Source organism: Triticum aestivum, chromosome 4B, assembly GCF_018294505.1.
Source record: "Triticum aestivum cultivar Chinese Spring chromosome 4B, IWGSC CS RefSeq v2.1, whole genome shotgun sequence".
NCBI classification, from domain to species: Eukaryota; Viridiplantae; Streptophyta; class Magnoliopsida; order Poales; family Poaceae; genus Triticum; species Triticum aestivum.
In genome coordinates this window covers 578,388,450-578,504,634 of record NC_057804.1, presented here as the reverse complement: position 1 = coordinate 578,504,634, position 116,185 = coordinate 578,388,450, and the positions used below count along the sequence as shown (strand labels likewise).

The following is a 116,185-nucleotide window of genomic DNA, read 5'->3' as shown; positions in this document are numbered from 1 at the left end:
CTTTTGTGCTAACAAATTTCAGAATTGATCTCGTTTGTTAAAAAAGTTCGAATCTGACTTTTTTTGGTCACGCCAACATCCTTGACGTTTGGCTTACACGGAAGACGCCATGGTCCATGGCGTCTGGACCTAGCCTGCATGAGCTTAGTTGGTGTTGACGTGACAAAGCCAAACGCCATGCTCCTTGGCGTTTGGAGGAAACGCCATACATCTTGGCGTTTGGTCCCTAACTAAGATTTGCTAATTGCTGACCGGCTGCATCGCTGCATGCATGCTCGGCCGCTCGCTAGCTTCTCTCTGTGCGCGCACGCATGCATGCATCCCGCAGTGGCTTAGGTAACTACAGTAGGTCGTTGTTGGCCGTAGCACTCCTATTAGTAGGGTCATCTAGTTTAATTGTCGTTCATGATCTTTCACTACGTAAACGCATATATGACCCCATAATTAAATATTAGAGCCTTTGTAAGGGAATCTCTAACATCGACCTGCAAACCTTCCGCATTCGTTTGGATCGCGCTGTCCGAACCGCGGAAACCATCCAACGCGCCTGTATCGGTCCGCGGTGCGGTCCGGACGTATTTTCTCCCACTACTCCCACCCCTCTTCTGACCGCCATGGCCCCCCCCCTCCCCCCACCACCCCCCTGCCGCCTCTCCTGCGCTTTTCTTTTGATGCACGCTCCGCATTCATGCCGGCCCAGAGCACGGAGCAGCCGACATTGATGCCGCACGATTGTTGGAAATATGCCCTAGATGCAATAATAAAAGTATTATTATTATATTTCCTTGTTCATGATAATTGTCTTTTATTCATGATATAACTGTATTATCCGGAAATCGTAATACACGTGTGAATACATAGACCACAATATGTCCCTAGTAAGCCTCTAGTTGACTAGCTCGTTGTGATCAACAGATAGTCATGGTTTCCTGGCTATGGACATTGGATGTCGTTGATAACGGGATCACATCATTAGGAGAATGATGTGATGGACAAGACCCAATCCTAAGCATAGCACAAAGATCGTGTAGTTCGTTTGCTAGAGCTTTGCCAATGTCAAGTATCTCTTCCTTTGACCATGAGATCGTGTAACTCCTGGATACCGTAGGAGTGCTTTGGGTGTATCAAACGTCACAACGTAACTGGGTGGCTATAAAGGTGCATTACAGGTATCTCCGAAAGTGTCTGTTGGGTTGGCACGGATCGAGACTGGGATTTGTCACTCCGTGTAAACGGAGAGGTATCTCTGGGCCCACTCGGTAGGACATCATCATATGCGCAATGTGACCAAGGAGTTGATCACGGGATGATGTGTTACGGAACGAGTAAAGTGACTTGCCGGTAACGAGATTGAACAAGGTATCGGTATACCGTCGATCGAATCTCGGGCAAGTAAAATACCGCTAGACAAAGGGAATTGTATACGGGATCGATTGAGTCCTTGACATCGTGGTTCATCCGATGAGATCATCGTGGAACATGTGGGAGCCATCATGGGTATCCAGATCCCGCTGCTGGTTATTGACTGAGAGCGTCTCGGTCATGTCTACATGTCTCCCGAACCCGTAGGGTCTACACACTTAAGGTTCGGTGACGCTAGGGTTATGAAGATACGTATATGCAGAAACCCGAATGTTGTTCGGAGTCCCGGATGAGATCCCGGACATCACGAGGAGTTCCGAAATGGTCCGGAGGTAAAGAATTATATATAGGAAGTGCTATTTCGGGCACCGGGACAAGTTTCGGGGTTATCGGTATTGTACCGGGACCACCGGAAGGGTCCCGGGGGTCCACCGGGTGGGGCCACCTGTCCCGGGGGGCCACATGGGCTGTAGGGGGTGCGCCTTGGCCATCATGGGCCAAGGGCACCAGCCCCTATAGGCCCATGCGCCTAGGGTTTCCCCCTAGGAGGAGTCCTAGTGGTGGAAGGCACCCCTAGGTGCCTTGGGGGGGAGGGAAACCTCCCCTAGGCCGCCGCCCCCCCCTTGGCACCCCTATATATAGTGGGGGAGAGGAGGGCCTCCATACACCAGCCCCTGGCGCCTCCCTCTCTCCCCGTTACGTCTCTCCCTCGTAGTATTGGCGAAGCCCTGCTGCTGTGACGCCCTGCATCCACCACCACGCCGTCGTGCTGCTGGATCTTCATCAACCTCTCCTTCCCCCTTGCTGGATCAAGAAGGAGGAGACGTCTCCCGTCCCGTACGTGTGTTGAACGCGGAGGTGCCGTCCGTTCGGCACTTGATCATCGGTGATCTGAATCACGACGAGTACGACTCCATCAACCCCGTTCACTTGAACGCTTCCGCTTAGCGATCTACAAGGGTATGTAGATGCACTCTCCTTCTACTCGTTGCTGGTCTCTCCATAGATAGATCTTGGTGACGCGTAGGAAAATTTTTGAATTTCTGCTACGTTCCCCAACAGTGGCATCATGAGCTAGGTCTATTGCGTAGATTCTTTGCACGAGTAGAACACAAAGTAGTTGTGGGCGTTGATGTTGTTCAATATGCTTACCGTTACTAGTCCAATCTTGTTTCGACGGTATTGTGGGATGAAGCGGCCCGGACCGACCTTACACGTACTCTTACGTGAGACAGGTTCCACCGATTGACATGCACTTGGTGCATAAGGTGGCTAGCGGGTGCCAGTCTCTCCCACTTTAGTCGGAACGGATTCGATGAAAAGGGTCCTTATGAAGGGTAAATAGAAATTGGCATATCACGTTGTGGTTTTGCGTAGGTAAGAAACGTTCTTGCTAGAAACCCATAGCAGCCACGTAAAACATGCAACAACAATTAGAGGACGTCTAACTTGTTTTTGCAGGGAATGCTATGTGATGTGATATGGCCAGAAGAATGTGATGAATGATATGTGATGTATGAGATTGATCATGTTCTTGTAATAGGATTCACGACTTGCATGTCGATGAGTATGACAACCGGCAGGAGCCATAGGAGTTGTCTTAATTTATTGTATGACCTGCGTGTCATTAAAGAACGCCATGTAAACTACTTTACTTTATTGCTAAACGCGTTAGTCATAGAAGTAGAAGTAGTCGTTGGCGTGACAACTTCATGAAGACACGATGATGGAGATCATGATGATGGAGATCATGGTGTCAAGCCGGTGACAAGATGATCATGGAGCCCCGAAGATGAAGATCAAAGGAGCTATATGATATTGGCCATATCATGTCACTACTCTATTTGATTGCATGTGATGTTTATCATGTTTATGCATCTTGTTTACTTAGGACGACGGTAGTAAATAAGATGATCCCTTACAAAATTTCAAGAAGTGTTCTCCCCTAACTGTGCACCGTTGCTACAGTTCGTCGCTTCTAAGCACCACGTGATGATCGGGTGTGATGGATTCTTACGTTCACATACAACGGGTGTAAGACAGTTTTACACAGCGAAAACACTTAGGGTTAACTTGACGAGCCTAGCATGTGCAGACATGGCCTCGGAACACGGAGACCGAAAGGTCGAGCATGAGTCGTATAGTAGATACGATCAACATGAAGATGTTCACCGATGATAACTAGTCCGTCTCGCGTGATGATCGGACACGGCCTAGTTGACTCGGATCATGTAATCACTTAGATGACCAGAGGGATGTCTATCTGAGCGGGAGTTCATAAGATGAACTTAATTATCTTGAACATAGTCAAAAGACCTTTTGCAAATTATGTCGTAGCTCACGCTATAGTTCTACTGTTTTAGATATGTTCCTAGAGAAAATATAGTTGAAAGTTGATAGTAGCAATTATGCGGACAGTAGAAAGCTTATGTCCTTAATGCACTGCTCAATATGCTGAACCCCAAACGTCGTTTGTGGATGCTGCGAACATCGGACATACACGTTTTGATAACTACGTGATAGTTCAGTTAAATGGTTTAAGTAGAGGCACCAAAGACGTTTTTCGAAACATCACGGAACATATGAGATGTTTCGAGGGCTGAAATTGGGATTTCAGGCTCGTGCCCATGTCAAGAGGTATAAGACCTCCGACGATTTTCTTAGCCTGCAAACTAAGGGAGAAAAACTCAATCGTTGAGCTTGTGCTCAGATTGTCTGAGTGCAACAATCACTTGAATCGAGTGGGAGTTGATCCTCCAGATGAGATAGTGATGTTTCTCCAAAGTCATTGCCACCAAGCTGCTAGAGCTTCGTGATGAACTATAACATATCAAGGATAGATATCATGATCCTTGAGGTATTCGCGTTGTTTGACATCGCGAAAGTAGAAATCAAGAAGGAGCATCAATTGTTGATGGTTGATGAAACCACTAGTTTCAAGAAGGGCAAGGGAACGAAGGGATACTTCATGAAACGGCAAATCAGCTGCTGCTCTAGTGAAGAAACCCAAGGTTGAACCCAAACCCGAGACTAAGTGCTTCTGTAATAAGGGGAACAGTCACTAGAGCGGAATTACCCTAGATACTTGGTAGATGAGAAGGCTGGTAAGGTCGATAGAACTATATTGGATATACATTATGTTAATGTGTACTTTACTAGTACTCCTAGTAGCACCAGGGTATTAGATACCGGTTCGATTGCTAAGTGTTAGTAACTCGAAATAAAAGCTACGGAATAAACGGAGACTAGCTAAAGGTGAGCTGACGATATGTATTGGAAGTGTTTCCAATGTTGATATGATCAAACATCGCACGCTCCCTCTACCATCAAGATTAGTATTAAACCTGAATAAAGTGCTCTTGCACCTAAAGGAATGGTTTATTGAATCTTGATCGCAGTGATACACATTTTCATGCCAAAAGATATAAGATAGTAATGATAGTACCACTTACTTGTGGCACTGCCATGTAAGTCATAATGGTATAAAACGCATGAAGAAGCTCCATGTTGATGGATCTTTGGACTCACTCATTTTTGAAAAGTTTGAGACATGCAAACCATTTCTATTGGTATATATGCATGAAGAAACTCCATGCAAATGGACCGTTTGAACTCACTTGATTTTGAATCACTTGAGATATGCAAATCATACCACATGGGCAAGATGACTGAAAAGCCTCGGTTTCAGTAAGATGGAACAAGATAGCAACTTGTTGGAAGCAACACATTTTGATGTGTGCAATCCAATAAATGCTGAGGCATGCAGTGAATATCGTTATGTTCTTACTTCACAGATGATTCGAGTAGACGTTGAGAATATTTACTTGATGAAACACAACTCTTAATTATTGAATGGTTCAAGTAATTTCAGAGTGAAGTAGAAGATCATTGTGACAAGAGGATAAAATGTCTATGATATGATCATAGAGATGAATATCTGAGTTACAAGTTTTGGCACACAATTAAGACATTGTGGAAATTGTTTCGCAATTAATACCGCCTGGAACACCATAATGTGATGGTGTGTCCGAACATCATAGTTGCACCATATTGGATATGGTGCGTACCATGATGTCTCTTATCGAATTACCACTATTGTTCATGGGTTAGGCATTAGAGACAACCACATTCACTTTAAATAGGGCACCACGTAATTCCGATGAGATGACACCGTATGAATTATGGTTTAGAGAAACCTAAGTTGTCGTTTCTTAAAAGTTTGGGGCTGCGACGCTTATATGAAAAAGTTTCAGGTTGATAAGCTCGAACCCAAAGCGGATAAAATGCATCTTCATAGGAAACCCAAAACAGTTGGTTATACTTCCTAATTCAGATCCGAAAGCAATATGGATTGTTTCTTGAATCGGGTCCTTTCTCGAGGAAAAGTTTCTCTCGAAAGAATTGAGTGGGAGGATGGTGGAAACTTGATGAGGTTATTGAACCGTCTCTTCAACTAGTGTGTGGCAGGGCACAGGAAGTTGTTCCTGTGGCACCTACACCAATTGAAGTGGAAGCTTATGATATTGATCATGAAACTTCGGATCAAGTCCCTACCAAACCTCGTAGGACGACAAGGACACGTACTACTTCGGAGTGGTAAGGTGATCCTGTCTTGAAGGTCATGTTGCTAGACAACAATGAACCTACGAGCTATGGAGAAGCGATGGTGGGCCCGAATTCCGACAAATGGTTAGAAGCCATGAAATCCGAGATAGTATCCATATATCAGAACAAAGCATGGACTTTGATGGACTTGCCCGATGATCGGCAATCCATTGAGATAAATGGATCTTTTAAGAAGAATACAGACGTGGATGGTAATGTCACCATCTATGAAGCTCGACTTGTGGCGAAGTGTTTTCCGACAAGTTCAAGGAGTTGACTACGATGAGATTTTCTCACTCGTAGTGATGCTTAAAGTCCGTCGGAATCATGTTAGCATTAGCTGCATTTATGAAATCTGGCAGATGGATGTCAAGACAAGTTTCCTTACTAGTTTTCGTAAGGAAAGGTTGTATGTAATACAATCAGAAAGCTTTTGTCGATCCTAAGGATGCTAAAAGGTATGCTAGCTCCAGCGATCCTTCTAAGGACTGGAGTGAGCATCTCGGAGTTGGAATGTATGCTTTGATGATGATCAAAGATTTTGGGTTTGTACAAAGTTTATGAGAAACTTGTATTTCCAAAGAAGTGAGTGGGAGCACTATAGAATTTCTGATGAATACATATTGATCAGAAATGATGTAGAATTTCTGGAAAGCATATAGGGTTATTTTGAAAGTGTTTTTCAATAGAAAGCCTGGATTAAGCTACTTGAACATTAAGCATCAAGATCTATAAGGATAGATCAAAATGCTTAATAATACTTTCAAATGAGCACATACCTTGACGTGATCTTGAAGGTGTTCAAGATGGACCAGTCAAAGAAGGAGTTCTTGCCTGAGTTGTAAGGTACGAAGTTAAGACTTAAAGCTCGACCACGGCAGAAAAGAGAGAAAGGACGAAGATCGTCCCCTATGCTTAAGACGTAGGCTCTTCAGTATGCTATGCTGTGTACCGCACCTGAAGTGTGCCTTGCCATGAGTCAGTCAAGGGGTACAAGAGTGATCCAAGAATGGCTCACAGGACAGCGGTCAAAGTTATCCTTAGTAACTAGTGGACTAAGGAATTTTCTCGATTATGGAGGTGGTAAAAGAGTTTGTCGTAAAGGTTACGACGATGCAAGCTTGACACCTATCCGGATAGCTCTGAGTAGAGAGACCGGATACATATAATGGAGCAATAATTTAGAATAGCTCCAAGTAGAACAGTTGTTTGGAATAGCTCCAAATAGAGCGTGGTAGCTGCATCTAGGAGATGACATAGAGATTTGTAAAGCACACACGGATCTGAAAGGTTCAGACCCGTTGACTAAAACCTCTCTCACAAGCAACATGATCAAACATAAAACTCATTGAGTGTTAATCACATAGTGATGTGAACTAGACTACTGACTCTAGTAAACTCTTGGGTATTAGTCACATGGCGATGTGACCTGTGAGTGTTAATCACATGGCTATGTGAACTAGATTATTGACTCTAGTGCAAGTGGGAGACTGTTGGAAATATGCCCTAGAGGCAATAATAAAAGTATCATTATTATATTTCCTTGTTCATGATAATTGTCTTTTATTCATGCTATAACTGTATTATCCGGAAATCGTAATACACGTGTGAATACATAGACCACAATATGTCCCTAGTAAGCCTCTAGTTGACTAGCTCGTTGTGATCAACAGATAGTCATGGTTTCCTGGCTATGGACATTGGATGTCGTTGATAACGGGATCACATCATTAGGAGAATGATGTGATGGACAAGACCCAATCCTAAGCATAGCACAAAGATCGTGTAGTTCGTTTGCTAGAGCTTTGCCAATGTCAAGTATCTCTTCCTTTGACCATGAGATCGTGTAACTCCTGGATACCGTAGGAGTGCTTTGGGTGTATCAAACGTCACAACGTAACTGGGTGGCTATAAAGGTGCATTACAGGTATCTCCGAAAGTGTCTGTTGGGTTGGCACGGATCGAGACTGGGATTTGTCACTCCGTGTAAACGGAGAGGTATCTCTGGGCCCACTCGGTAGGACATCATCATATGCGCAATGTGACCAAGGAGTTGATCACGGGATGATGTGTTACGGAACGAGTAAAGTGACCTGCCGGTAACGAGATTGAACAAGGTATCGGTATACCGTCGATCGAATCTCGGGCAAGTAAAATACCGCTAGACAAAGGGAATTGTATACGGGATCGATTGAGTCCTTGACATCGTGGTTCATCCGATGAGATCATCGTGGAACATGTGGGAGCCATCATGGGTATCCAGATCCCGCTGCTGGTTATTTACTGAGAGCGTCTCGGTCATGTCTACATGTCTCCCGAACCCGTAGGGTCTACACACTTAAGGTTCGGTGACGCTAGGGTTATGAAGATACGTATATGCAGAAACCTGAATGTTGTTCGGAGTCCCGGATGAGATCCCGGACATCACGAGGAGTTCCGAAATGGTCCGGAGGTAAAGAATTATATATAGGAAGTGCTATTTCGGGCACCGGGACAAGTTTCGGGGTTATCGGTATTGTACCGGGACCACCGGAAGGGTCCCGGGGGTCCACCGGGTGGGGCCACCTGTCCCGGGGGGCCACATGGGCTGTAGGGGGTGCGCCTTGGCCATCATGGGCCAAGGGCACCAGCCCCTATAGGCCCATGCGCCTAGGGTTTCCCCCTAGGAGGAGTCCTAGTGGTGGAAGGCACCCCTAGGTGCCTTGGGGGGGGGGGGGAGGGAAACCTCCCCTAGGCCGCCGCCCCCCCTAGTAGATCTCATCTACTAGGGCCGGCTCCCCCCCCTTGGCACCCCTATATATAGTGGGGGAGAGGAGGGCCTCCATACACCAGCCCCTGGCGCCTCCCTCTCTCCCCGTTACGTCTCTCCCTCGTAGTATTGGCGAAGCCCTGCTGCTGTGACGCCCTGCATCCACCACCACGCCGTCGTGCTGCTGGATCTTCATCAACCTCTCCTTCCCCCTTGCTGGATCAAGAAGGAGGAGACGTCTCCCGTCCCGTACGTGTGTTGAACGCGGAGGTGCCGTCCGTTCGGCACTTGATCATCGGTGATCTGAATCACGACGAGTACGACTCCATCAACCCCGTTCACTTGAACGCTTCCGCTTAGCGATCTACAAGGGTATGTAGATGCACTCTCCTTCTACTCGTTGCTGGTCTCTCCATAGATAGATCTTGGTGACGCGTAGGAAAATTTTTGAATTTCTGCTACGTTCCCCAACAACGATGTGACCGGACAGAGGGCGGCACTGATCGACGTGACCTCTCGTCAGCCGCTGCAGACGCAACTTCCCGAGAAACCAACTCCGGTCGATGGGTCAATGACAGTATTGGTGATCCACACCCAAGACTGGACCCAACCACTGCACGCCTATATGACCAAGGGTGAGCTCCTCCAGGATAAAACGAAGACCCGATGCATCGTCTATCGCTCTAAAGCCTACACAATAATCACCCCACCAACCACCACACACATCAGAGGAGGCCGTAATGGTGATCCAAACCGAAGAAGATGTTTGTCAGCGTTGTATATCCCTTTGTCACGTGTATGATTTGCCACGTCAAAACGAGATTCAAATTTTGGTCAGTGTTTTTTTTTCACTGTCAAGAGCTACATGTTGTGCGTTTTGTTATAATTTATAAAATGGTAGTTTACTACATTTACGGACACGATTGTGATGGTTTTCTGCATTTACGAACATGATTGTGATGGTTTTATGCATTTTACTCGATTCAGAACCAAAGAGGAACGTCTCAGTGATTTTGGTGCTATGTACTCCGTACTCTGAAAGGGAACTACGGTGCAAGAATGCTAAGAGCACTACAGCCAGACATAGCAAATATGAACCCTTAAACGCCCGCGGACGCGGCCGGTCAGTGACCGGGCGTGTCCGTTTGAGCCCCTATTTATCCGCCTGCGCAGCCATACTCATTTTTTTCTCATATGTCCGGACACTTGCACATGATTGTTGGAGATGAAAAGAGAAAAATAAAAAGAATAAAGAAAGAGAAAGATGGTCGGGGTGGGGCCGCGTCCTACGTTGCGGAATGCCCAGGTGCATCCACGAGCCCTCATATCCTCCCCATATTTGAGATGTATATGAGGGTTCACAGACAGCCCGGGCATATATAGGAACGATACAAGGGGTTCGATTGGGTCGCGTTTTTTCTTCTCTCTCCTGTCCAGTCACTGACCGGGCACGTCCGCAGGCGTATAAGGGATGGTTTGAGGTTTCCGCCTATAGATGCTCTAACATTGTAGTACAGTTGCATAGGTGAGTGTAAGGATAATACCCAGGACTTGGTTAAGGAATCTATCTAGTAGCACTTATGGTAGAGTATATATCGATTTTACCATTCGTGGGTCAGAGAATCTTCTTAACATAAAACAAATCATGAAAGAACTAGGGACACTGTCACCGCTCATCGCTGATAATCAACGTGCTCCGCCACATAACGACCTACTTATCCATGCATGCATGGACGCATAGAACCTACGTCTCAGGGCATCTCCAGCCGCACCCCCAACAGGCCCTCACCAGGCGATTTTGCCGCGCCGACGCCAAAAAAAGGCCCCAGTCGCGCCCCCAGAAGCCCGTTTTTCGCCGGCTCGGGCCAAAACTGGTGCCAGCGGACCCAGGCCGAACCCGGCGCCCTGGGGGGCGCTTGGGGAGCCGGCACAAGCGAAAAAGGCACGTGGGCCCACCCTGGAGGCGACCCGAGGGCCTTTTCCCGCCGTTTCTTGACGCTTTTCCCTCGCATCTCTCCCGCTCGCTCGCCTTCCTCCCGCCATTCTCTCCCTTTCTCCCGCCAAACCCCCTCCCGCTCGCCGCGAAGAAGTACGCCATGCCGTCGAAAAAGTATGCCGTGCCACGCGCGGCGGCAACCGCGACTGGCGTCGTGGCCTAGCCGAAGCAGAGGAAGCCTAGGGCGCCGCCATCGAAGCCACCGGGCCTGTCGAACGCCGAGTGGAGGGTGGAAGTTCAGCGGCGCGAAGCAGTCACCGCCGACAGGCGGAACATGACCATAGCCAAGAAGGCCCGCGACAACGCGGCACGCGCGGCGGCGTCTTCCTCATCGGTCGACCAGGCGGGGATGAATCCACCCGTCGTCAGCCACGCCCAGTATGCGCCCTGGGGACAGCAAGGCGCCGGATCTCCATGGGGTTCATCGTCGCCCGGCTACGTCAACGGCGACGCGCACGGTGGGTTCAACCCAAACATGACCTTCCCTCATGTCACCCCGCTACGCGCACGCCCTCGTCCGCCTTCGTCGGTGTGCAGTACCCTCCATACAACTACTCGCCGCCCGCCGCCTACGCGTCCACACCGACGCCCCATCTCTACCGTGGACCGCTACCCTTCTCGCACCTCGGCGACGCCGACGACACTGGAGCCGACATGGACGACATCATCGCGACAGGATCGGCCGCGGCCGCCGTGTCTCCCGGGTTCGCCACCCAGGACGAGGTAGTGGACCTTAGCGGCGACATGGAGGCCGAGCTCGGCTACGTCTACGGCGACGACGCGCAGGAACCCGAGGAGGAGGAGGACGAGGAGGAGGAGGAGGAGGAGGAGGAGGAGCCGGCTCCTGTTCTGACGAAGGGGCGCCAGAAGAAGAAGAAGCGGGCGGCTAGGTCAGGCGAACCGCGCATCAAGTGGGCGTCCAAGGAGGAGGAATGCCTCGCCGAAGCATGGAAAGTCGTCTGCCTCGACTCGACCATCTGCGCGAACCAGAGCTTGAAGACGTACTGGGACCGCATCAAGGCCGAGTTCGACGAGCGGAAGCTCGTCGACCCCTACTTCAAAGGTGTCTACATGCAGCGCGGCTCCAAGGCGATGGTGAACCATTGGGGGCGTATCCAGTTGGCGTGCGACAAATGGCATGGAATCATCGAGGAGGTCGCGGCTCGCCCGGAGAGCGGCGCCAGCATTGAGGATCAGGTGCGCACGCCGTTCGCCCGCATATCTTCGTCTCGTGCGCCCGCCGCCCGCCAACTGTTCGTCCCTCCGCGCAGCTGCTGCGTATGTTCGCCATGTATCGGGGCGACAACCAAGACGTCGACTTCAAGCACCTCCACGTCTACAAGCGCATTGACAAGTGCGAGAAGTGGGCGGAAGTCCGACGTGCCCTTGACAAGGCCAAGGAGACATACAAGCCGGACGCGACGACTCCGGGCGCGTCAGAGGGGCGGCCGGACGGCCACAAATTGGCAAAGAAGGGGAAAAGCGCCGACGCGGCAACCGCGCGAGTGCAGGAGTGCATCGAGCATTGCCTCGCCGACGCCCAGGCCCGGGCCGTCCTACGCGAAGAGAAGACCGAGGCGCGGTGGTCGTCGCTAATGAAGAACAACGCCATCAAGCTCGACCTGCTCCGGACGAACGTCGCCACGAAGAAGAGGAACACCGACATGGCTTTTCTGATGGGCGGGGCGGACATGCTCCAGAGCAACGACGAGAAGCTCAAGGCGTGGTACCTGGTGCAGCGCGGCCTCATCCTGAACGAGCTGCCGACGGCAATGCCAACGACGCCGCCGACGCCCACGACCACACGGACGCCAAGCCCGAACGACGCCTCTACATCGCCGCCCAGCAGTGCCGAAGCCGCGCCGACGCAGCCCAGCACCGAAGCAGCTCCGACACCGACGAGCCCGCGCACGCCGACTCCGCCAACGCCTGGAGCCGACCCCGCCGAGTGAATCGTTGCGCACGCGAAGCCGCGCCGGGCGCTCTGTTTTGTAACGCCAGACTACGTCCGATCGCCGGATTTGCGGCGGCGTCTTTTGAGAGCGGGAACGACCAAGTTTAAATTTCCCGCATCCTGAGGCCGGCGCGTGGGGGCGTGACTGGGAGCTAGGTCGCCCCCAGGGGCTGAACTAGCGCCGGCACGCCCCCAGGCCGCTCTATTTAGGCGCCCTGGGGGCCGAACGGCTGGAGATGCCCTCATGTCACTCACCTAAGCATGCTATGGCAGGTAGACGACGTGCGTGCATGCAGCAATGGCAGCTAGTCAAATCTGAGCGCCCAGGGACCAAACGCCAAGATTTATGGCGTTTCCTCCAAACGCCAAGGAGCATGGCGTTTCGCTTTGCCACGTCAACGCCAGCTAAGCTCAGGCCAGGTACAGACGCCATGGACCATGGCATCTCCCGTGTAAGCCAAACGTCAAGGATGTTGGCATGACCAAAAAAGGTTAGATTTGAACTTTTTTAACGAACGAGGTCAATTCTGAAATTTGTTAGCACAAGAGGTTAAAGCAGAAAAATTGTCCTGTCAATTCAGAAACGATGTGCAGGTTCAGTTACAGACTTGCGAACACAGCCAGCATTCCGTTCTTGTCCAGCCAGTCCACGACAAGCTCTCTGTAATTTGTCTGACTGACCAGTGACCACACATAGCGAACGTATGCATCTGTATTTTTGAAGATGCTGTCGACGAGCACCCGTTCCAGTTACTTTTTCGACGAAGATGAACACCCTTTTTGTTCAATATTGAAAGATGAACTTGTCGATCTATAGTAGTAGAGCTTGGACTGACAGAAAAAATAAATTGGCCACGACTCTGTAGCCGACACCTCCTGCCTAACAAATCTAATAACGCTGCACTTATTTCCTACCCTTTTCAGATTTAGCAGACGATGCACAGTGCAGTTATATTCATGCCGAACCGCTTATCTTGACTGAGAAAGATTTGTCCCTTTTTGATTGTTGTTTTGGCAAAGCCTTTTCTTCTTGGCAAAGCTGGTACTGATGGAGACTGGATGGAGTATTCATGATTTCGCAACATTAGTAATTTCAGCTGTGTGTTTGGCCATAAAGATAGCTGCGATTCTGAATCGGATGGTCTTGTTGTATCCTGTTAGAAGCTCTTCACGGAGAACAGGGGACAGCTTATCCATGTTTTGAATGGGATCAGTGGATCACAGTCGGCACAGTCGCACAGAACAAGTTCCAAGTCACGTCCTTTGATCATCTACAACCGCAAATAGCTAATGTGAGCCCTACGCGGATGCGTCATCTAGAACCACACTATATACTCCCACGCATCTAGAACCACACTGTATACTCCCATCTGTAAACGCTCTTATATTTCTTTACGGAGGGAGTATATCTCAACACTCAAACCTATACAAATGAAAGAATTTTTTTGAAATAGCAGAGGTTTGGCACGCTTGGCTAAAAGAAGGTTCCTTGCAAAAATATCATTAGAACATAAACTGGACTTTATTGCCTTACTTGAGATGGGCGCGACCATTTTACGTCGCACCTTCTTAGTACTTTATCCGGTGGCGTCGATTTTAACTGGCACGATCCGTCAGGATCTTACTTGGGGTCAAGTACGAAACAGTAGAAGCGGTGAATCTCTGTTGCATGTGCCTATGCGCCACCGTTCCCTGGGCACCACAACGTGGTGCATGCCTGCGCCGTGTCCAGCCGTAGCATCTCGGCTATCCGCCAGATCCGCGTCCACGGCGCTGCATGCGGGGACGAACCACCGCCAGCTCAAAACAGGCGCGAGGGGAGATGCCCTACTGCCGCCGCCACCGCACGAGCTTTGCCCAGCGGCGAGCACCATCGATGACGAGGAGAGGAGGTGGAGAAGGAGGATCGATCTGATGGCAGCTGGGATTCGCCATCCATGCCGCCCTTGCGGAGCGACGCGGGGCCCGTGGGGTTTCAATGGAAAAGGAAGGGTGGATGCCATAAAGAAAACATGCCATTGCCACAGATCGAGGACCGTGCCTGGTTTAACGAGGTCCCGTTGGACTTCTGGGTGATGACAAGCTTGACCGGACGTGGAGTATATGCTTCCGAGGTCAAATGCACCCTGATGAACAGTAAATTAAAAATTTGGTAAGAAATTCAAACAAATCTAATTGTTTTGGTTGGTAAACTTTAACAAATGTTTTGTATGCTTGAAAATTTTCAGCACAAAATGACATTCGTGGAGGTCATAGCAAAAAAACAAAATCGATGCTCCAAAAATGCTAGTTCTAAAAATATTTTGGACTATTGATTTTTACTTTTTTTGCCATGACCTCCACAAATGTTATTCCGTGCTGAAATTTTACTAGGATGTATCAAGTCACCTTTTAATATTAGATACATCCATATCTAGACTAATCTAAGACAATAAATTTAGATGGAGGGAGTATTTGTCAAAATTTACCAAAGAAAAAACAGAATTTTTTGAATTTTTATCTTTTTTCGTCAATTGTAGTGTTCATGGGGTGCATTTGAGCTCGGGATCAAAACAGGAGTTTTGAGCTTGACCCTGCTTTATATCAATGGCACCTTGCTGTGAGTGTTTTTTTTTGGATGATCGCTATGAGTTTTCCTTTTTAAGAAATCTTTGATCTATTCATCAAACATCGTTGTAGTTCAAAAAAAAATAGAACTAACAGAAATTACAGCAGGTCCATATAACATCCAGCGACGATAATTGGCTACTCCTTTTGGTGTACTGGCGTGTACACCAAATTATTTGAAAATCGTTGATCAATATGAACACACACACACCTGCACATTGTTTGTTTCCCATTTTTAACCTAGAAATTTCGGCATAGCCACACTTGTACTCGTACTCCCTCCGTCCGGAAATACTTGTCATCAAAATGAATAGAAGGGGATATATCTAGAGTACATACGTACGTACTGTATGAGGTATGCCAGAGCCGACAGAATTTGCTTTGACGTGTCGGTGCTCCGGCGAGCGGCCACCGCTCTATACGGCTATTTAAGACCCAGTCGACTTCGTCCGCTTCATTTCGTCGCTCCAGCTGCTGCACTGGTGCACGTGCTCGGCGCCGCGCCACCATGGGCTTCAGCTTCCTCCCCGTGATGGAGTACCTCTCGCGCCGCGCCTTCCACGCCGCCGGCCTCTGCCCCCACACCGTCACCCTCCCCTGCGACCCCGGCGAGGGCGGCGGGGCTCGAACGATCCACTACTGGGCGCCGCCGGGGGAGCCGCGCCTGCCGCCGCTCCTCCTCATCCACGGCTTCGGGCCCATGGCCACATGGCAGTGGCGCCGACAGGTGGGCCCCTTCTCCCGCCGCTTCCACGTCGTCGTCCCGGACCTGCTCTGCTTCGGCGGCTCCTCCCCATGCCCCTCCTCCCCGGCGCCCTCCGAGTCGGCGCAGGCCGCCGCGCTGGCCGCGCTGCTCGACGCGCTCCCGGGCCTCGCGGCGACGGCGCGCGTCGCCGTGGCCGGCACGAGCTACGGCGGGTTCGTGGCCTACTCCCTGGCGCGCGCGGCGGGGCCCGCGAGGGTCGGCCCCGTGGTGATATCCAACTCCGACCTGCTCAAGACGGCGGAGGACGACAGGGCGTTCCTCGAGCGCGCCGGCGGCGAGTGGGCGAGCGCGGCGGACTTGCTCATGCCGCTGGACGCGCGCACGGCGCGGCGGCTCATGGAGCTCTCGTTCTACCGGAAGCAGGTCACCTCCATGCTGCCGGACTTCCTGATCAGAGAGGGCGTGCAGGTGGCCCATCCATTGTTGCCTCTGCACTACACTAATAATTGATCAATAAATGCCAGTACAGTACCGATCAGTGATCTTGTCAATTTGCAGAGACTTTTCAGCGATAAGAGGGAGGAGAAGATCGAGCTTATGAAGGCCATCACTGTAGGGACAGATGAGTTCCAACTTACACCCTTGGAGCAGGTAAAACTCTGCACAAAATGAAGAGCAAATTCGACGCAGCCGCACTGTATTCTGTTTCTGAAATACAGTAGTGTATCTTTCAGAACCTCTGTTAACTATGTATTCGATCTTATGAATGGCAGGATGTTTTGCTCGTCTGGGGAGACCATGACCAGATATTCCCTGTGGACAAGGCATTCGCTGTCAAGAGGTAATCCATAGCTATCCCAGCGCAAGAACTGACAGTGACTTGAAATGGTCGATCTTACTTCTGCTCCACTGCACACCATGGTCCATGTATACAGTATACTGTAAATTTTCTACGTATACTGTGATGCAAATTTACAAATCGCAGCATAACCTCTTGCGTGATTACTAGTGTGCTTATGATGGTTTCAGGTGCTTAGGAGAGAATGTGAGGTTGGAAATCTTCAAGGAAACCGGGCATGTGCCGCAGATGGAGGACCCGAATCGGTTCAACGAGGTCGTCTTGGACTTCTTGCTTGCCTCTCAAAAGTCCCCAAACCAGCATGATCAGTAGTTCAAATGGTCAGCTCCGTCCTGAATCCAGAGTACCACAGAGCATTCCTGAACTTGAATATCCCCATACAAAGTTTGCAGGAATTTTGCTATACATATGACAATGCTCCAAGTTGTTCAGTAATGTTGCTAGTGCATCATACTCCCTCAGTTCCTAAATACTTGTCTTTCTAGGCATTTCAACAAGTGACGACATACGGAGCAAAATGAGTGAATCTACACTCTAAAATATGTCTACATACATCCGTATGTAGTAGTCATTTGAAATGTCTAGAAAAACAAGTATTTAGGAAGGGAGGGAGTACATTATATGTTGTAAACTAGTATATGCTTCAGCCAATAACACCACCTCACCCTTCAAGCAGCAAGAATGCTTGGATCCATTCAGGACGCAGTAGCAAGTACAGTGGCAGAGAAGAACCATCAAATTCTGACCTTGTCATGTAAATTATGTGGGTGTTTTTATAAGACGATTTTCATTGAAACTATATGCTGACTGTGCAGATCCAGGAGGCTTTGCTTCTTAAAACGAATTGTGCCTAAACGGCTGTAGTTAACATCAATCCTCAAAGATTTAGAAGCCAAAGCGATATGTTTCTTAATGTTTATTTTCCCTTGTTATGTGTGAGACATGGGGTTTTTTGTTTCATTTCCTCAAGCAATCAACAAAGTGAGAAACTTATCAGATACCAAAAACATGTCATTACAGTCAAGCAATTTGGTTCCTCTACATACACATTCATCAGAAGAAGAAGAAAAAACAGGCCTCAGTGGTAATTCGACATGCCGAATGACAGTATGCATTTGATGGTTACAGAGCACTCCACAAAATTGCATGAAGTCTAGCGAGCACCAGCAGCCTCTTGCGATTTCCCCGGGCGGAATCTCCGCATCCATTTCCTCTGGTTGGCGGTGAGCTCGTCAGGGTGCACGGAGCCGGACGCGGCGTTCTGGGCGGGGAGCTCGGCCGGGAGCGCGGCGGCGGTGCCGGTGAGGGCGTTGAGCACCAGGAAGGCGAGGATGGGGGACAGGTCCAGCCCTCCCAGCGGCGGGATGATGCCCCGGAAGATGTTCAGGTACGGGTCACACACCGTGCTGCACGCCACAACAACATCTTCAGAAAGTCACCAAACCAAACTGTACATCTGTTCCGTGAAGTGAAGCAAAAGCCTTTCTGCTTTTGCACTGTCGCGCCTCCTTACGACTTCTAACCAAGATTATGATAGTGATTGCGATCATTGCGTCTTAGTGGTAGGTGCCAGTGACCAATTTTAATTCCCTACGTTCTCTGAATCATCCAATGCAAACAGCACTACCAGTAGAGTACACGCTAGCAACTGAAAAATGGCTACGGAAATGTGGTGGTTTTCTTGTGTCGTTCGATTGGTCTGACGCATCATTGTAGATTGTATTGCTACTGCTGGGATAGTGCGTTGCGTCTTACAGTTTGCAATGTGTACCTGAGGGGCGAGACGATGGCGGGCGGCGTGTTGGGGAACCAGGTGAGGACGAGACGGATGACGAGCACGGTGTTGTAGAGGCTGAGGAAGCTGTTGACGCCGTTGGACACCACCATGCCGGCCACGGACCCGCCCAGCACCGCCGCGAAGCAGCCCTCGCCGCCGGCCAGCGGGCACGCCGCCTGCCGCATCGCCACCATCCTCTGCCTCCTGCTCTGCTCCTCGCATCGGCCGGGCCTACGGCGTCAGTTCGGAAGATCGCCGGCGCGCGTTTTCACGAAGCTCCACTAGGGCGTGAACGTTTGCGTACCTGAGAGAAGGTGGAGAGGTGGTGGCGGAGGTCGAAGAGCGGCTTCAGGAGCGGGTGGGCGGCCGCCGCGGCGGTGAGCTCGTCGAGGCGGCGCGCGAGAGGGGCGAGGTCCGGGGCGGGGAGCGCGCGCGGCCGCTGGGCCCCCGGGTACGGGATGCGGCGTACGGCGAGCAGGAGGGGCGGCGCCGACGCGTGGTGCTGCTGCGGGTCGGCGTGCGGCGAGGCCATTGGATGAGAGTTGGAGCGGGCACGCCGGAGAGACGTGGATGGGACACGAGACGAGAGATTGGAGATAACGTTCGAAGCGCGAGATATTAGAACTTTTGCGGTTTGGCCCTTGTGGCATTACGAAATTTGCCAGAAATCCTCAAAAAGATACGGATATTCATCATGTGTAAAACTCAATTCCTTTGTTTGGCATGCAGCTCCCGTCTACTCCCTCCGTTTCAAAATAGGTGAAAATGAATAAATCTGGCCCTTATCTAAAACTTCAACACAAAATAACCTCAATCTAGGAAATATTTTATAAAATGGCCCTCTTTTACATGACGCTCGGGGCTAGGGCGCCATGCCAGAGAGCATGACGCCCCGGGCAAGGGCACCATGATAACGACATGTAGTATGGCGCCCCGGCGTAGGGCACCAATGCCATATAGCATGACGCCCTAGCCTGAGGCGTCATGCTATCTAGCATGGCGCCCTAGTCTCGGGCGTCATGCAAAAGGGGCCATTTCGTGATTTTTTTTCCAGATTGGGGCCATTTTGTGTTGAAGATTCAGATAAGGACCAGTTTTGTCCATTTTCATCCAAAATAGATGACCCAACTTTATACTAACTTTGTACTAAACTTAATATAAAATTGAGTTATCTATTTTAAAACGGATGAAGTAACAGGTATCATGCATCATTTTTATTTAGAGCAAAAGACGGAGTAGAGAACAGACGAAGTTGAGGAATCATTGGACTACATAAACTAGTATAGTAAAATAACTGAAGTTGTATCGGATTAACAATTTTAAAATAAACTTTATTTGCAAAAATAAAAAATCAATGAACTTGGAACTTGGAACACCGCAAAGAGAAAAACTCAAACAAGGACGCAACATTGCACCTCCGTAATTGCACGTCCTTGGGAGCAATGAGTGAGGTGGTCGCTTACAGGTTTGATTGAGTTGGATGTAGGCGCGGGGTGCGGTTTGAGCTTCCCGATGACCTTTTTTTTTTACCGTTTCGTCTATAACTATTTTCCAAATCGGAGGGGTTTGATGGGTTCTAGATGGATGTCGAAGATTGGGATTGAGTGGAGAGTGAACTCTTTCAAGCTGAAAGGTACTCCCTTCATTTTTGTATACAAGGCCATAAACCCATACTACAGGTATCAAGATAGAAATCAACGCTTACTTAAGCTAATGTTGCAAGCTTGTCTTTTCTCCTCGCTCGACGTGTTAATTAATGTGTATTTTCCTCTTCAACGCACAACAAGACAACCCTCTCACTCCTCGTTGGTTGATTAATGTGGTACATAAAAACTAAGCTTCTTACTCCCACATGCATGCAAGGGGTATTAATGTCCTCGGTTGCTAATACGAGGTAAACCTCATCAATTTTACCTCGATTGATGTTAGTGGCCTTGTATAGTTGAAAATTGTAATTTTGATAGTGACCTTGTATATAAAAACAGTGTCAAGCTAGAATATATGCATCAATGGCTATTTGACAAGCTGGATAGGTGTACGGGCATTCAAGCATCTTCTTTTTGCCTCGGGTAGGGGTTTGTTTTTTGAGAGAAAACGGCGGGAGGAGTTTATTCAAGATTATAGAGTTACAATTAAGAGGCAAGAATTCCTCCATACATGTGGTCCTCTGTGTAGTTAGACAACGGTGCTACTTCCAGTGTGGCTATATCATGCCAAACAATCTACTACACTATTCTGGTTGCGATGAAGCTTTTGCGAAATAAAACTTCCGAACACCTCTCAACTCTTTGATCTTCAATGCTAGATGGCCATATGGAGAACGAAATAGTGAATCGTCTCTGAATGCACAATGATCGGAAGCTCAATGTGTTTGCAGGGCTAGAGCCATGCCTTGCACCATTGCATGTATCTCCGCCTCCAACACATCATTGTAGTTGAACTGGTATTTGTATGCAACAAATATGATCATCTTGTCATGATGTCGAAGTATCATGTCAGTTGCGGCCTGAAGAAAATATGCCCTGGGGGCAATAATAGAAGTTATTACTCCATCTATTCCTAAATATAAGTCTTTTTTATAGATTTTAATATATATATATATATATGTATATATATATATATATATATATATATATATATAAGTACATACGGGTGTATATATACATAATTTAGAGCATAGATTCACTTATTTTGCTCCGTATGTAGTCCATATTGAAATATCTAAAAAGAATTATATTTATGAACAGAGGGAGTATTTATTTCCATGTCCGTAATTGATGTTTATTGTATGTGTTATAATTGCAATGGTTCTCGAGTCCGCATAACCAGGAGGCTCATAGAAAAACTCATATACATGTGCGGGATAATAAAAGGTAAAATTGAGTTCTAGTCTCAGCTCTAAGACTAGCGTGTTGTAGATAATTCTATTTTCCTGATCATGAGTATAGTTATGTAACAAAGATGCAGGCAACTTTGATGACACGTTGTTGGAACGACACATATGTTGAATAGACCCAACCAATTGATATATACTCCGAGATCATATCGTCATTCAGTTATTAGTAGAATCACGCAAAATTTAACGTTTACATAATTTCTTAAACCATGAGAGTATTAAGCATACTCATAGCAGATGATGTACTTTCAGGTTGTTGTAACGTCAACCGGGTGATCATAATTTCGGGTTGTTCCGATGGTCACAAATCGCTAAGAGACCTCATGTTCGTGCAGCTCTCTAACTATGGGATTGGCAAAGCAATTTAGTACTCCTTCCGTAAAGAAATATAAGAGTGTTTAGATCACTAAGAGTGAGTAGGCAACAAATTGACACCCAAATTTTTTTGGCTTTGCCCACACTTTGGCAAGCAAAAATTTGGCATCAAATCAAGCATGCTCTAAAGTGTAAATGTACTTCCATTCATGATTTTTTTTTGCGAAACCATTCATGATTTTTTTTGTTAAAATACGTTGTGTGAGATGAAATCTAGTACTCCCCCTGATCGGTATTAATCGTCGTTGATTTAGTACACCTAATATGGATCGGAGGGAGTACGTACGTACGCCTAATAGTTACTAGTTTGAAGACGCACCTAGGAAATCTCGTCGACTAATCGTTTTTCCTCACGTCTCTCGCTCCTGGCGGCTGGAACCCTAGTCGCCGCCAGGAGAGTCCAATCTTCCAGCGCCGTTCTCCGGTGACCCCCCTCCGCCGACGACCCCGATCGTCAATGGTGAGAGGGATCGCCGGATCCACGCGTGTGGATCGTTTTTACTCTCTTATAGTCTTGATGTTTAGGTTGTTCATCGTCTTGCTTCAGCGACGACGATGACAGCGCTGAATAAAGATTCTTCGAATCCTTCTCTGACAAGGCCATCGGTCCTATGATTGGGGATGAATTTGGAAACCAGTCTATTCAAGTAAGGATGGCGTGACGGCGGCTGCATCCTCGTGGTGGACCTGTGTCCTCGGGCTCCGTCGTTGCGACGATGTTTGCTCCAGCGTCGGTGTGGAGCTTGGGAGGTAGTCCAGGAGCGGATGCAGATTGTGGTCTGTATCGACGATATTTAGAAGATTGGAACATGTGCTATGTTCGTGGTTCGTGGATAGCGGGTATGATTTCCTCCTTCGGCGTATTAGTTGTGGTGGGGTGCCAGATTTGGAGTTCGATGGCGTGTCCGGGGTATTGCCCCGGTCTGGTTCGTTCAAAGACAAGGGCTTCACTTTTGGTGAGCCACCTTGGAGGTCCGCAAAGCTGCATATCAGCAATGGAGCCATGTCAAGCTCGGGTGAGGAGGTGATTCGTCATTATTTTCTTCAGTGGCTGCTATGGTGGTGCCGGAGGCAGGTGACGGACGGTGGCGTCAAACTCAGAGATGTTCTGCTATCTTTTCAGTTTTGTCATGTCGGTCCTTACGTGACTTGTATTTTGATCTTTATGATATGAATGAGACACATATTACCATGAAGAAAAAGAGTACGTACACCTAATATGGATCGATATTAATCGTCGCTGATTTAGGGTGCGTTTGGTTGCAAGGGCGGTCATGAATGGGTTGGGATCGTTCAGAAAATAGACATGTTTGGTTATAAAGCACATGAATGGTTCGAGCCAAAAAAAGAGAATATGCCATGAAGATGCTGAACCGTTCCACCCAACCAAATCGGTCGAATCAAATGGCCACCCTTTGCATGCATGACTATGTGAGCATGACTGGTGGTCCCGTCCTAAATAATTAGCTCACCACTTATATTCAGCCAAACACATGAATTGAATGGTTCAATCCCAAAAAAATTGAACGGTCCCAACCCATTCATACGACACCTTCAACCAAACGCATCCTAAGTACACCTAATATGGATCGGAGGGAGTACGTACAATAAAACTAAGAAACACCTTCTTGCAGTTTTTTATAGATATCTAACCTTTTTGGCACACAATTATACCACACCCTCTGTTTGTAAATGTATTTCGTTTGGGAAACGTTTGTGGCCGACCGACCGGCCAAGCGTTCGGCCGGTCTCACCACTCACTTTCTGCGAGCTCACGTTAACCTTCTTCTTCCTCAATTCAATGTCTCTCCTTTTGTCCTTCTTCGCCATCATCCATGGCTTAACCAGACAACCTCCTTGGCGCCCAATGTCGCCTCTCCGTCCTGGCCAACGAGCCCCTCTCCCAACCCTCCTTCTCCTCAATTCACATCCCTCGCAGTCATGGCTGCTTACAACCCTCATGGATCCCAGCGATGGCCTCCACCCAACTATAGCTGCGAGTCCCTGTTGGCGAAGCTACGGGAACCGTCATTAGGGCGCTGCAACGATGCAGTGGTGGTTTCGCGCACGAACTTGCTACAACGGCCGGCGACGACTGCTACAATGAGCGGCGGTGGTGGTGCGCACGGCCAAGGCACGATGTGTTTTGCTGGAACTAGCATCCGCGTGCGCTACAACCGGCCACAAAAATGCTGCATCCGGCCAAGACATCACCCGGCGGCATAGGCGGCATTGTGGTGCGAGATTTTTGCTGGAACCGACATAAGAAGAAGCTACTACAGGCCAAGGGATTGCTGCAACCGGCCATGGGTGTCCATGTGGTGCAGATGAGATGCTGGAACTGACAACCTCGCGTGCTACAACCGACTATGAAATGGCTGCAACCGACCATGGCGGCGATGGTGGTGATGCGTGCGAGATTTGCTGGAACCGGCATTCCACAGAGCCGCGACCAGCAAGCCGTTTTGCTGGAACCAACAGCCAAAGATGCTGCGACCGACAAACATTTTTGCCGGAACTAGCCTATGAGACGGTGACAGAGCTATGACCGGCGCACCAATTTGCTCATTTTGCTGGAACCGGCAACCAAGTATGATGCGACTAGCGAGCATCTTTGCTGGGTAACAACAAACTGAGGGTGTTGGGACTAATTCTTTGTTGGCTGGAGTTGTGATCGGTGGGGATCTACAACCGTGATGCTGGAGTGCTACAACCGTGATCAGTCATTGCTTCGACCGGACACGACACTGACCCGATAGCCATGGGCGGTACCCCCGTCGGAGCTTGACGAGCACAGCCATAACACGGCGGGAGAGGTTGCGACCAAGACCACACGGAGCTGCAAGCGGTTGCGTGCCATCTACAACTGGTGAGGGCAAGGCTGCGAACAACCATAGGCGCTGCTTTGATGCCAAGGTCAAAGGCGGCGAGCTTCGACGGAGAGGCCGAGGGTGGCGAGAGTGATGACCGGGGGAGGACGAGTGGATGACCTGGTGTGAAGGTGTTGACCGCACTGCTTTTTTTGGGTGGAGGCGAGATTTCCTTTTTGGTTGTTTGCTTTAGGGATGGACGAGGAAGATAACCCGCATCGGATGGTTACAAGAGTTTTAATGTTATACGGTGGGAAATAGGCCGGCCAAAAGTTTGGGCCGACGCACCGGCGCCGATCACTCAGGAGTAACATGTTTTGGCAGTTCAGTTACATTCAGGAACATAGGTACTCCTGTAATAAAGCTGCTACGACAATTAATTTGGACTAGCTTGAAAAAAAGTTGTGCGCATGTTTTCATTAAAAAAAATACATACAATCCTCTCCTACGTCTAAACAAACATCTCCTCACCATCGTCTAAAAAAACATCTCGAAAAAAAATCCTTACATTCATCTAAAAAAGGAGAAAATTACCACCGCAGCCTACCAGCGAGCGGCACTTTGACCTCCATTTAAAAAATACCGAAGCTGCTCACCTCCATCTAAAAAGAAAATACATTTAAAAAATAATCCTCATGCTCATCTAAAAAATTTGGCCAACCAGTTTGCTGGACGTGCATAGCTAGTTGGCCGCTCTACACACGACGCTTAATGGGTTTAATAATTGGAGGAAGTAGTACATAATTTGGCAAAAATAAATAAATTACAACAGGACCAGATTCAGCTAGAACGCTATTGTGAGCGCGAACCAACCTGTGGTTGGATGGTTAGAGGGACTGTGGTATCCCCAGCCCACCAGGGTTCAAATCATGGTGCTCGCATTTATTCCTGGATTTATTTCAGGATTTCCGGCGATGCATATTCAGTGGGAGACGACGAGGCGCTTATGGTGACTTCGTAAATCTCAAGATGATATGCCGGCTCAGTATTTCGGAGGTGCTCATAGGGGTAGGGTGTGCGTGTGTACGTTCATAGGGGTGAGTGTATGCGCGTGTATATGTCTGTACTGAAGTTAAAAAAAAAAGAACGCTATTGTGAGCACTGTGAATACTCCCGGTGGCAGAGGGGTTCTCCGTTCTTCCTCCGGGAAAGGGGAAACAGCACCCACCGCGTTTTCCACGGCGAAAGAAGCCTTCGAGGGCCCCATGGATCGCCGTCCAGAAAATCCAAATCCATCCACGATGGCAGATTGGCGACCTCCTCCTCCGAGCGGTCCACGTCGCCACCCCTCTCCACTTCACCACGGCCACTCTTCCGTAACTCCATTTCCCACCCACCACCTACTCGTCGTCGACTCGGCCCGTTCCTCCATGGCCACCACCACCTCCTCCTCCCGTCTCCTCCTCCACGGCTCCAAACCCTAGGCGGGGCGGCCGGGCACCCGAGGCTCTCATCCGGGCGAGACCTCCGGATGGCCGCCATGGCCACCGCTCCTGCCTCTCCCCTCCTCCACGTGCGCGCTCAAATTCCCAACGCCAGTCATCTCCTCTTCGCGCGGCGCCTCCGCCTGCCGCGCAGCCGCCGCTCCGCTCCCGCCTCCCAGCAGCGCCTCCGCCTCATCCCGCGCGAGCTTTTAGCGGGCACGCCCCGTGCCGCGGCCGACCCCTCCGCCTCGACCGCCCTCGACGTGGCCCCCGCGGCGGAGGAGGGGACCAGCGCGACCGTGCTGCTCGACGTCAGCGGCATGATGTGCGGCGGCTGCGCGGCGCGGGTGCGGTCGATCCTCGCCGCGGACGCGCGGGTGGAGAACGCGGCGGTCAACCTCCTCGCCGAGTCGGCCGCGGTGCGGCTGCGGTCCCCGGCTCCGGGCGCCGGGGAGGAGCTGGCGGAGAGGCTGACGGTGTGCGGGTTCCCGTCCGCGGCGCGCCGAGGGGGCGCTACCGCGGGCGCCGCGGAGAGCGCGCTCAAGTGGAGGGAGATGGCCGCCCGGAAGTCGGAGCTCCTCACCCGGAGCCGTGGGCGCGTCGCCTTCGCCTGGACGCTCGTCGCGCTCTGCTGCGGCTCGCACGCGTCCCATCTCCTCCACTCGTTCGGCATCCACATCGGCCATGGTGAGTTTAATTTAAACCACCGGAGCGTGATCTCAAGTCGTGAACGGGAAAAAACCAAGTTCAGTTGGCTGCTTATTTTATTGAGGCTCGCTAGATTGGCCACTGATGCTCACCCTATTGAATTCTTATTATATGACCGGTTTGTGCACGGTGCAGGAACATTTTTGGATGTGTTGCATAACTCGTATGTGAAATGTGGCCTTGCTATGGTGGCATTGTTTGGGCCTGGTAGAGGTATACTTGGCTCCAATATCATCTTCAAAATCTTATGCATTAATTAGTGTACTTGTTGTTTATTAGCTATGTTTCCACAAGGACAGTGATTGTACGTGCATTACAACATATAAAATCAGTTCAAAGGAATGATAGAAAACTCAGTATTCACCAGGTAGGTGTATCGACACAAGATGTTTCGAACTTTGGCTCTACATTTAGTCATCATTAGTACAATATTGGTTTTTGATTCATGAGCTTTTGCTTGATATGGCGGTCTCTTAAGGGCCAGTTCTTTTCGGCGATTCTCCCAGAATCGCGCCTCTCCCCAGCTTCTCCCAGAATCATCGCTCCATATTTTTTTTACAATCCTATCTAGTTAAGGTCTAATTAGTTAGGATTGTAAAAAACATATGGAGTGGTGATTCTGAGAGAAGCTGGGGAAGGGGGCGATTCTGGTAGAATCGCCCAAAAGAACTGGCCCTAAGAGACATTTGTTAAATGCCTCCTACGAAACAGAGACATAATGACAGAGTCAGAGGGATTGTGCATTCTTTATTCTAGAGTTAAGAAAACTGCATTTTAAAAACAAATTGCAAGTTCGAACTGAAACCGATTTCCAGCATGGTCTTGCACTGTGTTTTTCAGGTATTTTATTAATTCTTTCTCACTCTGTGGTAAATGTAACTCTTGCTCAGATATACTTTTTGATGGTCTAAGAGCGTTCAAGCAAGGCTCCCCCAACATGAATTCTCTTGTAGGATTTGGGTCTGCAGCTGCATTTGCTATTAGTGCAGTAAGTGAACTTATAGGGGATGTTTTTTTTCAGACACTCAAGAATAATAATAGTCTAATAGAGATTTTCTTGTATGAAGGTTTCCTTGCTGAACCCTGAATTGGCATGGAATTCAACGTTCTTCGATGAACCGGTGAGCAATCTTTCATGCATGAAAATAACAAAGAAAAAATATGATAACAAACTTGGAACTCCTATGTACTTGCTGCCACTGCTCTTGTGCCCTGGCACTGTATTGCTGTCAGTTAATGAAGTTGCTCTGCTTTTGAGTCTATTAGCAAAATCTGTGTCAATGTCCGACATTTATTTGTCGGGCATATTTATTAACAAGCCAGACACTGTATAATCGAATCATTCAACATACAAGTCCTATTTCTGTCTTCCACATTACTTCATTTGATTTGGCAGTTGATCAAACAACAGTTGAACTATATTTTAAGAAGTTTTGTTGAAGAAATTCATCTTGTAGCATGCAGGTCATGCTTCTTGGATTTGTACTTCTGGGACGATCTCTTGAGGAAAGTGCTAGGCTTAAGGCATCTAGCGATATGAATGAGCTCATTGTAAGTAAATATCTACGCATTGTATGAACACATGCAACATTTCCTTTTTGTATTACTAGAAGCTAAAATAAGAGGCCGATACTTTTATTAATAAATCTGTATAAACTGTTGAACACATATTGATAGTTAGTGAAGTAACGTACACCTGTCTATAATTGCTTGACCAATATAACTAATGTATTTACAACTCACTATGTCTCATATTATATGGCAGTCACTCTTATCTCCTCAGTCGAGGCTAGTCATTACATCCTCAAGTGACGACCTTCCTTCAGATGGCATTTTGAATTCAGATGCAATAACAGTTGAAGTTCCTGTTGATGATGTCCGTGTTGGAGACTCAGTATTAGTTCTTCCAGGAGAAACTATCCCTGTAGATGTAAGGAGCCATGGTTTATTTTTTGTACTTTCTAGTATCTTACAATTACAGTGCAGTGATACAACATTTATGTGATTAAACATAAATGAAGTCTAAATTTGATGAGCCCCTGTATGGCCATTAATTCCTTGTGGTAAGGCATCTTACAAAGTGACATAAATGTGCTAAAAGACATTTGGAGGTGGGTCCTTTTCCCTTTTCTGTATTAATTCTTCAGACTTCTAAGACACATTGATCGGTATTGATTTGCTGACTTCAATGATGTTTCATGTATTGCTTACTCACATACTTTGATATCCTTACTCTCTGTGTATTTCTATGCTGTCTCTAACAAATGGTTTGAGCGAAATTGCTACTCGATTAAAATAGTTATTAGTATATATTTTAGGACGAGTCAAAATGTTTGAAGGGTGTTCTAGTTTCTTTTCTTCTTTCGCGAGGGAACCAATGGTCGTTAATATAGACACGATTGTCATCATTCTGTTGCACCTTCTGTACATCTGCTTGTCCTTGCATAGAATTCTGATAGATCTACTGGTCCATTGGCACCTATTCATACAGGGAAATGTCACTGGAGGATCAAGTTTTGTGGATGAATCAATGCTTACTGGAGAATCCTTGCCGGTAGCAAAAGAAAAAGGATGCCCTGTATTTTCTGGAACTGTTAATTGGGTATGTACATGCACATAATAATTTCTGCCAGAAAGTATGGTATCTTTTCCCGTTTCTGATCTTCACTCCCACTACATTGTGTTAATCAATTGTGATTTTATTACAATTTGAGGATCTGTGTGTTGTATATATGTCCCTCATAGTCAATGTAGAAGTTAATCATCGGGAATCGTAACTAACATTTCAATAAGCTCTTCACTCACGAAAATACAAAGGTGGACATGGTTCCATGCGCACCCACATGAACAGTAAATTCGAAGAAAATACTAGGAAAATTTTAAAAATTCTAAAATTTTGTGGTATCAAACTTGGTCGACCATTCTACTCACGTGTGAAGTTAAGTGAAGTATTGACACCGGTGGTATTCTTAGTGAAGAAAATACAATTGGGACCTTACGATAGTGAAAACACTATGAATCAAACAGTGTTTGTTAATATAGCTTTGATTTTGTCATTTTTGCCCAGAATATCACAGATGTCATTTATTCGTGAAACTTCGTACGTGAGTGTACCGGTCTACTATGTATGTTACAAAAAATGTTCAGATTTTTCTAGGTTTTTTCTTCTTCTGAATTTACTATTCATAAGGGGTGCGCGTGGAATCATGTTCACCAAATCCGCGTCCCTTCACTCATTCTTATTATGTCCTGGTTGATCTCTTTAATCTTTTTAAGTCTCTCTCTCTCTCTCATGAAGTGCATGTGCTCCTTTCAAACTTAGCTAAATTAATTTACCAATCCATCCTTTTGTCTTTTCTACAGGATGGACCTTTAAGGATCAAAGCCACAACCACTGGACCGTCGTCAACAATTGCTAAGATAATCCGCATGGTAGGTATACACCGCATCACTATTTTATTATTTTATACTATAAGGGGAATATGTTTGTAATTCTATTCATACTGTCCCTGAACAGGTTGAGGATGCACAAGCACATGAAGCTCCTGTACAAAGGCTTGCGGATGCGATTGCAGGGCCATTTGTGTATACTGTTATGACGTTGTCTGCAGCAACCTTTTCTTTCTGGTATGCTCTGCTGCTCCTTCTCTTTTCTTTCTGAGAGAAAAGCATACAAAAAACTGCTGCAGCTATATAAATATTGGTTTAAATTTTTTCTATGTATCCCAAGGTACTTATTGGGCACACACCTATTTCCGGAGGTCCTTCTAAATGATATTTCTGGTCCTGATGGGGACTCGTTGCTTTTGAGCTTGAAACTTGCTGTGGATGTACTAGTAAGTAACCATGCTATTGTTTTCCTAAAGCCCCCCCCCCCCCCCTCAAAATTATGGAACAATTTTACATAGCCAGACTACAGTAACTCACTGATCATTCGTCATATCTATTGTGGCTCATTGCACATGCAAAACATCCTGAAATCTCGATGTTGTTGTCCTGTTTGGAGGTGGTTGACCATTGAGCAGCTGTTTCACGTAGCTTACTCTTAAGAACTGCCTCTTTTAATGCTTGTTTGCGATAATTTTCACCCTGCAGGTTGTTTCCTGTCCGTGTGCACTTGGATTAGCTACGCCTACAGCTATCTTAATAGGAACTTCCATGGGTAACTTCTTTGTCCAAGTGTCTGTATTCTTTTTTTCTCAATGTTTGATGAGACAATGAATCATACAATTTACACTGCATGAATGCAATTTAAGGTTCTTCTGCATTGATGCCATTGACTAAACGTTCCTCAATTCAGTACTTGTATGTAGCAACTCCTATCGTACTTTGTCTTTTATGAGTGGCGGGAAAGCTAACAGGTGAACTTGCTCAACATAAAGAACGCCCTGTGACTTTTTCTTTAATCTGAAAGCAGGCGCTAAAAGAGGGCTACTTATTAGAGGAGGTGATGTTTTGGAGCGTTTGGCTGGGATAGATGCAATTGTTCTGGATAAGGTATATGACTTCATTTATTATCTTTCTCGGAGCAGAATTTCTGTATCTGTATTATAAGTAGTGTCTCTATTGTGATTCTTAGACAGGGACGCTTACGAAAGGAAAACCAGTTGTTACTTCTATTGCTTCTTTAGCATATGACAAGATGGAGATTCTTCGTCTTGCTGCTGCAGTGGAGAAAACAGCATTGCATCCTATTGCGAATGCTATAACGAAGGAGACTGAACTGTGCAAACTGGATATTCCAACGACAAGTGGGCAGCTTACACAGCCTGGTTTTGGCTGTTTGGCTGAAGTAGATGGGCGTTTGGTTGCAGTGGGTAATTTGGACTGGGTCCACAATCGTTTTGAAACCAAGGCGTCGCCGACTGAACTGAGTGATCTTGGAAAGCGCCTAGAGTTTGTGCCTTCCAGTGAAGCATCATCTTCGAATCAGTCAAAATCAATCGCTTATATTGGCCGTGAAGGAGAAGGAATAATAGGTGCTATTGCTATCTCAGATGTTCTGCGTGATGATGCAAAATCAACTGTGGACAGGTATTTACTGGAGACATCTTTTGCATTGTAAATGTATTTTCAATGTGATATTAGTGCAAATATAACTCCCCTAACTGCCAGGAACATGTTCAGAAGTTATCATGTTGCCCCACTTGTCAAAATGTGTTAAACTTGAAAACCCGTTTGATCTCTAATGTTGGAAAATGGTTTCATCTCGCCAGAACCTCAAATGTTGCGGATGCTACTTTTTTGTTGTCATGCAAGTGATGTGTCTCCTGCAGTCATATCCCTATAATTCAAGCAGTGTGTAACAGTCATTCCTTTTCTGGTTAATCTACAGGCTACAGCAGGAAGGAATCGCAACCTATATATTGTCAGGAGACAGGAAAGAGGCAGTGGAAGGCATTGGGGAAACTGTTGGAATCAGGAGTGAAAACAGAAGGTCATCCCTCACCCCACAGGAAAAGGCGGGCATTATATCAACCTTGCAAGGGGAGGGGCATAGAGTTGCCATGGTAATTTATTGTGGTGTTTTATCTTTTATCTTTGATCTACTATCAACAACACACCTAAGTTTTGTGCACAGCTTAAAAATTAGAGCCTGACAAAATTCATCGTTTGCACAGGTTGGCGATGGAATAAACGATGCACCCTCTTTGGCAGCTGCTGATGTTGGAATAGCTATGGGAACTCACTCGAAAGAGAATGCCGCCTCTGATGCAGCTTCAGTAGTTCTACTAGGGAACCGACTTTCACAGGTATAATTCTTTGCACTCTGATTTCTACAAGACTAATTCAAGTGGCGTGATGCATTGATAGACGACGATCATCCCTCTGGCACAGGTTGCAGATGCCCTATCCCTATCTAAAGCAACCATGGCGAAAGTTCACCAGAACTTGGCCTGGGCGGTGGCATACAACATACTGGCCATCCCCGTCGCGGCTGGGGCGCTACTGCCTCAGTTTGATTTCGCCATGACACCATCTCTTTCAGGTATAATGTTCACCTGGAGAGCACAATTGCCATGGCTGCTTACGTCACCTTGACATATTTGTATAACTTTGATAATGTAACATCTGGTGATGGGCGTGTTCGTGCAGGAGGACTGATGGCCCTGAGCTCCATCTTTGTCGTCAGCAATTCTTTGCTCCTGCAGCTGCATGGATCGTTGCAGAAGGCAGAAAGACCCGGACCGGATCACCTGAAGTCTAGACCAAAGTCCCAGATATTATAGGGTAGATACGATTATTTGTCTGAGACACGCGTTTGTACAGGATCATAGAGGGCGCCTCTGACTGAACTGCTACTAGTTTTCCACCACTGTCCCGACACATACGGGTCGATTCTTGCAACGGATGTTGTACAGCCCGACACATGTGTCCCTGATATGAAAACTCTGTTGGCAACACGTAACAAAAGATCATCGTCCATATATTGCGTCGTCACCTTCTCGTCCACCGCGAGGAACCGAAATGTCTAAATTTTTTTAAGAAGAAAAAATAACGTATCTCTCAAAAAATAACTTATCCATTTTTTAGAAAAAAATAAATAATGTATGCCTTTTTTAGCAATAGAAATAATGCACGCGTGAAAACGCAAGAGATGTATTTTTTTTTCGAGAAATGAAAACACGAGAGATGTGTAGTTGCACTGTCAGGCCATGTTACGGGAATCAGCAGCCCATCTGCGCTCGGCCTTATTCAACTACGGCCCAAGCAAACCAACCAGCGCCTCGCCTCCGAAGAAACGAACCGAGCGGAGAGCTTTGCTGTGCGCAGCGCTTTCGCTTAGTCCCACCTCGCGCAGCCAGAGCGGAAGGGAGGCCAAGACGCAGTATATAAGCAGACCCAGGGCTACGGAAAGAAGCATACCTTTCTCGGCCTTTTGGCTAAGATCAAGTGTAGTATCTGTTCTTATCAGTTTAATATCTGATATGTGGGCCATGTGCCCACAACGATATTAAATTTATTTTTTATGGGGGAGGGCCCACCACAGTAGCTTGCTGCTGGGGCCCTTGCGTGTCGCCCAGGCGTTGCACTGCTGCCTGGGCCGGCGCACCCCACCAGAACAAGCGGAAAATTTCTTCTTCCTGATTGGCCTTGGCTGCCTTCTTTAGAACATTTGGAAACTTAGCTGGGTTTCTGTATTCAACAATAGAACTTGAAGCAAAGTCCTACTGTATTTGCGAAAGCTGTTCAGACAAAGAAAGCGACCGAGAGCTGTATCAAACACACGGCACATCATGGCTGATCCTTCCCCTAATCTACATCTTCGTTCGTTCAGCACTCGTCGGCGTTTCCCGGGAGCACCACCTTGCCGCTCGTCCCCTTCTCCTCGTCCACCGGCCCGCACGCGCGCCATCTTCCTCCCGCGCTTCCTCGCCGCGGCGGCCTTCTCGGCCTCGACCGCCTCGTGCTCCCTCGCCCACGGCGCAGGCCGCCGCCAGCGCGACAGCCTGCACCAGGAACATGGCCAGCAGCAGCGCCGCCTCCAGGAGCACCAGCGCGACCTGCTCCCTTCGGTCCCTCGCCGACGCGAGCAGCGCGAGGCTCCGGTCGCGGCGGAGGAGCAGGGCGTAGGAGGCGAGCGCGTGGCCGCAGAGCGCGGCGACGGCGAGGGCCGCGTGGGCGTGGCAGCAGAGGCGGCGGCGGGCGAGGTGGGTGTACATGGACGCGAGCGCCGAGAGCAGCGTGGCGGTGTGCACGGAGACGAGCGCCCAGCCAAAGGGCGTCGGGCGGGGCCGGAGGAGCAGCGCCGGGGCGAGCGCAGCGGCGGCGAGGGCGAGCAGGGAGAGGTTGAGGAGCCACAGCAGCAGGTTGGGGAAGGAGCAGGAGCTCCTCTACCAGGCCCGCCCTCCTCTCCTGGGTGCAATTCGTCGAGCAGCTTGTGCGCGGCCGGCTGGTCTGCTGCTCTCGTGTGCGGGAGTCTGATAGGCGGTGAGCATGATCTTTGCGATGGGGTCTGATGGGCTTGGTTGGTGAGCAGGATCTTGCGTTGGGGTTCAGGTTCAATGCCAAGGGCACCATAGACTGCGGACAGGTAACAACAGAAGATTTTTCATTTGGTATTGCTAGTGTTGCAGGATTCTAGATGCAATATGCTTCGTCAACTAATGTTTGTGTGGGTTCATGGTATAATTGATGGCTCTGCATGACTCTGAAACTCATCTAAGTAATGCGGTTCGCACTTTGTTCCCTTGTAGATCGATGCTACTACTCATGAAGTTGGTAAATTTCATTTTTATTAACCCTGGCAAATTTATTTCATTGATCATGGTTATTTTAGTATTTTGACATTGGAAAATTTAGTTAACAAACCATGGCAGATTTTATTTTTTGATTAATTAAGCATGACAATTTTATTTTCATTTTTATCATGGTAGATTTAGTAATTGACCACTAAAATTTAGTTTATACACCACGGCAAATTATAGTTTCACGTATTTGAAGGAAACATGCCCTAGAGGCAATAATAAAGTTATTATTTATTTTCTTAATTCATGATAAATGTTTATTATTCATGCTAGAATTATATTAACCGGAAACTAGTACATGTGTGAATACATAGACAAAACTTATAGTCCTTAGTATGCCTCTACTTGACTAGCTCGTTAATTAAAGATAGTTATGTTTCCTAACCATAGACATGTGTTGTCATTTCATGAACGGGATCACATCATTAGGAAAATGATGTGATGGAAAAGACCCATCCATTAGCTTAACATTATGATCGTGTCAGTTTCATTACTACTGCTTTCTTCATGACTTATACAAGTTCCTCAGACTATGAGATTATGCAACTCCCGAATACCGGAGGAACACTTTGTGTGCTACCAAACGTCACAAAGTAAATGGGTGATTATAAAGGTGCTCTACAGGTGTCTTCGAAGGTATTTGTTGTTGGGGATCGTAGCAGAAATTTAACGCATCACCAAGATCAATCTATGGAGTCATCTAGCAACGAGTGAGAGAGGAGTGCATCTACGTACCCTTGTAGATCGCGAGCGGAAGCGTTCAAGAGGACGAGGTTGATGGAGTCATACTCGTCGTGATCCAAATCACCGAACGGACGGCACCTCCGCGTTCAACACACGTACGGAGCAGAGACGTCTCCCGCGCCTTGATCCAGCAAGGAGGAGGAAGAGGTTGAGAAAGAGAGCTCCAGCAGCAGCACGACAGCGTGGTGGTCGTGGAGAGGCAGTACTCCGTGAGGGCTTCCCCAAGCTCTTAACGGAGGAGGAGAGGTGTTGGGGAGGGGAGGGGCTGCGCCTTTGATGTGGTGTGCAGCCCTCCCCTCGCCCCTCTATTTATAGGGGAAGGGGGAAGGGGGCCGCCCCCCTCTAGATGAGATTTAGAGGGGGGGGGGGCAAGGGGAGGGGCTTGCCCCCCAAGCAAGGGGGGCGCCCCTTCTAGGGTTCCCCCCAACCCTAGGCGCATGGGCCCAAGGGGGGGATGCGCCCAGCCCTCCAGGGGCTGGTTTCCTGCCCACTACGGCCCATGAGGCCCTCCGAGAGAGGTGGCCCCTCCCGGTGGACCCCCGGAACCCCTCCGATGGCCCCGGTACAATACCGATAAGCCCCCGAACTTTTCCAGTGACTGTATGACAACTTCCCATATATAAATCTTCACCTCCGGACCATTCCGGAACACCTCGTGACGTCCGGGATCTCATCCGGGACTCCGAACAACATGCGGTAATCACTTACAAGTCTTCCTAATAACCCTAGCGTCACCGAACCTTAAGTGTGTAGACCCTACGGGTTCGGGAATCATGCAGACATGACCGAGACAGCTCTTTGGCCAATAACCAACAGCGGGATCTGGATACCCATGTTGGCTCCCACATGTTCCACGATGATCTCATCGGATGAACCACGATGTCAAGGATTCAAGCAATCCCGTATACAATTCCCTTTGTCAATCGGTACGTTACTTGCCCGAGATTCGATCGTCGGTATCCCAAACCTCGTTCAATCTCGTTACCGGCAAGTCACTTTACTCGTACCGTAATGCATGATCCCGTGACCAACCACTTGGTCACATTGAGCTCATTATGATGATGCATTATCGAGTGGGCCCAGAGATTCCTCTCCATCATACGGAGTGACAAATCCTAGTCTCGATCCGTGTCGACCCAACATACACTTTCGGAGATACCTGTAGTATACCTTTATAGTCACCCAGTTATGCTGTGATGTTTGGTACACCCAAAGCACTCCTACGGTATCCGGGAGTTACACGATCTCATGGTCTAAGGAAATGATACTTGACATTAGAAAAGCTCTAGCAAACGAACTATACGATCTTGTGCTATGCTTAGGATTGGGTCTTGTCCATCACATCATTCTCCTAATGATGTGATCCCGTTATCAATGACATCCAATGTCCATGGTCAGGAAACCGTAACCATCCATTGATCAACGAGCTAGTCAACTAGAGGCTCACTAGGGACATGTTGTGGTCTACGTATTCACACATGTATTATGATTTCTGGATAACACAATTATAGCATGAACAATAGACAATTATCATGAACAAGGAAATATAATAATAACCATTTTATTATTGCCTCTAGGGCATATTTCCAACAGTCTCCCACTTGCACTAGAGTCAATAATCTAGTTACATTGTGATGAATCGAACACCCATAGAGTTCTGGTGTTGATCATGTTTTGCTCGCGGAAGAGGTTTAGTCAACGGATCTGCGACATTCAGATCCGTATGCACTTTGCAAATATCTATGTCTCCATCTTGAACATTTTCATGAATGGAGTTGAAGCGACGCTTGATGTGCCTGGTCTTCTTGTGAAACCTGGGCTCCTTGGCAAGGGCAATGGCTCCAGTGTTGTCACAGAAGAGAGTCATTGGCCCCGACGCATTGGGAATAACTCCTAGGTCGGTAATGAACTCCTTCATCCAGATTGCTTCATGTGCCGCCTCCGAGGCTGCCATGTACTCCGCTTCACATGTAGATCCCGCCATGACGCTTTGCTTGCAACTACACTAGCTTACTGCCCCACCATTCAAAATATATACGTATCCGGTTTGTGACTTAGAGTCATCCAGATCTGTGTCAAAGCTGGCATCGACGTAACCCTTTACGACGAGCTCTTCGTCACCTCCATAAATGAGAAACATATCCTTAGTACTTTTTAGGTACTTTAGGATATTCTTGACCGCTGTCCAGTGTTCCATGCCAGGATTACTTTGGTACATTCCTACCAAACTTACGGCAAGGTTTACATCAGGTCTGGTACACAACATGGCATACATAATAGACCCTATAGCCGAGGCATAGGAGATGACACTCATCTTTTCTCTATCTTCTACCGTGGTCGGGCATTGAGCCGAGCTCAATGTCACACCTTGCAACATAGGCAAGAACCCCTTCTTGGACTGATCCATATTGAACTTCTTCAATATCTTATCAAGGTATGTGCTTTGTGAAAGACCTATGAGGCGTCTCGATCTATCTCTATAGATCTTGATGCCTAATATGTAAGCAGCTTCTCCAAGGTCCTTCATTGAAAAACACTTATTCAAGTAGGCCTTAATGCTGTCCAAAAGTTCTATATCATTTCCCATCAAAAGTATGTCATCTACATATAATATGAGAAATGCTACAGAGCTCCCACTCACTTTCTTGTAAACGCATGCTTCTCCATAAGTCTGCATAAACCCAAACGCTTTGATCATTTCATCAAAGCGAATGTTCCAACTCTGAGATGCTTGCACCAGCCCATAGATGGAGCGCTGGAGCTTGCATACCTTGTTAGCATTCTTAGGATCGACAAAACCTTCCGGCTGCATCATATACAATTCTTCCTTAAGATAGCCGTTAAGGAATGCCGTTTTGACATCCATTTGCCATATCTCATAATCATAGTATGCGGCAATTGCTAACATGATTCAGATGGACTTCAGCTTCGCCACGGGAGAGAAAGTCTCATCGTAGTCAACCCCTTGAACTTGTCGATAACCCTTAGCGACAAGTCGAGCCTTATAGATGGTAACATTACCATCCGCGTCCGTCTTCTTCTGAAAGATCCATTTATTTTCTATCGCTCGCCGATCATCGGGCAAGTCTGTCGAAGTCCATACTTTGTTTTCATACATGGATCCTATCTCAGATTGCATGGCTTCAAGCCATTTGTTGGAATCTGGGCCCGCCATCGCTTCTTCATAGTTCGAAGGTTCACCGTTGTCTAACAACATGATTTCCAGGACAAGGTTGCCATACCATTCTGGTGTGGAACGTGTCCTTGTGGACCTTCTAAGTTCAGTAGCAACTTGATCCGAAGTACCTTGATCATCATCATTAACTTCCTCTCTAGTCGGTGCAGGCACCACAGGAACATCTTCCTGAGCTGCGCTACTTTCCGGTTCAAGAGGCAGTACTTCATCGAGTTCTACTTTCCTCCCACTTATTTCTTTCGAGAGAAACTCTTTCTCCAGAAAGGACCCGTTCTTGGCAACAAAGATCTTGCCTTCAGATCTAAGGTAGAAGGTATACCCAATGGTTTCCTTAGGGTATCCTATGAAGACACATTTTTCTGACTTGGGTTCGAGCTTTTCAGGTTGAAGTTTCTTGACATAAGCATCGCATCCCCAAACTTTTAGAAACGGCAGCTTAGGTTTCTTCACAAACCATAATTCATACGGTGTCGTCTCAACGGATTTAGATGTGCCCTATTTAAAGTGAATGTAGCTGTCTCTAGAGCGTATCCCCAAAATGATAGCGGTAAATCAGTGAGTGACATCATAGATCGCACCATATCCAATAGAGTGCGATTACAACGTTTGGGCACACCGTTACGCTGAGGTGTTCCAGGCGGCGTGAGTTGTGAAACGATTCCACATTTCCTTAAGTGCGTACCAAATTCGTGACTTAAATATTCTCCCCCACGATCTGATCTTAAGAACTTTATTTTTTGGTCACGTTGATTCTCTACCTCATTCTGAAATTCCTTGAACTTTTCAAAGGTCTCAGACTTGTGTTTCATCAAGTAGACATACCCATATCTACTTAAGTCATCAGTGAGAGTGAGAACATAACGATAGCCTCCGCGAGCCTCAACGCTCATTGGACCGCACACATCAGTATGTATGATTTCCAATAAGTTGGTTGCTCGCTCCATTGTTCCGGAGAACGGAGTCTTGGTCATTTTGCCCATGAGGCATGGTTCGCATGTGTCAAATGATTCGTAATCAAGAGACTCCAAAAGTCCATCAGCATGGAGCTTCTTCATGCGTTTGACACCAATGTGACCAAGGCGGCAGTGCCACAAGTATGTGGGACTATCGTTATCAACCTTACATCTTTTGGTATTCACACTATGAATATGTGTAACATCACGTTCGAGATTCATTAAGAATAAACCATTGACCAGCGGGGCATGACCATAAAACATATCTCTCATATAAATAGAACAACCATTATTCTCGGATTTAAATGAGTAGCCATCTCGTATTAAACGAGATCCAGATACAATGTTCATGCTCAAAGCTGGCACTAAATAACAATTATTGAGGTTTAAAACTAATCCCGTAGGTAAATGTAGAGGTAGCGTGCCGACGGCGATCACATCGACCTTGGAACCATTCCCGACGCGCATCGTCACCTCGTCCTTCGCCAGTCTCCGCTTATTCCGCAGCTCCTGTTTTGAGTTACAAATATGAGCAACCGCACCGGTATCAAATACCCAGGAGCTACTACGAGTACTGGTAAGGTACACATCAATTACATGTATATCACATATACCTTTGGTGTTGCCGGCCTTCTTGTCCGCTAAGTACTTGGGGCAGTTCCGCTTCCAGTGTCCGCTTCCCTTGCAATAAAAGCACTCAGTCTCAGGTTTGGGTCCATGCTTTGGCTTCTTCCCGGCAACTGGCTTACCGGGCGCGACAACTCCCTTGCCGTCCTTCTTGAAGTTCTTCTTACCCTTGCCTTTCTTGAAACTAGTGGTTTTATTGACCATCAACACTTGATGTTCCTTTTTGATCTCCACCTCCGCTGATTTCAGCATTGAAAATACCTCAGGAATGGTTTTCACCATCCCCTGCATATTGTAGTTCATCACAAAGCTCTTGTAGCTAGGTGGGAGCGACTGGAGGATTCTGTCAATGACCGCGTCATCCAGGAGATTAACTCCCAACTGAGACAAGCGGTTGTGCAACCCAGACATTTTGAGTATGTGCTCACTGACAGAACCATTCTCCTCCATCTTTCAGCTGTAGAACTTGTCGGAGACTTCATATCTCTTGACCCGAGCATGATCTTGGAAAACCATTTTCAGCTCTTGGAACATCTTATATGCTCCGTGCTGCTCAAAACGCTTTTGGAGCCCCGGTTCTAAGCTGTAAAGCATGCCGCACTAAACCAGTGATTAATCATCACTATGCGACTGCCAGACGTTCATAACGTCTTGAGTTGCTGGGAAAATGGGTGCTTCACCTAGCGGTGCATCTAGGACATATGCTTTCTTGGCAGCTATGAGGATGATCCTCAAGTTTTGGACCCAGTCCGTATAGTTGCTGCCATCGTCTTCAGCTTGGTTTTCTCTAGGAACGCGTTGAAGTTGAGGGCAACATTAGCGTGGGCCATTTGATCTACAAGACATATTGCAAAAGTTTTAGACTAAGTTTATGATAATTAAGTTCATCTAATCAAATTATTTAATGAACTCCCACTCAGATAGACATCCCTCTAGTCATCTAAGTGATCCATGATCCGAGTCATCTAGGCCGTGTCCAATCATCACGTGAGACGGACTAGTCATCATAGGTGAACATCTTCATGTTGATCGTATCTTGTATATGACTCATGTTCGACCTTTCGGTCTCTTGTGTTCCGAGGCCATGTCCCACTCAGATAGACATCCCTCTAGTCGTCTAAGTGATCCATGATCCGAGTCAACTAGGCCGTGTCCGATCATCACGTGAGACGGACTAGTCATCATCGAAGAACATCTTCATGTTGATCGTATCTTGTATACGACTCATGTTCGACTTTTCGGTCTCTTGTGTTCCGAGGCCATGTCTGTACATGCTAGGCTCGTCAAGTAAAACCTAAGTGTTTTTGCATGTGTAAATCCGTCTTACACCCGTTGTATGTGAACGTTAGAATCTATCACACCCGATCATCACGTGGTGCTTCAAAACAAGGAACTTTCGCAACGGCGCACAGTTAGGGGGAACACTTTCTTGAAATTATTATGAGGGATCATCTTATTTACTACCGTCGTTCTAAGAAAATAAGATGCAAAAACATGATAAACATCACATGCAATCAAATAGTGACATGATATGGCCAATATCATTTTGCTCCTTTTGATCTCCATCTTCGGGGCGCCATGATCATCATCGTCACCGGCATGACACCATGATCTCCATCATCATGATCTCCATCATCGTGTCTTCATGAAGTTGTCACGCCAACGATTACTTCTACTACTATGGCTAATGGTTTAGCAATAAAGTAAAGTAATTACATGGCGTTATTCAATGACACGCAGGTCATACAATAATTAAGACAACTCCTATGGCTCCTGCCGGTTGTCATACTCATCGACATGCAAGTTGTGATTCCTATTACAAGAACATGATCAATCTCATACATCACATATATATCATTCATCACATCCTTTTGGCCATATCACATCACAAGGCATATGCTGCAAAAACAAGTTAGACGTCCTCTAATTGTTGTTGCATGTTTTTACGTGGCTGCAATAGGGTTCTAGCAAGAACGTTTCTTACCTACGTCAAAACCACAACATGATATGCCAATTTCTATTTACCCTTCATAAGGACCCTTTTCATCGAATCCGATCCGACTAAAGTGGGAGAGACAGACACCCGCTAGCCACCTTATGCAACTAGTGCATGTCAGTCGGTGGAACCCGTCTCACGTAAGCATACGTGTAAGGTCGGTCCGGGCCGCTTCATCCCACGATGCTGCTGAAACAAGATAAGACTAGTAGTGGCAAGTAAATTGACAACATCTACGCCCACAACAAAATTGTGTTCTACTCGTGCATTGAAACTACGCATAGACCTAGCTCATGATGCCACTGTTGGGGATCATAGCAGAAATTTAAAATTTTCTACGCATCACCAAGATCAATCTATGGAGTCATCTAGCAACGAGTGAGAGAGGAGTGCATCTACGTACCCTTGTAGATTGCGAGCGGAAGCGTTCAAGAGAATGGGGTTGATGGAGTCGTACTCGTCGTGATCCAAATCACCGAAGATCCTAGCGCCGAACGGACGGCACCTCTTCGCTCAACACACGTACGGAGCGGAGACGTCTCCCGTGCCTTGATCTAGTAAGGAGGAGGGAGAGGTTGAGGAAGAGAGCTCCAACAGCAGCACAACGGCGTGGTGGTGGTGGAGAGGCAGTACTCCGACAGGGCTTCGCCAAGCTCTTAACGGAGGAGGAGAGGTGTTGGGGAGGGGAGGGGCTGCGCCTTTGATGTGGTGTGCAGCCCTCCCCTCGCCCCTCTATTTATAGGGGAAGGGGGAAGGGGGCCGGACCCCTCTAGATGAGATCTAGAGGGGGGCGGCGGCCAAGGGGAGGGGGCTTGCCCCCCAAAGCAAGGGGGGCGCCCCCTCTAGGGTTCCCCCCAACCCTAGGCGCATGGGCCCAAGGGGGGGATGCGCCCAGCCCTCCAGGGGCTGGTTCCCTGCCCACTACGGCCCATGAGGCCCTCCGAGAGAGGTGACCCCTCCCGGTGGACCCCCGGAACCCCTCCGGTGGCCCCGGTACAATACCGATAAGCCCGCGAACTTTTCCGGTGACCGTATGACAACTTCCCATATATAAATCTTCACCTACGGACCATTCCAGAACTCCTCATGACGTCCGGGATCTCATCTGGGACTCCGAACAACATTCGGTAATCACTTACAAGTCTTCCTAATAACCCTAGCGTCACCGAACCTTAAGTGTGTAGACCCTACGGGTTCGGGAATCATGCAGACATGACCGAGACAGCTCTCCGGCCAATAACCAACAGCGGGATCTGGATACCCATGTTGGCTCCCACATGTTCCACGATGATCTCATCGAATGAACCACGATGTCAAGGATTCAAGCAATCCCGTATACAATTCCCTTTGTCAATCGGTACGTTACTTGCCCGAGATTCGATTGTCGGTATCCCAATACCTCGTTCAATCTCGTTACCGGCAAGTCACTTTACTCATACGGTAATGCATGATCCCGTGACCAACCACTTGGTCACATTGAGCTCATTATGATGATGCATTACCGAGTGGGCCCAGAGATACCTCTCCGTCATACGGAGTGACAAATCCTAGTCTCGATCCTTGTCAACCCAACAGACACTTTTGGAGATACCTGTAGTATACCTTTATAGTCACCCAGTTACGTTGTGACGTTTGGTACACCCAAAGCACTCCTACAGTATCCGGGAGTTACACGATCTCATGGTCTAAGGAAATGATACTTGACATTAGAAAAGCTCTAGCAAACGAACTATACGATCTTGTGCTATGCTTAGGATTGGGTCTTGTCCATCACATCATTCTCCCAATGATGTGATCCCGTTATCAATGACATCCAATGTCCATGGTCAGGAAACTGTAACCATCCATTGATCAACGAGCTAGTCAATTAGAGGCCCACTAGGGACATGTTGTGGTCTACGTATTCACACATGTATTACAATTTTCGTATAACACAATTATAGCATGAACAATAGACAATTATCATGAACAAGGAAATATAATAATAACCATTTTATTATTGCCTCTAGGGCATATTTCCAACATTTGTTGGGTTGGCATAGATCGAGATTAGGAAAGTGCAACTTAACGTTCTCGAACCCGTAGGGTCCGCACGCTTAACGTTTGTTGACGATATAGTATTATATGAGTTATGTATGTTGGTGACCGAATGTTGTTCGGAGTCCCGGATATGATTACAGACATGACGAGGAAATTCGGAATGGTCCGGAGATAAAGATTGATATATGGGATAATAGTGTTTGGTCTCTAGAAGGGTTCCGGAATTCACTGTAAGGGGTTCCGGAATTCACTGGAAGGGGTTCCGGATGTTTTCCGAAATGTTTGGGTACGAGAACACTTTATTTGGGCCAAAGGGGAAAGCCCACAAGGTTTTTGGAAAGCGCAAAAGGAAGTTTTATGGAGTCCAGGGGCCAGACGCCAGGGTCCCTGGCGTCTGGGTTCAGACGCCGGGAACCCTGGCATCTGGCCCTGGAGTCCGAGAAGGACTCTTGCCTTTCGGGTGAAACCTACTTTGTGGAGGCTTTTACTCCAAGTTTCGACCCTAAGGCTCAACATATAAATAGAGGGGCAGGCTATCTGTTGGGGAACGTAGTAATTTCAAAACTTTTCCTACACACACGCAAGATCATGGTGATACATAGAAACGAGAGGGGAGAGTGTCGTCCACGTACCCTCGTAGACCGTAAGGGGAAGCGTTATGACAACGTGGTTGATGTAGTCGTATGTCTTCACGATCGACCGATCCTAGTACCAAACATACCACACTCCGCGATCGGCACACGTTCAGCTCGGTGACGTCCCACAAACTCACGATCCAGTAGAGCTTCGAGGGAGAGTTCTGTCAGCACGACGGCGTGATGACGGTGTTGATGAAGCTACCAATGCAGGGCTTCGCCTAAGCACCGCTACGATATGACCGAGGTGGATTATGGTGGAGGGGGGCACTGCACACGGCTAAAGATCAATGATCAACTTGTGTCTCCATGGGGTGCCCCCTCCCCCGTATATAAAGGAGTGGAGGAGGGGAGGGGCCGACCCTCTCTATGGCGCGCCCTAGGGGAGTCCTACTCCCACCGGGAGTAGGATTCCCCCCTTCCAAGTAGTAGGAGTAGGAGAGAAGGAAAGGGAAGAGAAAAGAGAAGGAAGGAGGGGGCGCCGCCCCTCCCCCTAGTCCCATTCGGACTAGGCCTTGGGGGGGGGGGGCTGCCCTATGTAACCCCTCTCTCTTTCCCGTATGGCCCAATAAGGGCCAATACTTCTCCCGACGAATTCCCGTAACTCTGCGGTACTCCGAAAAATACCCGAATCACTCGGAACCTTTCTGATGTCCGAATATAGCCTTCCAATATATTGATCTTTATGGCTCAACCATTTCGAGACTCCTCGTCATGTACTCGATCTCATCCGGGACTCCAAACAAACTTCGTTCATCAAATCACATAACTCATAATACAAATCGTCACAGAACGTTAAGCGTGCGGACCCTACGGGTTCGAGAACTATGTAGACATGACCGAGACTCATCTCCAGTCAATAACCAATAGCGGAACCTGGATGCTCATATTGGCTCCTACATATTCTACGAAGATCTTTATCGGTCAAACCGCATAACAACATACGTTGTTCCCTTTGTCATCGTTATGTTACTTGCCCGAGATTCGATCGTCGGTATCTCAATACCTAGTTCAATCTCGTTACTGGCAAGTCTCTTTACTCGTTCCGTAATGCATCATCCCGCAACTAACTCATTAGTCACATTGCTTGCACGGCTTATAGTGATGTGCATTACCGAGAGGGCCCAGAGATACCTCTCCGATAATCGGAGTGACAAATCCTAATCTCGATCTATGCCAACTCAACAAGTACCATTGGAGACACCTGTAGAGCACCTTTATAATCACCCAGTTACGTTGTGACGTTTGGTAGCACACAAAGTGTTCTTCCGGTATTCGGGAGTTGCATAATCTCATAGTCATAGGAATATGTATAAGTCATGAAGAAAGCAATAGCAATATACTAAACGATCAAGTGGTAAGCAAACAGAACGAGTCAAGTCAATCACATCTTTTTCCAACGATGTGACCCCGTTAATCAAATGACAACTCTTGTCTATGGCTAGGAAACTTAACCATCTTTGATTCAACGAGCTAGTCAAGTAGAGGCATACTAGTGACACTCTGTTTGTCTATGTATTCACACATGTACTAAGTTTCCGGTTAATACAATTCTAGCATGAATAATAAACATTTATCATGAAATAAGGAAATAAATAATAACTTTATTACTGCCTCCAGGGCATATTTCCTTCAGTCTCCCACTTGCACTAGAGTCAATAATCTAGTTCACATCACCATGTGATTCAACACCAATATTCACATCTGTATGTGATTAACACCCATAGTTCACATCGTCATGTGATCAACACCTGAAGGGTTTACTAGAGTCAATAATCTAGTTTACATCACTATGTGATTAACACCCAAAAAGTACTAAGGTCTGATCATGTTTTGCTTGTGAGAGAAGTTTAGTCAATGGGTCTATCACATTCAGAACCATATGTATTTTGCAAATATTTTATGTCTACAATGCTCTGCACGGAGCTACTCTAGCTAATTGCTCCCATTTTCAATATGTATCCAGATTGAGACTTAGAGTCACCTGGATCGATGTAAAAGCTTGCATCGACGTAACTCTTTACGACGAACTCTTTATCACCCCCATCACCGAGAAATATTTCCTTAGTCCTTACTAAGGATAATTTTGACCGCTGTCCAGTGATCTACTCCTAGATCACTATTGTACTCCCTTGCCAAACTCAGTGTAGGGTATGCAATAGAACTGGTACACAACATGGCATACTTTATAGAACCTATGGCTGAGGCATAGGGAATGACTTTCATTCTCTTTCTATCTTCTGCCGTGGTCGGCTTTGAGTCTTACTCAATATCACACCTTGTAACACAGGCAAGAACTCTTTCTTTCACTGTTCCATTTTGAACTACTTCAAAATCTTGTCAAGGTATGCACTCATTGAAAAATCTTATCAATCGTCTTGATCTATCTCTATAGATCTTGATGCTCAATGTGTAAGAAGCTTCACCAAGGTATTTCATTGAAAAACTCTTTTTCAAGTCTCCCTTTATGCTATCCAGAAATTCTGTATCATTTCCAATCAACAATATGGCATCCACATATAATATTAGAAATGCTACAGAGCTCCCACTCACTTTCTTGTAAATACAGGCTTTTCCAAAAGTCTATATAAAACCATATGCTGTGATCACACTATCAAAGCGTTTATTCCAACTCCGAGAGGCTTGCACCAGTCCATAAATGGATCGCTGGAGCTTGCACACTTTGTTAGCACCTTTAGGATCGACAAAACCTTCTAGTTGCATCATATACAACTCTTCTTTAAGAAATCCATTAACGAATGTAGTTTTGACATCCATTTGCCAGATTTCATAAAATGTGACAATTTGCTAACCTAATTCGGACGGATTTAAGCATCCCTACAGTTGAGAAAGTCTCATCGTAGTCAACTCCTTGAACTTGTCGAAAACCTTTTGAGACAAGTCGAGCTTTGTACATAGTAACACTACTATCAGCGTCCGTCTTTCTCTTGGAGACCCATTTATTCTTAATGTCTTGCCGATCATCGGACAAGTCCACCAAAGTCCAAACTTTCTTCTCATACATGAATCCCACTCAGATTTCATGGCCTCAAGCCATTTTGCAGAATCTAGGCTCATCATTGCTTCCTCATAGTTCGTAGGTTCGTCATGGTCAAGTATCATGACCTCCAGAATAGGATTACCGTACCACTCTGGTGCAGATCTTACTCTGGTTGACCTACGAGGTTCGATAGTAACTTGATCCAAAGTTTCATGATCATTATCATCAGATTCCTCACGAAATGGTGTAGGGATCACAGGAACTGATTCATGCGATGAACTACTTTCCAATAAGGGAGAAGGTACAATTACCTCATCAAGTTCTACTTTCCTCCCACTCACTTCTTTCGAGAGAAACTCCTTCTCTAGAAAGGATCCATTCTTAGCAACGAATGTCTTGCCTTCGGATCTGTGATAGAAGGTGTACCCAACAGTCTCCTTTGGGTATCCTGTGAAGACACATTTCCCTGATTTGGGTTCGAGCTTATCAGGTTGAAGCTTTTTCACATAAGCATCGCAACCCCAAACTTTAAGAAACAACAACTTTGGTTTCTTACCAAACCATAGTTCATAAGGCGTCATCTCAACGGATTTTGATGGTGCCCTATTTAAAGTGAATGCAACTGTCTCTAATGCATAACCCCAAAATGGTAGTGGTAAACCTATAAGAGACATCATAGATCACACCATATCCAATAAAGTGCAGTTACGGTGTTCAGACACACCATAACGCTGTGGTGTTCCAGGTGGCGTGAGCTGTGAAGCTATTCCACATTGTTTTATATGAAGGCCAAACTCGTAACTCAAATATTCTCCTGCACGATCAGATTGTAGAAACTTTATTTTTCTTGTTACAATGATTCTCCACTTCACTCTGAAATTCTTTGAACTTTTCAAATGTTTCAGACTTGTGTTTCATTAAGTAGATATACCCATATATGTTCAAATCATCTGCGAAGGTCAGAAAATAACGATATCTGCCACGAGCATCAACACTCATCAGACTGCATACATTGGTATGTATTATTTCCAATAAGTCACTAGCTCATTCCATTGTTCCGGAGAACGGGGTTTTAGTCATCTTGCCCATAAGGCACGGTGCGCAAGCATCAAATGATTCATAATCAAGTGATTCCAAAAGTCCATCTTTATAGAGTTTCTTCATGCGCTTTACACAGATATGACCCAAACGGCAGTGCCACAAATAAGTTGCACTATCATTATCAACTTTGCATCTTTTGGCATCAATATTATGAATATGTGTATCACTATGATCAAGATTCAATAAACCATCAACATTGGGTGTATGACCATAGAAGGTTTTATTCATGTAAATAGAATAACAATTTATTCTCTTTCTTAGATGAATAATAGTATCACAATAAACATGATCTAATCATATTTATGCTCAACGCAAACACCAAAAAACATTTATTTAGGTTCAACACTAATCTCGAAAATATAAGGAGTGTGCGATCATGATCATATCAATCTTGGAACCACTTCCAACACACATCGCCACTACACCCTCAACTAGTCTCTGTTTATTCTGCAACTCCTGTTTTGAGTTACTAATATTAGCAATTGAACAAGTATCAAATACCCAGGGGCTACTATAAACACTAGTAAGGTACACACCAATAACCTGTATATCAAATATACCCTTGTTCACTTTGCCTTCCTTCTTATCCACCAAATATTCAAGGTATTTCCGCTTCTAGTGACCATTTCCTTTGCAGTAGAAGCACTCAGCTTCAGGCTTTGGTCCAGCTTTGGGATTCTTCACGGGAGTGACAACTTGCTTGCCATTCTACTTGAAGTTCCCTTTCTTTCCCTTTGCCCTTTTCTTGAAACTAGTGGTCTTGTCAATCATCAACACTTGATGATCTTTCTTGATTTCTAGCTTCGCCGATTTCAGCATCACGAAGAGCTCGGGAATCGTTTTCGTCATTCCTTGCATACTATAGTTCATCGCAAAGTTCTAGTAACTTGGTGATGGTGACTAGAGAACTCTGTCAATCACTATCTTATCTGGAAGATTAACTCCCACTTGATTCAAGCGATTGTAGTACCCAGACAATCTGAGCTCATGCTCACTGCTTGAGCTATTCTCCTCCATCTTTTAGCTATAGAACTTGTTGGAGACTTCATGTCTCTCAACTCAGGTATTTGCTTGAAATATTAACTTCAACTCTTGGAACATCTCATATGGTCCATGACGTTCAAAACGTCTTTGAAGTCCCGATTCTAAGCCGTAAAGCATGGTGCACTAAACTATCAAGTAGTCATCATAGTAAGCTAGCCAAACATTCATAACATCTGCATCTGCTCCTTCAATAGTTTTGTCACCTAGCGATGCATCAAGGACATAATTCTTCTGTGCAGCAATGAGGATAAACCTCAGATCACAGACTCAGTCCGCATCATTGCTAGTATTATCTTTCAACTTAGTTTCCTCTAGGAACATATAAAAAACCTAGGGAAGCTATAACGCGAGCTATTGATCTACAACATATTTTGCAAAATACTATCAGGACTAAGTTCATGATAAATTAAAGTTTAATTAATCATATTACTTAAGAACTCCCATTTAGATAGACATCCCTCTAATCATCTAAGTGATCACATGATCCAAATCAACTAAACCATGTTCGATCATCATGTGAGATGGAGTAGTTTTCAATGGTGAACATCACTATGTTGATCATATCTACTATATGATTCACGCTCGACCTCTCGATCTCAGTGTTCCGAGGACATATCTGCAAATGCTAGGCTCGTTAAGTTTAACCCGAGTATTTCTGCATGTGCAAAACTGGCTTGCACCCGTTGTAGGTGAACGTTGAGCTTATCATACCCGATCATCACGTGGTGTCTCCGCACGACGAACTTTGGCAACGGTGCATACTCAGGGAGAACACTTATACATTGAAATTTAGTGAGAGATCATCTTATAATGCTACCGTCAATCAAAGCAAAATAAGATGCATAAAAGATAAAGGGTCTTTTACATCTGTGTCCCTAACTCGAACCCACTACTCAGATTTGCCCCTAACTTCAAAGCCTGCTCAAATTTGCCCCTCCGCCGTCAAGTCTCCTTATAGAAATGCCCCTCCGTGCCGTTTCCGTCAGGTCAAAGGCCTTTGACCGTTTTTGGGCGTTTGTTAGACATTTTGCCCCTGGAAAAAAATAAGCCAGAAATTCAAAAAGAAGAGAGAGAGAGCGCATGCTAGCTTTTGGCCCAGAAAAGCCCAGCCAGCCCAGCCCACTGGCTGGTCACCTTCTTCGTCTTCAGAGGCTAAGGGCGTGTCCGCCCGCCCATTCACCCGAGCGCCGCCGTTAACGTGGCCAACGACGGCAAGAAGCCGGACCGCCGTGTCTGCAAGGCCCACCGTAGAACAGAGCATCACCACACCGTAGATCTGGACCTCGTGTGCCTTGCAACTACACAACCAACGAGATCACCGCCACCTCTGCCCACCGGCCGCCGTCTTCGATTTGCTGTCGTATGAGGTCCCTCGGTGCTCCCTTATCGTACAGGAGATCCATATGGTGTTGCGAAACTGCCGGACATGTCGCCGACGAGCTCTTCTTTGTCTAGCCGCCTCCCCATGATGCCTTGCTCCGGCGGCCGTAGGCGAGGTCCATGTGCTCATGCTCGACCGTCCCCAGACCCTTTGAAGACTCTGGCATGCTCGCAGTGAGACGCTGATGCCGACCCCTCTACCCCTGCTTTCTAGCCCCCTGCCACCTAGCTTTGAACGCCGCCGCCGCCGGCCTCGGCCATGCCCGACACTCTGGCCGTCCCCGCTCGCCCTACCACTTCTATTCAATGCGGAGCAAGCCCAGGAGCGCAAAGGACCATTCCACCAGTCGTTTGGTCGCTGGAACAGAGCTCCCCTGCCCTCCGCCGTGGCATGTGCTCGCCGGCGGCTTAACGCCGGTGGTTCGATTAGTACTAATGGGCTTCCTATGACATGTGGGGCCCTTAGCTATATTAGCACTAATCCGAGCGTGTGTTAAATATTATGCTAATTACCGAGACTAATCGGCAGGCCCTACCAATTAACAAAACTGCTAAACTAATTAAAAAAATAACTAGACACTTACATGTGGGGTCCCACGTGTAAGTGAGAGAGAGGGTAGAGAGAGTGAGGGGTGAGAGAAAGTGTTTTTCCTTTTTATTTTTTCTCACTCGGTCCCACTTGTAAGTGACACATGGAGGCAGGGGCAAATTGTCCAAAAAACGTCAGTTAGACGGTCAAACCCCTTTGACCGGACGGAAATGGAGCGGAAGGGCATTTCTATAAGTGCACATAATGGCGGAGGGGCATTTTTGAGCAGGCTTTTGAATTAGGGGTATATCTGATTAGGTGGTTCGAGTTAGGGACATAAATGCAAATGGCCCAAAGATAAACATCACATGCAATCAATATAAGTGATATGATATGGCTATTATCATCTTGTGCCTTTGATCTCCATCTCCAAAGCACCATCATGATCACCATCGTCACCGGCACGACACCTTGATCTCCATCGTAGCATTGTTGTCGTCTCGCCAACTATTGTTTCTACGACTATCGCTACCTCTTAGTGATAAAGTAAAAACAATTACAGGGCGATTGCATTGCATACAATAAAGCGACAACCATATGGCTCCTGCCAGTTGCTGATAACTCTATTACAAAACATGATCATCTCATACAATAAAATTTAGCATCATGTCTTGACCATATCACATCACAACATGCCCTGCAAAAACAAGTTAGACGTCCTCTACTTTGTTGTTGCAAGTTTTACTTTGGCTGCTATGGGCTGACAAGAACCGTTCTTACCTACGCATCAAAACCACAATGATATTTTGTAAATTTAGTGCTGTTTTAACCTTCAACAAGGACCGGGCGTAGCCACACTCGATTCAACTAAAGTTGGAGAAACTCACACCCACCAGCCACCTGTGTGCAAAGCACGTCGGTACCAGTCTCACGTAAGCGTACACGTAATGTCGGTCCGGGCTGCTTCATCAACAATACCGCCGAATCAAAGTGTGACATGCTGGTAAGCAGTATGACTTGTATCACCCACAACTCACTTGTGTTCTACTCGTGCATATAACATCTACGCATAAACCTGGCTCGGATGCCACTGTTGGGGAACGTAGTAATTTCAAAAAATTCCTACGCACACGCAAGATCATGGTGATTCATAACAATGAGAGGGGAGAGTGTCATCCACGTACCCTTGTAGACCGTAAACAGAAGCGTTATGACAATGCGGTTGATGTAGTCGTATGTCTTCACGATCGACCGATCCTAGTATCGAATGTACGACACCTCCACGATCTGCACACGTTCAGCTCCGTGACGTCCCACGAACTCATGATCCAGTAGAGCTTCAAGGTAGAGTTCTGTTAGCACGACGGTGTGCTGACGGTGTTGATGAAGCTACCGACGCAGGGCTTTGCCTATGCATCGCTACGATATGACCGAGGTGGATTATGGTGGAGGGGGGGGGGCACCACACACGGCTAAAGATCAATGATCAACTTGTGTCTCCATGGGGTGCCCCCCTCCCCCGTATATAAAGGAGTGGAGGAGGGGAGGGGCTTGCCCTCTCTATGGCGCGCCCTAGGGGAGTCCTACTCCCATCGGGAGTAGGATTCCCCCCTTCCAAGTAGTAGTAGGAGAGAAGGAAAGGGAAGAGAGAAGAGAAGGAAGGAGGGGGCGCCGCCCCTCCCCCTAGTACAATTCGGACTAGGCATGGGGGGGGGGCACGCGACCTGCCCTATGCAGCCCCTCTCTCTTTCCCGTATGGCCCAATAAGGACCAATACTTCTCCCGGCGAATTCCCGTAACTCTTCGGTACTCCGAAAAATACCCAAATCACTCGAAACCTTTCTGATGTCCGAATATAGCCTTCCAATATATCAATCTTTATGGCTCGACCATTTAGAGACTCCTCGTCATATCCCCGATCTCATCCGGGACTCTGAACAAACTTCGGTCATCAAATCACATAACTCATAATACAAATCGTCATAGAACGTTAAGCGTGAGGACCCTACGGGTTCGAGAACTACCTAGACATGACCGAGACTCATCTCTGATCAATAACCAATAGGGGAACCTGGATGCTCATATTGGCTCCTACATATTCTACGAAGATCTTTATCGGTCAAACCGCATAACAACATACGTTGTTCCCTTTGTCATCGGTATGTTACTTGCCCGAGATTCGATCGTCCGTATCATACCTAATTCAATCTCGTTACTGGCAAGTCTCTTTACTCATTCCGTAATGCATCATCCCGCAACTAACTCATTAGTCACATTGCTTGCAAGGCTTATAGTGATGTGCATTACCGAGAGGGCCCAGAGATACCTCTCCGATAATCAGAGTGACAAATCCTAATCTCGATCTATGCCAACTCAACAAGTACCATCGGAGACACTTGTAGAGCACCTTTATAATCATCCAGTTACGTTGTGACATTTGGTAGCACACAAAGTGTTCCTCCGGTATTCGGGAGTTGCATAATCTCATAGTCATAGGAACATGTATAAGTCATCAAGATAGCAATAACAATATACTAAACGATCAAGTGCTAAGCTAACGGAATGGGTCAAGTCAATCACATCATTCTCCAATGATGTGACCCCGTTAATCAAATGACAACTCATGTCTATGGCTAGGAAACTTAACCATCTTTGATTCAACGAGCTAGTCAAGTAGAGGCATACTAGTGACACTCTGTTTGTCTATGTATTCACACATGTACTAAGTTTTCGATTAATACAATTCTAGCATGAATAATAAACATTTATCATGAAATAAGGAAATAAATAATAACCTTATTATTTCCTCTAGGGCATATTTCCTTCACTAGCACCCAAGACACATCAAGAAACACCAAGCCGTGTGCCGGCAACCCCATCCCCTCTAGTTTATCCTCCGTCATAGTTTCCATAGTGCTTAGGCGAAACCCTGCGGAGATTGTTCTTGACCAACACCGTTACCACGCCGTCGTGATGCCGGAACTCATTTACTACTTCGCCCGTCTTGCTGGATGAAGAAGGCGAGGACGTCATCAAGCTGAACGTGTGCTGAACGTAGAGGTGCTGTACATTTGGTACTTGATCGGGACGGATCGTGAAGGTGTACGACTACAGGAACCGCGTTGATAAACGCTTCCGCTTTGCGATCTTCAAGAGTATGAAGATACACTCCCCCTCTCATTGGTATGCATCTCCTAGATAGATCTTGCGTGATCGTAGGGATTTTTTTGAAATTACTGCATTCCCCAATAGTGGTATCCGAGCCAGGTCTATGCGTAGATGTTATATGCACAAGTAGAACACAAAGAGTTTTGGGCGATATTAGTCATACTGCTTACCAGCATGTCATACCTTGATTCGGCGGTATTGTTGGATGAAGCGGCTCAGACCGACATTACGCGTACGCTTACGCGAGACTGGTTCTACCGACGTGCTTCAAACACAGGTGGCTGGTGAGTGTCTGTTTCTCCAACTTTAGTTGAATCGAGTGTGGCTATGCCCGGTCCTTGTTGAAGGTTAAAATAACACACTTGACGAAAAATCATTGTGGTTTTGATGCATAGGTAAGAACGGTTCTTGCTAAGCCCGTAGCATCCACGTAAAACTTGCAACAACAAAGTAGAGGACGTCTAACTTGTTTTTGTAGGGCTTGCTGTGATGTGATATGGTCAAGGCATGATGTGATATAAATTGTTGTATGAGATGATGATGTTTTGTATCGGCAACTAGTAGGAACCATATGGTTGTCGCTTTATTGTATGCAATGCAATCGTCATGTAATTGTTTTACTTTATCACTAAGCGGTAGCGATAGTCGTAGTAACAATAGTTGGCAAGACGACAACGATGCTACGATGGAGATCAAGGTGTCGCGCCGGTGACGTTGGAGGTCATGACAATGCTTCGGTGATGGAGATCATGAGCACAAGATGATGATGGCCATATCATGTCACATATTTTGATTGCATGTGATGTTTGTCCTTTATGCATCTTATTTTGCTTAGTTTGGCGGTAGCATTATAAGATGATCCCTTACTAAATTTCAAGGTATAAGTGTTCTTCCTTAGTATGCACCGTTGCGACAGTTCTTCGTGCTGAGACACCACATGATGATCGGGTGTGATTGGCTCTACGTTCACATACAACGGGTGCAAGCCAGTTTTGCGCACACAAAATACTCGTGTTAAACTTGACGAGCCTAGCATATGCAGATATGGCCTCGGAACACTGGAGACCGAAAGGTCGAGCGTGAATCATATAGAGATATGATCAACATAGAGATGTTCACCATTGAAAACTACTCCATCTCACGTGATGATCGGACATGGTTTAGTTGATATGGATCACGTGATCATTTAGATGACTAGAGGGATGTCTATCTAAGTGGGAGTTCTTAACTAATATGATTAATTGAACTTTAATTTATCATGAACTTAGTCCTGATAGTATTTTGCAAATTATGCTGTAGATCAATAGCTCACATTGTAGATTCCCTTTATTTTTGATATGTTCCTAGAGAAAAATAAGTTGAAAGATGATAGTAGCAATGATGCGGACTGGGTCTGTGATCTGAGGTTTATCCTCATTGCTGCACAGAAGAATTATGTCCTTGATGCACCGCTAGGTGACAGACCTATTGCAGGAGCAGACGCAGACGTTATGAATGTTTGGCTAGCTCAATATGATGACTACTTGATAATTTAGTGCACCATGCTTTACGGCTTAGAACCGGGACTTAAAAAATGGTTTTGAAACGTCATAGAGCATATGAGATGTTCCAAGAGCTGAAATTGGTATTTCAGAGTCATGCCCGTGTCAAGAGGTATGAGACCTCTGACAAGTACTTTGCCTAAAAGATGGAGGAGAATTTCTCAAACTAGTGAGCATGTGCTTAGAATGTCTGGGTACTACAATCACTTGAATCAAGTGGGAGTTAATCTTCCAGATAAGATAGTGATTGACAGATTTCTCTAGTCACCATCACTAAGTTACTAGAACTTCATGATGAACTAGAGTATGCAAGGGATGACGAAAAACGATTCCCGAGCTCTTCGTGATGCTGAAATCGACGAAGGTAGAAATCAAGAAAGAGCATCAAGTGTTGATGATTAAACAAGAGCACTAGTTTCAAGAAAAGGGCAAAGGGAAGAAAGGGAACTTCAAGAAGAATGGTAAGCAAGTTGTAACTCCCGTGAAGAATCCCAAAGCTAGACCTAAGCCTGAAACTGAGTGCTTCTACTGCAAAAGAAATTGTCACTAGAAGTGGAACTGCCCAAATATTTGGCGGATAAGAAGGATGGCAAAGTGAACAAAGGTATATTTGGTATACATATTATTGATGTGTACCTTACTAGTGCTCGTAGTAATTCCTGGGTATTTGATACTTGTTCGGTTGCTAAGATTAGTAACTCGAAACAGGAGTTGCAGAATAAATAGAGACTAGTTGAGGATGAAGTGACGATGTGTGTTGGAAGTAGTTCCAAGATTGATATGATCATCATCGCACACCCCCTATACTTTCGGGATTAGTGTTGAACCTAAATAAATGTTATTTGGTGTTTGCATTAAGCATGAATATGATTAGATAATGTTTATTACAATACGATTATTCATTTAAGGCAGAGGATAACTGTTATTCTGTTTACATGAATAAAACCTTCTATGGTCATACACCCAATGTTGATGGTTTACTTAATCTTGATCATAATGATACAGATAATATTGATGCCAAAAGATGCAAAGTTGATAATGATAGTGCAACTTATTTGTGGCACTGCCGTTTGGGTCATATCGGTGTAAAGCGCACGAAGAAACTCCATAAAGATGGACTTTTGGAATCACTTGATTATGACTCATTTGATACTTGCGAACCGTGCCTTATGGGCAAGATGACTAAAACTCCGTTCTCCGGAACAATGGAATGAGCTCCTGACTTATTGGAAATAATACATACCAATGTATGCGGTCCAATGAGTATTGATGCTCGTGGCGGGTATCGTTATTTTTTGACCTTCATAGATGATTAAGTAGATATGGGCATATCTACTTAATGAAACACAAGTATGAAACATTTGAAAAGTTTAAAGAATTTCAGAGTGAAGTGGAGAATCATCCTAACAAGAAAATAAAATTTTTATGATCTGATCGTGGAGGAGAATATTTGAGTTACGAGTTTGACCTTCATTTAAAACAATGTGGAATAGTTTCACAGCTCACGCCACCTGGAACACCACAACGTAATGGTGTGTCCGAACGTCGTAACCGCACTCAATTGGATATGGTGCGATCTATGATGTCTCTTACCGGTTTACCACTATCGTTTTGGGGTTATGCATTAGAGACAACTGCATTCACTTTAAATAGGGCACCTTCAAAATCCATCAAGACGACGCCTTATGAACTACGGTTTGGCAAGAAACCAAAGTTGTCATTTCTCAAAGTTTGGGGCTGCGATGCTTATGTGAAAAAGTTTCAACCTGATAAGCTCGAACCCAAATCAGAGAAGTGCGTCTTCATAGGATACACAAAGGAAATTCTTGGGTACACCTTCTATCACAGATCTGAAGGCAAGATATTCGTTGCTAAGAATGGATCCTTTATAGAGAAGGAGTTTCTCTTGAAGGAAGTGAGTGGGAGGAAAGTAGATCTTGATGAGGTAATTGTACCTTCTCTTGAATTGGAAAGTAGTTCATCACAGAAATCAGTTCCAGTGATTCCTACACCAATTTATGAGGAAGCTAATGATAATGATCATGAAACTTCAGATCAAGTTACTACCGAACCTCGTAGGTCTTCCAGAGTACGGTCAGCACCAGAGTGGTATGGTAATCCTACTATAGAAGTTATGTTACTAGACCATGATGAACCTACGAACTATGAGGAAGCGATGATGAGCCCAGATTTCGCAAAATGGCTTGAGGCCATGAAATCTGAGATGGGATCCATGTATGAGAACAAAGTGTGGACTTTGGTGGACTTGCCCGATGATCGGCAAGCCGTATTAAATAAATGGATCTTCAAGAGGTAGACGGACACTAATAGTAGTGTTACTATCTACAAAACTCGACTTGTCGCAAAAAGGTTTTCGACAAGTTAAGGTGTTGACTACAATGAGATTTTCTCAACTGTAGCAATGCTTAAATCCGTCTGAATCATGTTAGCAGTTGCCATAGTTTATGAAATCTAGCAAATGGATGTCAAAACTGCATTCCTTAAATGGATATTTCTTAATGAAGAGTTTTATATGATGCAACCAGAAGGTTTTGTCGATCCTAAAGATACTAACAAGGTGTGCAAGCTCCAACGATCCATCTATGGACTGGTGCAAATATCTCAGAGTTGGAATATACGCTTTGATGAGTTGATCAAAGCATATGGTTTTATACAGACTTCTGGAGAAGCATGTATTTACAAGAAAGTGAGTGGGAGCTCTGTAGCATTTATAATATTATATGTGGATGACATATTGTTTATTGGAAATGATATAGAATTTCTGGATAGCATAAAGGGATACTTGAATAAGAGTTTTTCAAAGAAAGACCTCGGTGAAGCTGCTTACATATTGGGCATCACGATCTATAAAGATAGATCAAGACGCTTGATTAGATTTTTCAATGTATATATACCTTGACAAGTTTTTGAAAGAGTTCAAAATGGACCAGTCAAAGAAGGAGTTCTTGTCTGTATTACAAGGTGTAAAGTTGAGTAAGACTCAAAGCCCGACCATGGCAGAAGATAGAAAGAGAATGAAAGTCATTCCCTATGCCACATTCATAGGTTCTATAAAGTATGCTATGCTGTGTACCAGACCTATTGTGCACCTTGCCATGAGTTTGGCAAAGGGGTACAATAGTGATCTAAGAGTAGGTCACTGGACAACAGTCAAAAGTATCCCTAGTGAGGACTAAGGAAATGTTTCTCGGTGATGGGGGTGATAAAGAGTTCGTCGTAAAGAGTTACGTCGATCCAAGCTTTTACACCGATCCAGATGACTCTAAAGTCTCAATCTGGATACATATTGAAAGTGGGAGCAATTAGCTAGAGTAGCTCTATGCAGAGCATTGTAGACATAGAATATTTGCAAAATACATATGGCTCTGAATGTGACAGACTCGTTGACTAAACTTTTCTCATAAGCAAAACATGCACTACAAAAAAATACACTTCCGTGATGATACATGTTTGTCACAGTAGGTCATGTTTTCTGTCATGCATGTACATCCATGATGATTTTATGACAGAATCAAGATAGTCATACCTGTGCTGTCGTAGAAGTGTTCCATGACATTACCAAAATTATCATCACGGAAGTGTCCACTTCCATGACGATAAATCGCGCGTCATAGAAGTGCTTTCGTCAAGGGTGACCGACACGTGGCATCCACCATAGCGGAACACTGTTAAGCTATCGGATCCGATTTTGGACCCATTAACAACCAGGACCAATGGGGATTTTCCACGTGTAAAATCATCATTGGCCGGAGGAAACACGTGTTGCCTCACCGTTGGGATAGATGTCATCCACTCATTGGACAGGAGGCGCCTATGATAGGTCGACACGTGGCACGGCCCAATAGTGGCCCATTCCGGTGAAAAAGGCCGGCCCAGTAAAAATTAGCAGGCCGGCCCATATAAGGCCTACTTGTGTTAGGTCCATTTAAGCCCACGACCCATACGAGATGTGCCAATTCGGCCCGTCAATGACGCGTTAAAGATTTAACACCATTGCAGCCCATCGTCAGTTCGAGCCCGTTAACAGCCCGCTATATATTTGGGCTCAATATCGACCCGATGACATGTTAACAACCCATTCAATGGATGGGCTAATTTTGAGGATGTACATCTTTCGGCCTTTTAGCGACCCATTTAAATGTTGGGCTAATTTCCGGCCCGGTGTGTCTTTCAGCCTGTTGACGGCCCATAAATCAGTTGGGCCATTTGTAGTCAGACCTGAGTTTCGGCCTTTTAGGGCATCTCCAGCCGCGCCCCCCAGCCCCCCCCGCCACTTTTTTGGCGCCGGCGCTGAAAAAACAGCCAAGTCGCGCCCCCAGGACGCCGAAAATCGCCGGTTCGGACCTTTTTTCCGCCCGGCGGTCACAGGCCGAACCCGGCGCGCTGGGGAGCCGTTGGGGGCTCCGGCGCTAGGGAAAAGCACGCCTGGCCCACACCGATAGGGGAAAAGTCAAGGTTTTCTTCCCCCGACTCACCTCGCACCCCCCGCGCCCTCGGCCACCACTAGCTATATCCCGGCGACGGCCGCCGGCCTACTCCGCTAGATAGCCATTCCCCGCCGGAAAATAGCAGCGCTTCGCCGCGGCAGCCCCTCCCGCAGCAGCTGGGTGTTTCCGGCCGCCGTTTTCGGCCGCGGAGGCACGGTTTAATGGCTGGTACACGCCCACCGAGCGCAAGGTGTTCGACGTTTTGACTGTCTCGGCGATGGACTCGGATGAGGAGGAAGAGCTTGCCGCGCTGCTGGAGGAGGAAGCCGCGGCCGACGTCCAGGAAGAAGAGCATCTGATGGTGCTCGCCGCCCTCGCCCAGCTGCTGGCGAGCAATGAAAAGCCGCGTCGAGGTGGCTTGGCACCGGGGCGGGTGAAAGCAAAGAACCGGCATCGTCTGCAAGGCTACTGCATGCTCTACTCCGACTACTTCGCCGATGCTCCACTTCGTGGTGAGAGAACATTTCGGCGCCGTTATCGGATGAGCCGAAAGCTCTTACTCAGGATTGTGAATTCCATCCGGGAGTTCGACAACTACTTCAAGTGCAAGATGGATTGCACTGGCGCTCTTGGATTCACCTCTATCCAGAAGTGCATGACAGCGATGAGGATGCTTGCATATGGAGCTCCCAGTGATTCACTCGACGACTATGGGCGCATGGCCGAGTCCACCAGCATAGAGTGTTTTGACAAGTTCTGTCGGGCAGTGGTGGCAGTGTTTGGGCCACAATACTTGAGAACACCCAATGCGGAAGACACTGCTCGGATCCTAGCCCAGAATGCAGCAAGAGGATTTCCTGGGATGCTTGGAAGCATCGACTGCATGCATTGGAAATGGAAGAACTGCCCATTTGGTTGGCAGGGGATGTACAAAGGCGCCAAAGGCGGTTGCAGTGTGGTGCTTGAGGCGGTAGCCACACAGGACCTCTGGATTTGGCACTCCTTCTTTGGTATGCCAGGAACTCACAATGACATCAACGTGCTGCAGTGCTCTCCTGTTTTTGCCAAGCTCGTTGAGGGCCATTCTCCTCCGGTGAACTTCGAGATCAATGGGCACCAATACAACAAGGGGTACTATCTAGCTGACGGCATCTATCCGAGATGGTCGACATTTGTGAAGACGATCTCAAACCCTGTGGCAGGAGGCAAGAACGCCTGGTTTGCGAAGCTTCAGGAGGCTTGCAGGAAGGATGTCGAGCGGGCATTTGGTGTGCTCCAATCTCGATTCGCTGTTGTTCGGTACCCCGCTCAGACCTGGTCGAAAGATCAAATGTGGGAGATCATGACTTGCTGTGTCATCTTGCACAACATGATCATCGAGAGCGAGCAAGAAGACCCAGTGTTTGACACTGAACCATACTACAGGCAGGGTCCTCTAGCCGAAGTTGATCACCAGCTACCGGCAACTTGGACTGCCTATCTCAGTATGCGTCAGGAGATCCGAGACCCACAGGTGCATCATCAACTGCAGAAAGATCTGATTGAGCACCTATGGAGGCTCAAGGGGGACGCCGCGTGATGAAATACGAGTTTTTATTTGTTGAACTATATAATTTGTATTGAACTATTTGTTGTTGTAGTATTTTGTTGAAGTATTTGATTTTTCTGTGATGAAATATGTGATAAGGAATAATTGTGTTGATAATTGAACGCCGAGACACGGCGAAACCACGCCGAATATGGGCCTATTCTCGCCCATATGGGCCGTTTATTCGCCGAAATTGGGCTGCAAAGTGGGCCAATTTCGGCGCCTGGGGGCGAGCTGGGGGCGACGACTGGGCGCAAAACCGCCCCCAGCGCCGAGTGTATCGCCGGCTCGCCCCCAGGGGGCGATTTGTATGCGTCCTGGGGGGGCCAACGGCTGGAGATGCCCTTAGCGACCCATTTAAGTGTTGGGCCAATTTTTGGCCCATTGTGTCTTTCAGCCTGTTGACGACCCATAAATTAGTTGGGTCATTTGTAGTCAGACATGAGTTTTGGCCAATTCCCGGCCCTGTGTGCCTTTCAGCCTGTTAATGGACCATAAATGAGTTGGGCCATTTGTAGTCAGACCCGACTTTTGGCCTTTTAACGGCCCATGCCCTTCATGGTCCAATACCAATCCGGTTTCTCTTTCGACCTGCTAAAGGCCAACAACACAGTTGGGCCATTTACAATACGATCAAACTTTCAGCCTCTTAGCAGCCCATGCTCTTCATGGTCCAATACAAGCCTGCTGTCTCTTTTGGCTTGCTAAAAACCCACAGTATAGTTGGGTCATATGTAGCCTAAACTTAGTAACGGCCTGTTAACGGCCCGTGAAATTAATTGGGCCCACCTGTTTCCCGCTTCGATGTCGGCCCGTTAACAACCCGGGAGGTAAGAGGGCCGACCATTAACTTTCGGCGTGGTAATGGCCCATTAACTTAATGGGCCCACTAAAGTTCGTACATGTCTTTAGGCCAAATTAGATAATTTGAGCTCATTATGACGAGCAATTATGCACAGGACCAAAAGCGATCAAGCAAAGGTACGACATACAGGGAAAAACGTTGCACATCCAGCATATATCATAGGAAATTACATCTACTGGGCAATCAAAGATTGATGCCAGTGCAAATAAATGAACATAACCTAATGATCTACAATGTCACATTGTGCAACCTCAGCACGGATGACGCCCATAAGCATCTGGGCAAGTTCTTGCTGCTTTGCTACACTATCTCTAAAAATATTGATCAGTTGTTGTGTCGCACGACTCTGCACCTCTGTTTCCTCCACCATTTCCATCATTGCTTCAACCATTCATTGGTTCACAAACATACATTTTTTCAGTTGCATTCGAGACAGAGGTTACTGAACAGATTCAGATGGCGATTTTGGCAGGCTTGTATTATTGATAGTGAAGAGTGTCTCTACCACTGCATCATAACATAAATTAGGAGGGGAACCAAATAGATTAATCATGAGTTATTGCCATATTACCTGGCCTAGATTTATTGGAAAGAAACAATGGGGTTGCCTACTTCTTATCTTTAGTAGCCTGCACCAAATTAACACACTGGCATTGCTATCATTGGCCAAGTCCGATAATAGGAAAGCAACATTGACACATCGAACGTTTGGGAAACTAGCCAACACCAAATTAACACAGTATGGCACAACTATCATCAGCCAGGTAAGGTAATACGAAAGCAACATTGACACAATGAATGAATGGGCAATCAGAGCAGCACTACAATTCAGTAATGTGCATGATATGAGATAGTACACTCATGCAGCTCAATATGCAAAACTACTAGGCAGTTTTCTTTACAAAAATCAATGTTGGCGCCTTTAACATTTTGCTACAACTAATTTTAGATCAGATAATGGTTGATTCACGCTAATTAACAAAATACATGCTGATGTAAAAATAGTGATATACAATAGGTACTTACATCAGCATTGGAGCACAGAAAATTCCCGCAAGATATTTTCCTCAAATACAATCCCAATGAAGGAAATCTTCTATCATTTAACCTTATTTTCTAAAAGAGAGATGGGTAAGAAACATGTAGAAAATATGTTCAGGATGCTATAAAATTTCATGATGCAAGGATACGCACACGCTTCTTAGAATGGAGTTGACATTCTTTTGCTAGACTGGAGCGAACTAGTTCTTTGGCCACTGGAATCTACTTATTATCAGTGGGAGTTGGGTTTCTCTGTGCTGGAGCGGTATCTATGAAAAATGGAGTTGGTTTATTATCTCCTAGCGTTTGGATGTTTTGCAAAGACCTAGTTTGTAACCCTTCAGATTCTAACATAGCCATCTTCCCCTTGCACGCCTTATATAGAAGAATGGTGCTTCAATTATAAAACATGCTACAACAGAGATGGAATAGGTACTAAAGAATAGAAAGGCATGCCATATTGACATGTATTCCCTCCATTCAGAAATAAATGGATGGTCTAGGTGTATTTCAGTTCTAGATACATCTAGTTTTATCCATTTCTGCGACATGTAATCTGGACGGAGGGAGTATGATGTAAGATCTAGGGATACGACATGACAACATAGTAAAAAAAACGCTGAAAACCCACTGCAGAACTAAAGTATTCAAACCCACTGATATGAGATAGTACACTCATGCAGCTCAGGATGCAAAACTACCAGGCAGTTTTCCTTACAAAAATCAACATTGTGGCCTTTAATCATACATTTTGCTAAAACTAAATTTAGATCAGATAAAGGTTGGATTCACGCTGATTAACAAAATACATGCTGATGTAAAAATATAGTGATATACAACAGGTACTTACATCTGCATTGGAGCACAAAGAATTCCTACAAGAATCTTTCCTCATAGACGATACCAGTGCAGAAATTCTTCTATCTGTTAAGCTTATTTTCTAAAAGAGAGATGGGTAAGAAACATGTAGAAAATATGATCAGCATGCTATAAAATTTCATGATGCAAGGATACACACACGCTTCTTAGAATGGAGTTGACATATTTTTGCTGGACTGGAGCGAACTAGTTCTTTGGCCACTGGAATCTACTTATTATCAGTAGGAGTTGGGTTTCTTTGTGCTGGAGCAGTATCTATAAAAACTGGAGTTGATTTATTATCTCCCGGCATTTGGATCTTTTGCAAAGACCTTGTTTGTAACCCTTCAAATTCTAACATAGTCGTCTTCCCCTTGCATGCCTTGTATAGAAGAATGGTGCTTCAATTATAAAACATGCTACAATAGAGAGATGGAATAGGTACTGAAGAATAGAAAGGCATGACATATTGACATGTATTTCCTCCACCCGGAAAAAATGGATGGGTCTAGCTGTATTTTAGTTCTAGATACATCCTTTTTATCCACTTCAGCAACATGTAATCTGGATGGAGGGAGTATGGTGTAAGAGCTAGGGATACGACAGGACAACACAGTAAAAAAAATACTAGTTGAATGTAAAACTGTATGCTAGCGGAATACGTACAGAAAAAACTAAGGCAACATACATGTGTATGATTGGGAAACTAAGATGGCATTGCAACAGAGCACTAGAACAACACTTCAATGTAAAAAACATGGCACGGTAGACAGATGAAGTACATACTGACGAATAACAATGCATAAGATATTCAGAAGCATGATGTCCAAATTAAGTAGATGGCATTGCGATAGAGTAGAATGACAGTACTTGAATTTGAAAACATGTTATCATGAATGGAATAGGTACTAAAAAACAGGAAGGCATGACATATTTACATGCATGATCAGCATGCTAAGCACATGGCATTGCAACAGAGTAGATACACTCCAGGACATTATATGCATGTACCCATATCACGGGCCAAGTTAGAGCAAGGACCTTGTGGGGTGAAGAGGATTCATCATCTTTCTGCAAGTCTTCTGAAGAACTGCCTTTACATGTTCCATCATATTGGGTATCATTGACATCAAGTTTATTGGCCTTTACATTGCTCCGTGAGGTTCTTATGGATATATCAATGTGTGCAATTATATCTGACATGCATGGAAGACAACTAGTAGTTAGATTTATGTAATGAGTGCCTGTAGGAGACGACATAAATAGCAAGAGTGGGGTTAACTAGCAGCAAGAGGTGTTGGGGATATAACTATTTGTGTAAGCCGCCCAGGAGGGGCCGGGTTACGCAAAGAAGACTCACCAGAGAGAAGCCCAAGACCAAGGCATGAAGATGCCACCTCCTCATATGAGCATGGCACCGCCGCGTTATGTGCTGGTACCGGAGGGTCACTTTTCCAACCCCATGGGGAATTTAATTGCAGCGTCAGCGCGCCTAGCGGCTCTTCCAGTGGACGGTGATGATCCAACAGCAGTGGAGACCCGGAGGATCAGGGAACTTGTCCAGACGGCCCTGGCTCAGCAGGAGACCTATTCTTACAGCTGGGATATGATTCATTCGACCCCTCCGCCTTGGTTATCACCGCCTCATCAGAACCGGAGCCCAAGTTAGAGCAGGCACATGGAGTCCGAAGCTTTGTCAAGCAACGCTCAACGCCGTAACCAGCATGGTGGCTATAACCCGGTGCAAAACCGAGTACGCCAGGAGAACGAGCGGGCTGCTCAACAGGCGGCTCAACTAGCGGCTCATCAGGATATCCCAGAGTATCCAATGACTTCTATTGAGATGGGAGTAGCCACCAGGACCGGTGGAGTTCCTTGTTTAAACGTGCGCCTGCCGAAGGACTTCAAGGGACCTCGAAAGGTGCCGAATTACACGGCCGACTTATAGCCCGGAGCGTGGATTGAGAGTTATGAGATGGCCGTGGAGCTGTTGGATGTCAGTGACGCGGCAATGGCTAAATACTTCACCATGATGTTAGATGGAACGGCCCGGTCTTGGCTAAAAGATTTACCACCTAATTCCATTGGTTCGTGGGAGGAGTTAAAGGCCCGTTTCATCCAGAACTTCAAGGATACCTATAAGCAATCTATGTCGATCGTGGACTTGACGAGTTGTAAGCAGGGAGAGGGTGAATCCACCACCCATTGGGTACGCCGTGTCAAGGAGATCATTCACTCATCTGATAAGATGGATGCCGGCTCTGCAGTCCTCATGTTGGAGAAGAATTGCAACTTTGAACCACTGAGGCAGAAATTGGGCCGCCTTAAGCGTGACTGCACCGATATGGGAACACTGATGGCGGCTTTAGTCAAATATGCCGATTCTGATAATACCAAGGACCCCGCGTCTGACGATGAGAAGGCAGGGAAGGGTAAAAGGAACGGTAATGGAAAGGGTCAACAACACAACCCGGGGAATCAAAGCGGCAATAAGCGTAAGGTGGATGGCAACCCAGAGCTTGTGGCTAACGCTAGTACACAGGGTAACAATCAGAGACGTAAGGGTAAGTGGCCTCGAAACGGCGGGTCAGGTCCATCTCTTGAGCAGCTACTCAACGAGCCCTGTCCGAAACATGGCACCCGGGAGCACCCCGCTACGCACCTGTGGAAAGATTGTGCGATCATGAAGGCGTTTAAGAACTCCAATATCTTTGATGGTGGTCATGGATCTGGTGGTGGTTCAGGGGCCGGCGGCTTTCATGGCCCGGGCAACGGTTCAAATTCCGGTTTTTAGGGACAGCCGGGTGGAAATAGTCAGCAGCAATCTGGTCAGGGAGGACAGCAGCAACAACAGCAGTCAGGTTACCAGAGCCAACCAAAACAGTTGAGCGGTGGGCAGTACCATGTGTTTACCACCGGCTTATGCAAACATGACCAGAAGGTTCATAAGAGGGCTGTAAATTCGGTTGAACCGGCAGTTCCTCGTTATTTGAGATGGTCAGAGCAACCCATCATTTGGAGCAGAGAGGATCACCCTCCACGAGTTGATAATCCGGGTCAGTTAGCCTTGGTGGTAGCACCCCAGGTTGGTGGATATAAATTTACTAAAGTACTCATGGACGGAGGTAGCAGCATCAATATACTCTATTATGAGACCTTCCAGCGTATGGGGTTGACTGAGAAGAATCTGAGAACATCCAACACTATTTTCCACGGGGTGGTTCCAGGCAAGTCGGCTTACCCAGTTGGTAAGATTGAATTAGAGGTGGCCTTTGGGGATGAGTATGATTCCAGGGCTGAGAAGTTGACGTTTGAGGTGGTGAAGATCAGGAGCCCATATCACGCTCTGTTTGGGCGACCGACTTATGCTAAGTTCATGGCACGACCGTGTTGCGTTTATCTACAGCTCAAGATGCTGGGTTACAAGGGCACCATCACCGTGCATGGGAGTCGAAAGGTGGCCTTGGAATGTGAAGAAGGCGACGCAGCGTACGCTGAGACGGCCTGTGCCGCGGAGGAGCTCAAGTTCTATCAAGACAATGTTGACCCGGCGGATATGACCTCCCTTAAGAAGCCAACTACTGAGCATGACCCGGCATTGAAGTTTAAATCGGCCGCTGAGACAAAGCTTGTTGACTTCACCCTGGGAGATGCCTCTAAGCAGTTCAGTATCAGTGCCAATTTGGATCCTAAATAGGAAAGCGCGCTCATCGAGTTCATCCATGAGAACCGGGACATCTTTGCATGGAAACCTTATGACATGCCGGGTGTACCGAGGGAACTCGCTGAGCACACTCTCAATATTGATCCGAAGTATAAGCCAGTCAGGCAGTTTCTCCGATGATTCAACAAAGAGAGACGGACAGCTACTGGGGAAGAAGTGGCCCGGCTCTTAGCGGCCGGGTTTATTGTTGAAGTTTTTCATCCGGAGTGGTTGGCTAACCCGGTGTTGGTGCTCAAGAAGAACATCACTTGGCAGATGTGTGTGGATTACACGGACTTAAACAAGGCTTGTCCGGCTGATCCCTTTGCTCTCCCCCGTATTGATCAAATCATTGATGCTACGGCGGGTTGTGAACGTTTGAGCTTTTTGGATGCTTACTCTGGTTATCATCAGATCAAGATGGCAATTAAGGACCAGGAGAAGACAGCTTTTATCACCCCATTTGGGGCTTTCTGTTATGTATCTATGCCGTTTGGGCTCAAGAGTGCCCAGGCAACTTATCAGCGATGTGTGCAGAACTGTTTGCACGATCAAATTGGGCGCAATGTTCATGCTTATGTGGATGACATCGTGGTGAAGTCCAGAGAAAAGGAAACTTTAAGATCCGACTTGAGAGAGACCTGTGACAATCTCCGGGTTTACAAGATGATGCTTAACCCGACCAAGTGCGTATTTGGTGTACCTGCGGGCAAGCTCTTGGGCTTTCTGGTTTCAAATAGAGGCATTGAAGCTAATCCGGAGAAGATCACGGCGATTACCTCTCTGGCTAAGCCGGCATGTATCAATGATGTTCAGCGCCTGGCGGGACGGGTTGCTGCTTTAATCCGGTTCATAAGCCAGTTAGGAGAGAAGGCCTTACCGCTATATCAGATGATGAAGAAAACAAACACTTTTGTGTGGAGCGATGCTGCTAACACTGCCTTTGAAGATTTAAAGAGACAGTTGTCTGAGCCACCGGTTCTTGCAGCTCCCACTGATAAAGAGCCATTATTCTTATATGTGGCTGCTAACTCACGGGCCGTCAGTGTTGCCATCGTGGTGGAGCGTAAGGAGGCAGGCAAGGAGCATCCGGTTCAATGGACGGTTTACTACATCAGCGAGGTGCTCATTGAGTCTAAGCAAAGGTATCCACATTGGCAGAAGCTTGTTTATGGTGTGTTCATGGCAAATCGGAAGCTGAAGCAGTACTTCCAAAGTCACCCTATAACGGTGGTAAGCTCAGCTCCTTTGGGAGACATCATTCAGAATAGGGAAGCCAGAGGATGAATCGCCAAGTGGGCCATTGAGCTTGGGCCCTATGGTCTGAAGTATATGCCCCGTACCGCCATCAAGTCTCAGGCCTTGGTGGATTTTATCAATGATTGGACAGAGTTGCAGGCACCTGAGGAGAAGCCGGACAATACGTATTGGACTATTCACTTTGATGGGTCCAGGCAGTTAGAAGGATCAGGGGCTGGAGTTGTCTTAACTTCCCCTCGAGGTGATAAATTTCGTTATGTGCTCCGTCTCATGTTTCCTTGTACCAACAATGCAGCTGAATACGAGGCCTTACTCCATGGTCTCCGGATGGCTAAGGAGATGAATTTAAACCGGGTAAGGTGCTTGGGCGACTCAGACCTTGTGGCTCAACAGGTCTCAGGCACATGGGATTCTAAGGATCCCCTTATGGTGGCTTATCGCCGTGAAGTTGATGCCGTAGCTGGGTACTTCAGGGGGTATCAGGCGGAGCACATTGACAGAAGGAAGAATGAGGCAGCTGATGCTTTAAGCCGGTTGGGCTCTCAGCGCAAGCCGGTACCGCCTAACCCCTTTCTTGACGTTCTACATAATCCTTCTGTCAAGGTACCTACAGAGGAAGAGCTTGCAGTACCAGACTCGGAGGCACAGTTGGTGGCTGCACTTCACGCCATCCCGGGTTGGACATTGCCATATCTAGCTTATATGACCCGGGAAGAGCTGCCTGAGGATGAGACCTTGGCGAGACAAATTGTCAGGCGGTCCAAATCCATGACAATTGTTAACGGCAAGTTACATCATCTCAGTGTCACAGGGGAGTTCCAGCGTTGTGTGTTGCCTACAAAGGGTCAAGAGATACTTCGAGAAATCCATGAAGGAGATTGTGGTCATCATGCCGGCTCAAAATCTCTAGTGGCCAAGGCTTTCCGTCATGGTTTTTATTGGCTGACGGCTCATGCAGATGCAGAAGATCTTGTTAGCAAATGTGACGGATGTCAAAAATTCTCACGACGAGCTCATGTGCCGGCTCAGGAATTGAGGATGATTCCAATCACTTGGCCGTTTGCAGTCTAGGGGCTTGACATGGTGGGACCTTTTAAAAGGTCTAAGGATAAAAAGACACACCTCCTGGTGGCAGTGGATAAATTTACAAAGTGGATTGAGGCAGAGCCGGTCAGTCAGTGTGATGCGTCCACAGCAGTTCAGTTCATCAAAAAGGTGATCTTACGTTTTCGTTTTCCGCATAGCATCATAACTGATAATGGCACTAATCTCTCCCTGGGTGCCATGGAAGAGTTCTGTCAATGGGAACATATCCGGCTTGACGTTTCGGCTGTTGCTCATCCTCAATCCAATGGTCAAGCAGAAAGAGCTAATCAGGAGATTTTAAGGGGTATCAAGCCACGACTCTTGGTCCCCTTACAGCGGACTTGGGTTGTTGGGTGGAAGAGTTGCCCTCTGTGCTATGGAGCATCAACACTATGCCTAACAAATCCACGGGTTATACGCCTTTTTTCATGGTTTATGGAGCAGAGGCAGTTCTGCCCAGTGACATCCGGCACGATTCGCCCCGTGTGGCGGCTTACGTTGAGGCTGATAATGAAAAGGCTCGACAAGAGGCGCTTGACTTGTTAGATGAGGAGCGAGACTTGACAATAGCCTGCTCGGCGATTTACCAGCAAGACCTTCGTCGTTATCACAGCCGCCGAGTCAGGAGCAGAACATTTCAGGAAGGCGATTTAGTGCTCCGGCTCATCCAGGATCAGTCCGATATGCACAAGCTATCCCCTCCTTGGGAAGGACCCTTTGTGGTCAGCAAGAATCTGCACAACGGGTCATACTACCTCATTGATATTCGAGAGCACAAAGACTCAGTTAAATCGGAGGAGGAGACCCGCCGACCGTGGAATATAGCCCATCTTCGGCCTTATTATACTTAAGCCACCGGTTCTTTAGATGTATATATTTTTTGACAATGTATATATTATATAAAGTAATAAAGCAGGACCTTTGTCCTTTTTTCACCCTCAAAAAAGTGTATACGTCTTTTTGGCAGGTGGTGGAAACAACCAGCAGGGACCGGATCATATTTGAATCCGGCTTTACCTTTGGTCCGGCTTATGATCATATCTGAATCTAGCCATGATCGCTTGGGGGCTTCCTGTTCAAACATAGGTCGTATCCGAACCAAAGAGAACATAGCTGTCGATACCCACTTGATCGGCATACTTGCCAAACTTACTTGGGGGTTTCTTGATCATATTTGAATCACAGCTTAACCCCTGTAGGTCTGACGTGGATCGTATGCGAATCAGCGTCATTAAACAAATCTTATGGTCACTTGGGGGCTTCATGTTCAAACATAGGTTGTATTCGAACCAAAGAGAACATAGCTGTCGATACCCACTTGATCGGCATCGCTAAGCCACTGGGGGCTATATGATCGTATCCGAATCTTAGCTTAACCCCTTTGGAACGGTTTACTGATCGTATCCGAATCAGAAGCCTGTAAAGTATTTTGATTATCCTGAAACCTTGTGAAAAGCATTTTGAGATGTTTTTTGTCTTGCCGGTTTAATATTCATCACCCCAGGTTGTTAAGTGCCGGGTGAACATTATATGAGCCGGGAAGATTATCCAAGGATTGCAGAATAAGGCAAGTAAAATTTAAAACGCCAAGGAAGCAAAAGCCATAAATATATAGCCATGAAAAGTATTGAGCATGCACAAAGGCATGACAGGCATAGGGAAGTTTTTTCTACCCTATTACAAGACTCCCCGAGTCTGAAATTAATGAAGCATTGTTTTTTGGCCAAACACCTAGCGATTCACTCCTTCGGCGGGCTTGAGGGCTCCGGGTTATCCTTCTCCGCCTCTCCGTCGGTTGCTTTGTCCTGGAAGGTGGATGAGGCCCAGTCAATGCCGCTCAAGGCTTCAAATTCAGCCTCATCATCTATTAACCCGGCCGGGTCCACTTCAGGGGCAAAGGTATGCTTACGCGTTGGAGGGATTAGGCTGACTTGGTCATACGGAACGTTTGGGATTCTCCGGTTCTCGCTATCATAGCCCGGCGAATACTTAGTGAGATCAGTATCATTGCCAATGAGAGTCGCCAAAGGACGAACGACTTTGACACAGGCGGTGAAGTCTTGATCATCAAATACAAAGCCATCCTCCTTCAGGCTTGGATATCCAAGAGTAAGATCAACCAAGTCAAGTTCTAGCACCCATGCCTTTGCCCGGCTTAATGCGTCCATGGCTCCGGCTCTTGCAGATGCCTGCCTTAAGTCCTTAATCCGTTGAGGTAGCACTGCGAGATGCTTCAACACATCTTGTAGGAGGCAAGGAGGGGTATTTGATAAGGCTACAATGGCCAAAGCACGTTGTGACCCGGAATACAACTGCTCCACAAGGGTATAAACCGCCTTGAGCTTGATCAGCATGTTCTGCTTGAGGTTGGTACTCCTGGGGCCTGTGTGGTCACAAGCATAACAATAAGCTAGAGATAACTATCACAATAATCCTTGGAAGATTGTGATGTTTAAGGGTTTTTCAGAGTGGCTTACCGAAGATGGCTGAGACCATTTGGGTCAGACAGTTTGGTTGTTGCCTCGACAAGAGATGCTTCTGCCGTCTCGGACCGAGTCACTAGGGAAGCCTTCTCATCAGCCCAAGTTTTCTTCTCCAACTCAAATTTCTTCTTTAGTTTCTCATTTTCAGAGACACTGAATTCAAATTTGGAGTTAGCCTTTTGGGTCTCAAGTTCTTGAGTTTCCAGACGACTCTTCAGGAATGCAAGCTCGGATTCAAACTGACTTATGGCAGCCTGTATTGACACCAGGTTATGGTAAGGATTATAAGGTAACATTAAAAGTCTCAAGCACCTTACAAGTAAAGATACTTGACACTTGGGGGCTAATGTATGCTGAAGAATTGTAAACCTTCTCTTGCCAGGTCACATATATTCAAGTCTCAAGCACCTTACAAGTGAAAGATACTTGACACTTGGGGGCTAATGTGTATTGCAAATTTAAAAGCTTTATGTTATAGCCAGGTTAAGTTGATTCTTTTTGAGCCGGATAAGTTAACAGGTAAAGCAGATTTCTAAAGTCTACATCATATTTGTTCAATAAGAAATAGACTTGGGGGCTAGTACAGTATGTAAGACTCAGGTAAACAATATAAGTAATACCTCAGATTTGTGCTGTATTTGTTTCACCATGTCAATTTCTAGGTCACGGCTATTATGCACTTGATTTAGATAGCCCGAGACTATATCACCAATGCTTAAGTGAGTATAATCAGTAATGTCCTGCTTGGCCTTTCAGCGTTGGGCAAATTCTTCCTTGGCGGTACATTTGGCAAGGACGATGGGCCGTCCTGGTTCAACAAACTGAGACTTCACAATCTCAACTTCCGGTTCATTCGTCTTGACCGGGCTAGGAATTTCTGGGTTATCAGAATCATGGACAACGTCTTCTGCAGGCGGGTCAGAGGTTGACACCGGAATATCGAAAGCCGGTTCAGGCGGTGGCTGATGAGTGGAGCTGTCAGGAACGGATGAGTCAATTGCCAGTTCAGTGACCACCGGGTCTCGGGACGGTTTGTTCTTCTTTGCCCTCTTGCTGGGCTTCACCTGCAGGCTGTCAACAAAAGCAAAAGGATGAATATGCAAGCATAGGTAAAGCAAAAAGTGCATAAGTTTATATTACTAGGGAGCAGTTTTGAAAGTCGGCATATTTGACTGCATGGATTCACCGGAAGAAGGAGAGGTATCCTGATAGTTGGAGTGAGATGAATTGAGAGGTTGATGAATTAAGCCTGCTAAAGGTAAGACAGAACATAAATTGGAGATAACCTCAGTCCGACGCTTTCTGGTTACATCAGGTAAGCCGGAGGAGAGTTCTGCATCTTTGTTGTTCCGGGTCTGCCTCCGGTTCTCAAACTGTTGTTGCTTCAAAATAAATTGAGGATATTGATAAGCAAGTGCATGTGAAAATCTTACTTTCCAGGTCACCCTTCGGGTCTTTCGCTTTGGCAAAGGCTCTGAGTCGGAGGAGATTATAGTTACCTCTTCATTGGCTGCTTGACTGTTCCCCGTATCCTCCTGAAGGGATAAAATGTCAGACAGGTGATAAACAAGGGACTTAAGAAAATTTAAAGATTACCTCTTCCTCATCCGAAGTGCTGGGTTTCTTCTTCTTTGAGGTTCCTACCTTGGCGGCTTTCCTTTCAGCTTTCTTGGTCATCCTGGCTTGTTTGGCAGCTCCATGGTCATATTTGGCTTTCTAGAAGTCATCACCGGCCTGTGAAAAAAGTTAAAGAATTATGAGTATCAAGCAAGGTATAATGTATCCGTAAACATTTGTTACAATTGATAACTTACCGCAGGGGCCGGGTTATTCTTGCAAAATGGAAGTAAGCCGAAGGCGTTGCTCGTCATAGTACCCTCCTTCAACAGTGACTGGGTTATAGCATCCACCACGTCATCTGGTAAGTCGTCAGGGCTATGGCGTAGCGGATCAGTCTTTTCTCCAGTATAAGTACACATTAAGCCGGGACGGCGGCTTAATGGAAGTATACGCCAAGTGACCCAGACTCGGACCAGATCGATGCCATTTAAGCCATTTCCCAAGAGAGATTTTATTTTCTTGATGGTGGAATTGAGAGGCATGCGTTCAAGGGTTGTCAGCTTGTCTGGTAGCGGATGGTTAGACTCAAGGCGCAGGCCGCGAAAGCCGGGCAGAGGTTTTTCATCAGCCGGAGAAGTGTCCTGACAGTAGAACCACGTCTGGTTCCAAGATTTGGGGTGACTCGGCAACTCAGCATAAGGGAAAAGACAGTCTCTCCGTCGCTGGATTGAGATGTTGCCAAGCTCAAGACTGGGCCCGTTGGCACGTTCATTTTGCCGGTTCATGTAATAAAGTTCCCTGAACAAAAGCAGACTTGGCTCCTCTCCCAGGTACACCTCGCAGAAGACTTGAAAATTGCAAATATTTGACACGGAATTGGGTCCGATGTCTTGAGGTCTAAGGTCAAAGAAATTTAAAACCTCTCTGAAGAATTTTGAGCCGGGAGGAGCAAATCCACGGCTCATATGATCCGTAAAAATTATTACTTCCCCTGCTTTGGGGTGAGGCTTTTCTTCAGACGGGTCAGGGGCACGGTACGACATGATGTCCTTTTTTGGCGGATGCCCAGACTTTACAAACTCATCTAGTTTGCTATTGGTCACTATGGATGGAACCCAATTGGAAGTTATAGGGGCCTTGGTAGCCTTAGGAGCCATCACAACAATTGGCCTATGGAAAAATAAGAAGATTCGGTTCAATTTTAACTCGGGAGGAAAATCTTGATTATTTAAAGTGGCGGCTTAATGAGGGGCCTAATGATATAAGGATGACTGTGCAACAATATTTAAGCCGCTACAAGTATCAAGTGCAATTCAAAAAATTTCCGGGTCATGAGGAGCAATCAAGGTTCTGTGTCATTTATTTAAGCCGGACATCTCGACAGTTATCTTTCAGGGCATTTACCAGAAGAGGTTTTTCGGGTGATAAAAGCAAGTTTCACAGCTAACAGTTATTATTCTGGATCAAAATATTGCTCTGAAAAGAAAAATTTTCTAGACCTAAAACAGGGCAGAGAAGTTCATGCACTCGAAGAGGGTTTCTTAACAAGAGAAATGAGATCTATTTTTATGCAAGATCAACACAAACAAGCACCGCAGCAGTTCTACGTAGTTTTTACGATCTAAACAGGGCGTTGGAAGGAACTAGCGAGGGTTTGGCGTCGGGCAGTGATGAACACCGACGAACTCAACAAGGACCTAACGCAGATCTGAGAAAGGGAATGAGAGAAACTCAGGGATGCGGACGAGCTGCAGAGGTTCGCCATCGATCTCTGGTCCGAGTCAGGTTGATGCAGCGGCCTGAGTCGGTGAAGACGAGGGGTTCGACAGTGGCGGCGGCAGAGCTCGGGAAGAAGCAAGAGGAAGAAGACGACTGAAAGGATAAAAAGGAAAAGACCTAAGTCGCGGCTATTTATAAGAGAAGACGGACCGAGAGGGTGCGAAAAACAAGGAGATAACATTTATTATCCAGCGGCTCGGGCGCCTCGATTCTCGGGACAGTCAGTAAAGACAAAGATCCGTCGAAGATATGGCGGAATAAAAATAAGTTTTATTGATGATGACGTCACGATGATTTAACCCGGATCCAGATGATGACATCACGGTGGGTTAAAATTCTTCATGCAAGGCAAAAGACTACAGGACAGTTCATAAGGTATTTTAAGATTGACATGAACAGGTTCAAATCAATCTGGGGCCTAATGTTGGGGATATAACTATTTGTGTAAGCCGCCCAGGAGGGGCCGGGTTACGCAAAGAAGACTCACCAGAGAGAAGCCCAAGACCAAGGCATGAAGATGGCGGCTCATAGAAAGCTTAAGGCCCACAGGCGACTTAAGGCCCGTTGTAGTAAACCGCTGTAATAATATTACTTGTATAATAAGGTAGACTTAACTAGTCACCGAGCCGGACATTGTTTATAAGACGGCCGGGACTCTGTAAGCCGCAGGGCGTCCACCCGTGTATATAAGGGGACAACCCGCTGGCGGCTTAGGGCAAGAAACAACTCATCGAGAGCCAGGCATAGCGTATCTCGCTCCCTGGTCATCGAAACATCAATACCAACCCAACTAGACGTAGGCCTTACCTTCACCGTAAGGGGCCGAACTAGTATAAAACCTCTCGTGTCCTTTGTCCCGATTAACCCCTTCAAGCTTCCTAGTTGCGATGGCTCCACAACTAAGTCCTTTCATGAGGACATCTGACATGACAATTCCACGGCAAGAGGTCTCAAAAACTAAAGGGAGAACACAGATGAAAGCTACAGAATATGTATCGTTTGTACTCCGGATTAACTAGATGGCACAAAAAAGTATTAAAGAACAACATAGGTAATACTAGAAGTGGTATAATACTATAATCACCAGCCTGTGGGATAGCATTGGCTGATGGATGATAACTATGGAATAGCATTATCTAAAGAACAAGTATCTTAGCTGAACTATGGAACAACGTTAACTCCCGAACAAGACCCATAAGAGATCAGCATGAATATACAGTGAAATGTGATATTCTATTTTCCATGCTTAGATGAATAACAAATCCATAAATGCTGCACACAAGTAAGATAAGGGTACAACCTATCTGGCCGCCATCCATAGGAGTGAGCATCGTGTGCTAACTTGTCTATGGCCCTGCAGTTGTTGTGGCTGTCCATGTCAGGCACGCGCATTTGATGTAGGGAACTGGTGAGTGGGGACTATAGCCCCCTTCTGGTGTATGCTTCCCTTGTTGGAGCAGCTGCGGTGAGTCGGAAGACGATGTGGTTGAAGATTCAGATAACGCATAATGTTAAGAACGACACATCTCTTAGAAATACACTAAGAGATCAACAGAAAGGTACGAGAGTGGTCACACGTCTGTTGACTGAAGACTAAACTGGGGTCACACGATTTTATTTTATTTTTGTGATCTACGCCGGATGGCTTGATGGCCGTCTTGTGCCTCCCGGCGGACACTATTTGGAATCTTCCCCGAAGAGCCAGCGACCAACGACAGAGCAGCCTGCCTCCGCCATCCATGGCCCCGGCCAAAACCCCGCTCCCTGCCCCACCGCAGTGCCGTGGTTGCACCGCCCCCGGGCCAATCCACAAAGACTCCCCGTCATCCAGATCCGGCGGTGGCAGTACCTTCAACCCAGCAACTCTAAGATAGCCATCTAAGCACTGCTTCTGTGGTGAACTTGCGGCCCCGCACCCTTACGTTAGACACTAGCCAACTGGCAGCCTAGGATCTCCGCCGCCTCGAGGGGTGATGCTTCCCATTGGGAATCGATTGGCCCGGAATAAAAATTCAGACAACTGATGCCTAAATAAAGTGATTTGAGATGAGGGTGCGACCTATCTGGTGGCATGGTGAAGTAGGCAGGTCTAGCTGCCAAGTCAGTGAGGCCAGTGCGGTTGCGGTGGCGACCGGAGGCAGGGAAACAACGATGTCGCGACGGTCGACGGCTATGGGGAAGCAGCACCGGGACTCTGAACAGATCCGAAGTTGGAGCCGCTCCGGCGCCATGAACAATGGCGGGGGTGAATCGGCTCCGGTATGGTTCACGCATCCATCGTCGAGGCAGCTCCAGCAACACGGAGTAAGAGGCACACGGACCAGTGCACGACAGCAAATGGACAACATCTCCTGCATTAGGGAGGAGGGAGGCTGTGAAATTGGTGTGGTGGGGGGCACCATGGAGGAGGGGCTGAGGTTTCGCGGCTCAGGAGAAGGGAGCTTCTGGGGAGAAGGTGATTTGGCGCCCACGAGGTATGAACGGGGGGGGGGGATCGAGAGGGGAGTGGAACCATGTCTTACGGACGCATTTGTCTGAAATGTGAGGAGGAGTTACAGTTCCACCCCTGCCTTTAGGCTTCTCGGCTTGGGTCTATGTACTGTGGGTCGGGGGTGATAGAGTAACTTTGCTTCTCCCCAAATAGTGGGCAGGAGCGATTTCGGGCAAGGAGGGCGTGTTTTGAAATATAGTGGGCACGAGCGATTTCGGGCAAGGAGAGCGTGTTTTGAAATAGTGGGCGTGAGCTATTTCGGGCAAGGAGAGCATGTTTTGCCGACCATGGTTTATGAATTATTCGGCACATGTCATTTCGGCCGAGGAGAAGGCGCGCTTGGATGAAGTTACAAACCTACCCTCGATGTACAACGGGCCAATTTGATGCATGTCCCACATAGGATGGTAATTTCGCGTCTCCCATTTATTTGCTCGGGCGAATTCCACCGAGCAGAGGATGTTTAATGGTTCGTTCAAATTTTGGGAGAACGAGCATCCACGTCTACCTTACCAAGTCGATTCAAATCAAATTTTGAAATATTAGCTTGCCACTTCTTTTTTAGATGGAGAGATGATGCTCGGGAGTAATGTGTTTTTACATGCTCATTGCTAGCGATTTACTATATGACAAATAGTTGACCTACTCAAAAACAGGAATCAAACCCAAAATGAAATATCTCGATTCAATGAAATAGCTCGTTCACCAGGTCAAAATAGTGAACTAAATCCAAAATTGAACACCTCAATTGAGTAGCATGTTGTACAGTATTATAGTACTCCATGAACATGTTGAAAGTCAAATTAATGAACTTGTTTGATATACGCATATATCTGTTCATGTGTGGATTGCAGACAACATGTTCTCCAACTTAAATATTTGAGTGCAAGTTTATATCGAAACATGGTTTATATCAGTCTTTGATGCATAAAATGCGACCTCCCCCTCTCCCGGACTCCTGCTCTCTCTCTCTCTCACTCTCTCTTTCTCGCCGACAATCTTCAATTCTGTCGCACGCATCCGACGCACAAACCTTGTTGGTCCCTCTCCCTTTCTCTCCATCTCTCTCTCTCTCTCTTTGTGTGTGTGTGTGGGGGGGGGGTCTTTCTAGTTCGCATGCATATATACTCCATCTATAGGTCTCTCTCGCACACTATGTATGATACTCTAGTCCAAGCTAGATATCTTGGGTGCACTCATCGTACGCAAACAAATTCCTTGGCTCATTGTCCGTAACTCTCTCACGCACCACTCTATCGTCTCGGAGCTCTTCCCCTTCTCTCTCAAACTCTCCATCTACCCGGGTCACACATACACATGCATATCTCACTCGCACTCGATAGGCCCATCTAAAACTCTATCTCTCTCCCTCATTCTCTCTCCATCTCACATGCACACACACACAATCTCATGCCTAGATAGCCAAGTATGATGGTCTCTCACTCAATTGTAGGCACACATAGTCCCCCCTATATGTATATGACTAGCTAATTTTAGTCTCCATCACAAACATGTGCATGGTCTATCTCGATTTCTCTCAGGGCATCTTTCTATCGCGCACGCACCCCCTCGATCTCCCACCCGTATAGTCCCCTCACGATCTCGAGGGGATTTCTCTATCACAAACACACCCTCTATCCCTCCCCATGCATCCATGTTCTCCATGTGTCCCTCTCGACCTTTGGTCCTTGTTGGCCAGACCTCTATTGCACATGTGCTATAGGGGTGTCTCTCTCCGTTGCAAACAATCACACACTAGCTATCTTCGTGTATCTCCTCGCCTCGCTTTTCTATCTCGAAGATGCATGTGTGATATGTTTGCATAAGAAACGAAAAAAACACCCTCTCTCTAATTTATCGTTTGTTGTCACTTTTTGTTTCACACACATACTCTTTTTGCACACTTACTCATTATCCTTCACACGCACTTGATCTCTCTCGACTTAGGCACTCTCCTCGGTCCATAGCATATAGATTTATTGAAAAGTCAAACATCACAAAGTTTGACCATGTACGTGGAGAAAAACAATTACATCTAGAACAGCAAACATATACCATTAGATTCACCATGAGATGTAGTTTCGTATGATGTATCTTTGGTATTGTAAATATAAATAACATTTGTGTAAACCTGATCAAAGTTTCCAAAGTTTGACTTCTAAAAAATTTACATGCACTGCATTATCAAGCGGATGGAATATCTCATTCCCCCTCTCAGCTATCTGACGCACCACTCAGCCTTATCGGGGCTCCTCAATCTCTCTCAAACTTTATATCTCCCTGGTTCACACATACACATGTCTCGCTCGCGCTATACATATAGACCCATCCAACACTCTCCGCCCTTGTTCTCTCTCTATGTGAAACGCACCCCCCTAAGTACCATAATCCCTCACTCCATCATAGGCGCAAGCACTCCCCGCTAAGTATGATTATCTCTCACTAGCCATCAGGAACACACATATTGTCTCCTTCCATCCATACATCTATCTTGATATCTCTCGGGGTATCTTCTATCGTGCACACACCTTGTCACCTGATCTCCCACCCATGTAGTCCCATCACGATCTCCAGGGGATCTCTCTATGACAAACATACACTCTCTCCTCCCCATGTCTACATTTTCTCCGTACGTCTCTCTCGACCTCTCTCCCTTGTTTGTCAGACCCCTCTTGGCCACGTGCTAGGGGTCTTGATCTCTCGGTTGCAAACAACCGCACACTATCTCCTCACCTTGCTTCCATTCTCGAAGATGCATGTGTGATATGTTTGCATAAGACACACACGCTTTTTCTCTACTTTTATCGTGTGTTGTCCATGTCTCTTTCACACACGCACACACACTTTTTTCACTCACTCTTTCTATTTCACTCTCACTCTCTCTCTCTCTCTCTAGTTAGGGACTCTCTCACGTGCATAAGCATATGGATGTTTTGAAAAGTCAAACCTCAGAAAAGTTTGACCAGGTATATGTGGAGAAAAACATTTACATCTGGAACAATCATTAGATTCATCACAACATGTACTTACTTCATACTATCATTTATCTTTGGTATTGTAGATATAAGTAATTTCTTTATAAACTTGGTCAAAGTTTCAAAAGTTTGACTTAAAAAAATGTTGGAACTACATTATCGAACGGAGGGAGTAGCTCTTTCCCTCTCTCTGCTATCTCTCACGGGCCTCCCCTCTCACTCGAACTCTCTATACCGATGGATTATACGCTCACTGTGTCAGCATATAGCTCTGTATATTGTTTAGTTGACCGGTCAACCAGTCCACATGCTGCCTTGTCAGCTCGTGTTCTGTATCTTTGTATGTTGGACCATGTGGCAGTGGGTGAAAATAAGTAAACTAGAGGCCCATCTGACATGCAGTGAAGTAAACAAAGTTGAAACCACTCGGGGTAGCACCCCGCACGCTAGTAAATTGAGGGCACATTGAGGACACACTTCTTCCGCGTGAAGGACACACTCACGCACAATTCACCACTGCGCGGCGGCATGCACAGAAGGGCGCACTCGCGCACACCTAGCACACAACACACACCAGCACACGTGTACATTGGCGTTGCCGCCGGTTGAGATGGACGGCGAGGCAGCCAACAAGCGGAGGCGGCTCGAGCCAAAACCGCATCCGGCGAGCCTGGACTTCATCAGCAGCCTCCCCGGTGACATGCTACTTGCCGGGGGCGATGCTGATTCCCGCCAACACCTATGGGGACAGGTCCCCTTTCGGTTTGGTGGGGGGTGGAGAGCGCACAAAGAGCGGATCGAGGCAGTGCACGCGAGGCGATTTTACCCAGCTTCGGGCCGCACGGATGCGTAAAACCCTACTGTTGCTTGTTTGTGTATATTGGATTCTTCCTCAGGAGCGATGGACGCTGCCAGACTGAGCATGAGAGTGTTCCTGGTGTTGAACGAGCCGAACTGGCCGGACCTCTGAACTTCCCAACCCCTTCTACGTTGCACTTGGGCCTCCTTTTATACTCTCAAGGGGTCACCAACAGGGGGCAACGTAGACAAGAAGGGTAAAAATGGAAAAGGATGCGGTAGGTGCAGCTACCGCTACTGTGGATATAGTGCGCCCTACCTAACTCTGACGGCAGGGGACAAGGGCATTAAATGCCTGTCTGAGTCTCCTAAACAGTGCAAAAAGGTGACCGTTAGGAGCGCCACCGTTTGCCACGATGGGCTTCTCTTCATCTCTGCTTGCCACCATGTACCCCTAGCTGCACGGCCTCCCGCCACGTGCGCTCTGGGAGAGTCCCAGAGCGACACGTTAGCAGGTGAGCTGGAGCGCGGGCACGAAGTGGGGGTTTCCCGCGGCAAGCTCCTTGCCGCGGCCGTCGTCTTGCTGCGTCCGGAAGCTTGTCACTCGCCGGATCTTGCCGGGACGCAGGGCGCGTCACGGCAAGCTTTCTTGATATGCCTTGAGTGGCCTTCCCGGCAAGCTCCTCTTGCCGGGGTCTCGTCTCTTCCCGGCAAGCTCCTCTTGCCGGGGCCTTGGTTGTCCTTCCCGGCAAGCTCCTCTTGCCGGGGCCTTGATTTGAGTACTTTGTTCTTGAATGATCTTCAAAGGAACCACGGAGGGTCCTGGCGGTCACCCGGCAAGCCTTGCCGCGGGGCGCTGCAACTGCCCGTGCACGAGTTCGGGGTAATAGGGTACCCCTACTCTAGTACACCGACAGGAGCCCCCGGGCCTGGGCCATACACGGTGCCGAGCGCTGTTGGGCCAGGCCCAAAACAGTGCACAGGCACGCGCGGCCTAGGTCACGCCGAATCTAACTCTGCTCCCACCGCGCACGCCCAGAACGGCACGCGTCAAGCGCGGCGTCGTGGGAGAGATCGTGGTTGGCGTGCGTGGGGCTAAGCTCCCCGAGCATGCGTCAGGCCACGATGGTGAGGACGGTTCACGCCCTCCTCCTTAAAACGGAGGTAGGTGTGAGGGCGTGGTGCATTTACTGGACAGGGCCGGTGCGCGGTTTTCGGGACGTCCACTCCCTGCGTTCACGGGGCGGAGCGATGCCGCCTCATTTGTCGCCTTAGTTCTGCATCCCCGCCACGCGGCTCCCATGCGCTTGAGGTCACGGACGGTGGAGTGGGAAACTGGGCCGTCGCGAGCGGGTTGGCCCCGACTCCCTGCCCTTCCCGTGCCTTGATTCACTGAACGGGGCGGCCGAGCCACCACCTCGCTCCTTTATAAAGAGCGGGATGGGAGCATGGAAACCCGCACTCTCTCATCTTCTCCTTTCCTCAGCTTCTGCTCCCCTTTCTCTCATCTGCCATGGAGAAAGGGAACCCAGGCCCTTCATCGGTGGCGGCGAGGGTCGCCGCCAGACAGCGCATCTCTCCCTCTTCCGCACCCGTGGTGGCAGAACCAGCCATGAGGGGAAGAGGGAGGGGGCGAGGCCGCGGACGAGGTCGAGGACGAGGTCGAGGCGCTCGAGGAAGAGGCGGACGAGGCGGCGGGTCAGCTTCACCTCCGCCGGCGGCTCCTCCCCCCACGGCGGTCCATATAGGGGACGACCCTTGCGAGTTCTTCGTCAGGCTGCGCCGGGCGCCTCGTCGTCGCCTCCGGCTTCCAGCTCCGTTTGCGCGCGCGATGGAAGTGGAGCCGCCCGAGACGCTGAGACGGCACATGAGGGGCTGTGGGATCAGCGGCACGCGAGTCCGCGTTGCATTCCCAGCCCCTAATGTGATGTATCTTGATCGAGGGTGGAAGACGTTCGCCCGCATCCACAGCTTGACGGAGGGCTTTACCCTCCATTTTAAGTTGATGGAGGGCGATCTCCTCTCCGTCAAGGCCTTCGGGTGCTTCGGCACTCGGGCGAAGTGCTGCATGGACAGCTCCTCCGACAGCGAAGGCTCCTCCTCGAGCGAGAGCGACAAGGAGGGGAGCGAAAGCGACGACGAGGGTAGCGGGCGGCGGGGTAGCGGGTCCGACTAGGCGTCGGGCGCCGCCTTGCGCGGCACCGGCGACTCCACCATTCGCGTCGCCGGCTTCTTGAACTCCCCGGGGTCGTCTCCTTGGGCGGCTGGCGTAGGGAGGCTGCGGAAGGGGAAGAGGGCAGGCGACAAGGCCGTCAAGCCAGAGTACAAGGGCGTGGTGCCCTCGACAGCATGCTGACGTCCTGTCGCCCCGTCTTCGAGCCCTGCTTCCAGCACCGCCGTCGCCGTCCAGCCTTCAGACGGCCCCCGGGATGTTCCCTTGGTGTCTTCTAGCACCCGTAGCTCGCCTAGGCACTCCTTTTGCCCTTTTCGCCTCCTTGACCTGCCTCCTGAAAAGAGGGACAGGAAAGGGATTACAGGCACCTTATCTTTTTAATTTGTAAGCCTTCGGCCTTAGCTGTATCTAGAACTTGTAATCCTCTCTTTCATGTTTTTCATCCTCTATGGACTGTACCTGTGTGGGATGTTTTTTAATGAAAGGGGAATGCTTGCCGGGTTATTTGTCTCGCGAGTTAAACCCACGCCAAGGAGCGAATCCTTGGTATCCCTTGGACAGACATTTCATTTCCTGGCAACAGGCCCTGCCGCCTTCCCACGTCGCTCAACCTTTCTCACGCTTTTAACGGAGGCAGGAACGAGGTGGGTGCGGTCTCCTCGTTTCATCCCTTTGCTGCCGCGACTACGACCAAACTTGGCCCCGAGAATGAGCCCCAGGGCCTAGAGTCGAGGGAGCACGACAATTTCCGGGAAGAAACGTGATTTCGCATTCCCCAGTCCATAAGAGGATGCATGATGAGGGATGAAAGACTTATCTGATAGTGCAGCCCTCGGCAACTCTGGTTTGCCATGGACGATTCTTGGCACTCATAGCCCCCAGCGATACTGGCTTGCCGGGAAGGCTTTTATCTTCAGTAGAGAACTTTGTCATTCTCGATGTCGGCTTCCGGCAAGCTGGTTGCCAGGAAGGCTTTTATCTTCAGCAGAGAACTTTGACGTTCTCGATGCCGACTTTCGGCAAGCTGGTTGCCAGGAAGGCTTTTATCTTCAGCAGAGAACTTTGACGTTCTCGATGCCGGCTTCCGGCAAGCTCGTTGCCAGGAAGGCTTTTATCTTCAGCAGAGAACTTTGACGTTCTCGATGCCGGCTTCCGGCAAGCTCGTTGCCAGGAAGGCTTTTATCTTCAGCAGAGAACTTTGACGTTCTCGATGCCGGCTTCTGGCAAGCTGGTTGCCAGGAAGGCTTTTATCTTCAGCAGAGAACTTTGACATTCTCGATGCCGGCTTCCGGCAAGCTGGTTGCCAGGAAGGCTTTTATCTTCAGCAGAGAACTTTAACGTTCTCGATGCCGGCTTCCGGCAAGCTAGTTTCCAGGAAGGCTTTTGGCGAAGAACTTCGTTGTTCTTGACACCGGCTCCCGGCAAGATCGTTGCCGGAAAGGCTTATGGTGAAGAACTTCGTTGTTCTTGACGCCGGCTTCCGGCAAGATCGTTGCCGGAAAGGCTTATGGCGAAGAACTTCGTTGTTCTTGACGCCGAAAAGATTGGCCCTAAGGGCGTTGCCAGCCCCCGGGCCATAACTGCGTTCAAACATAGCAAGTGATTAGCATCCGAAGTGCACTCAACTTGCTTGCGAATTTCGACTTTTGCTGCATATTCCCTATGCCTGCTGGAATGCTTTCCGGTGCGTACGATCCAGCCAGTAGCGCTTGAGGGAACGGGCCCTTAGCGGCTATTCGGGAACAACGCCTCCCGGAAAGGTTTACCTTCTCGGTTCTAGCGCAACCGCACAAGTTGCCGAGCAGACTCGAGGCAACATGGAGCGCAACTAGCCCCGAGAAGGCTCCTCAGCATACAGGTCTATGCAGAAATCTCAAATAAATAGCGGCATGCTATCTTCCTGTTCAACCTCTCTTTGTACGTCCACCCTACGCTTTCTAGGGAAACTTGCCGGTGCAGGCACCCTTGCCGCGAGCGCCGAGTGCGGAACTTCAGCAGCCTGCTGGCGGGGTCGCTACCGACAAGCAATCTTGTCGCAACTAGTTGCAGCTCGCTTAAGTTGTTGAGCGGACTCGAAACAAAGTAAGGGCGCTAGCGGCTCACTTAAGTTGCTGAGCGGACTCGAAGCAAAGTAAGGGCGCTAGCAGCTCACTTAAGTTGTTGAGCGGACTCGAAACAAAGTAAGGGCGCGACTAGCTACGAGTTGATTCCTCCGCGCACAGGTTTTCCGTACAAAGAACAAGATCTCCGAGGCGGATAACCTTATATAGTAAGGAAATATCTAAAGTTTTGCATGACTTAGCTTTTTCTGTTGCCGCACTGGCGTCGTTCTTTTGCTAGCCCGCTCCTTTGGAGCCATGACGATGAAGATTTAGCTTGCGTGCACGCCGGATCGGGTTCGCACGATCTCGACGCTCCCCTACCTGGCGCGCCAGAGATGTCGGGGGCGATGCTGATTCCCGCCAACACCTATGGGGACAGGTCCCCTTTCGGTTCGGTGGGGGGCGGAGAGCGCACAAAGAGCGGATCGAGGCAGTGCACGTGAGGCGATTTTACCCAGCTTCGGGCCGCACGGATGCGTAAAACCCTACTGCTGCTTGTTTGTGTATATTGGATTCTTGCTCAGGAGCGATGGACGCTGCCAGACTGAGCATGAGAGTGTTCCTGGTGTTGAACGAGCCGAACTGGCCGGACCTCTGAACTTCTCAACCCCTTCTACGTTGCGCTTGGGCCTCCTTTTATACTCTCAAGGGGTCACTGACAGGGGGCAACGTAGACAAGAAGGGTAAAAATGGAAAAGGATGCGGTAGGTGCAGCTACCGCTACTGTGGATACAGTGCGCCCTACCTAACTCTGACGGCAGGGGACAAGGGCATTAAATGCCTGTCTGAGTCTCCTAAACAGTGCAAAAAGGTGACTGTTAGGAGCGCCACCGTTTGCCACGATGGGCTTCTCTTCATCTCTGCTTGCCACCACGTACCCCTAGCTGCACGGCCTCCCGCCACGTGCGCTCTGGGAGAGTCCCAGAGCGACACGTTAGCAGGTGAGCTGGAGCGCGGGCACGAAGTGGGGGTTTCCCGCGGCAAGCTCCTTGCCGCGGCCGTTGTCTTGCTGCGTCCGGAAGCTTGTCGCTCGCCGGATCTTGCCGGGACGCAGGGCGCGTCGCGGCAAGCTTTCTTGATATGCCTTGAGTGGCCTTCCCGGCAAGCTCCTCTTGCTGGGGTCTCGTCTCTTCCCGGCAAGCTCCTCTTGCCGGGGCCTTGGTTGGCCTTCCCGGCAAGCTCCTCTTGCCGGGGCCTTGATTTGAGTACTTTGTTCTTGAATGATCTTCAAAGGAACCACGGAGGGTCCTGGCGGTCACCCGGCAAGCCTTGTCGCGGGGCGCTGCAACTGCCCGTGCACGAGTTCGGGGTAACAGGGTACCCCTACTCTAGTACACCAACACTACTCGTCATCATAGGCCTCCTCCCCACCAAATCTGCCGTGCGGACCACCCTGCTCTCCCGGCGGTGGAGCCCCCTCTGGCGCCGTGTCCCCCTCAACCTCACTGTCGACAGCTACCTCTATGACGGGGATTGCAAACGCATGGCCGCAGTCTCCAAGATCCTTTCATCGCACCTTGGGCCAGCTAGACGCCTTGACATCCGCATGTTCAGTACCAACTACAAGGTCCAACCCAAGTTCACCGAGAATCTATGTTCTTTAAATCTTTCCTTTTACGTGAGCTTTGTTCATCCTTTTGCCAACATGCGAGACATCTAGCATCAAGGTGCACGTGTCATGCAAGAAAATGGACATAATCAGATAAGCAGTGTGTAAGTGAGTCGTGCACTTCGATGGCACCTACTATGCAATATTTTTTCTCCTCGATGGCACGTGAATAGTGCACATACTCAACGACGGAGCACGGGATGGTAGCCATGACATGGTCAACACTTTTTTGGAGAGAGTACGTACTAAATAACTTTGTTGTGTCATGTCGCCTTCTCCCTCGCCAACGCGTGCATGGTGGCTCGCAGCACGAGGAGAAACTTTTGCTTCAAGCGATGGACGTGCAGCAGTTCATTTGGTGTCAGATTGCCAGAAGTACAACTGTAGAACCATCAACTTCCGGAAGAGGCGAAGAGCCAAGCGCAAGGTCACATACTAACCTTAGGCTATTCATAGTGGGAGTAACATAAGTAGGGGTACCTCCTTTTTTATTCTAGAAACAACCACACACGAATATCGAGGTGCTGGTTACATAGAACAAATTTCCTAGAGTCCGTGCTCATCCCTCCTCTATCTCTCTTGTCAGCCAGCCAGCAGACACGCGGAGCCCATCGTCTGTTTTCTCATATGCGGTCCCACATGTCAGTGAAAACGCAAGAGGACCCACTGAACCTGCACGTCTTTCGCCTTGACGTGCTGGTGATGAAAAACAAATCTAATAAAGATCTCAGTGGCTGCTTTTGGAGTTACTCAAGAGTAGTAAGATTCTATTTATAGTTTAACCCAAGATGCACATCACGTGGCTTCAAATACCACTCTATTTTCTTGCATGACACGACCTGGATGCTGGATGTCCCACGTGTTGGCAAAAGGAGGAAGAACTTGACCAAATCTTCGGCTGTGCTCTCGGATTAGACTAATTGTGCTAACTTAAAATTTTATTGTGTAGAATGGATGCAAGTTTTGGTATTGGGAAGAAGAGTACATCGATATATTGATAGAGCGCAATTTAGTAGATGTTCTAGCACTTTTATCTAGCATAGAGGCTAGAGATGAGACTAGTGCACTTGTTGATAGAATAGAGGCTAGACATGAGACTAGATGCGAGGAATCAACGTCTACTTCTTTACACTCAAAGAAGAAAGAAGCACGCAAGATCGAGCCTCCGTAGATCAACAATGAATGCATCCCTCTCTCTGCTCTGGGTTCCATACTCATGTGTTGTATCCTCTATTGCATTCATTTTCTCTTCTTCTATCAATGAAAAGATACGCAAGCTTTGCGTATTCGCGAAAAAAAGATCAACAATGAATGCATCAAGAAGGCACTAATCCAACTTACAGGAGCAGTTATGGAAGTTGGATATCTTCTAAAATGTATTCTTGTGGTTCTTGTTTTCTTTGGTCTTGCTTTTCTAGTCAAAATTTTGGTGATGTATTTCCATGTACCAAAAAATCAATGATGAAAAAAAGATATGTGTTTGCAAAGAAAAATGTATGCGACCGGGATGCGTCCGCGCGTTTGGCGCATGGCCACCGCATCTGAGAAATGGCCCAGACATGACCCCATTGCCCTACCCAAACGGACAGAATCCAAGAAAAACGGAGGTCCGTTTGGGGTCGTGCATTGGAGTTGGCCTTACAAGTGGGACCGCAGCACCTCGCCCGCTGCGCAATGGCTGAGTTAGAGAAACGACGAGGTTGAAGAGATTGATGTAGCATGGACTCCAAGAAATATGGTGTCAGATGGAAGTCGTGCTGGTGGCGTGTGCCGTACTCCTGGACGTGAATGCTTGTTCTGGCCCATGCCACCCTACTACTCCTACTACTTATAGTAGTAGTATCGAGGATTCAAGGTGCTAGTTACTTACAGCGAACACATTAACATATGACGCACCTCACACTATGGCCAAATTTCCTGGAGTCTGTGCTAGGTTAAAAAGTGTTCTTTGTGAGGGTCGGTGGCTGGTCTCAAGTTTAAAAGTTGTTGTATTACGTATACGTAGACGTAGAGATAGTGCAGCAGTTATAAAAGTTTGAACCCAAACATCAGAATACAATTTCTACTGGACTCATCCGAGGACCTAGGATGATGGGATTCATAGCTATAGTAAATACACCCGCCCGACACGCGAAGCATGTGAAGCTAGTACAAATAGTGTACTACTATTGTTGATTGGCCTCATCTGATAACCTGTTGCAATGCACGTACAATTATGTATTCGAAAAATATTTTTTTGCCTCGTCGCAGCACTCACTTAGAGAAGCAACTCGAAAGCCATTCATAAATTTAGTAAGTTTATCACATGCATATCATTTTATTACATACAATAGGTCATCAACCCACAACGACAACGAGGATACATTATAAATACTAAAGTTTTCATCACACAACAAATACCAAGCAATGAAATGAACTTCAACTCAGCCAATGCTCGGCGTTGGAAACGCTCGCTTTGAACCACAAGTGATTCTCTGGGAAGGGCCATCTATTGTCAATCTCGAGACCAACGCAGGACTGATCATCCAGGTTGAAGCGGCCTACTATATCAGTACTAGGATAGGGAACCACCGAAATGTCCGAGGTATAGATATAGTTGCTTCTCATAAATGGTACTAGTAACGTTGTGTCAACAACAGTTGGATCGCCTTTCACCATCATTGGATAGTTTTGTCCAAGGAAGAGCGAGTTTTCTCCAAGACTATCAATACTATACCAGGGAGAAGGTGTTGGCGCTAGCACACTAGTATCCATCCCGAATACCATGCAACGAGTGTTGGAATAGGTCCAGAGAGTGCGACCATGGGAGACAATAGCTGCTTCATTAGTAGTAACATTAGCAGTGGGCTGTATACAGACAAGAAGGGGTGATCCATCGGAATAAGTTGCCAGGCGCCACTGAGTATATGGGCCCTGCTCGTCCTCATGCTTGTGATCATCACCATCGTCATCTCCCCCTTGGTTATAATTTTTTTTCAAGTATAGGTGGTGGAATGTTCACATGACCTTGGAAACACAAGAAGAAGGTTAATTAGTAAAGCGAAACTTGCTAACGCGCATGCATGTGGATGAAACAATTATAATTATGGTGGAAGACAAACATATCGAAACTACGAGGATCCCATGCAAGAACAGTGCCATGAGTGGTGGAAGCAAACACAAGACCCTCGTATTGAATTGCATCACAGTACACATCCGTGTACAAAAACTAATTTTTGAGCAATATCCATCCAGTCGAACCATGAAGGACGACAACAAGCTTGTCGAAGATAGAAACAACTACATAGTTCCTGTAATGCCAAGAGCGGTTGGGAACTCGACAAATTGCTATCTTCTGTAGAAGACAGTCACCATGATCGTATTTGAACGTGCGTAGAATACCGGTGTGCTCAACCTCTGGGCAGTCTACTGAGATTTTTGGAAGTGGAACCCGGTGACGAGAGTACACATTCACAAGTTCCCACTCGCAGTTGTACCAATATAAACAACCCAATCTCCATTTGCGCCTACCTAAGCCTTGCCCTCAAGTGATGGCATCTTAACATCATACATATCATTATCAAGCGACATCAACTTGCACAAGGCGAGGCCTCTGTCGTCCCTGTGCCAGTCAGCAAGGTCACGGCGAAGAAGATAGGGGAGATCAAACCGCTCCTGGACCCTTGGGTTCCCTGTAATGATGTATTAGTTGAGTCGAGAATGGTCTTGAACGAACCTGCCATGCTAGCCGAGGTGATGACGTCGCACCAATCAATGAGTTCCTCCACCACATCATCTCTCAGATCGGGGCAAGAATAACGGGGTCGTTTCCGGCCTGTTCCCTCCATTGATAAGATGATCGAAAAATGGCAGAAGGAAGTGTGAAGGCAAATGGAGGAGGGAGGAAGAGCGTGCGACAACAGTTCCAAATTGAGAGGGAAAGGCGAAGAGTCGATGGACGATTGCCAGTTTGCCATGGTACATGAAGAGGCGCCCCGGCCTACACGTCCATTCAGAAATACTAGTAGAAAAGGACTTGCCATCATCTCACTGACATGTTGGAACGGGACCACATGTCAACGAAACATGGTGTGTAATTTCTTGTGCAAAATGCTATCTCGCTGCGTTGGCCCGAGGTGCCGCATTAGTTATCGACATTTATTTTTTTAATGGCGTGCCATTCAGTTTTGAAGCACGACTAACTGGTACTGTATGCAGAGAAAATATAAACTACTCTACCACTACTCCACCTCTAGTACTAGTAGTATAAAAAAGATATATAGGCTGGAGCTTCAGCGCTTTCTTGCTAAGGGCTTCTCACACTATCACCCTCTCTCCAGATATAAAAAAGACGACCTCTCTCTCCCTCCTCACCGATGGTCACAGATCCGCAGGGGAAGAAAAGGATGTGCAACATTGACGCACTCGTCGTCGGCGAGCGAGGTCATGCACTGACGACAAGGCCGTCCTCTCAGACCTAGCGCCCGCGCGGGATGGCCTCCGTCCCCAAGCTCGCTGCCGTAGTGTGTGCGGAGGAGGACGACCACGAGCAAAGCCACTTCCTGCCGACCCTCAGGTATGCTACCTCTTTTCAAACCATACCCTTGTTCTATTGCCCCATCTGCCACGTTGCTGCATGTGGATCTTTTTCCACTCCACCATCTTCCCAATTTGCTATCCTCTGCTCTGCTGGTCACGCAGGCGAAAACCTTAATTTGCACTACTAAAGGAAACCCTACTCATGCAGACTAATCCATGCCTGGGTTGAATAAGGAAAGGAAGGGAGACTGTATTATCCAAGAGAGTAGGCATCGAACCCGCATCTAGGTTGAAAAGGGGGAAATCAGTAGCTAAGGAACGAGTCTCGTGTATCTTGGTTGAAGAAGGGTAGAAAGGCATGACAACGCAATAGAGAATGACCAGGTCGATCGGTTTGTTGTCCTCACATAGGAAAAAGGTGGCTAAAGAGAACAAAAATGGGACGTAATCCACATATGCTACCTGGATATTTGTTGCTCTGGGCAACCATGCCTCCCTCACCACTCTATGCGTCCGTGGAGGTACATCATACTGGTGCGCCCACTGTCCGAATGGGCCTCCCATGCTCTTATTGCCACTTTTTTGCTGTTAGTATAACGCCAGCAGTCAAGTCAAGCAATGCTACTGCTAAAGTGATGCCACATTTAACTAATGCCGCACTCAGTATAATGCCACCGATAAATTTAAGCAATGCCATTTAATGTCACTGGATTATTTCAGGTTAGCTGTTGATTGTGGATGTATTAAAGATTTTTCAGCTAAGGCATTCTAATGTTGTTGCACACCAGTATACCAACGATGAAACTTGTTACTACCTTCAGATTTTTGCATTGTTAATGCTTATGGATTACATACCTCACTTTCATGAGATAAGTTAATTTTTTTGTACAGTGTCACCAAAATGCCAAGGCGCTGATGTCATTTTATTTTGGTTAAACTGCACAAAAAATTATGAAGACAAGAGGAAAGGTCAAGAGTGGGCACCTCCTCCTCTGGCTGTTCTCTTGATTCGTTCGATCAAGTTTTATGTTTGATCGATTATCAAGATTGGGATAGCAATTTTTAAGGTCCCCCGAGTTCGAAATGATATTTACCTTGGAGGTACATGGTTTGCAATTTTTTATACTGTCATTAGTTAATAATGCTAGTTACCTTCAGACTTTTGTATTTGGTTTAATGCTCATGCACAACTAGTATACCAATGCTGAAACTTGTTACCTTTACACTTTGTATTGTTAATTCTTATAGAAATCTTCCAGTGCTAGAGTTTATTGAAATCTGTTCAGTAAAACCATTGTACTATACCCTGTAATAAAATAACTACTCTAATATTGCACTAGCCACTAGATTACTGTATATTTTTAGTATTCGAATGATGTTGCATTAGCATATGGACATAAATAAAGTGTGGCAAGCTTTCGCAAATATGTGCTCAAGAAAACTACTACCTATTTTTCTAAAAATTAGACATTTGGGTACTTTAAATTGAACCGCGAAAACATCTTATACTGAGGAACAGAGGGTGTAGATTTCACTTAAATTATCCCGGTAAAGCTAGTCACACCTTTGTTAAAATTAATGTTCATTATGTTATCGGAGGAGGTCTGTATGTTTGTCTCTAATGCATGTCGACTACATACCTGACATCATGATGTAATGTTAAGTCATTTCCTTTTGTATAGTGTCACTAAATTATCAAGGCGGTGATGGCATTTTATTTTAGTTGAACTGCACAAAATATGCTTAAAAGAAGAGGAAAGGTCAGGAGTCGATCATTGTTTCAAAAAGAACTATATATGCCTTTCTGACATCAGCCGTTGTTGCCTTATTTATTCCTTCAAACAGGTGGTTAGAAACAGTCTTGCTACCTTTTCCCATTAAGAAATTGGAATGCTTATATTTGTGAGTCTATACTTCAACTAGTGTCATTTTTACAGTAATCACACTTTCAATATCTATGCAAACAGGGATGCTCGATTTTAGTGGAACTGCACAAAAAGTCCAACTGGTTCAACATTAGGAGCATGTTTTCTTCCAAACCTTTATATCCAATTGGTGGCCCTATGAGCTGTTCATTATGAAGGTACATGGTTTCCTACTATCTTGCTACTCTTTTTGTACTGTCATTAGATAGTAATACTAGTGGTTTGCATGTGAATTTATTGGCAGGGTGGACCTACATTGGAGGTGCAGGACAAGATTCAATGATTGGATGCTCAATTTCGGTATCGATCTCACCTCTTCCGTCATTGCAAACATGGACATCCTTGGTCTGATGAAGAATAGGCACTATATTTCTGCTCTGAACCAGCAAATCAATTCATTATGAAATTGTCCAGGGCAAAACATGACTGTATCAAATTGTCCAATGCAAAACATGACAGATGCTAAGCGGAAGAGACATGTTTAAACCGAAAATACAAGGTGGGGTATATATTTACTAGCTGCTTGATATTTGTGCAGACAGAGATGTCTGCCCATTGCTATTTGGCAAACAAACAAAGTGACCGCAATTTTTGTTGAACTGCACAAGAGAATAGTATAGTCACTGCATGCAGTGCCATTTGAAAATAGACACAGAAATATTGGATAGTCACTTCATGGACTGCAGAAAAGTAGTACTGTACTATTTATTGGCCAACACTAGGTGCTTCATTGCTTTGGTCTGATTATACAATGGGCATCATTTTGCCTAAGTTAAACTTTGTATTCCGATAGTCTTGCTGTGTGATCGAGAGAAGACCAAATCATATTGCAGCGGATGTTCCTCCATCATGTGTGGTTCATTCTCATGGTTCCAGCTATTGGCGTTTGCAAGAGGAATTGTAGACTTCACAAACAAATTTGTCTTTCAGTCTATACTGAATGTTGGCCAAGAGAAGCATCCATGTTAGTAGGAAGAACAAATGTTTTTTCTAGATCTTTGCTTTTGGAGCTACATATTTGTATATGATCTGTGAATCATTGAGATGCATTAACATGTTGATCTTATGTATGGGAATCGTACTAGTTGTTTTAGTTGCGAGGCAAGATCCGAAGTGGCTGATCTTTGCTTTTGGAGCTACATATTTGTATATGATCTGTGAATCATTGAGATGCATTAACAGTTCCTTATTTCTGTTCACTCAGTGTTTACAAGTTACTGATTGATCACTAGCTAGCCTACTAATGCGCTGCTGGCAGTTTTAGTTGCGACACAAGATCCAAAGTGGCAGTTTTTTGAATAAAATGCCAGCCTATGAAGAAACTGACAAGCTACTCTGAAGAAAATGCCATGCGAATCTGAAGAAATTGCCAGCAAAAACATTCGCAAATGCCTTATCTCCCAACTAACGTTCATCAACTAATGCGATCGTACATGCACACCATCCGACCTACTCGATCCTACATGTACACTATCCGACCTACTCGATCCTACACGGATAAATAGCGGATCACACACGTACTACCTCCTTTCCGGTTTGCAGGGCTCAATTCAAGAAACCACCTACTCGATCCTACATGAATAAATAGCGGATCACACACGTACTAGCACTACAAAAAAAGACACATCCGTGACATTTTGGGCCGAATGAAACTTTTTCTGTCATAGTTATGACACTTCTATGACGATAATGTGAGAAAACCCGGTATCATCATAGATGTGGTGGGCTCCTACTTTTATGACAAAAAATCATGACAGAAAATGGGCCTTTTGTCCTAGGCGGGCCGGAGACGCAGCTGCATGAAATTCTTTGGGTCGTCCATGACGGAAAAAAACCATGGTAGAAGCGAGGGCGAGGAAAATTTTGGGGAGTTCCCGGTTACGGTGGGTGGTCGGGGGCTGAGCGATGCGCGTTTCTCTCATACTCGTACGCGCGTGTGTGCGAGGCGTTGGTTCTAACTGAACCCGAGCGAGGCGTTGGACTCTAACTGAACACGAGCGATTGCACTGCAGGCTACGCGTTACTGAACCCGAGCGATCGATCGATGGCTGTTAACTGAACCCGATCGAGCGATTCCTTTGCTACTGGTGCTAACTAAAGCTGATCGATGATGCCTCTGGATGAACAGTGAGTGTTGCGGGGGGTTTGGATGAACAGTGAGCGGTGGGGGTGGATGAACAGGACCCCGTGGCGTTGCCTCTAGATGAACAGGACCCCGATCGATCGAGCCGGTTGGGGCTGGATGAACAGGACCCCGTGGAGGGCTGGATGAACAGTAGACGGTGGAGGGATGGATGTACAGGAGCCTGTGGAGGGGTGGTTGAACTGGAGCCCGTGGAGGGGTGGTTGAACAGTAGCGCGTGGAGTAGCGCGCGGTGGAGGCGGGATGCACAGGAGCCTGTGGAGGCTGGAGGAGGTCAATGGTGGATGAACAGTAGCCCGTGGAGGCTGGAGGAGGTCGACGGTGGAGATGAATAGTATCCTGTGGAGTCCTGTTTTGCGGTACGCCACACCCCTCCCGATGAACAGGACCCCCGTTTCGACCTTAGTGCTCCAACACAAGTCCCTTTCGTCCATTTTGCGGTACACCACACCACTCCCGATCAACAAGACCCCGTTTCGACCGTAGGAGGTCCGTTTCCTCTGTTTTGCAGTATGCCGGACCCCTCCCGGTCCCGTTTCGAACTTGGCCGGTCGAACACAAGTGAAAGAACATGCGGTGCCCCCATGTTTGGTTTTGGTAATTGATGACAACCTCTATGGACTAATGGTTGTCTTGAGTTATATTTGAAGGATTTGTCCATAGGCTTTTCTTGAAGTCCATGTGTTGGTTTCAAGGAGTTTATGAGTTTACCAAGGTTCTATTAAGGAATTATCCAAAGATTGGTCATGTGAGTGTTGAGCTTATTGCAAGCATGTCTTGAAGAAGAAGTTTGTGTGATCATTCATATTTACCTTCAAGACATCATCCAAATGAAGAGAGTTGTAAAGATTCAAGGTTGATCAAGACTAAGTCAAGAGTGAATCAAGTTGATCAACTCACAAAGCATAGAAGATGTACCGAGAGGGATCAAGTGATCCCATGGTATGGGTAAGCATTGTCCATTGCACTTTGTTTACTAACCCATTGTCTATGTAATAGTTCTATGTGGGGTTAGGTACGTGTCCATGGGCTTTCGTCAAGAGGAAGATATCATACAACCCATGGAAAGGATGACATCAAGTGGTGATCGTCATCAAGATTGCCATGTGCAAGTTCAAGTGGAGCATCACGAAGAGATCACGTGCTTGAATCTTGCCATCCATTGTGGTGTTAATGGACTTGTGAAGATGTGCCGAAGAGTGGCTCACCCATAGTGGACTATGGGGGAGTAATCATCTAGTCTTCATCGAGCCAACGCATTCAAGAAGGTGGTCCAACTTGAGGGAGTCAAGATCGTCATCATCTAGCTCAAGTGGACCATGTGCAAGGCAAAGGTTTTCCTTGATAGGTTTTCTATTTTACCGGTCTCGTGGTGGTAGTTGGGAGACCGGGTTATAGGATCTTTTGCCATACTATCAAGGGGGGCTCTCAAGTTGGTAGCTTGATCGTATCGTTAGTAGAGAGCTCAAACCATTACATCCTTACATCATGTTTCTTGGTTCTTGTTTGGTTCCATTTGTGAGTCTTAGAGCTTATGGTCATCTTGTTGACAAGCTTGAGTTCATCGAAAATGGAGTTCGCATGTGTCTTCTATGATGTTTTCGCTGTTGGAGGTTTTACCGGTCTTATCCGAGGAAGGGTTCTCACCATTTTCTTATGGGCCTTTTCTCATTTGCTTCTTATTGATATTTATTTCAATATTGTGTTGGCCCATGTAGTTAGCTTTCCAACAAACTTGGTTTCGTTGAATTTGGAGTCCCTTTGCAAAAGTTGCGGCTGTTTTGGTAAAGGCTGCAGCGGTACTACCGCAACTAGAGCGGATGCAAATTTTTACTACCACTCCAGAACAGTACTACCGTGGCTCCTGAGCGGTAGTACCACTCCAGAGCTGTACTACCACGGCTCCTGAGCGGTAGTATCGCTACAGACCCAAATCTCGTGTTTTGTTCAGCGGAGGTAGGCACGAAAGTATTTTTTTTAGTACTGCTCGCAAACAATAGTACCGCTACCTTTTGCAGTAGTACCGTGAGGCCGAGCGGTAGTACCATGAGGTCAAGCGGTAGTACCGCTCCGGCGGTTCTACTGGCCTTTTGCCTCCTTGCTATTGTTTTTCAAAGGGGTACTACCGCCCTAGCGGTAGTACCGCTCCTTGGAGCGGTAGTACCGCTCTGTGCGGGCTGTGAGCATAACGGTTGGATTTTTCCCCACCTATAAAAGGGGGTCATATTCCCTATTTAACCTTATCCTTTGAGCTCGTGTTCTTCCCCCATTGTTGACCTTCTCTGAGCTTGCTATCTCTCAATCCCTCCATGGATTCTTGCTAGTTTTTGAGGGAAAAGAGAGAGGAGATCTAGATCCACGTTTCCACCAATCACTTTCTCCTCTATGTGAGGGGAACCCCTTGGATCTAGATCTTGGAGTTCTTGGTGTTCTCCTTCTTGTTCTTCCTCTCATCTTCCTCCCTGGCATTAGTTGCTTCCATGAGATTTGAGAGAGAAGGTCTTGGGCACTCCGTGTGCCCTTGCCATTGCATTTGGTGCATCGGTTTGAGTTCTCCACGTGATACGTGGAAGTTACAAGTTGAGAAGCTTATTACTCTTGGGTGTTTGGACACCCTAGAGCTTGTTCCTCTTGGGTTCCTTGGCGCCCTAGACGGTTGGAGTTGTTCGGAGCTCAATTATTGTGGCGTAAAGCTCCGGGAAAGCGTCGGGGTCTCCAATTAGGTTGTGGAGATCGCCCCGAGCAATTTGACGGGTACCGGTGACCGCCCCCAAGGGTTGCCAAAGTGTACGGGTTCGGTGACTGCCCCCAAGGTTTGCCATTTGTACGGGTTCAGTGACCGCCCTCAAGGGTCCCTTAGTGGAATCATGACATCTTGCATTGTGCGAGGGCATGAGGAGATTACGGTGGCCCTACTGGCTTCTTGGGGAGCATTGTGCCTCCACACCGCTCCAAATGGAGATTAGCATCCGCAAGGGTGTGAACTTTGGGATACATCGTCGTCTCCGCGTGCCTCAGTTATCTCTTACCCGAGCCCTTTACTTATGCACTTTACTTTGTGATAGCCATATTGTTTCTTGTCATATGTATTGTTATCACTTAGTTGTTTATCCTGCTTAGCATAAGTTGTTGGTGCACATAGGTGAGCCTAGTGGTTGTAGGTTTTGTGCTTGACTGCTAGGTTTATTCCGCATTTGTTGAAGCCTAAACCGTAATTATTTTAAAGCGCCTATTCACCCCCCTCTAGGCGACATCCACGATCTTTCAATTGGTATCAGTGCCTTGTCTCTCTTTATTAGGCTCTACCGCCTAGAGAGTAAAGATGTCGACTAGGGGTTTAGGATTCTCTGACACTCTTAGTTTCGATGGCACAAATTTTGATGTTTGGATAATTCGCATGCTTAATCTCTTTAGGGTCATGGACCCAAATTTAGAGCGAATTGTAGATATGGGGTTTTCTCCTCCAAAGGATCCCCAAAGATTATCTTTAGAGGATGAGAAAAACTCTTATCTCAATGCTCAAGCTTATAATGTGCTTTTTGATGCTTTGAGCAATGCAATTATATTTCAACTCATGCTGTTCCGGGATGCTCATGAGTTGTGGACAAAGCTTCAAGATAAATATGGTGTGTCCAAGATTTGTGGGGATGATTTTTCTCCCTCCACCTCCGGCCGTATAGCCTTCTCAACTTCTTCTACTTCACCTACATGTGGTCTTCCACAAGGTAATGATATGGTGAGTAGTGTTTGTCATTCTAATGATGATAGTATGTTTATTGTGGATGATCCTTCATCACTATATTATTGCAATGCTCCTTATTTGGGCTTTAACACTTCGAGCACTCCAAATGTTTCACATGCTTGTGTTGATAGTCCTTGCATATCATTTAGAAATTGCTTGACTAAATCTCATGATGATATGCTTGCTATGTCTTGTTGCCATGATAAAAATGCATCTTGTTCCTCGAATTGTTGTGCTAACAATGTAGAGGAAACCCAACACTCCATGGAACAAGATGTGGCTTTTAATGGTGCCTCAAGGGATCCTACATCATCATCTATTGCTTTTTGCCTTATGGCTAAGGCGTCAAAGATATCTCCTACTTTGAATCCCAATATTTCTTTTGATGATGATGTTGATGCTAATAATGAAGAGAATAATAATGTTGCCTCCTTAAAAACTAAGGGGGAATTGATTTTTAATGCTCTTCATAAAAATAAAATTACTCGTTCCAACTTCATGGAAGTAATGTCCATTGCCATTGAAGGCAAGAAATACATTGAGGAGTTGGAATCTCATCTAGAGGAGCATGATGTCACCATTGAGAAAATGGAAGCTCATGAGCGTTATTACGCAAATGAGATCGTGGAGCTATCTCAAGCTCTTGAACATGAACAAACCACCTCCGAATCTCTTGAGGAGACTTTTGCTCTAGAATTATCTAGAGTTAGGGAATCTCATGATAGAGCTCTTGAGGTGGCCAATGATTTCAAAACTAAAAATGCTAAGCTTGAAGTTGCTCATGCTAGACTCCTTGAGGACTTTTAGCACTTCGAAAATGGCTCTAGGGTCATTAAGAGTGAGCTTGTCGAACTCACCGAGTCTCATGCTCAACTTAAAGCTTCCTATTTGAAAGAGCTTGCCATGTTGCCTTCTCCTAATGTTGTTAATGATGATGCTTGTGCTAGTAACTCTATTACTTGTGAGGCATCCATTTTGAAGGAGAACGTTGAGCTATGGGCTCAACTTGAGTTGCTATATAGCAATTATGGGAAATTGGAAGAAATCCATGAAAAGCTCTCGAGCTATCATGATGATCTTCTAGTATCCCATAATGTGCTAGAGATAGCTCATGAGGCCATGATTGCTAAGGTAACATCTAGTGAGCCTCATGTGAATACTAGCACTACTTCTAGTCAAAATACTATACTGTCATGTGCTAGTCCTTGTAATTCATCTACTCACAATATTGGTACATCTTGTCATGAATTGCTTTCCTTGCCTTGTTGCTCTAATGATGAAGCTTATACTTCCTCTAGTACTTGTGTTGAGACTAACCATGTAGAGGAAATCAAAGAGTTCAAGGCCCAAGTCACTTCTTTGAAGAAAGACTTGGAAAAGAGTCATGAAGGGAAGTCCACACTCAACAATATCTTGATTGTGCAAAAATCCCCCAATGACAAAGGTGGACTTGGATTCAACTCCAATAAGAAGAAGAAGTCCAAGATGAACAAAAAGAAGGACAAGAACAAGTCAAGAATTCGGCCAAGATTGTTTGCTTCAAGTGCAAAGTAGAAGGGCATCATGTTAGATCTTGCCCATTGAAGAAGAAGGCCATTAGTGACAAGCAACAAGGGAAGAGGGCACAAGTTCAATCTCATTCTCAACCTCAAGTTGAAGAAAGGCCACTTCCCAAGAAGACTCAAGTTAATGCTTCTCTTGTTGAGAAATCGAGTGAGAAGAAAGTGAAGAGTAGACGTTGCTACTTATGTCGTGAGAAAGGCCACGTTGCTTCTTCATGCACTAGTGGTAACTTATCCAACCCAATTATTATTGATGATATCTATTCTCTTGGGAAGGATAAGGTTGGCAATGTGTTTGCCAAGTTTGTTGGTACTCAAAGTGGTGTCAAGAAAAGAACCATTTGGGTAGCCAAGCCTATTGTGACTATAGGACCCAACTTGGTTGGGGACCACCAAGCTCAAACTTGATCAATAGGTGTTGTCTGGAGGGCATTGGAGAGTTGGCTACATTATGAAAAATTAAGGGGACTTCATCATTCCTTTTGTCTCAAGCCAAGTCAATTGGACTATCAAGTTTCTATGTTATATCCAATGTGCCTCCTTGTGGTAACTTGTACACTAATTGTTTACATTGAAAGTTACTTGCCCCCATGCATGTTTTGGTTTTGTTCCTTGCATGTGTTTGTATATGTTGTGCTTCCAACTTGCTTATCTTAAGCAATCAAGTATGTGTGTGTTGGTTTGCACATCATGTACGTGTGCGTCGTGCATTAAGCCTTTTTGCTTGTTGTTTGTATCCTAGTTGGCACGTGTGAGAGATTAATGGAACATCCCATTTTGGGGGAGTGATGTGCTTTGTGCACCTCACAATCCTATAAATGTGTGTACATGAGGAATACCATCTAGTATTGATATTACAAGATTATCTAGTCGCTAGGTGGTATATCTCTCATGAGAAATTCAAATTCTAAAAATTCCATTGATTCTCTCTTGTTGGATCCTCTTATTGCCCCTTGTTAAGTTCTTATTGGTATCACATTATGGGGGAGTAATATGCTATGTGCATTTACAAGCCTAGAAAATGTGTACATTTGAGATATTGTCACATAGAATTGATATTGTAAATTATCTTGTTCCTAGGTGGCATGTTAGCTCTACAAGTTGCAATTTTCTTGTGTGTGGTGTGAAGATTATGTTGGATATCCTTGCTATCTATCACCAGGAATTCTTTCCATCTACTTCTTGTCTTTTGACAATTGGTAGTCACTCATGTGTGGTAGAATTTGTTGATCATCTTTACTTGGCTTTTGTTTTTATTTGCCTTTTCTCTTGCCAAGGTTTGTGTCAACTCCCATTGTCTTCCCTACCACTTGTGGATCTTGTTTATTTATTGTTCTTGTCTAGTGTTTTCTAGATATAGTGAAAGTGGTGATTCCACCTTGTGCATTTTGTATTCAAATGCAAATCCTATATAATGCACAACTCGTGGGGGAGCTATCCTATTTTATTTAGAACACTCTTCTTGTGATCCTTATCAAGTGTGTTTTGGTGGAAGGCAAGCCATTTCTTTTTAGTACTTTGTGCCATCATCAAACTTTGTTGAGAGCTTGGTTTGTTTGGAACCATCCTCTCTTTGGGAGTTTGACATCTTTAGTTTAGTGTGTATCAACGGATATCTCATTCCTTGATGTATCTTTAATGATATCTTCCAAGTGATGATTTCTCCATTTGGTATCCTTTTCACTTGGCATTTATTTGTCTTTTGGTTTCGGGTTTTGAAAGTCTTGAGCATGCATGTTTACTTCATGTATTTTATTTGGCATGCTTTCTTTCTTTGACTCAATATATAGGGGAATCTCCACCAAGTCTCAAATCGGATGAGATGTGTATGAAATTCATTTTCATATCTATTTGCACATATTTATGTGGAGATTGGCCTATGTATTTATGTTTCTAACTATTTGATCCCAATGAGTTTGGGTACCGTTTAGTTTGTGTTGGTCTTCTATGAACATTTGGAGATGCATTGGATGCTCGGCTCACTCAGAAGGAAGGTGTTCTCACCATGTGCTTATTGGAGTTAAGCTAGGATGATCAATGAACTACTATCTGCCTTCAATTGGTATCTACTACATCCTTCCAATGGTATCTCTGTAACAAGTATCATCATCTACTTCATGCACACATTTCTTGCATCAACCTTGTGTAGGTTGTATCATGGCATGTTATTCATTCTTTCTTGTGATACTTGTTTCCTTTCTCAAAGCATCCCAACAATGATATCTTATTGCTAGTTGTGATGTCTCTGATGGTTGTATGGTAGGAATTCATTTATATACAATAAGACCATATCTATCCATGTGCTATGCTTCCAAGCAAATATCTTATTGGTATATGTATGACTTCCTTGTGGATATCTTGTTCTTTTCTTGTTGTAACTATTTCATGTGTACATCCTTCTTTATGGATTGATATCATCATGATTTTGATCTACCGAGAATCTTATACACTTCAGAGAAGTTACATATCTAGTTGATATCCTTATTCTTTCACGTCCACCTTTTACCTTGGTGGTTTCGTGAAAGGATTTATCTTGAGTTCGGGCCATTTCTCGTTGCATCTTGTTGCACTCTTGTGTGGTGAAGATTATTTCCCTCTTGCTTGTTATGATGAGGCTTTTGCCAATTTAATTGGTATCCCTCCTCTTTACCGAGCTTCCTTTTATATCTTCACCACGGGTTGTCACAAGCATAGGTTCTTTATTTGCTAATTAGTAAGCTTGTGAACCCTTTTTGCTAGTTGTGTGTGGGAATGATAGGCCTTGTACCGTGTGCCTCATATTTTCAAGACTGCTGATGCTTAATGCTCGGCTTTACATTAGTCTTCTCAAGTGCTTTGCCATGACTCACACGCATCATTTTGGTTGAGCCTTCTCTTAAGTTGCCCCATTTATATGTTGGTCAACCATTTGTTTGTTGCAAGTGCTAGGCTTGGTTTCCTATATGCTCACTTGCACTTGTTGTACGTTTCTATTGATTTTGGAGGAGCTATGATCCTATTTTGTGCACTTTGTATCCAATAAAAATATTCTTATTTGTGCACAAATCATGGGGAGCTTCTCTAGTTTCTTTAGAACACTCCTCTGCTCATATCATAATATCATTTATTCTTGTGGCTCATAGGATCCTTGGTCTAGTTGGTTCAGTTGATATCCTTTGATTGCTTGCTTCAATTGGTATATTTTGACTGCTTCATTGCTTGTGTCTCTCTTTGTTATGTCTTTGTGGCATATCATTCTTTAGCAATCTTTGTGCCTCAATATAGTTTGTGTTCCTCCAAGTATTTACCTTTGGGTATGTGTATTGCATTCCACTCTCTTGTTGAGAAATATACAATTTATGGAGGACCACAATTTATATTGGCCTCCTTAGTTTTTCGCCCATTTTGGCAATCGATGCCAATGGGCGAGAAGTTTCAGAGAGTTTTGTGGAGAAGTTTAGAGAGTTATCTCCTCTTGCTTTGGTTTTGTTCCTTAGCATTTGCATCTCATTCGCATGCACTATTGGTTGTTGCATTGCATGGTGATGCATAATTCCTTATATAAACTCTCTTGAAAGTGATTGTCATCAATTACCAAAATGGGGGAGATTGAAAGAACATGCAGTGCCCCCATGTTTGGTTTTGGTAATTGATGACAATCTCTATGGACTAATGGTTGTCTTGAGTTATATTTGAAGGATTTGTCCATAGGCTTTTCTTGAAGTCCATGTGTTGGTTTCAAGGAGTTTATGAGTTTACCAAGGTGCTATTAAGGAATTATCCAAAGATTGGTCATGTGAGTGTTGAGCTTATTGCAAGCATGTCTTGAAGAAGAAGATTGTGTGATCATTCATGTTTACCTTCAAGAAATCATCCAAATGAAGAGAGTTGTAAAGATTCAAGGTTGATCAAGACTAAGTCAAGAGTTAATCAAGTTGATCAACTCACAAAGCATAGAAGATGTACCGAGAGGGACCAAGTGATCCCATGGTATGGTAAGCATTGCCCATTGCACTTTGTTTACTAACCCATGGTCTATGTGAGAGTTCTATGTGGGGTTAGGTACGTGTCCATGGGCTTGTGTCAAGAGGAAGATATCATACAACCCATGGAAAGGATAACATCAAGTGGTGATCGTCATCAAGATTGCCGTGTGCAAGTTCAATTGGAGCATCACGAAGAGATCAAGTGCTTGAATCTTGCCATCCATTGTGGTGTCAATGGACTTGTGAAGATGTTCCGAAGAGTGGCTCACCCATAGTGGACTATGGGGGAGCAATCATCTAGTCTTCATCGAGACAACACAATCAGGAAAGGTGGTCCAACTCGACGGAGTCAAGATCGTCATCATCTATCTCAAGTAGTCCATGTGCAAGGCAAATGATTGCCCTTGATAGGTTTTCTATTTTACCGGTCTCGTGGTGGTAGTTGGGAGACCGGGTTATAGGATCTTTTGCCGTACTATCAAGGGGGGCTCTCAAGTTGGTAGCTTGATCGTATCGTTAGTAGAGAGCTCAAACCATTGCATCCTTGCATCATGTTTCTTGGTTATTGTTTTGTTCTCTTTTTAAGTCTTAGAGCTTTTGGTCATCTTGATGACAAGCTTGAGTTCATCGAAAACGGAGTTCGCATGCGTCTTCTATGATGTTTTCGGTGTTGGAGGTTTTACCGGTCTTATCCGAGGAAGGGTTCTCACCATTTTATTATGGGCCTTTTCTCATTTGCTTCTTATTGATATTTCTTTCAAGATTGTGTTAGCCCATGTAGTTAGCTTTCCAACAAACTTGGTTTCTTTGAATTCGGAGTCCGTTTGCAAAAGTTGTGGTTGTTTTGGTAAAGGCTGCAGCGGTACTACCGTGACTAGAGCGGATGTAAATTTTTACTACCGCTCCAGAGCGGTATTACCGCGGCTCGTGAGCGGTAGTACCGCTCCAGAGCTGTACTACCGCGGCTCTTGAGCGGTAGTAACGCTCCGGACCCAAATCTCGTGTTTTGCTCAGCAGAGGTAGGCACGGAAGTATATTTTTAGTATCGCTCGCAAGCAGTAGTACCACTACCTTTTGCTGTAGTACCATGAGGTCGAGCGGTAGTTCCGCTCCGGTGGTTTTACTGGCCTTTTGCCTCCTCGCTGTTGTTTTTCAAAGGGGTAGTACCGCCCTAGCGGTAGTACCGCTCCTTGTAGCGGTAGTACCGCTCTGTGCGGGCTGTGAGCATAACGGTTGGATGTTTCCCCACCTATAAAAGGGGGTCTTCTTCCCCATTGAACCTTATCCTTTGAGCTCGTGTTCTTCCCCCGTTGTTGACCTTCTCCGAGCTTGCTATCTCTCAATCCCTCCATGGATTCTTGCTAGTTTTTGAGGGAAAAGAGAGAGGAGATCTAGATCCACGTTTCCACCAATAACTTTCTCCTCTATGTGAGGGGAACCCCTTGGATCTAGATCTTGGAGTTCTTGGTGTTCTCCTTCTTGTTCTTCCTCTCATCTTCGTCCCTAGCATTAGTTGCTTCCATGGGATTTGAGAGAGAAGGACTTGGGCACTCCGTGTGCCCTTGCCATTGCATTTGGTGCATCGGTTTGAGTTCTCCACGTGATACGTGGAAGTTACAAGTTGAGAAGCTTATTACTCTTGGGTGCTTGGCACCCTTGAGCTTGTTACTCTTGGGTGTTTGGACACCCCGGAGCTTGTTCCTCTTGGGTGCCTTGGCACCCTAGACGGTTGGAGTTGTTCGGAGCTCAATCATTGTGGTGTAAAGCTCCGGGCAAGCGTCGTGGTCTCCAATTAGATTGTGGAGATCGCCCCGAGCAATTTGACGGGTACCGGTGACCACCCCAAGGGTTGCCAAAGTGTACGGGTTCGGTGACCGCCCCCAAGGGTTGCCATTTGTACGGGTTCAGTGACCGCCCTCAAGGGTCCCTTAGTGGAATCACGGCATCTTGCATTGTGCGAGGGCGTGAGGAGATTACGGTGGCCCTAGTGGCTTCTTGGGGAGCATTGTGGCTCCACACCGCTCCAAAAGGAGATTAGCATCCACAAGGGTGTGAACTTCGGGATACATCATCGTCTCCGCGTGCCTCGATTATCTCTTGCCCGAGCCCTTTACTTATGCACTTTACTTTGTGATAGCCATATTGTTTCTTGTCATATGTCTTGTTATCACCTAGTTGTTTATCTTGCTTAGCATAAGTTGTTGATGCACATATGTGAGCCTAGTTTTTGTAGGTTTTGTGCTTGACAAATTAACCGCTAGGTTTATTCCTGTGACGCTCCAAATGCCGCCCAGTTATTTTGTTATCGCTGTGTGTTTGTTTTGTGCTTGCTCTTTTATTTTGCATTGCGTCATGTCATCTTGCACCCCCTTTTAAAAACTCATCTAAATAAAATCGTATGGATCTTTGGTCCATTTAAATCGAGGGATTCACATGGTGATTTCTCTTTATAACATATCCTCTCGATATTTAGGGAGTTATAATAAATATTCCATTAGTTTGGAATTAACCGCAACACACTTGGAATTTAATTTTCATGCCTTTTGCTTCAAGTTCGTTCTCCAAACTTTCTCCATAATTATTTCTCCGTTTATCAGGCTCCTCGTAAATTCTCAACTTTTTGGACACTTCTAAATCCTAGTCCTTGTTCAAACCATTTGAATTTAATTCAAATGACTATGAATTTAATTCTTGCAATCTTGCCCACTCCATTTTTCTTGGGTCAAGCTCATTTTTATGAGTCCGGAAAAATTAACCCTATGCGCATATTCTTTCCCTAACCCTCTCTTTCTTTTTCTTCCCTCTAATTTCTTTTCTGCTAAAGAGTTAAAGAAGAGAAGGAAGAAGCCCAGCAGCCCAACCGCACCGCACCGGCCCATTTGCCTCTCAAGGGCCAACCGCTGCTCTGTTAACCCTAGCCCAATCGATCCCCTTAACCCCTCGCTCGCTAGCCCTCTCTCTCTCGATCCCGTGCCTCTCCCTCGACTCCCTCCAGCGCCGCTGCACGCTCACAGCCAGCGCTAGAGGAGCGCCCGCGCCTGATCTGTTCCAAGCCGCATCGCCGGCCACTCCCTCGACCGGATCCTGCAGCCCCGCGCCGTCCTTCCGTGCAAGCTGCTGCTTCACCGCCTCCTGCGCTCGGGTCCAGCGCCGCCCACATCACCGAGCTTGGTCCGGCCTCAGCCATGGCACTTCGCTGCCCCTTGTCTCGCCCGCGCTGGCGACCAGCAGCAGGTCGCTGCTCCAGGCCATCTCTGTCTTCTCCGTCCCTACCTCCCAGAGCCATCGCCTCGCCCTGCCAGGGACCTCGTTGTGGCTGCCCACGAGGCTCCTGCCGCCAGCGCCTCTTCCTGGCCAGATCCGCCGCCGGCTCGGCCTCCTTCGAGCGCCAGGACGCGTCCTCTGCATCGCCAGCCGCGGACGCCATTCAGATCGGGTCGTCCCCGACCCCCACGGCCCTGGCCTCCTCCCCGTGCCCGAACCTCCATGGCGCCGCCACCCCAAGCTCCGCCACCGGTCTCCTCAACCTCCAGGTCCAATGACGTCCTTGAGATCCGCGTCAGCGTCCAGTCTCGTCCCCGACCTCACCGAGGCCTCCGTGCACCTCCTGCTCCCATCGACCCTGCACCATGCCTCTGCCATCCATGAGATCGCCGAGACCGAGACCTCCTTGAATAGGAGCATTTCTTTTGGATCGCCAAGTACCGCACCGAGCGCCAAGTACCTCTACGGATGCACTGGATGTCTACGAACCGTGTACCACGACGAGCATGTACGGCTACACGACGACCCGCCAAGACCCTGAACAACTACCGCCGCCGCCGTGTACGACTACTTCACAACGACCGCCACGAGAACGTCTACTTCCTTTACTTTGCACCGACTCGTTCCGCCCCGAAAACGCACGCTTCAAAGGTATAACACTGAGACGACCGCCCATGAATGAACGCACGTGTTGTATGAGATGCTTGTGTTGCACCGTGATCGAGTTGTCGCTTGTGATGCCCCTCTTTTGCCATGCCACCGTCATGTGGGACACTCGGTATCCGAGATCATTCCCCATCTCTTGCGTGTTCCACACATCCGCACACTTCTCGTTTGCATCGGTATCTCACTCAAGTTACCGGGACCGGAATGTTGTCGTGGCACCATTTTCGTTTCGCCGTCGTGGCACCCTTTTCATTCCACCATGGTGACCAAATGCTTCATAACATGCTCATGTCAACATTTTCATAAAATTGCATATAACTTGTGCATGTCATCCCATCATGATAACCACATTTAAATGCTTAAAATTGTTGTTTGCATTAAATTGCTAAATGACATATGGGGATTTTTCGGAATTGTTGTTTGTTGTTTCCGGCGTCATTTAAACTTGCCTAAATAGGTGGTTTGCTCATGCTTCACCTCTTGCCATGTTTAATAACATTTAATATTGTTGGGTACATAACCGAGAGAGAACTAAATAATTGATGTGTTGTTTCGTCAATATGCAACTCGTTGCATATTGAGCTCCACTTAACTTGTAGTGTTGTTTGTGTGCATATTGCCATGCCATGCCTCATTAAACCGGTCATGCATCATATTTGTTTGTGCATCATGCCATGTTTATTCTTGTGCATTTACCATGTTGTTTGCTTCTTTCTGGTTTGCATCTCGCGTTAGCTTCAGTTTCGTTCCGGAGTTGTGAGGATTCGTTCGACTACGTCCGTTTGTCTTCTTCATGGACTCGTTCTTCTTCCTTGCGGGATCTCAGGCAAGATGACTATTACCCTCGATATCACTTCTATCTTTGCTTGCTAGTTGCTCCGTTCTATCGCTATGCTGCGCTACCTATCACTTGTTTACCATGCCCCCCATATTGCCATGTCAGCCTCTAACCTTTTTGACCCTTCCTATCAAACCGTTGCTTGGCTATGTTACCACTTTGCTCAGCCCCTCTTATAGCGTTGTTAGTTGCAGGTGAAGTTGAAGATTGCTCCATGATGGATAGGATTATGTTGGGATATCACAATATCTCTTATTTAATCAATGCATCTTTATACTTGGTAAAGGGTGGAAGGCTCGACCTTATGCCTGGTGTTTTGTTCCACTCTTGCCGCCCTAGTTTTCGTCATACCGGTGTTATGTTCCTTGATTTTGCGTTCCTTACACGGTTGAGTGATTTATGGGACCCCCTTGACAGTTCTCTTTGAATAAAACTCCTCCAGCAAGGCCCAACATTGGTTTTAACATTTGCCACCTAAGCCTTTTTCCCTTGGGTTCTGCAGACTCAAGGGTCATCTTTATTTTACCCCCCAGGCCAGTGCTCCTCCGAGTGTTGGTCCAAACTAGAGCACCGTGAAGGACCATTCCTTGGCAACTTGGATTACGTCGGTACCTGTACGCTTCGCTTATCCGGTGTGCCCTGAGAACGAGATATGTGCAGCTCCTATCGGTATTTGTCGGCACAGTCGGGTGGTCTTGCTGGTCTTGTTTTACCATTGTCGAAATGTCTTGTAAACCAGGATTCCGAGACTGATCGGGTCTTCCTGGGAGAAGGAATATCCTTCGTTTACCGTGAGAGCTTGTGATGGGCTAAGTTGGGACACCCCTGTAGGGTATTATCTTTCGAAAGCCGTGCCCGCGATTATGAGGCAGATGGAATTTGTTAATGTCCGGTTGTAGAGAACTTGACACCAGATTCGAATTAAAACGCATCAATCGCGTGTGTAGCCGTGATGGTCTCTTCTCGGCAGAGTCCGGGAAGTGAACACGATCTTGGTGTTATGATTGTGCGTAAGAAGTTTCAGGATCACTTCTTGATCACTTCTAGCTTCTCGACCGTTCCATTGCTTCTCTTCTCGCTCTTACTTGCGTATGTTAGCCACCATATTTGCTTAGTGCTTGCTGCAACTCCACTTCATTACCACTTTCTACCCATAAGCTTAAATAGTCTTGATCTCGCAGGTTTTGAGATTGCCGAGTCCTCGTGACTCACCAGATACTATCACAGCAGTTGCATGTGCTGATGATACTAGTGCAGGTGATGCAACCGAGCTCAGATGGGAGCTCAACGAAGACCTTGGTCATTACTATGTCTCGTTTCATGTTGATCAGTAGTGGAGCCCAGTTGGGACGATCGGGGATCTAGCAGTTGTGTTATCTTCTTTTCTTTTGGCTTCGTCCGTAGTCGGACTATGTGTGTACTCTAAATGATGTATGAATTATATGTTCATTGTGTGAAGTGGTGATTGTAAGCCAACTCTTTATCCCATTCTTGTTCATTACATGGGATTGTGTGAAGATGACCCTTCTTGCGACGAAACCACCATGCGGTTATGCCTCTAAGTCGTGCTTCGACACATGGGAGATATAGCCGCATTGTGGGTGTTACAAGTTGGTAATCAGAGCCATCCCCGACTTAGGAGCCCCCTGCTTGATCGAATCGTTGGCGTTGTTGAGTCTAGAACAAAAATGTTTTGAGTCTTAGTATTATATATATCGGAGAGTAGGATTCTTTTTACTCCTCAGTCCCTTCGTCGCTCTGGTGAGGTCTCCTGACGTAGATGTTTTGTCTTTCCTCGCCTCAAATTTCATTTATGTTTTTTAGGATCACACGGGTATCTTGGGATCGTTCCGATATTCTTATGACAAAAACATTGTTCTTGGTGCCTCCTGACATTTAGGGGTTGTGGCAGTGTCCCGGGGAGTTGAGCTCCGAGGTGTTGTCGTCATAATTTTATCGTTGCAGTTCTGGAATATCTGAGTTTTGCCGACATCGAAAATCTCTTTTATGCAGTTGTTGGTGAGATAACCTCGACGCCACCCAGTACTGGGGAGTTCGGGAGTATTGCCATAGCTTGTATAACAGATGCTTTTCGAAGGTTGAGGTACACGATTTCCAAAGATTTCTTGGATATGTGTTGACGGATGGATACAGCTTGGATGTAGGGATTGTTAGTTTTGGGTGAGATATATATTCTTCCCCTGTATCCCCAACACCAGATTGCATAACCAGAAAGTTTCGGGAGTTTTATAGGTGGGAATTCAAGTAGCTCCTAGAATATCTTTTCGACATATGCATGATATGAGATTGGGGTTCGACGTCTAGTGGTCCTCCTATCCACGGTCATTTTTACAGTGGTCTCATTGTGTCTTAAAGAACCCTTGGCTATGCTGGTTCGGGGATGCTTCGTATGTCATGTGCACAGCCTTGTACATGATGGTGCTGTACGATCGAGCCCGTGTGGGCCCCACCACGAAAACTGCAGATGAAATCTCTATCATATATTTGTTTCCCGCTTATTCTGCAAGCCAAATCCTTTGTTTTGTTTTATTTGTGGTATTCAAGTTGCTTCGAAGTCAAATGTTGAATCCATACCTTTCCTAAACGGTGTTCTCATATTGCTATGTGAATACTAATCCTTCTATCATCGAGGTCGTCATGTTAATTCTTTTCCAACCGGCGTGCTTCTATTCAAGTGGATCTGAGCATTTCAACATCTGCAAGATCAATTCTAAGTTTTTCTCAACGATATCCATTCCATATGCCCAAGTTGCCTTTGTTTTCCCGCCCTCCCACCCTTTTCTTCAAGGACTCATATATTCTAATCAAGTATTCATTTACTCATGTGAAGTCTCTTCATTCTTTTCCGTCAGTGTTCTTATCTGGTGATTCTTAGGAAGATACTAACGGATCTTCAAGTTCATCATTCTTCATTCTCGTATTCTTTTCCGGTGGATTAATTTCAAGTTTCGATGTTGATCATATCTCTTCCTTTTGGTTCACATATCTTCCCATGTGAATTTCTTATCCAAGGCTCTCTTATTCATTCACCTTGCCCAGTTCATATCCGGAGTGCTCAAGATATCTCAGAAGATTCGTGTTTCCATTCTCAATCCATTCAAGTTTTTTTGAGGTTGTTATCTCATTCAAGTCATTTAATTCAACTGGTGCAATCTCTCTTTAAAATCATTTCAACGGTGTTTCTCTTGAGTGGGCCTTAACCCACCGGTCTTTTCCCAGGATCTTTCCTGACTCTCCTAATTTTCGTGGAGCTATTCCCAAATTCATTTCGAAGTTTGACGTAAGAATGAATCTCATCAGTCAGATGTCTTCTTCAAGATTGCTTTCCAATTCTTTTGTTCGTTGGTTCAAACTTTCTATTCTTCATTCTGGAGTGTCTCAACAATTCATGGTGATTCTCATCTTCATTCTCAACATTTGAAGACTGAAGAAGGATTTTTCTTAAATCTTGCTCCATTCTCTTCAAGATTCATGGTTCTAGCTTGATGCCATCCTCATAATTGTTTTCGATTGTGGGAATTCTTTTCACTCATCCGGAGCATTTCATGAGCTGTTTCTATTTCTTTCCTCCGAAGGCCATCATGCCATAATTCTTCATTCTCAGCGTGTAGCTATCGTTCTCCAAATCTT

At 46.5% G+C, this 116,185-nt stretch overlaps 3 protein-coding genes, 1 non-coding gene and 1 pseudogene across 5 annotated transcripts; 3 read left to right on the top strand and 2 right to left on the bottom strand.

Annotated features, from left to right (window-relative positions):
* Positions 1 to 15,689: 15,689 nt before the first annotated feature.
* Positions 15,690 to 18,374, top strand: LOC123093367 (2-hydroxy-6-oxononadienedioate/2-hydroxy-6-oxononatrienedioate hydrolase). Of its 2 annotated transcripts, XM_044515325.1 has the most exons (5): positions 15,690 to 16,447; positions 16,538 to 16,630; positions 16,753 to 16,820; positions 17,009 to 17,158; positions 17,967 to 18,374. In XM_044515325.1, exons 1-4 carry the CDS (start codon positions 15,782 to 15,784, stop codon positions 17,148 to 17,150), a joined length of 969 nt encoding a protein of 322 aa, XP_044371260.1. In that variant the 5' UTR covers positions 15,690 to 15,781; the 3' UTR covers positions 17,151 to 17,158; positions 17,967 to 18,374. The 2 variants fall into 2 exon arrangements, with proteins under 2 accessions (XP_044371260.1, XP_044371259.1); XM_044515324.1 differs by lacking the exon at positions 17,967 to 18,374 and having other exon boundaries at positions 15,710 to 16,447; positions 17,009 to 17,637.
* On the bottom strand, positions 17,821 to 19,228 carry LOC123093368 (ylmG homolog protein 2, chloroplastic). Its single transcript, XM_044515326.1, has 3 exons — positions 18,920 to 19,228; positions 18,610 to 18,824; positions 17,821 to 18,244 (listed from the first exon to the last, which is right to left on the bottom strand). The coding sequence occupies exons 1-3, from the start codon at positions 19,145 to 19,147 to the stop codon at positions 17,992 to 17,994; spliced, it is 696 nt and encodes a 231-aa protein (XP_044371261.1). The 5' UTR covers positions 19,148 to 19,228; the 3' UTR covers positions 17,821 to 17,991.
* Positions 19,229 to 26,036: 6,808 nt separating this feature from the next.
* LOC123093366 (copper-transporting ATPase PAA2, chloroplastic) lies at positions 26,037 to 33,316 on the top strand. Its single transcript, XM_044515323.1, has 17 exons — positions 26,037 to 26,867; positions 27,024 to 27,101; positions 27,779 to 27,876; positions 27,956 to 28,009; positions 28,353 to 28,439; positions 28,654 to 28,818; positions 29,380 to 29,490; positions 30,252 to 30,320; positions 30,406 to 30,515; positions 30,619 to 30,724; positions 30,984 to 31,050; positions 31,306 to 31,385; positions 31,468 to 31,922; positions 32,224 to 32,398; positions 32,510 to 32,641; positions 32,727 to 32,877; positions 32,985 to 33,316. Exons 1-17 carry the CDS (start codon positions 26,228 to 26,230, stop codon positions 33,116 to 33,118), a joined length of 2,712 nt encoding a protein of 903 aa, XP_044371258.1. The 5' UTR covers positions 26,037 to 26,227; the 3' UTR covers positions 33,119 to 33,316.
* A 435-nt stretch (positions 33,317 to 33,751) lies between these two features.
* On the top strand, positions 33,752 to 33,947 carry LOC123095221 (U2 spliceosomal RNA). The gene has a single exon (XR_006446129.1). It is a non-coding gene; the product is annotated as a U2 spliceosomal RNA (small nuclear RNA).
* Positions 33,948 to 34,031: 84 nt separating this feature from the next.
* Positions 34,032 to 111,193, bottom strand: LOC123090234 (uncharacterized; annotated as a pseudogene).
* Between the last annotated feature and the right edge of the window lie 4,992 nt (positions 111,194 to 116,185).

Coding starts and splice junctions, on each gene's coding strand:
- LOC123093367 (XM_044515325.1), top strand. CDS start 15,782: ATGGGCTTCAGCTTCCTCCCCGTGATGGAGTACCTCTCGCGCCGCGCC. Junction 16,448..16,537: donor TGATCAGAGAGGGCGTGCAG/GTGGCCCATCCA, acceptor GTCAATTTGCAG/AGACTTTTCAGCGATAAGAG. Junction 16,631..16,752: donor AACTTACACCCTTGGAGCAG/GTAAAACTCTGC, acceptor TATGAATGGCAG/GATGTTTTGCTCGTCTGGGG.
- LOC123093368 (XM_044515326.1), bottom strand. CDS start 19,147: ATGGCCTCGCCGCACGCCGACCCGCAGCAGCACCACGCGTCGGCGCCG. Junction 18,825..18,919: donor ACCTCTCCACCTTCTCTCAG/GTACGCAAACGT, acceptor TGCGAGGAGCAG/AGCAGGAGGCAGAGGATGGT. Junction 18,245..18,609: donor GCCATCGTCTCGCCCCTCAG/GTACACATTGCA, acceptor TGTGGCGTGCAG/CACGGTGTGTGACCCGTACC.
- LOC123093366 (XM_044515323.1), top strand. CDS start 26,228: ATGGCCGCCATGGCCACCGCTCCTGCCTCTCCCCTCCTCCACGTGCGC. Junction 30,321..30,405: donor TTGCTAAGATAATCCGCATG/GTAGGTATACAC, acceptor GTCCCTGAACAG/GTTGAGGATGCACAAGCACA. Junction 32,878..32,984: donor CATGACACCATCTCTTTCAG/GTATAATGTTCA, acceptor GTGTTCGTGCAG/GAGGACTGATGGCCCTGAGC.